The sequence below is a fragment of the Gymnoscopelus braueri genome (genome assembly GCF_963280865.1).
Source record: "Gymnoscopelus braueri genome assembly, chromosome: 16".
NCBI classification, from domain to species: Eukaryota; Metazoa; Chordata; class Actinopteri; order Myctophiformes; family Myctophidae; genus Gymnoscopelus; species Gymnoscopelus braueri.
Window position 1 is genome coordinate 19,420,720 of NC_137616.1, and position 142,910 is coordinate 19,563,629.

At 41.7% G+C, this 142,910-nt stretch overlaps 10 protein-coding genes and 1 pseudogene across 18 annotated transcripts in view; 4 read left to right on the plus strand and 7 right to left on the minus strand.

The window, feature by feature from the left end:
* Positions 1-1,692: 1,692 nt before the first annotated feature.
* slc30a2 (solute carrier family 30 member 2) lies at positions 1,693-19,400 on the plus strand (the record flags this gene model as incomplete). The annotated part of the gene is made up of 8 exons (XM_080453192.1): positions 1,693-1,775; positions 11,130-11,332; positions 13,816-13,962; positions 16,066-16,219; positions 17,139-17,364; positions 18,202-18,307; positions 18,543-18,677; positions 19,255-19,400. The coding sequence occupies 8 exons, from the start codon at positions 1,693-1,695 to the stop codon at positions 19,398-19,400; spliced, it is 1,200 nt and encodes a 399-aa protein (XP_080309318.1).
* A 6,922-nt stretch (positions 19,401-26,322) lies between these two features.
* On the minus strand, positions 26,323-50,162 carry gtf3c2 (general transcription factor IIIC, polypeptide 2, beta). Of its 3 annotated transcripts, none has more exons than XM_080453336.1 (22): positions 50,028-50,162; positions 49,415-49,535; positions 49,135-49,246; positions 47,667-48,243; positions 46,807-46,890; positions 46,512-46,651; positions 45,895-46,088; positions 45,278-45,372; positions 45,089-45,166; positions 44,762-44,863; positions 44,140-44,367; positions 43,585-43,696; positions 42,857-42,974; positions 38,964-38,995; positions 38,700-38,829; positions 38,058-38,202; positions 32,167-32,328; positions 31,800-31,887; positions 31,539-31,667; positions 30,379-30,573; positions 29,172-29,279; positions 26,323-26,886 (listed from the first exon to the last, which is right to left on the minus strand). In XM_080453336.1, exons 2-22 carry the CDS (start codon positions 49,451-49,453, stop codon positions 26,674-26,676), a joined length of 3,081 nt encoding a protein of 1,026 aa, XP_080309462.1. In that variant the 5' UTR covers positions 49,454-49,535; positions 50,028-50,162; the 3' UTR covers positions 26,323-26,673. The 3 variants fall into 3 exon arrangements, with proteins under 3 accessions (XP_080309462.1, XP_080309461.1, XP_080309463.1); XM_080453335.1 differs by having other exon boundaries at positions 49,135-49,249; XM_080453337.1 differs by lacking the exon at positions 46,807-46,890 and having other exon boundaries at positions 49,135-49,249.
* On the minus strand, positions 34,589-35,860 carry LOC308102556 (heme A synthase COX15-like; annotated as a pseudogene). The gene has a single exon. The product of its transcript is annotated as a heme A synthase COX15-like (transcript).
* A 522-nt stretch (positions 50,163-50,684) lies between the features above and the next one.
* On the plus strand, positions 50,685-55,903 carry LOC308103102 (tRNA-splicing endonuclease subunit Sen34-like). Its single transcript, XM_080452955.1, has 6 exons — positions 50,685-50,894; positions 51,474-51,831; positions 52,309-52,453; positions 53,264-53,436; positions 54,552-54,651; positions 54,911-55,903. The coding sequence occupies exons 2-6, from the start codon at positions 51,481-51,483 to the stop codon at positions 55,111-55,113; spliced, it is 972 nt and encodes a 323-aa protein (XP_080309081.1). The 5' UTR covers positions 50,685-50,894; positions 51,474-51,480; the 3' UTR covers positions 55,114-55,903.
* Positions 55,904-58,580: 2,677 nt separating this feature from the next.
* On the minus strand, positions 58,581-76,611 carry znf512 (zinc finger protein 512). 2 transcript variants are annotated; one of them, XM_080453680.1, is made up of 15 exons: positions 76,379-76,611; positions 74,286-74,404; positions 73,328-73,383; positions 73,018-73,076; positions 70,592-71,172; positions 69,032-69,154; positions 68,312-68,436; positions 67,429-67,515; positions 66,938-67,036; positions 65,972-66,139; positions 65,421-65,618; positions 63,946-64,047; positions 63,573-63,635; positions 63,227-63,325; positions 58,581-62,125 (listed from the first exon to the last, which is right to left on the minus strand). In XM_080453680.1, the coding sequence occupies exons 2-15, from the start codon at positions 74,383-74,385 to the stop codon at positions 61,376-61,378; spliced, it is 2,610 nt and encodes an 869-aa protein (XP_080309806.1). In that variant the 5' UTR covers positions 74,386-74,404; positions 76,379-76,611; the 3' UTR covers positions 58,581-61,375. The 2 variants fall into 2 exon arrangements, with proteins under 2 accessions (XP_080309806.1, XP_080309807.1); XM_080453681.1 differs by lacking the exon at positions 76,379-76,611 and having other exon boundaries at positions 73,018-73,097; positions 74,286-74,356.
* Positions 76,612-81,570: 4,959 nt separating this feature from the next.
* On the minus strand, positions 81,571-85,826 carry LOC308103645 (tubulin alpha chain-like). Of its 2 annotated transcripts, none has more exons than XM_080453735.1 (4): positions 85,725-85,826; positions 83,115-83,334; positions 82,753-82,901; positions 81,571-82,674 (listed from the first exon to the last, which is right to left on the minus strand). In XM_080453735.1, exons 1-4 carry the CDS (start codon positions 85,725-85,727, stop codon positions 81,697-81,699), a joined length of 1,350 nt encoding a protein of 449 aa, XP_080309861.1. In that variant the 5' UTR covers positions 85,728-85,826; the 3' UTR covers positions 81,571-81,696. The 2 variants fall into 2 exon arrangements, with proteins under 2 accessions (XP_080309861.1, XP_080309862.1); XM_080453736.1 differs by lacking the exon at positions 85,725-85,826 and adding an exon at positions 84,599-84,728.
* Positions 85,827-91,886: 6,060 nt separating this feature from the next.
* Positions 91,887-102,184, minus strand: LOC308103328 (adhesion G-protein coupled receptor G5-like). 2 transcript variants are annotated; one of them, XM_080453251.1, is made up of 18 exons: positions 102,089-102,184; positions 101,863-101,985; positions 101,589-101,738; positions 100,942-101,025; positions 100,660-100,831; positions 100,496-100,524; positions 100,143-100,223; positions 99,369-99,510; positions 98,868-99,027; positions 97,969-98,109; positions 97,780-97,890; positions 97,654-97,690; positions 97,395-97,495; positions 97,153-97,265; positions 94,875-95,146; positions 94,288-94,378; positions 93,694-93,977; positions 91,887-92,734 (listed from the first exon to the last, which is right to left on the minus strand). In XM_080453251.1, the coding sequence occupies exons 2-18, from the start codon at positions 101,948-101,950 to the stop codon at positions 92,601-92,603; spliced, it is 2,190 nt and encodes a 729-aa protein (XP_080309377.1). In that variant the 5' UTR covers positions 101,951-101,985; positions 102,089-102,184; the 3' UTR covers positions 91,887-92,600. The 2 variants fall into 2 exon arrangements, with proteins under 2 accessions (XP_080309377.1, XP_080309376.1); XM_080453250.1 differs by having other exon boundaries at positions 101,863-102,145.
* Positions 102,185-103,276: 1,092 nt separating this feature from the next.
* LOC308103336 (translation initiation factor IF-3, mitochondrial-like) lies at positions 103,277-107,240 on the plus strand. Its single transcript, XM_080453259.1, has 4 exons — positions 103,277-103,325; positions 104,640-105,105; positions 106,170-106,330; positions 106,959-107,240. The coding sequence occupies exons 2-4, from the start codon at positions 104,643-104,645 to the stop codon at positions 107,199-107,201; spliced, it is 867 nt and encodes a 288-aa protein (XP_080309385.1). The 5' UTR covers positions 103,277-103,325; positions 104,640-104,642; the 3' UTR covers positions 107,202-107,240.
* A 2,205-nt stretch (positions 107,241-109,445) lies between these two features.
* Positions 109,446-121,221, minus strand: heca (hdc homolog, cell cycle regulator). Of its 2 annotated transcripts, none has more exons than XM_080453989.1 (5): positions 120,787-121,221; positions 115,995-117,036; positions 113,033-113,199; positions 110,460-110,614; positions 109,446-109,964 (listed from the first exon to the last, which is right to left on the minus strand). In XM_080453989.1, exons 1-5 carry the CDS (start codon positions 120,986-120,988, stop codon positions 109,800-109,802), a joined length of 1,731 nt encoding a protein of 576 aa, XP_080310115.1. In that variant the 5' UTR covers positions 120,989-121,221; the 3' UTR covers positions 109,446-109,799. The 2 variants fall into 2 exon arrangements, with proteins under 2 accessions (XP_080310115.1, XP_080310116.1); XM_080453990.1 differs by lacking the exon at positions 120,787-121,221 and adding an exon at positions 118,032-118,696.
* A 437-nt stretch (positions 121,222-121,658) lies between these two features.
* abracl (ABRA C-terminal like) lies at positions 121,659-126,386 on the minus strand. Its single transcript, XM_080453908.1, has 3 exons — positions 126,297-126,386; positions 125,330-125,395; positions 121,659-124,164 (listed from the first exon to the last, which is right to left on the minus strand). Exons 2-3 carry the CDS (start codon positions 125,388-125,390, stop codon positions 123,980-123,982), a joined length of 246 nt encoding a protein of 81 aa, XP_080310034.1. The 5' UTR covers positions 125,391-125,395; positions 126,297-126,386; the 3' UTR covers positions 121,659-123,979.
* Positions 126,387-130,965: 4,579 nt separating this feature from the next.
* Positions 130,966-142,910, plus strand: part of reps1 (RALBP1 associated Eps domain containing 1) — a 23,987-nt gene continuing 12,042 nt past the window's right edge. For both annotated transcript variants that reach the window (XM_080454055.1, XM_080454056.1), the window contains exons 1-8: positions 130,966-131,785; positions 133,862-133,985; positions 138,386-138,666; positions 139,232-139,394; positions 140,512-140,648; positions 141,204-141,366; positions 141,540-141,603; positions 142,843-142,910. The exon at positions 142,843-142,910 is cut by the window's right edge and continues 87 nt beyond it. In XM_080454055.1, coding sequence (XP_080310181.1) covers positions 131,633-131,785; positions 133,862-133,985; positions 138,386-138,666; positions 139,232-139,394; positions 140,512-140,648; positions 141,204-141,366; positions 141,540-141,603; positions 142,843-142,910 — 1,153 coding nt within the window. In that variant the 5' untranslated portion in view covers positions 130,966-131,632. The remainder of the gene's footprint in view (positions 131,786-133,861; positions 133,986-138,385; positions 138,667-139,231; positions 139,395-140,511; positions 140,649-141,203; positions 141,367-141,539; positions 141,604-142,842) is intronic.

A 142,910-nucleotide genomic window follows, 5' to 3' on the forward strand; every position in this document is an offset into this window, starting at 1 on the left:
GGGGTCCATAAAAGCCTGGACCAGCGCGTCGGTGTACCCGATATAGGAAGTGTTTCATTTCCCCAACCAACCAGAGTGCAGTGGGCGTTGCTCGTAATGTTGTGTTGTGTAGGTACGAAAACAGGAGGGCTAGTGCAGCCATGGATGATGGCCCCTATTATGATTGGCCAATATTTCATTGTTTCTTTCTTTTGCCATAACTTTTGAACAGTTTGTCGTACAGTCATGGTTGCCTTAGCTCTGCTCTGTGTTCTAATTGGTCGATATTTGCCCCTAATGTGGACAGAGGTGCGAGGGCCCGGTCATCGCTGCATGCAGCTTCAATTAATGTTGTTATGATTATTATGATTACAATATTTGATGTTCATAAAATTGTTGGGATTTGAGTGTGTGTATGTATGTGTGTGTGTGTGTGTGTGTGTGTGTGTGTGTGTGTGTGTGTGTGTGTGTGTGTGTGTGTGTGTGTGTGTGTGTGTGTGTGTGTGTGTGTGTGTGTGTGTAAGAGAGAGAGAGAGAGACAGACAGACAGACAGACATGCACGCACGCATGCACGCACACGCGCGCACGCACACACACACACACACACACACACACACACACACACACACACACACACACACACACACACAGACACACACACGCACACGCACACGCACACGCACGCGCGCACACACACACACACACACACACACACACACACACACACACACACACACACACACACACACACACACACACACACACACACACACAGACACACACACACACACACACACACACACACACAGAAATCTGTCTGTCTGTCTGTCTGTCTGTCTGTCTGTCTGTCTGTCTGTCTGTCTGTCTGTCTCGTCCGTCCGTCCGTCTCTCTCTCTCTCTCTCTCTCTCTCTCTCTCTCTCACACACACACACACACACACACACACACACACACACACACACACACACACACACACACACACACACACACACACACACACACACACACACACACACACACACACACACACCTTAAGTTATATGAAATTATAACCAAATATATTGTTTCTATAATTAAGATAGAGGTTGCATTTTCTAGGAGGGGAAACACTACAATTGTCACAAAAACAATGGTTCTCAAAGAGGGATCCGGGGACCTCCAGGAGTCCTTGAAGGGGTTCCATGCATAGGAGGTCCCCAGCAAAATGTGTTAGATCAGTTTAACCACTGCCATATACTATTTTCAAACATATTGACATTTTGGGGGAAATGTTTGATATTTTTTGAAACATTTTAACAACACAAATCTTATTTGCAGGTCCCTGTCACAAAATCTTTCCAAATGGGCCAAATACATTAATTAATTTGGACACTGATTTAAAAGCCCTCTGCCTCATCACGCTGGTGAGCTGTGAGTGTGACATGCAGCTGCAGCCCGCCCCACTCTCTCTTATACCCAAGTTATACCCTCGTCCTCAGGGGTTTAAGCCTTGTGTTTTTCTTGAGCCTGCTCACTACTGCAATGAAGGAATTTGTTCATTTCGAGAACACTGTCGCCATGTGCTGCTGGATCACATTTTTCGGCGTCCTTTAAAGACAAAGGTTCGGAGTCCTATCGATTATCACCGAAACTCCTGCGACAGCGGCAGAAATTCATATTTATTTCCAACACATACATAGGCTACATGGACGCAGGCTGTTCACAGAGAGAAATGGATAATAACCCAGCGAATTCTGAGAAATCTCACCTTATACACGAGAAGAATTCTAAAATGTATTCACTAAAAACGAACAGGTAGGGAAAACTTTGTCCGCATGATAAACGTGTTTTCTACGCTAATTGAATAGATTGAATGTTGCATGAAACATGGGCTTTACGATAAAAGACCAAGTTTTAGACATAACGCATATAGTATACTACAGTGTAATGTTGATTTAATAAAAAGTGAATTGGGGAAGTGTAGCCAATAGACTATATTCTTTATGAGAGATGGGGAACGAATACATGTCAATCAGCCCTGCATCATGATGCTTTTTTTGTGCAACATGCGAGCCCCAAAACATGTTCCCTGTTATAAAATAAATAGGCTGCATAAAATAAATATCTTTGCTGTAGACAATGTTCTCTTGGAAGAAGAAAACAGAACATGTGAGCAGGCTGATATAACCATAACATTGTACAACAATTTAGGTTGGTTATTTGGGTTGGGTTACATTGTTCTTTCATGCCGCATATATGTTGCCATTAGAAGCCTTAAGCTGGCTACTGGCTGTTTTATGTGAATGAACAAATTCATTTCCATGCTTGGCTTGTTTCTGGACAGCCGCTGACAAATGGCCCCGAGGGGTAGTTCATTGAGCAGTGGGTAAAAACTCATCATCTGTCATTAGCAAGGCTACATCATCTCTCCCAAGCTGATCCAACTCTTCAAAAATAAAATAAAAATATATCTCTGGCCATGGCTAACGGTAGGGTCTATATTATAGCCTGTAAAATAGCCTACATAAAAATAGCCTACCGGGTCACGGTGGGATAAATTATGTCTCCTCCTCAGAATTCTTTCTGCATTTAAAATGATTTCAAAATAACAGTTGTTTAACGAACACGAAATATGTTTAATTCTCCAACAAAATTTGCATTTAATAGGCAATAGCCTATACTTGGCCTTGATTATTTATTTCTAAAGAACATGTCAGGCAAGAAATACCCTCTTGTTGTAAAAAAGGCAAATCACAATCTTCCATCGGTGGTTTTTAACCTTTTTCATATCAAGGTCCATTATATATTCGGCATTTGAGTCATGGACCATCATTTGATGATATTTAAACTCTCAGACCCAAGACTTAGAATATTTTGTTATCGTTGGATAAGATTTTGTCAAAATAACAATTCTTCTACATTCTCTAATTGTGTAGACTTCTTGTAAATCAAGTAATGCAGATGTTACAATAATGTAACTCTTACGGGTCCATTTGGTTTCATTTTGGTTTTTACACTCTCAAGAGTTAAAGATCTACAAGGGTCCATTTGGTTACCAACTCTCCATCATTTAGCTGGGGACCACATCAAGGACCACTGGTGGTCCCCGGACCACTGGTTGAGAACCACTGATCTAAATTGATTCAAGTTCTGAACATCGGCGAAAACGTCGTAGATAGGCTACAGCCTACCAATGATTAGGCCTGTATATAAAAATGCAGCTATCCCAAAACATATGGTTTTTCTTCGCAGCAAATCAAATAGATTGGCTATGCACTGTTACAACAAAAAGAGAACAAATTATTGATTTTTGTATGGAATAGGCCTACAAGTCATTAGAACAGAATGAGTTGCCTATATAGGCCTATATGGTTCATGTCCTCCGACGCGGTTCATTAACCCAGTGGTTCTTTTCAGGCCGCCCGCGACCCCCCAAAATAATCATATTTGAACTGGAGGCATTACATTTAGTTTGACTCGGTTCCACAGATAAATATTGTGAAATAGCAGATCTACAAGCTCACAAGGCCTTGCAACGTAAGGCGTTGTGAACAATTTTGCCAATGTTTGACCAGTTTTATAGTAGGCTATAGTTTGCTGATTACTTTTGATGCAGTAATGGTCTTTTTCTTTCTTTTTTAATTGTCACTTCACTGTCATCTAGGGACCCCCATCATGTGGGGACCCCCTGGGGGTCCCAACCCACAGGTTGAGAACCATTGCTTAACCTATACCTACAACAACATCTATCCATAAATAAATGTGACTTGACTTGACAGTTGACGTGTCTAGAATTTCGGCTCAAACGCATATTTGTTGAAAGAATGGCTTCCCATGGAGTTATGGCCCTATACCGACGAAAAAGAAACGCTATAGCCTAATAATTAATTAATCCACTACTATTATTAGGCTATGGTCATTAGGTTAGCTCCCACACCTTTTAAAAACAAGTTGGAACTTTAATGTAAGGCTATATTTTTGGGGACAGTTCTGGTCTGGGCCTTGATCTCAGCTTCTTATAAAAGGTCCTTTGGTGTATATGTTACAGTATGATTGGAGAACCAGTACGATTGAAGAAAGCGCGCTCGTTTTTACCACCCACCCAGCACTAGAGGGAGCCACAAGCCAGGCTTGTGCACAAACATATATGGCCACACACACACACACACACACACACAGTCACACACACACACACACACACACACACACACACACACACACACACACACACACACACACACACACACACGCGCACACACACGCGCACACACACGCGCTCATGCTTTTTTTGGTTTATTGAAAGCAGGACTGTTTAGATACTTTTATTGTGTTCTGGCTTTTGTTTTACTTTCTCCCTGACACACACACACACACACACACACACACACACACACACACACACACACACACAGTGATCCATGAAAAGAACTATTCTGTCCCTATCGGTTTACAAATCAAACGGCGCTGAGTCGACTAGTGGAGCGTCGGCCGGTCACCGCGGGCACTCGCGCCTGGAGGCGCGAGGGCGCGCTTCCTCGGCCTCAAGCTCCACTAAGTCGGCGCGCCGTGCGTGTGAACGCGTGTTCAGCGTTCCCCTCATAGATATTATGGTTCCCCTAGCGTAGCTTCCTGGTTGCTATGTGGGGGGGAACAACAAAAGACAGGTCTCCGTCGGCGCATCAAAGCCCCGCCTCTCCGCGCTCTCCTTCTCCTCCTCCTCGGAGGAGGAGAAGGAGAGAAGGAGAGGACGGGACGGGTTATTACGCGAGGAGGAGGAGGAGGAGGAGGCTCCTCTTCCTCGCGAGCCTCGCGTAATAACCCCCCGCCTCGCAGCGCCGTCCTCCTCCTCCTCCTCGCGAGCCTCGCTAATAAACCCTGTCTCGAAAAGCCCCGCCTCGCCCCGAAGGAGCCCCGTGCCTAAAAACGAGCGCTCTGTCTTCAATCGTACTGGTTCTCCAAACGTACTGTGACATATATATCACCATGTAGGCCTAGTCCTCACCGTCGTTGCGTTTCCACTTTTCCAAGCAATTTGCCAATCTACCATGCAACTCTTTTATAGGAACTAAAGTGACAGAAACTTTACAGTCTATTAGGCTAATGATGCTATTACCACAGCTGTCAGGAAGAAAAAGAGAACACATTCAATAATGAACAGAGCGGACGTCCACAAATATCCCCCTGAGATATGGAACCATTTCAAACTTGTTGCTCGTTTGAAATGCTATTTTCAAAATTGGCCTCTTTCTTATATTATTTGACAATTTGGCCAATGCTTGACCAGTTTTTAATAGTAGCCTAGTTTGTTGATTACTTTTGATGCAGAAATGAACTTTTTATTTTCTTTCTTTTTGAGGTATTAAAAGGTCTTAAAATGTCCTTAAATTGTCACTTGCACTGTCATCTGGGGACCCCCGCAAAATCATGTGGGGACCCCGACCCACAGGTTGAGAATCAATTCTCTTTCAGATAGAGAACAGGGCATCTCTCTCTCTCTCTCTCTCTCTCTCTCTCTCTCTCTCTCTCTCTCTCTCTCTCTCTCTCTCTCTCTCTCTCTCTCTCTCAGTCTCCCTCTCCCTCTCTCTCCCTCTCTCTCCATGTGCGACACCAAATGAATCTTTTCGCAACCCAAATGCAGTTTGTTCCATTTATTTTGATATCCTAGACCTAGAGAGATATTTCCTCTCACGCCCATCTCGATAAAAAAAAGGAAAAGAAACAGGCGCTTTTCATGATTAGAATTAGATCACTGTCTGTCACCATCCTGTCATCACCTCTCACCTCTCGAACAACGCTCCCACGCCAGAGCGACGCACCCCGTGTCCTATCTGCAGCAGGCAGACATGCGAGTCATTTAAATGGTAGTCAATCAAATATGTAGCCTGCCACCTATACGCCTTTTTGTTCATTTAGAAACCGTTGCCTACTTGGAACAAAGGACCAGGGCAGCATCTTTGCACTTTTCTCATTTTGGATATTATTACAGTACTACATTTAATATTAAATAGGATGCACGGCCTGCAGAGTATAGATTAGGCCTACACTCTACAATTGTGAAGATTATTATATGTTTTTGGATCAAATGGGCGATATTTTTTTAGATGCAAAATGCTTAGGTTTATACTAATTGCAGATGCATCAGGCATATTAATTCAATGAACAGCTCTCCATAAGCGCTCAGTTCATTGTCATTTCACACATCAGTGACTAGTAGCCTATTAAATATTTCCCACCATTTCTGCTGCCATTATAATTTACAACTTAATACATGGTTCGGGACTTTGAATTGAAAATACAATATATTAGGTCAGTAAATGCGGCATCTATTCTATATGTTATTCATTTTTGAATAGTTTTCATTCAAAACTATAGGCCTAGGCCTTCACGAGATAATTGCCGAGCACAGCCCAATAGGCTAATAATAGGCCTATATGGTTCAGTCATACCTATTTCTTTAGGTCTTGTTTTAGGGCAGTGTCTGTGGTTCTCAACCTTTTCACGCCGCGACCCCCCCAAATAATCATATATGAACTGGGGACCCCCAACCCAGACAAGCATTTGGAATTGTAAGAGTTGAGGCATTACATTTCGTTTGACTCGATTCCACAGATAAAAATTGTGAAAATAGCAGCTTGGCGTTGCGAGCTTGTAGATCGGCTATATTTTCACAGTTGGCCTCTTTCTTGTATTATTTGAACATTTGACCAATGTTTGACTAGTTTTTATAGTATAGTTTGTTGATTACTATTGATTGTAATTGGTCTGTAATTGGTCTTTTTCTTTGCTTTCTTTTCCCCCCTTTTTTTAGGTATTAAAAAAAGTCTTAAAAGTCCTTAAATTGACGCTTCACTGTCATCTGGGGACCCCCCCCCCCCCCCCCCCCCGCTAAATCATGTGGGGATCCACCTGGGGGTCCCGACCTATAGGTAATGAGACCCACTGTTTTAGAGTGTGTTTATCTCAGAACGAAAACGTGCAGTATTGCGTTGCGTTCTCTGCCGCAGGGCTGATCGCGGCCGCTGTCCATGGTACTGATGGTACTTCTTTCACCATTATTGGCGGGGGCCGGGTGCAGTTATTACGGAGCCCCTGAAGGAACATTACTAGGTAGATTGTTAAAGTAACTAGTACATTTACTCAAGTACTGTACTTAAGTAAAATGTTGAGGTATTTTATACTGGAGTATTTCCAATTGTCTAGTTTTACTTCAACTCCACAGTCTCCATACATCTCAGAGGCAAATATTGTACTTTTGCTCCACTACAATTCAGTCCGATTACTTGATAGCTTTAGTCACTAGTTACTTTGCAGATATAAATTATTACATTATAAAACATACATTAACCACTTTAGCCCTATTTTAAATATGCAAGCTTGTGGATCTGCTATTTTCAAACATTTTAGTACTTTTACTTTTGGTACTTTAACATTTAACTCAAGTAAATTTAGAATTCCAGACGTTTACTTGTAACAGAGTATTTCTACATTCCAGTATTGATACTTTTACTTAAGTAAAACATTTGAGTACTTTTTCCACCGCTGATGGACTAGCACACCCCATACTGTAGAATAATTGGTTAATATAATCTTTTTGTTATAATATTTCTTATTTCAGTGATGTGCAGCACTTATAAATATACAAATAGCTGCAAGAAGATGGGATGTGTTGTGTAGCGTTGCTGCGTATAGTGTATAAGACGGAAACAATGCAATATAACATTTTAAGCTGTTTAATTTGCCAAGAAATTCCGTTGGAATGCATAGGCTAATTAATCTAAAACAAGGAGGGCGACAGTAGCAGACTGTTACATTTCACCTGTACTGGTCCAGTACACCTAAGGCTAGAGAGACCTTTATGGGCCAAGCTATACAATGATGAGCTTGACTGACTGTCCACTCAACAGCGCTAAATAGACTATAAATACACTGCCAATTAAGTTTTAGTATTAAACCAAAGTCCACGGTCTGCCTGGCTGGCCTACACATTTCTCATTATTTTTTGTTTTTAGATGGAATGAATTTGAGGAGAGAATCGAGAGAAGGCCTGCTTTTTGGCTTCGAACAAGCACTCATGGATGTAGGCGGGTGTGGGTTACCAAACGGGCCCACTGGGCCCAGGTCCAGGGGTCAGACTCTGACCCCTGTCTGTCTGCTCTGACCGTCAGAGCCTTGTGGGAATTGTTGCTATATTATTAACTTTATATTTCTTGTCAAAGGGCTTAGTCATTCATATCAAAAACAGAGTCCCAGAAGTACTGAAAAAATATATACTACTATTCTCCACTTACATATGAAATGGAAAAACAAGAATGCAAACAGTTTGGAAATAGAGGCGTTTGTGCATGGGTCACTATGTCAATTGTGTTTTAGAATTAGTTCTTTAATATCAGAGTTGGCTTAAATGTACCTCTAATTTGTGGTTGAGAGTGATGTATTTTTGTTAATGTGCTCTCTAAGTTTGGAGTCTTCCTGCTGTAAATCCTGATCAGATGCAGGTGAATGCATGTCTTATTGATGTAATAATCTGTTGGAGTTAATTGTGCAGTGCACTGTAAATTCAGTTGAGATGCGAGTGAGTGTGTCAGCGTTTTGAATTGTGTGTGTGCCAGTGGTTCTCAAACCTTTTAATTTAAGGACTCATACGGAGTTACAGACTTTTTAAGGCTCCATTTGGAACCCCATCAAGGAACCCTGAGGGTCCCTGGAACCCACTTTGAGAAGGCGTATGCATATGTGTGCTGTCGATCATGTTGAGGTTCTGAATGTTTCTGTGCTGTTGGCTGCAAGTCAGTGTACCTGAGCAGGAGGGTGGGAGATTGTGGAAGGTGGTGGGGGGTTCAAGTGCATGCCTATAGGGGCCCAATTTGTCAGAAACCACCTATAGATGTAGGCCTTTAAAATATCCCGGCATTTCATTTTTTGATAATACCAGCCTATACTCCGGAACGATGCAAGTCGGAACAGTGCACTGCAGTACCCGTTGGACCTGTTGTCAGAGTGTCTGTCTGTCTGTCTGTCTGTCTGTCTGTCTGTCTGTCTGTCCCTTTTTATAGCCATATATGGAGTTCTGTGTCAGGCGTGCCCAAATATGGAGTCTAGACCAGTCTTTGACATCAGTACTATGTCATTAATTATATAATTATATTTAACCTAGATTTAATCTTTAGACTTTAGAGAATTCCCATAGACCCAATTAATGTTGTGCTACCAGATTCGCATTGAATATATATGTGATATGCTGTATCTATATATATTTGGAGCCCATGGCCTGTGTTTGTGCGTGCGTGCGTGCGTGCGTGCGTGCGTGCGTGCGTGCGTGCGTGCGTGCGTGCGTGCGTGCGTGCGTGCGTGCGTGCGTGCGTGCGTGCGTGCGTGCGTGCGTGCGTGCGTGCGTGCGTGCGTGCGTGTTTGTTCTCACATCCCAGTGGTGTGATTGAACAGAATCCGTTTTTCCACTTCACTGATTCTTTTCAACATCCCCTGCATGGGCAGTCCCAAGATCCTCTGTGTGTGTGTGTGTGTGTGTGTGTGTGTGTGTGTGTGTGTGTGTGTGTGTGTGTGTGTGTGTGTGTGTGTGTGTGTGTGTGTGTGTGTGTGTGTGTGTGTGTGTGTGTGTGCGCGCACATGGCATTATCTCCTGTGAGCCCAAATTAGTTTTTTTCCACCTCATTAGACATATCATTGCCACTCTTCCTCTCATGCAGACTCCATGAGCCAATGTGTGTGTGTGTGTGTGTGTGTGTGTGTGTGTGTGTGTGTGTGTGTGTGTGTGTGTGTGTGTGTGTGTGTGTGTGTGTGTGTGTGTGTGTGTGTGTGTGTGTGTGTGTGTGTGTGTGTGTGTGTGTGTGTGTGTGTGTGTGTGTGTGTGTGTACCTCTGTACATGTGCATGAGGAAAATAGACAAGTCAGCGTTTGTGCATTGATTGAATTCTAATCTGATGTGTATTGCATGAGAGAGAGAGCTGTACATATGTAGTTCTCAGGTGAGACACTGACACAATAGGCTATTGTGTAACTGAGCATGAAGGGAAAGGGCTGGGGGGTGGCTTTACAGAAACATCAGCATTTGTACAATATTCATAGTTATGTTTTGCTGTCTATCTGTGCTAAAAGGTCAAGTTTCCTGAATATGTAAAGGAGCATCATATGAAATTGGAAGAGTACATTTTTTAAATAGTACCCAAAAATCCCCATTCACCATTAATTAGACATTAAAATGTTTGTATACTGTCTTAATGTAGTGTTTTTGTTATGGTTATGTTGGTATGGCTTTTTGGAAATGAGAGTATTTGTTAAGGGGATGTGGCAGGGGGTGGAGGGAGGGTATGTGTGTATGTATGTATGAGAGTGTGTTGATGTTGTCATTGTAAGTAAAGAATTGATCAATAAACACATTGTTAAAAAAGAAATTAGACATTTTGTCTATTATGGTTAATTATTTTTATTTTCATTAAAACACATGAACCATATCCCTATAACCTGGCCATAATTAATTAATTAGACCTATTTCATAATGCAGTATATTCTCAGGTTATCGGTTTGACACATTGCCGGGGCTCAAACTTGGGACCTTCTGCTTTCCAGGCGGTCTCTCCCATTCAGTTATGGCCGCCCCCAAATGTAATAATAGGCAAACATTTGTCAAAAACATCACATCTACAAGCCCACAACATGTCATGTTGCAACACATTGTGGGCTTGCAGATTGGCTATTTTTGGTGTTGAGGGGAAAAAGACCCATGGTCAACAATAGGGTTTAAGTCTCAAGACAAATAAAATGAGTCAGTGCAAAATGCGGTCCCCATAGTTAGATTATGTGCAGAATTACTCAGTTGTTTTATGTGAAATATTCATTTAACAACTCTGCATAGTATTCAGCTTTAGTTGTGTGGTATATGAAGTGGGAATATATACACAAATAAAACTATACACTGTAAATCTGCAATAGTTTGCAGATTTTGTAGGCATCTTTATTGTCCATTGTACTTTCGTAACGATGTACATTCCCTGCATATGGAGTGCATTATTGAATATAGTTGTGCATATACGATATGTGCACTCACTCTCACAAGATTTCACATTGCACAGATTACACACCTGCTGTGTTGTTGATGCCCAGTTTGAAGAAAAGATTGTGTTCTTGTTCATTTTCTTTTAATATGTCCTACAGTTCTTTGTCAGAATCTAAAGAGCAGTATCCCTTTGAGAATGGAGGTGTGTCGGGGGCCATCGAGCTGAAGCGGCCCGTCAGGGTCCATTGCCATGGCAACAAGGTATCTGCACACGAGGAGAACGCTGACAGGCTGCTGGCCCAGAAGAAACTATGCATCGCCTCTGCCGTATGTCTCGTCTTCATGATCGGAGAAGTCATAGGTGAGCTTCAATATGGGCTTTAGTAGAAATGGGAGTACACTGTAAACTCCTCAGTGTTAATTTAACGCAGAGAGTGTACAAGGAACCAAATGCACCCATAAGCGTCCATTTACCGTAGTTACATTTGCACAATCTCTGAGTTACAAATGGGTAAATGAACTTTTAGATTTGACTGTGTATGGACACGGCATTCGTCGTTCATTCATCAATTATTTTACAGTACATGTGTTTGTGTAGGGTTATTCTCTTTTATTCTGTAGAGCAGCAGCCCACTACGAAGTACATAAAGGTACAATGTGCCTCGGTTTCAAGTACAGCAACATTTTACAAACAGTAGCATGCAAGTACAGGGAGTTCAAGGCTCAGAGAAATTGGTCAGACAATATATGTGATCCCAGAAACATGTAATGAGGAAGAGAAAGTAAATAGACAAAAGCTAAAGTAGGAAATAGAGGGAGAGTTTTGTTTTATGACGCTAGGTATTTTAACAACATCTAAGATGGAAGTAACAGCGTTACATATCATGAACTTCAATATTTCCATTGTCTGCTGGTAATGTATAACTTAACTTTGACACAAGATTCGTTGTGGAATCCTGTCTTTTACACACAAACTAATTGTGTCACATGTTAGTGCCATGAAAACCACAAGCTCCACAGAGAAATGTTTAGAGACTAAAGGTTTAGTCAACAGTATTCATGAAGAGACACAAATAGAGGTATGACAACATTTCCCTCAACTGTGGATGTGTGTACACGTCCTGTAACTGTGTGAAAATGAGCCTGAAGCAGGGTGCTGCTGGAAAAGAACATCTGCGCTTACTTGACGTTCCCCTGGTTTCTCCTGCTGCTAAGACACACGCAAGACAGGTCACAGACCAAATTGGCCCCATGATGTCCCTAATGGGCCTGTGCCTAGGGTATTTTTCATAAAACCCATGATGTCCCTAATGGGCCTGTGCCTAGGGTATTTTTCATAAAACACATTAAGATAAGAAAGCTGAAATAGATGACACAGGAGGGCGGGTATATCCATTGCAGGAAATAGTTCACTGCAATGGATAAAACTAAATCCTGTGCTGTAGTCTCAAGTCAATTAAATACAAGTCCAAATTAAGTCTGAAATCTTCAGTTCCAAGTCAAAGTCATCTTGCCTCGAGTCAATGTCGAGTCCCAAGTCTCCAGCTTTCAAGTCCAAGTCCAAACTTTTGGTCGTGACATGCTTACATGGACTGGAAAACATACCATGTATCATTCCAAACTCCAAATTCACACTGCAGTTTCCCCTTCACTGGTCCCATACCATTTACTGTAAGTGAATTATTGTTATAGACAATATTTCTAGTACACAAGAGCTGAACGTTTTCATTCATTTATGTCATTTGTCATGCTCAGTTAGAAAGTCAAAGTTCAAGTCCAAGTAACAAACAAACAAAACAACTCCAAGTCCAAATTATGTTTGAGTCAAGGTTATTTGTGACATAAAATAGAGTTGAGTACTACACGACTGTGCTTCCGTAGCCAGTAAATCCAAAGGTGTTGCACTTTTTGAGTGCAATGAACATAAACTCTCTGAAATAATAATTTTACGAGGTGCTTCTCTTTATGACATAATTTCACACACAGAACTCTGTGCCCTTCCTCCTACAAACATTTTCTCAGACTAAAATGACTTGGGGGAGATTGAAGCAGTAAAGCTTTAAAGAACTTCAATCACTTGTTTAGTAGTTTAAACAAAAAACATTTTCTCACTGCAGTATGAAAAGGATGACTCAGAAGTCTCAGATTCATCAGTCATGGGTCTGATGAAATCATCACTAAACAGATCTTTGTTTTGCTCTCAGTATTGGACGCGTGCCAAGAGATGGTGTTGTGTTTATATTGCTATGTCTCTGAAACTCTGAGTGGCTCCAACAAAAGAAACAATTGACGTTTGTCAGAGCATCACGCAAACTCTGCTTTTGTCCACAGTGTATAGGGGAAGATTGTGTTGAACAACACCGATGTGGGGGAGAGAAAAAATGTCTGGGGGCAGACGTACAAGCCAATTCCAGGCAGAGTGGTGTGTTGATTGTATTGTATATAGTCTTTATTTAGAGGGCATACAATCTTATTTTAATGAATAAACATTGTATCTTAGTACAATATAGCTCATATGCGGAGGCTGGAGGTGGTCTCCCTTACCGTTCTTCTAGAAATTAAGACCCTGGTGTTGGACGGACTGGTTGACAATGTCAACAAAGTTAGATGTGTTGCCATCTTTATTGAACTGTAGTTTTTAGACATCGTTGCAATTAGTCCCACCTCAACCACACACACACACACACACACACACACACACACACACACACACACACACACACACACACACACACACACACACACACACACACACACACACACACACACACACACACACACACACACACACACACACACACACACACACACACACTCAGTTCTTTCATGTTCTTGTCGCTGCAGGAGGGTACCTGGCTCACAGTCTGGCCATCATGACAGATGCAGCTCACCTGCTTACAGACTTGGGCAGCATGATGGTCAGCCTCTTCTCCTTGTGGATCTCCTCCAGACCTCCCACCAAAACCATGAACTTTGGCTGGCACAGATCAGGTCACAATTACTTCTGAAAATACATAAGAATGAATGAATGGATGGATGAATGAATGAAAGAAACTTTTACTGGAACCGTTAAATATCATATGAAATCATAAATTAAATGAGAATGGTCTTAACATTCAAACTCAAGCATATAGCTTGAGTGTGTGTGTGTGTGTGTGTGTGTGTGTGTGTGTGTGTGTGTGTGTGTGTGTGTGTGTGTGTGTGTGTGTGTGTGTGTGTGTGTGTGTGTGTGTGTGTGTGTGTGTGTGTGTGTGTGTGCAGTTGTAGTAGTAACACCTGTCTTGCCACAGCTGGAGGAATAAGTGTCATGAAGTGTCATTGGATAGCATGTTATGTAGACAGATGCCAGGTTCATTTGTTTTTACTTTATACTGTTAGACTGATGATAGGTTCTTGATCCTTGAATACTATTTCTATGCATTTGATGTATTACCATGTTAACTATAGCTTACTGTAAATCACTCTGTCAGCTAAATGCCAAAATTGTAAATTTTAATGAAATAGATGAAGAAACAAAGCCATAACTACCTATAATTTACTGTATCAAATTTGATCAAGAATAAAGTTAAAGGTGGCAAAATGTGGACCATTCAAAAAATATATATATATATATCACAATATTTCAAATTACTTCAATTCACAATGGAACCAGTATCCATTGAATCGCAAGGCTTGAATTAACAGAGATTATCAAATGATCAAGTAATACCGGTCACTCCATGCATAGCCTAAAGCAGGGCTACTCAACTTAGGATGGCTAAGGGGCCACTCAGCAAAATACCAAAAGTCCAAGGGGCCGCCATAAAAATTACGGTCCTATTTTGGATTTTTCGATTTTGTAACACACAATAAAATGTACATTTTGACATCATATTCAGGGGTGCACATAACTTTCCGTTTTGTCAACGGGGGGGGGGGGGGGGGGGGGGTTTCAGCACGGTGCCCACCGGGACAGTTTTCTCAGGGGGGGGGGGAGGGGGGGTGCTGCGCGAGAAAAAAAGGACTCTTTGCTTCCAAATTCCGCCGAACCTGTGCTGCGCTGCTTTTATCCGCCAAATTTGGGACGTTCACGGCATATTTTTGCACCATTACGGTACGTTCATCATCGGTGACTGACGAGTGCCTCTAACAGCCGCTGCGTGCAGCGGGCTGCGAGTCGCAGCCTGTCTGTGTGTCAGGATGCGAGGCTCACACAATCACAGCATGCGTCCCCCTGCGCCTATGGCTGTACATGGGGCCGACACGTGCTTTAGCGTGAGTGTGTGAGTGTGGCTTCAGGAAGTAAATCTCCAGGCTTTTATTTTTTAGTTTTGCTAAAAAATAAAAGCTTGGAAATTCCGGTCCCAGCTGTTGGTACGCAAAAGCGCCTCGCGTCGTCTGATGTGGTGCTCATTATTTATTTTGGGTGCGCATGCGCACCTGCGCACCAGTTATGTGCACCCCTGATCATATTCTTTTCACTGTACCAGTTTATTTTGTGTGTATGTCCAGTGGCATCAGTTCAGCAAAAGCTAAGGTATGGCAAGGTTAGGGTTGCCAACTCCCAGAGATTGAAATAAGGGACACCTATCCTGGGCGGGAAAATGTGGGGGTCAAACCCCCCCAAAAACCCCAAATGCATAGAAAACTATGCATTATACCTGTAACAATTGACGCACCTGTATGTATGTCTGTTTGTTTTTGAAAAATGTTTTAGCAACCCATACATTTGAACGGAAATGTATATTTTTAAAATGTATATTTTTATTTTAAAAAAAAAAAAAAAAAAAAAGTTTTTTTTTTTTTTTTTTTTTTTTTTGGGGGGTTTGACCATCGGGCCGCCAAGACGCGGCGTGCGGGCCGCATGCGGCCCGCGGGCCGCGTGTTGAGTAGCGCTGGCCTAAAGGATGTAGGCTACTGTGAAAGTGTCATGATACTGTAAGTCGCTTTGGATAAAAGCGTCTGCTAAATGACTGTAATGTAATGTAATGATATCTTTGCTCAAATGTCAGACAAATGTGTCCAATAATCGATCATTAAATGATTCTGATTATTGATTATATATATTATTGATTCTGATTAATGATTATTTTCATATCCTATTCTATTGGACAGAGATCCTTGGAGCGCTGTTGTCAGTCATGTCCATATGGATCGTTACGGGGGTGCTGGTCTACCTGGCTATTGAGAGGATTGTGCGCAACGACTATGAGATCGAGGGCGGCGTGATGCTGATCACCTCATGTTTTGCCCTCATCGTCAACATTGTGTATGTTGCTGTTAGGGTCAGGTCTGGGGCATGTCTTGGATTGGGTTTGTGAGGCATTTAAGCCTTATTAAACAGTATGGTATGGTTTAAACCTGTATGATTGCTATTGTGTGTGTGTGTGTGTGTGTGTGTGTGTGTGTGTGTGTGTGTGTGTGTGTGTGTGTGTGTGTGTGTGTGTGTGTGTGTGTGTGTGTGTGTGTGTGTGTGTGTGTGTGTCTCTTCTACACAAGAGACACAGGTCTTGCATTTAGTTTGTTAACACATGCATGAGATTCATCAAGGGCTTGAACCCGAAAGGTTGCATGTGACATGTTTGGGAAATAATGAATTTCATACACAGCAACCAACAGCCAAAAATAATGGAAGCATCTCAGCAAATGAGGGATACAAAGATGGCTGAAAGCAGCATTTTTGCAACACTATTAAGGTGTGATGTGTATTTTTCAAATATAGTTCAGATCCTCCCAGCCTCTGATTGGGCAAAGGGCAGAGGACATGGACTGGATGCAAGACATGTTGGGGGTGAAGTATACCTTTAAGAATGACTGGTTTTATGAGAATGTGAACCTCACTGAGCTTGGTAGTGTGTATTGGGTTTTGGATAATGATCCCTGTACGCTATGGACCAAAAGATATAATGACCATTAACCACTTATATTGACTAGGGTCCCCCAAGGGTCTGTACAATTTAACGTTTTTTACACCAAATCACTTCGCCCAAAATAGCCAATCTATATGCTCATGCGCCGTGTTGAGAGCTCATAGATCGGCTGAATGGCGCCCTATTTTTTCCAAATGTTCACATTTTTCACAGATTGTTCACCTCTGTGTTGTGATTGTATTATGACATGCCCAGAATAGATATGCCTAGGGTGCATGTGTTTAAAATCTCTGTTGTAATGTTTCCTCTTCTATCTAGTATGGCCTATATCCTCCACCACTCCACCACGTTTCACTCACACGGAGAGGGCTACCACCAGATCAACGAGAGCGGCCAAAGTCCTGTGGCTCACGGCCACTCCCACGCACTCCTCGGTGGCCACGGACACGGTAACACCAGCGTGCGTGCGGCGTTCATCCATGTGGTGGGAGACCTGCTCCAGAGTGTAGGCGTCATGGTGGCTGCAACCATCATCTATTTCCGGGTCAGTTGCTTGCTTCTGCACACACTGGACATATGACATTTGTGCACACACAAGGTTAATGTCAATGGATGGGTTGCACTAATCTTTTGTATATGTACTGCTATAGTTCTTTGATACAACAACATGAAGGTGTCAGAGGTGTTTCTGGTTCAAATCTGCTGCAGAGCCAATCAAACAAAGCTTTGGCAAAATATTCCTATGTTTTTTATTTGAAATCTTCTGAAAGGCACTTGTTCTCTATTCCATGGGGTTGTTTGTCAGAGACACAGCCACTAAAGGAGGCAGCAGAACCGAAACCTTTATTTTTTTGCGTTTCGTCTTGAACACATTGTAGGAATTAAAATACTGAATAAATAAAATCATCTCGTTTCTGACAGAGTGATTTTCAACAGTCTATTAAACAATTATGGCAGTGAACAAAAGTGCATAAAAGGGCATAAAAGATCTTGCTCGCTAGATCAATCTAGATTTGTAAAAAATCCTTTAAAACAGCCACACACAAAAAAAGCCCCTCCAAAGTTCTACACGAAGGCTTGGTTGACATTGAATGCAGTGCAGCCATAAAGACGAGTAAAGACTTAATTTACTGCCGTTGCAGTGCAAGAAGTTTCTGCTTGGCTGCAGAAACATCTTAGACACAGCTCTGAGCATCCCAGCCCATGAAATGACACTCCATAGAGCACACCATGTGACATCCCTCTTCTCCCCCATGTCACTCCTTCACCCACCATTACCCTTACGGCAATCCTCTTCCTCCATAATCTCTCTCCAATTCTTTTCCACGCTCCCTCTCTCCTTCTCTGTCATTTCCCCCCTCTTTCTGTCTCTCTCCTTCAGCCTGAATATAAAGTAGCAGATCCCATCTGCACCTTCCTCTTCTCCGTCTTTGTCCTCTGCACCACTGTCACCATCCTCAGAGATGTCTTCAGGATACTCATGGAAGGTAAAATATTAATTGAAAAAGCTGGATCAGACAGTGTGTCAAACCAGACCCCCGCCCGCCCAACACATTACATACTCTGCAAATGTTGCTGTCATTTGCACATTGTTGCAGTTTGCACACTGGTCACATCACAGAAACAAAAGCTTGATACCCATTTCAATCAGACACCTAACAGGCCAACAGCTATTGACATGTGGAAATATGATACATTTTGTTTGTCCTTTTTGATGTCCAGGAGCTCCAAAGGGGATTGAGTTCAACTCTGTGAAGGATGTGCTTCTGACTCTGAAAGCTGTGAAAGCCATGCACTGTCTGCACCTCTGGAACCTGACTGTAGGTCAGCCTGTCATCTCTGTTCACCTGGCTATAGGTAAGGCCCTGTTTTACACTTGCAGTGGTGGAAGATATACTGAGATTTCTGAGAGCAGTACCACAATATAAGAATACATACACTGTAAAGTAAAACTCCTGTATTATAAACTGTATTTGAGTAAAAGTACAAAAGTATTGGCATCAATCAGATGAGGGATCTACAGAAAACAAAAATGATATCTGGGTACTATTGTGTAAGCTACACTACAAAATATATTTGTATTGGATTTAATACAATTGAAAATTGAAAAAAATAAGAAGAAGTGAGTTTGAGGCATATTGAATTTCCTGCACAACAAAGGAGGGGAATATAAAGATCTTTCAGTGTCATGATATCATTACGAGCCCATAGATGAAAGGAGCTACAGTGTCTAATAAATAAATACAAATACAAAGATTTGCCTCCTTGCTGAACAGGGCCTGACCAACCAGTAGGGGTTGTTAAAGGTCCCTCACTGGTTTCCCATCCATGAAGACATCACCCTGTGATGCCCCAAAAAAGTTTTTTCACTGATAACTCATCACCTGACATTAGTTTTTAATGGTCATTTCTACTTCTTTTTTTGTTTTGTCAGAAGAGAACGCTGACCCCAACGCTGTGCTGAAGGAAGCCACAGAATTGCTTCAGACCAAGTTTGGTTTCCACAGCACCACCATCCAGGTGGAACCATATGCTGACGACATGGCCCACTGCACCCAATGCCAGGACCCCACAGACTAATGGAGGATGCCCACCCAGACGCTGCTGCACATCACTTTGACACTGACTAGACTGGCTCCAGCTCATTCACATTGTCAGAGAACTGGACTGGCTGAGAGCGGAGTTCCCCCAAAGCATCATCGTGCCAACATCATCTCTGTTAGCTTTATTCAACCAGGAAACAAGGACGCAACACGGTGTGGCGCTTTTATTATCCGATTTCAGTTTTTGGTGTGGGATGGTAATCCCGGCTGTTCTTTTATTGTGTGTTCAAGGTAGCTAGCTCTTATTGTTTTTTTTATCACTTGTAAATTCAAAGGGGATACAAATTGACAGCAGCATGCCATGTGCTGAAAAAAGTGTGTTTTGAAGAGTGACTTCTTACCTGTCCACCAGCACGAGCTTGTGTATCGTGTTCAGTGTTTATGCGATTGAAAAAACTCATGCCAAAGAGGAGTGCAGGTTACATTCCATTGTTTGTGGAAGGAAATGATCCAGTGTGCAATTCTGTCTGACAAAACTTTCATTGTTGACATCAAGTCTGCAAACTGCCATGTTTGATGAACCACAACAAAAGGAAGAGTAATTTCAACTGCACGGCAGGCCAAAAATAATAAAATGAAAAAAATGTAAGGATTTATTTGATCAGCCTCAATAGTGGGCAGCTGCTGTTTTTCTGGTTTATTGGCACTGTTGGAAGTAAAGGCAAAAGTTAAGAGTTGGCCTCTCTCCTTGACTGAGCAATGGGCACTAGTACTGCGGCTGCAGTAGGATGTGATAGCTGCAAATACATCAATATCGACTGATGTACAAGAACTCGGGGGAAGACAATTAGAATTCTGTTGATTCTGTCTCACCCCCCCCCCCCCCGTCTTAAAGGTGCGTCTCAGAGAGAGGCGTTTTGCCAAATGGTGCATTATGTTGCCGTGGATGGACGAGGGCTGCGAGAGGGCGGTGGCGGAAATGGATTGGTGTCAGTGTGAGGAAGCATCCTCCTGCTGCCCACGTCCGCCAACTCTCTGTCAAAGGCATATTCGGCTCATATGGGCACAATCATTTACTCCCCCCCCCCCCCCCCCGAGTCCGACAATTAGGCTCAGTTCTGTACATCCATCCATCTATCGCACTATCCCATCTTCCAGCAGCCGCAGTATTGTCCAGCTGTCTATGGTCTTCTATCACTGTAGCTTCACTTTATCCATCATTAATCTAGTCATCTATCTATCTATCTGTCTGTCTGTCTGTCTGTCTATGTCGGGATATGAGCCCTTAATCGACTGAGACAGTATTAGTGTTAAAAAGTATTCCCATTTTCATTTGAGACTTTTTTTGTCTGGTTGGATTATTGGAAACTGCTGATGGGGTAGACACAGTTGTGTGGTTTCACTTTGACTGATGATATGAATGGTGCGTATGGGGGAGGTTATGGCTAAGGCACATTTAAAAGGGTAGGCCTAAAAGAACACTCTCAGGCAATTCAAACTATTTAGTGTGAATTGGTAAGGTTGTAATGGTGAGGTTAAGTACAGTATCTTTATTTTATTTGAACTTTTAACCATTTCAATCCTGGAACACATCGGTGTCATGTTAGATTTTAGCTTTAACCATTATTTTATACTTCTGGCTATTCAAAAATAGCAGATCTACAAGTAGTGTCGCGCTACGATGTTGTAGATCTGCTATTTTTGAAAATCTTGAACATTTGTGTATATATAATTTTTAAAGCAAACATTTGTAACTCAAATCTTTGCATCTGGAGGTCCCTGGAACAAAATATTTTACAAATGTTCACTTTAAGAAATATATATTCAAAGATTTGCACAAATGTTCACGATTCTTCAAAAATAGCAGATCTACAAGCTCATAGCGCGGCACCGAGTGCCACACTATGAGCTTGTAGATCTGCAACTTTTTGAATAGCCAAAGAAATCTTACAATGACACAGATGCGTTCCTGAATGGGTTAAAGATATCCCAAAACATTCTGTTAAGTTCCAAAGAGGCGCTGGGGAAGAATGTCTTCTTTTCCTTCATGCATTACTGCTTCATTAGCTGGAACAGTAGAGGCCGGGAGGAAGATTTGGTCCTAAACAAGCAGGGCGTGCATGCTTTATAAAGTGGTGGTGTTTTAATCCAGGAACTTTTACTTTATTGTCTTTTGGGGCTTCTTGCAGCACTTCACAAGAAACCCATCATGATATATACTGTACAACGGTGGTTCCCAACCTTTTCTGAATCAGTGCCCACTTGAAAATCTCAAAAGCATTCCACACGGCCCACCCATCTGATCACATAACACGTTAAGTGGTCAGGTGGGTGGGCTGCGTGCATTTTCAGGGCATGTTATGATCCATCAATCGCTTGGATCAATGGAACTTGTATACTTTCTAAGTTCCTATTTAGCAGTATCGCAATGAAAACTCACTTTTCAAGGTTGTGAAGAAAAAATTAATTACCATGACCTTTGTACATAACCATGACATATTTGAATATTAATGTTATGCTATCATTAAAATCTTAGTGTTTTGCCAATTATTTGGGGGCCCACTTCCAATATCCTCACAGCCCACCAGTGGGACCTGGCCCACAGGTTGAGAACCACTGCTGTACAATAGATGCAGTGATACACATCTAACATTATACACTCTACATATACACAATAACCACAGCCATGTGAAAAGCCATTCAACCAGGCAGCCAGCCAGCCAGTCGCCATTCTTGTAGTGTTGTTCTGCCTGCTGTCTGTGTATTGATGTTGTCATTCGAAATCCGTGGTGGAAAAACGGCTGTACTGTACATTCTAAAACGGTGGTTCTCAAAGTGGGGTCCGGGGACCCCCAGGGGTTCTTGGGAGTATTCCAGGGGGTCCCCAGGTCACGCTGTGAGCTTGTAGATCTGCCCCCCAAAAATGTAAGAACATTTTGGAATATTTTTTAAACATTTTAACGACCCAATCTTGTGTGGAGATTCCTGGCACAAAATATTTTCAGATGTGAAAACCACTGTTCAACGAAATATTGGGTGAACACTGTTCTGACCCAAACGTTTGCATGATTGTTAGTTGTTCTACTCATCATGTACAATGAAAATATCCTCGATCAACTGCCAATCACACACAATGTTGATATACTGTGGTGAGGATTAACAAAAACGTACAAAAACGTATGAATTATCCAGAATTTAAATGTAATTAGGTTTCTTTTTCCTTTTGAAATAATTGCTATGAAATAAAAAACCAACAAATGTGGACCCAACTATTTTGATGACAAAAGTTAAATACAAGATGAATGTAACAGTGGCAATGTTTTAATTTTAATATTATTTTAATATACCACTGTGCAACCTGCAGCTTTCAACTTGACAGAAAGCTACAGTGTAAAACTAAAGACAAGTTTGATGGAGTGCAGTATTCCAATTCATCCCTGAAGAGACGGTGACATTCAAATGCATCTCCATCCGTCAGTGTTCCTGTTTGTCTGCTATAATGGAAGTGTCATTTTTGAGAATGCCCTGTATTGTACTGTTAACAGTCTGTGACATTTGCAAAATGTGTGATTATTGTAAATATGCCAAATATTCTGTATTTCCTGTGTATGATTGTGTGTATACTTGTGTAAATACAGTAATGGTTTTTAACTTGATTTATTTCAAATTTCTAACTTAAAACTGGTTAAAACAAGACGTCTTTTTGTGTGGAAAAAGTCACAGCTCTATATTCTGATAGTAATCATTTCTACAAAGTGTTTGTTCAGCAAACAAGTCTCCCCGTCTCCACAGCTCTTTAGTAAACAGAAAATGCATTTCAGGTTCGGATACCAATTTATCCATTCAGGGGAAGTAACTCATACAGGATACAGGATTAACAAGTGAAATTGGAAGTGATGATACAAAGAAATGAGATGAAAAAATATTGAAACTGGAACACAATAAAAGTGAAGCTGATGAACTCTTGAAATTGGCATCCCACCTGAAAATGTATTTTCTGTTTATTAAAGAGCTGAAGAGACGGGGAGACCCCCATTATAGAACAAACACTTTATAGCAATGATTACTATCAGAATATATATAGCTATTTAACAACTATTTAAACAAAATAATATCACTTACTGCACATTTAATTTATTTCAAAGTCTTCTTACAGTGTTTTATCTGTTGTCTGTTTCATTTATTTTACACTCTTGTCTTGCTTTTGGTTACCATGCTTTTTGTTTGGTTTGGTCATGGAACTTGATTGGAAAGCACTTTGGTTCAACTTCTGTTATTTTAAAATGTGCTGTATAAATTAAAGGTGATTTGACAGTTTAGTCTGTGTGTGTCATAAATTAATTCCCTTTGGATGGACACTGAACAGTGTTCATCCTGTTCATCCTGTGTGAAGATATCACAGTCTAGTACAGTGGTTCCCAAACTTCTTAGCACGAGACCCAAAAGAGAAATTTGCTGTCTACTCGGGACCCAAACTAGTGAAAATAGCAGATCTGTAGATCTGCTATTTTCACAACTTATTTTTTTTATGGAAACATCCGAAATAATACAAAAAAAGTAGGAAACAAAAAAGGGATATTTACTTGCAACCCATAAAAATAGTCTAGTAGATGGTGGTAATGCAACACCTATGGATGCCAACCGCCATAAAATCCCATAGAAGAACAAGAGGCAGTTTTTTCTTTTTACAGTTGACCTCCAACATGGCGGAGAGGGGAAAGTATCTCTGTAAAGTCCTGTTTGTCAATATTTTGGTGATTATATTATGATGAAGCTGAAACTGAATTCCCCCACCCCCCAGGATTAATAAAGGTCTACACATGATTTTGAATAATAATTAAATCAACAACGGATGGACGGATTTTGTAACTTGGTGGAAATGATCAGTTGGCTCCCCCAAAGCGATGGCTAATTGTGGTCAATGATTTGGGGTATAAAAGGAGAAAGATAAAGTTCAAGTCAAAATTACATAATTGGTCATATCTCTTGAACGGAGAGACGTAGAAAAATGCTGTCTGTGACATCAAACAGTGTCGTCAACGCACGCAAATAGCAAAAATAGCCAATCTACAAGCTCACAACTTGTCATAATACGACAAGCTGTGAGCTTGTAGATAAACTATTTTAGCTTTTTTTCCATTTCCTAAAAAGTAACAGTTTTGAACATATAAGCTTTCCACCCGACAGCGACGATATATTATACAGTATATGTGGGGCATGTGCTGACTCCTGAGCAAAGTTAGTATAGTAGTTTCTGAGCAGATTATGATTAATTGCTTCACACTGCAGGCTCTCCAGTCCATGTGCTTGTTCAGAGACAAGGTTTTTGTATTCATATGCCGTACTATGCTTTACAGACTGTGTAGTCATTTCCTAAGTTAATTAACGGTGTCGGTGATGGCACTGCGGTATCGTTCATCTCTGTGGCAGGTCTTCAGGCAGGTACAGAAGGAACTAATTACACCACGGAGAGTCAACAAGAACAGGATGAGCCCGGGCACAAGACAGGGAGGTACCAATCACCACTTAACTCTTTATCATGAATACACACTTCGGCTTCACTCGGTTGACAAGACCAGCGGTTCTCAAAGTCCTTGAGGTCGTTTCAAGGGGTCCCCAGCAAAATTAGTTAATATAGCATAAAAAGCAGTTTAACCACAGTTATCAGGGGTCTTCATGGGAGTTTTCATGGGGTCTGTGGCCAAATAGAATTTGGGGATCCTTGACATGCAAAAGTTTGAGAACCACTGGGCAAGACTACTGATGCCCTTTGAGTGTATATAAAGTACACCAGTGTGCCGAGTCACACTGGTGTGCCGTATAACATGTCCAGGTGTGCCTTGGGATTTTGTGACAACCACACATTATTATACCAGCTCAGCGGCCTTGTGGTTAGAGTGTCCACCCTGAGACAGGGAGGTCGGGATTCGATCCCCGTCCGGGTCATACCAAAGACTGGGACCCAATGCCTCCCTGCTTGGCACTCAGCATCAAGGGTTGGATTGGGGTAAGTCCCTGCGACATACTAGCGTCAGGAAACAGGCTCCTGCCCTATGGGCCTCAGGGCTCGGCAAGGCTTACTTACACATTATTATGGCTCCGTACATACAGTAAAAGTATGTTTAGATCTTTGTTTAGAACACAGAAGAAGCTGGGTACACTATGTGAACTCTAACAAACCACCCTGAGTGTTTGTGTGTTTAGCAACTTGATATAGCCTGCCTTGCTCTGTGTTAAACATTCACGGTTCAACGATAAAAGTAATATATTGCAGATGTAAGCCTGTATTGGGCTGTGTCTATTCTCAAATAAAGCATAGTCAGTGCACACTGCACAGTGGCAAGGCAGACCCTTGATTATATAAATTGACTTGATGCTCTTAGCTGTGACTAAATGGAGTTTGTTTTTCCTTCTCTTCCAGGTCATCTGCCACTAAATGAGGTGTAACCTTACCTAAGCAGACTCTGTCTAAAGGCAGACACACACTCATCAAGCTACTTACCCGTAGAGCTTGACCTGGGTTCAGGGACTTTGACTAAAGCAGCATCACATTAGGGAAGCACCAGTACTGCTGATTCTGAAATACAAGATCTGTCTAAGCAGAGGTTCTCAAAGTGGGGTCAAGGAACCTTGAAGAGGTTCCAAATGGACCCTTGCAGGTCTGTAACTCTAAGAGTTAGAGCAAAACGTAAAAGAGCTAAAGACAAGACACTGGTATTCTTATTCCTTATAAGAATATATATATATATATAGATATATATATAGATATAGATATAGATCTGTGAACAAAATAAGAAAGAAAGCATGTATTTACATGATTAACTTTTGGGTCATAATGGTCAAAGGTCAACAGATGGGTGGAGTTTCATGTAACTTTGGGGCAATAAGTAGTCTGCCTGATGAAATGATTAACTTTTGGGTGAAAAGGTCAAAGTCAGAATCAAGATCAGAATCAAATCAAAATTGAGAAATGTGGTACAAAAAGGCTATGTCCACTTAGATAATTTATTCACACAACTGACAATTCTTACAAAAAGCACCCTAAAAAACGAATAAAACCAAACAGAAAATGGAACAAATGAATTCCAAACGATTTTGTGCCCTCCTAACTCCTATTAAGTGGGAATGTTTAAATGAAACAAGGCTGACGTGATACGGAAAACTAACATTTCACGGACATCAACATATAGACAGACAGAAAATCCTTAAGTCTTGCAGACCCAAGGGGCGAGATAAAAAAAAACAACAGCGATTACAACAAAAATAAGAACCACTTTCTGACGCATCATGGTGATACCTCTAAAATAGTGCTATAGTGGCTCAGTGCTGGTCTGGGCTGCTGTTACAGTCTCTGTGTCCTGGTTCTGTGGGGAGTAAAGGGCGTTGAACTGTTTCTTGCACTTCATGACCAGCTTCTGGGCCTCTTCTCTGCACATGCTCCTCAGACAGTGAAGTCTGACTAGCCCCGACTGGCCGCCTGACACAAGCCAGGTGTGGCTGCTCATGTTGGGGTTAAAGCGAACCTTGGGGGGGGAAGAAAGGGTGTTTTAAAACATTGCAACATAGTTACCATTAAGACCTGAGGCCGATTCTACAAATGCCCTCTAAATCAGTAGTTCTCATACTTTCAAGATTTTTCAAAAATGTTCAAAAATAGCAGTTACAATGTACAAGCTCGCAACGCGACACAAAGTTGTGAGCTTGTATATCTGCTATTTTTGAATAGCCAACACAAAAATCTAAAATGACACAGATGCTTTCCCGGTTTTAATGGGTTAAAACTACAGGTTCAACATGGTTAATTTCCTGTGACATCAGAACATCATCATGTTCATGACGCAGGACAGTCAAGACAGTGGATCATGCAAATATTGCAGGATTCGGATGTGAGATGGCATGAGTACTGTGTTAAAGTCCTATGGAATAAGGTATCGAACATTTCAACTACAAATGAGACTAGAGTAAATTTGTACAACTGACACGCATTCAGTTTGCCCTGGCCTTGTTTGCCCTGGCCTTGTTTTCCACTGCCACAACTCAGTTCCAAGCGAAAGCAAATGCAGATAAATGAGGACCGATAAGCGGCCATTCTCTCAGTCAGTGTTTATTGTGCGAGTAAATCTATCTGCTCCCACTGAGATTTAACTATAGATCCATCATTATGATGTTAACTACACAGTTAAGGCTTTCTGAAGCTAGAGGGGGAGAACAGAGCTAAGCTGGGGGTAGACCATTGATTACCAGTCATTACATCCGACACACACACACAATGAAACTGTACTTTGAAGGGGGAAAAAAGACAATACTGGAGCTAAACCAGAGCTCTATGGTGATATTTAGCTGCACCTGTCCCTGCCCCTAACATTTTGTACTAGGTGACATCATCTCTGTTGGTCTTGCGACCAAGTATAAATGAAGCCTTACACAACATTCCATGTACGACTGCTCTGTTCTCTCCCATAACATTAAGAGCACAGCTTTAATGTTCTATGCTGCTTTGTGACCTTGAACTACACGCAATCTACACCCAATCTCATTCACTCTGGATAATATCACAAATAAAGTGACTAAATAAGACAGGGTTAAGGGTCCATTTGGTTTCTAACTATCAATAATTTAGCTGGGGACCACTGGAACCCACTCAAGGACCCAACTTTAAAAAACACTGGTCTACAGTATGAATTGATAATCTCTATATTAGGCCAAAGTTTCAGCCTAGCCCAACCTCCACCTTCCATCTTCCAGTATCAAATGAAAGTTCTAAAAAGTAACTACAATATTCACAATATAATGCAAATATTAGCCCCGCAAGCCCCTCTTCTAGACGGCTCACCCCATACGAACCACTCCGTAAAAAAAGGTAAATTATGATGACTGGGACCATGCATTCAGGCGGTTGCATACTCCAACAGAAGAGCTGAACAAACCTCTGAATGACATATTTTGTGGTTATTTGCCAGCCGAACTGAACAGAGTTTGGCTGTTCGGCTGGAGTATGCAGTGCAGTTCAGTCTTCCTTCGCTCTGCTGTTTTCCCTGTGTGTGCCATGACTCAACTCACGACAAACGCACAATGCCATATTTCCTTTTCCTTTTTTTCTTTTAAACCATCCCAATACCTGCCTCTGCATCTTGTCACACCACCGGGCACAGCGCCATCTTTAAGGCCAATTCCACACTTCCTCCATCAATCTCTCTATCCACCCCTCAACATTAAACACCTCAAATGCCCAAATGGCTGTCCTTTATCCTTCACCCCCCCACAAACCAACCTGCCTTTCTCCACTATGACCCAGGGTGACATTCTTCTCATTTTACACACCATTACATTCTGTCCATCTTTATGGTTGGCCATCAACGGGAAGAGTCAGTGTGCTCTCTCTCTCCTTTTCTCCCTCTCACTTTTTTTTGCTCTTTTTTGCTCTACTCTCATGCCCCTCCCCGCTTCTATCTGTGATGCATATACAGAACCTTTATGGATTTCACCGTTGTAACTTGTTCATGGTGCAAGATCATTTCCCCTCGATTCCCTTTGTTACATTCCTCAGTGAGACGATGGTAAAATGCAGAATAGGTCTAAATGAGGCCTGCAGTGTGTGTGTGATTCTTTTACTTTTATGAGGACCAAATGTCCTCACAAGAATGATGAGGATAGTGCCAATTGTCAATTGTGACATGTTGAGCTTGTAGTTTTCACTATTTAAAAATGTTTTTAAAATAATAATTAAAAAGGAACAGTTTTGGACATACAGTATAAGGTTTCCTCCCGACAGCAACGATAGGGGTGTAAGTGTGAGTTTAATCCATACCTTATGAAGCGCGCCCATCGGCATGATGTCAAAATCTACCCTGGTCGTATACTCTGTGTTTCGCATCCTTTTCCATGGCGTCCGCGTCTGGTAGTTCTTAAAGGTCCGCTACAAAGTGGAAGAGAGAAAAATAGTACATTACACGTTAACCTCGACATTAGCCTTTCTTCAGGGCTGCTGTAGCTTGGTGGGTAGAGAGGGCGTCTGGTAATCAAAAAGGTCACCGGTTTGCCTACCGGTTAGCCCAGTATATGTGTTCAAAGTGTCCCTGAGCAAGACACTTAACCCCTAACAGCTTCCCCGCCGAACGCTCATCATGACCATCTGAGCAGCCATCAGCTGGGTGAAGCATGAAACTTCCCTTCCCTCACAGGATCAGCTTATTTCCAAAGTTTAAGAACGTCTAGTTTTTCCCTCAAACTTCTCACGAGTGAACGGAGTGTGTTTATTGTTTGAAGTGTAGGCAAAAACACTGAGCCCAGGCTGGTATTTCCATTGGGGTTTATCACTCTCTCTCTCACACACACACACACACACACACACACACACTCTCAGTGTCCTGAGCTGCCCTTTATCTGATGGAGGCAATAATAGTGGTGGACCAGCTGGCTCTTTGGGGTAGTAGTCAGTCACGGCTGGTGGTCAGGGTCTCATAGACAGACAATGTATGTTTCTGTGCCAGGAAGGGTGAGCATTATGTGCATTAGCCATTTGTGTGTTTGTGTATATGTATAGCAGTGACGTGGTTAATGAAGCAGAACACAACGGAACAGATGGGAGTGGGGTGGGGGTGGGGGTGGGGCTGGGGGTGGGGCTGGGGGTGGGGCTGGGGCAGGAGAGAATGTTTCCATCCATTTACCACTTTCAACCTGGCTTCCCTATTTTAGGCATGTCATCATAGGCTAAACCTTTCTTAACATTTCTGAAAATGACAAACATTTTCAAAACGGGTCAAAATGTTCAAAAGTAGCTAAAAGATACTAGCTATTTCCGCTATTTGTCACATGGCAAAGTATATAGGGCATAAGTGGTTAATGCCTAATCTATATTAGTTGCGCAAGGGTGTCACAAGCCAAAAACAGCTGATTAATCTCACACAAGCTCACAACGGCGTGTGACACCCACATGCACATGTGTGTACACATGCTTACACGCACGCACGCACACACACACACACACACACACACACACACACACACACACACACCATATCAGCGTCCCTATAGTGGAGGTAGTATAGCTTGACAGCCTCTCTGTATGTCTGGGTCAGGCTTTCAGCTCCCCCTGGTCTGTCCACGTTCTCGCTTTGCACCGCTGCTGGTACTTCCGTCTCGCCCTCCCCTCCCGCCGTTTCATCGGCGCTGTTCTCCTCAAAAGGCACCACATCTGTGAAGTACACCGGCTGCAGATGGAAGCAGAAAACATGGGAGCCGTTAAAACCACTGATGAATCGAGTACAATGGACCACAACGGAAACAAGCCCCGGGGGCTTTTTGTGTTATCCTTTTTGCATAACCGTTGACTGTACCACCTGTACTGATAACAAACTTGTTAATAAAGTATTTAATGAATCAATCGAAACCCTCCCGTCCCTATTCCGGGCATTTCATTATAGGTGACCATTCGTTGAAAATATGCGAACATTCTGCAAAAATAGCAAATCTAAGCTCACAACGCATAGAGATTTGGTGTAGAGGGAGAAAATGAGGATGACAAGGATAGACCGATGGGGCCACCCCCCGGTCAACAAAGTGTATAGGGTTTAAGTGGTTAAGAAATCCTCTGCTTTCTAAGATGTCTTTGTGAGCACCGTTATTTACAGAGTTAACCCATTAAAACCGGGAACGCATCTGTGTAACCACTTAACCATTATTTTATACTTTGGCTATTCAAAAATAGCACATATACAAGCTCATAGCGCGGCACTGAGTGCTGCGCCATGAGCTTGTACATCTGCTATTTCTTTTAAAGCTTGAAAATGTGTGCAAATCTTTGAATATATATATTTTTTTTTAAAGCAAACATTTTGTACTCAAATATTTGCTTCTGGGGGTCCCTGGAACAAAATGTTTTCAGATGGGGGTCCACGGCCAAATACATATAATTTTGGAGGTCCTTGACATGAAAAAGGTTTGAGCACCACTGATATTATAGCAACATAAGTGTTTCACAAAACTGGAAAACAGGATTTAAAAGACATTTGTAGAATCGTATCTCAGGTCTTAATGGGTTAAAGGAATTGAAGCAAAGGAAACGATGCCAAACTCCTTGGAGTGAATCGCCAAGTGGAACAAAAGACTTGAGAAAAGAACACAAGATTTAAAAAAAAAGAAGGAGGGATTAGAGAAGATATATATTTAAACATACAAAACGCCTCTGTTGGGTCTGCTTGGTGTTCTGGATGTTGGCGTTGAGCCGGGGAAGTAGATCAAAGATGACCTCGCCCAGGGTGTCTGACGTCAAAAGGCAGTTCAGCCAGTCACTGAACGACATGGACTGGAATGACATGGAAAAGAGACTCGATCAGCATCAAATTAAACTTACTATGGGAATCAAAAGGAGAAGCTTGAGCTGCTCACTCTTGCGGCTAGCACTGCGGCTAATGGCGCACAGAAAAACAACACTCACCCACATAGTGGCCATCCTGGGGACCATGAACGCAGCCTTGATCTTATTGTAGCCCAGGTCTACGAAATGCATGCCTTGGCTGCCATTTCTGAGGGACAAACCAGCAACACAAGACCATCAAGGAGCATCACAGCAGACGGTATTCAACAAAATTAGAGTATGTGGGAGGGACAAAAAGAGAAGAAAGGGGCAACATAATGTACTGCTGTGGTAGTGTTATGCGTTCTAATGATATTGTCACCATCGCATGCTGTCGATTTGCTGCTGTTAAATTGAATTCCACCCCCTGGGGATCAACAGGGTTTTATCAAAACAAAACAATAAAAATCAATGTGAGAAAGTAAGTCAAAGAAAGTGTGTATCATACGGCGCATAGGTGCTCTCTTGGGACAGAAAGAAGCCGGAGCCGTTTAAGGGCCAAAAGATCTCAGTGGTCAGGTGCCGCTTGTGTGCGTTGATGTGGTCGTACAGCCTGGTAAGGTCCCACGTCTTCAGAATGCGGTCGTCTCCAGCAGTCACTAACAGATCACTGACACACACACACACACACACACACACAGATTATGTCCATCTGTCTGCAAAACCACTAGACAGATCAATGCCACATTTTTGTGTGTGAATATTTTTTATCTTCTACTTTGTGCATGCATGTCTTGTCTGTGGTTTACACTCAAATATGGAGACATCATCAATATGACACTGCGCCGAACGTTGGTCGTGAATGACCATATCGTTACAGGCTTAAGGATGATTAAAAACAATTAAAATAAACACTTAAATTCTAAAAGTATACACGTGGAAATATGCAGATGTTAAAATATGCACATATGCAGTATATAAACACAATATTGTAATATACATACAAAGAGCTGAGTGTGCAAAAGGGCAAATGTCCAGGTCTGCCTGTTTGTGTAAAGTTTTATTTTCCCTGGTGTGACATTTCACGAACTTGTTTGAAGGTAAAACATGTGGATGAGCAAGAGGCATGGTTGTAGTCATCAGACATGGCTATAGAAGTAGGAGGGATTAGTTGTTAGAGAGCCCTAGCTCGGCCAGAGATATTCTCGATTATAGTGTCAGCCAAGTGCTTAAAATTGAAACATTTTCTCTTCCATCCACACATCTCACTCATTCAATTCCCAGTGAATTCACGCACGCATGCACGCGCAAGCGTCTCCTTGCTCCGTTAACTCTCTCTAATTAGTTTTCCCTGCTCCATTGACCAGTTGATCCATGTCCACGACTGTGGTAGCCTTGGTCTCGGCCTACAGGCAGAGAGCAAAAGTCACATTGGCAGTCTGGACCATAAAGTGCCCGTATGCAGTGAAAGTTTGCGGTAGGGCTGCAACTAATCGGTTAATTTCTTAGCGATTATTATATTATAGATTACTTTTCCAATTAATTGAATAACCTTGCAGCATGTTTTTATTTTATTGCAAAGTCTTCATAAGTGCTTTTATTCCGTTTAGACAGTGCCGTTACATTTGCATTTCCAACTATATACAAAACAAACTAATCCAAGATTCCACTTTTTTGCCAATTGCCAATTATTGGTGAATCAAAACAAAATCTTTATGAAATAATTTACCGGAACACATAATACTGTGTTCACTTTAGTCAAATGTCGCCAAGTTATCCACAGTCTTAAATGAAGGTACTCGGTTAAAGCTACAATCCTGAGCTAATTTTAACGAATCGTTAGCACCATAGCACAACTGCCAAAGTAATTCTTTGGTCAAATTGACATTTCTGCCCAACTCCATGTCCTCAGCCCATCAGAATGATTGTTACATTCCAAAATCACTTTCTGTCCAAGTCATTTTAAGTCAACTTTTTGACTTAGGTAGAAGAAAATAGGCAATAAGGCAGGGTGAATCAGCAGTGCCAGGAGAGTAGAGCTAGGCAGAAATGGCAGATAAACATGACTTGTGCAATCATGGGAAGAAAAAAAAACGAATTTAGCCTAAGTCAACTAGATGACATATAGGCAACCTTAAAAATACGACTTACGCAATTAGGCCACGAGGCAAATAGAATACAACATGTTAATACAACATACTGTACGTAGCAAGCACATGTGCAGTAGTTGGAGGTGGTCTCCCCACTGTTCCATGGAGACATTTAGACCCTGGTGTCGGGTAGGACACCTACTGGTTGACAACTTCAATTCGTTTTTTTGAAGCAGAAGGATTGAACTGCAGTTCAGATCATTACCTCTCTGTCAGGAGATATATCAAATTTACAGTAGCTTTAATAGAGCCTACTCGGACATAAGGAAATAGGACCAGCACAATTCCTTGTTCATAAGCTTATGAAATTAAATACAAAGCACACACGCCTATTTCAACTATGTACACAAAGGGTAACTAATTACAGTTCCATTAGTATTCTGGCTTCAAGCCAAATATGTGTCCTTCACTGTACAGAGCCTGATACAGGGTGGACTATTTTAATTTGCCTGTCTTTGCATAACGTCTAGTGTAATAGAGAAGTTAACAGATGGTCAAACCTCCCTCCACAAAAATACAACATATCTCTCTCAACAAAAGGCATGGTCTAACTAGAAATGTGCGCTCCTTGGAGCGCAGATCTACGCCAGGCAGCGTTGCCTACCCAGGGCTGTGTCAATCATGGGTTACAGCCTGGCAAAATGCCAGACATTTTTGCCAAACATTTGATTGTAAGACCTACGGTTCAAGAATTATAGGCCAGAAGGTGAAGCGGCCTCTTATGGTGCCACCATGAGGCCACATTGAATAGGTGGCGGTTCGTCCTTGGCCCACTGGGGGTGTGTGTGCAAAGTTTCACCCCGATGGAACTGACTGGGGGAGGGATTTAATCCACAGACCTGCAGCAGGCATTTACTTGGCCACCTTGCGGAGCTCTGCCAGGACCCAGATTGCCAGTGACAGAAGGGCCACAGAGCCAGACTGGTGGGTTGCTGCCAGTGGAGTGGGTACATACAGCAACAAGGTACTGATGCCAAGGACCACCTGTCCATAAGCCATCGCTGCAAGGAGACTGATGGCGATCTTAGTCCTCCTGGGCAGCATCATCCTCCTTGAGAACAGATAGAGGCCTGTAATGGCCGTCAACGACAAATCGCCAAGATTCTGTGGTCAAACTGCACAGTGGAGGGGTTCTCAAAGAAGTTCTTGAGGGTAGGGGAGAAGGCCAGTAGATCATCAGGCACCCATCGCTCTCCCATCTTTGGGAAGGAGTTGTACACCAACCCGGCATCCAACCCAGCAACAAATGCACCTGATAGCGCAGTGAGGAAAACCAGTCCTCCAGTGCCCTTGGCAAACCTTCTGAGTTGGGCCAGATTCTTGGAATCAGCCAGCTTGTGGGGCGGCAGCAGCATGGTGAGGCCCGTCCAGAGGCTGGCACAGTAGAGCAGCAGGGCAGAACCCAGGTGGGCAGACAGACGATACTGACTGACCCGCGGGATGTCATAAGACTCTGGCTTCTCCTCCAGACCACTCTTCACCATGTACCAGCCCAGCAGGCCCTGGAAGAAGACGAATCCACACAGCCCCACTGCTCTCCACTTCATGGAGCGGTTGAAGTATCCCTTCTTCCAGAAGTACATGGTGGGCAAGATGTATCCCAGGCCAACCAGCCTGCCCCACATACAGTACGGTGGCCCCACTCCATGTAGAAAATGAACTTGAACTCTGGCAGAGTCATGTCATGGTTCATTATTTTGAACTCTGGAAACTGCTGGTACTTGAAGAATTCAGCCTCCCTACTCTGCTTGGGTCTGAGGAGGCTTCATCTCTCTCACCAGGTGCCAATCCACCATGGAGAGCCCCGATTCAGTTAACCTGGTGACTCCGCCCAAGACAATGGCCCCGACCACCAGTCCGCTGCATCCCACCAACCAACGATGCGATTTGTGCGGCCGGAGTAGAACCGGCCCCTGCTTCCGCTGTGATGGTGCTCTGGGTTCTCTTTACCATCCACTGTCGCAGCTGTGGACTCCTACTGAAGGCTTTCCCCCCAGCAGCAGCACCGCGACCCCCGCAGAGAACCAGAGACCTTAAGGAGGGCAGCAGCATCCTGACGGGTCCGTGTGTTTAATCTATCAGTCTGTGATTCAGGTAACAAAATAGCAAACTAATCATATACCTCCATGTTACCTCACAACACGCATAGAGTTCAGCAGCATGTTTTTTTTATTATCATTTCTTAATTTTCTTTATACATAACGATAACAAGCAAATCAATGCAGAAAAATTGGAATATATTTTTTATAACGAGGTTCGGGCCACTTCATAAGGCTTTTATATAGTTCAGCTGTGTTTACCCGTCATCATGATGTCACAATGAGTCATCGGGTTTGTATAATGATGTCACAATGAGTCATAGTGACGTGGCCATGGGTTGTTTATGGTTATGTTGTCATAGTGACGTGGCCTTGTTTGTTCATGGTTATGTCTAGTCACAGTGATGTGGCCGTGGTTTGTTTATGGTTATGTCAGAGTGACGTGCCTGTTGTCCGCCCGGCCGGCCCTCCCATTAGCCAACTTTAATTTAGGTTTGACTAAAATTAGTCTGATTAACCACTTACTGCAAGCCCTATTTTATACTTTGTCGAAGAATAGAATATTCTTTTGCGAAAATGGCCGATCTACATTACAAGGCAAGCTCACAATGCGTCGCAGTTTCCCACACCCCAAAATGAATGTATGTATTGTACAATTGATTCTTTTCACAATGGATTAAATTGATTAGAGACCAAATGTTTCTAGATACGCTGGCACAGAAGTTACAGAATGTAAAATCTTCATCTCACTGTTCATGGAAACCACGGAGGAACCCAGACATCTGCTTTTGTCAACATTTGTCAACATTTCCAAGAGAGATATAATATTACAGGTACATTAACTCAACTTTGTAAATATCATGTGGCAATATTGTCAATATACAGTGTATATATATACTGTACAGGAGTGGTTCACACGTACGCCTAAACGATGACGTAGATGACAAGTTCCATGTCAATTTTGAGAGGGTAACACTGGGAAAGCTGCAGCAGTGCAACCATCAACATACCGTAAACTGCAGCTGCCTTCCAGCGGTGACATTAATGGAGTTCACCATTTCAACAACATTTGCAATACAAAAAGAATGTGCTGTCCCCTTCTGAATCTCTTTCTTGTTAACAATTTAGATTTCAAATCTAAACTCATCTTTCTATCCAAGCCTTACACACTCACACGCTTCATTTTAGCCGAATGACTCATGTACCCCATAGCATAATAAGAGGACAAGGAGGATGACAAACCCCAAGCTATTGAGCTTCCGTGCAGTGGATTTGCACGCTCACTCGGTTTCTCTTTCTCTCTCTGCGGAAGCAAACGTCTGGACAGCTCAACACACACACACAAAATGCAGCTTCGTGAAGCTTGTAGGCAGGAGGTCGACAGTGCCCGTTACGCTCCACAGCCATATTGGTTGAGGCCGATATAAACAAGCCTACATGCTGTGAATGTTAATGGCCTGGAGACCTTCTAGCCTACACTCTGAATTAAATTCACTGCGCGAGGTTGCATGACTTTTTTTTTTTTTTTTTGGGGATCTACTTTGTCCCAGATGAGGCTACATCAACCAGTGAACGTAAAACATGCTCGATGGCCTTTTTGGTATATTTCACAGTACAGTGGAGAGGCGTGCAGTGAGTGGAGGCAGGCAATATTTCAATAAATTCTCAAATATGATAGATATAACAGCCATATGAAGATGTGAAAATACAGTATTAACCAAAGGCTGCCTAACCATTCTGTTGCTTCCCCTTTTACCCAGCATCATTCAGAAGCCTGATTTCCTTATACACGGAGGTACATTGCTGAACTGTGCATAAATTACAATAGGTAGACGTATCAGATATCGTCCCTCTGATCTGTAAATACTGTATAGAGTTGTCACTCAATGTTGGGATAGGAAGAGGGGGTTAGACATGACACAGGTCAGTTAGCTTAATACAGCCACATGTAATTAGATGCTCATGGTCGCGTTGAAACGACAAGTATATTCTCCGCCAGCCAGAACATCTGGAGAGAGCCATATGGGGCATATGCTTCCTTGTGGCAGAACACACAAGATCAAGATTCAAACCCACATGTGTCAAGCGCATATGCACACGCTGACTGCACAGGCTTGAACAGAAGGCAAGCACTGAAAAGCGGCCCACGTAGCCATATAAGGTATAATTATGAGGCGACTAAGTGGCAGAGGCATGGATGAGAGCGGTACCTGGAAGCGGGGCAGAAAGCCAGGGTTCTGACAGAGTTGTCGTGGGCCTGGAAACAACGATAGGGCAGGAAGGTGAGGGAGCGGTCTGGCTCACGCATACGCATAAAAGACGATGTAGACGACAAGTTCCACAGGCCTACTAATCCTACAGAGAGAGTGAGAGAGTGAGAGAGAGAGATGTTATACACGCTATTGTTATAAGAGCCCAACTGATGCCCGATTATTGGGTCTGATGCCGATTTTGGAGACTCCTACACCACCGATTACCGATGTTTTGACTGATATTTTGTCAGAAAGTGCAATCAATTTGAAAACTTCAATTTTATAAAATTTCTATTTGAGAAAGTTTAACTTATAACAGCATGCATACGAAAATAAACACTAATTAAGTATATAATATTACATTTTAATATATGAAAAGATTCGTTTTAACAACAAATATAAAATACACAGAAACTGAACATTTTAACTACTTAAGCCCTATACAATAATAGCAGATCTGCTATTTTTTTAAACTACACATCGGCTGCATAATTGCCGATACCGATGTCGTCAAAAAAGTCAAAAAATGCAATAATGTAATAATTGTGACAGGCCTACTACTTAGGCTGTTCAGTCAATCAATAATGCACCACTTCATACCGTCATAGAAGCCCAGAGCCATTATGCTGTGGTCTTTCATCGCTGACCAGTCCATACATAGAACTTGTCCACTCATTTCATTGTGTGGAGCTCTGAAGGAACCTAACTTCAGAGTTATCACGCCCTTGGCCTGGAGGGGAGGAATGGGAAATGCTTTACATAAGAATAAATACTCGCACACCGTCTTCAAATGCAAACATGAGGTGTAATCGGAAACACAGCCAGAAGATGCTGCAGAGACAGATGTAATTTATAGCAGCATACCTTAAATATAGGCGGCACTTGACTGGATTCTCCTGTTGAGAGAAAACACAAATAATTTTATCTCAGTATAGCAGCATACAGTATATTATGTCTGATAGGCAGGGACTAGGGACTTGTAGCTAGTTCCAGTGAAGAGATTTGGTGTGCACCAAATCTCATCATCAAGAATGTGCACCACCCCAGCCACAAATTGTTCACACACCTACGACGACGGCCGCCAGGCAAGGTGGACTACCGTAGTATCAAGGGCAAGACCACCAGATTTCTGAACAGCTTCCACCAGGCTAGGGTTAGGGTTAGGCCTGACCACCGCCTATTTCCAGGCTGGCCATGGACTACAGTATGTGGACTTCCATTTCCATTATGTATGCATGTCCACATCCATTTTATATGAACCTGACACTACTAAGCTACTAAGCTACACTTCACTACTAAGCTACTAAGACACTACTATCATCCCAGGATGATTGACAGACAGACAAGGTGTAGTTTGGGGTCGGTGGTTGCTTCGGGGGTAGGGGGACATAAGGCGTCAGCTACTAGGCCTAAAATTCATGCCTTCCAATGCCAAGCTACTGTCTCTCTCAGCGATGCATCTTCTTTGTCATTTCAATTATAGATCCTTGTCTGATGGGAAACCGCGCCATAATTTATCTACTTTTTTCTACGCTGCTCTGGTCTCCGTTTTGTCCCCACCACCCAATCACCTCATCCATGTATCCGCCTCCCATTTACTATTTCGCCATTGTACGTCATTGTAGCCGACGGGCAGAAAGCTATTTAGAAATGATCTGTCACAAATGGGTATTGACCAGTCAGAGGGACGCTCCCATTGTAAGCCCGATTCATACTCGGATGTGACGCGTTGTGAGCTTGTAGGTCTGCTATTTTCGTTGCGTGATGCTGCGTGCGATGGAGCATAAATTAGGCTTCACGCCTGCGGCCTGTCCATCCCCATCTGACCCCGTATGACCCTCTTAGTGCCGTGCCTTCAAACTCAGATGACGCTCAATCACTGGGGAGTCGGATACGTCACCTTAGGGTGTTACAGACACCAAAACATCAGTAATAGGTACTCATCAACCAAACCCTGACTCCACCTCTCGCCTCCGTTCTCCACACTGAGGTCCTTTTCCAACCTTCACCCAATAACATGGACAAACATTCTTTGTGGAACATTTTCAATATGAATTCAATTGCACAAAAACGTGCACCATTTGAAAACATACTCACTGCATTTTGGTGCCTCCCTGTCCCTCCATAAAGCACACGAGTTGGTGCGAGTAGATAATTAAATAATGCAATGTTCAAGACGTGGGTTTGCAATAAAAAGTGAGATATTGTACCGCTAAAAGCAGCTCCAAGAGAGGAATATTGTGTTATTTAACATAACCGGTCCTGACTTCATGGTCGACATAGTATTACAGCTCCCATTGCTAAATCAGCCAAGCGCTACAGCACATGTGTTAAGTGCCCTCTAACCTTTCAAAATCCCATAACCAACAGCACTGGAGGGAAGCCTCACCCGAAACACCTTGAAACACTCACTGTGAATGTGGAGACAATGACCCGTGACCAGAAATAAAATGGAAATCTAAGGCTATGGAGAGTCGGTGAAGCAACAGAAATGCAGCACAATTCATGCTGTGTGGATGCCTAATGTTTCAACTGGTATTCCAAACCAGAGTATAATGTTCTGTACCAGTACATTATATGTCAGTCCTGATGGCAGAGGCTTTGAGCGTGAAAAACTAAAAAACAATGACTTCTGTTGCAGGGATGTGAAAACAAAGAAGGTAAATTGGTTTAATTTGTTGGATCTGACTGTTCAAGCACTGACTGGACCCTAGAATAAACTAGGAAAATAGTATCATCAAGGTCGCCATGTTAGTGAAAATAACAAACCTGTTTCTTAACCACTTAAACAACGCTGTATGCGTCGTTGATCAATGTCCCTCAGGGGTCCATTCTTGTAGCCCGGCATGGCCAGACGAATATCACTACAGAGCTATTCATTTATTTGTTTTTAGCTCTGGCAGATTGGTCTGGTTTCCAGGCTACAGTTCTTGGCCCCCTCCTTTTTTTCCCTCTACACTACATTTATGCCACATTTGTTGCCTATAATGACATGCCCAGAATAGGAACACTATGGTTCATGTGGTTAAAAAGATAACCCAACTTACTGCGTAGTTGCACTACAAAAGCAAAGATATTGACTGACTGGCTGATAGATGTGAGGGGGAGAAAAAACAGCCCTGTCATTCTGTCCCTGACAGAGTGGCAATGACACAAAAGCATGACTCCTTTGAGGCAGTGAAAGTCACTGCTGCCCATAGTGAGAGAATAAAAGCACACCGCACAAATCACCACCATCAACACAGCTCAGAGCAGACAGCCTCTAAATCTTGAGGACGCAACCATGAATGAATGACATAGGGCGTTGAGAGAGAGAGAGAGAGAGAGAGAGAGAGAGAGAGATAATGGAAAAGATCAACACTGTGAATCAGCACTAGTGTAATAGCATCCTTATCTCCTGAAGGAACCCCCCTGCAAACTGTGTGTGTGCGCGTGCGTGCGTGCGGCAGATTGTAGGCTGGGACCAACCTGTATGCTATATAATGTGTTGTCATTTGGTTTTGACATTTATTGCGAGCAAGACTAGCTTGTTGTGTACCAAATGAGAGACCCTTTCATAAAGTGTCACAATATTTGACGTACGAGACGGCAGTGCGGGCAAAGTATAAATTGATTGATTGATTGAATATTTTATTAGGCAAAAAATGTAAAACAGCACAGTTACATTTAAAATACTTTGTCTAACAGGTCCGTTCATAAAAGTCCTTGCGGACTTGTTTCCAATGAGGGCCTTGGTATTTAATTAAGCCTTAGTTAACAGGCAAAGACAGACTGACAGAAATACACACATGCAGATGGCCAGAATGACAGACAAGACACTCACTAAACACAAACAGGGTCTTGTGTATGATGGATGGTGCAGATAACAGAGACATTAATCTCATTAATAACAGTCCACACCACAGCCCCAGAGGCTAATGGTGCTAGCGTCTCAATATAATAGACTGGACCCCAGGGCCATCGCCTGAGCCGTCCAATGATAGCCATACAGTACATGTACAGACTCTGTGCCACTGGGTGAGAGAAAGAGGCTTACATATTTCGTCGCACGACGAGTTGCGAACATAGTCAACCTATGTTGAACTAACATGATAGAATGCAATGCCTTGTTGGAAGAGTGGTAGGAATGTGGTCTCTCATGCAGGGGAACCAGCTTGTAGATCAGCTATTTTAACCATCATAAAATGTTTAATAACAAAAAAGGAATGGTTTTGGACATACAAGGTTTCCACCCAACAGCAACGAAATCTCATGATGAGTGTAAATGTATTTGTACATTCTCAGAGTTGCAAATGGATAAATGAACACATAATACTGTGTTGTATTTTGAAGCATTTAAAACATAATTAATGAAGAACACAAGGGGGCTAGAGGGGTATATTCTGGACTAGGCCAGAATATACCCTGGGGTTTGGCCGGGGGTATATTTTGGGCTGTTACACCTGCACAAACCCAGTAGAGAACCACTAAACTAGACAACGGACACAACCGGTAACGTTGGCAATCACTGCCCCCTACTGAGGAAGCCCACAAATTGCAACCTGATGCGACTCCAAATAGTGGCAAGATATCTTCAATAGTTGGAGACTCAGAGTAACCCCCAAAACAGTAAATAATGTCTCATTATCCTTCACATAATTGCACAGTGATACAGTAATCACTGGACTATTCAGTTTGTACCCAGTCAATGATCAGAGTTATTTGACACCTTTTGTCTGGAGGTTCAGTTACATTCGATTTCAACTCCCAAGTCTTACCCGAGTTGGCTGGCTCTTTGCCAGCAAGTAGAGCTTGTGGGTGGGGCATGCTGTAGATGGTCACAACGCCAGTGGAGGTAGCTGCTGCCAGCAGACCAAGTCTTGGCAGGTATGGAGCCTGACAGGAGAGGAGGAGTGAATGAATGAACCCTAGGGGGGGGGGGACATTTTCCGAAAATAGCCAATCTACAAGCTCACAATACGTCACAATTAAATGTGGTGCATTGTGAGGTGTTGATTGACTATTTTCGGCAAAGAGATTTTCTTCATTGTATAACAATGAAAACATATACAGAATCCCTGCTTCACAAAACAAGTTACTCGTCATTTAGATGTACATTACACCACATATTCAACCTAGGCTCTTGCCAATTTATTCCTGAGCAACCTTTGACGACCTTTAATTGGTTTTCTTTTTGCCTATAATGACATGCTCACAACAGGGACACCAGGGGGTTAATGTGGTTAAGATTATATTTAAAAGGTTGATGTACAGTACTTAAGCTGGATTTGAACCTGTAACATTGTAATTAGATGGCATGCACACCATTCAACCCCAGGATGAGAGAAAGTAGTAGTAGATGTGGAAAGTAAATTCCATCTTAGAAAATGTGTTGCCGCCACTGTTGCAGTTGTTCTGGCAAAGAAAAAATATCAAACAATGCTGACATCTGCAATATCAAAAGTATCTCTGTGTGAGTGTGCTGCATGCAGCTCATGTCTCCTACCTTCCTGGGGCAGGTGGGCAGCTCCCATGCTCCTGCAGGGCACCACTTGAGTTGCCAGATGAAACCTTTGTCCTGGGCCAAACCATACACTAGAGATGGACGTGAGGTTGGACTGGGAAAATATGGATTTGATAAGAGCGGGGAAAAATGTATGATTGAGATTAAAGGTGGTCCAAGTGATATTTTTTGCGTTAAGAAATGTTAAAATGTTAAAGCTCTATATTCTGATATTCTGAAAACATAATAACAGGTGTCTCCCCATCTCTCCCGTTCTTTAGTAGCTTAAGCTTAATTTTTATTTATTTTTCATCACATCCAATTTCACTCCTTTAGTCTGTATCCTGTATGAGTTCTCTCTCCTGATTGGATAAAATTGTTATCCCGACATGAAAATCTATTTTCTAATTACTAAAGAGCTGGAGAGATGGGGATAGTTTGTTACTGAACAAACTATAATTATCATCAGTACAACGGAGAGAAAGGAAACAGCATGCATCATGGGAGGGATCTGAACCTGTGATGTTGCGGACATTATCTGGATGAGTTGCCCCTTACCCACGATCATACTCCAGCTTGCCGAGATCCCACAGCTGAATGAGGCCAGGCCCAGTGTACTTCTCGTTGGCACAATGCTGGTCGTCCATGCCTCGGTGGCAGGCTAGGGCTACGTACTGGTTATCACTGGAGCCGTCCGGACTCGGACACCATTCCATAGCCCAGACCGGCCCTCCAGTAAACATGAGTGCGTCCCAGCGCTCTGGGTGCGTGTCCACAGCCTCAAACCTGGAAGGGAAAGTAAACCCTCTGTTATGCTGATTCTCATGTCCAGTGGCGATTTTGTCATTCTAATGAGTTCATTAGAATAATGAGTGCAGGGAACATTGCATGTAGAATTGTACATAATGGGGATGGGACCTTGAATAATTCTACATAGGACTTGATATTTTCATCCAGATTATTACCATAAAAACACATTGTAGGAAATTAAAACTTTTTGTGACTAAAAACGACATGACGAAAATCATTTTGATTTGCTAGACCTTCGGGACCCTTGAAATGAGTCATTGTCATGGTCAGAATTCACACCGGATGGTATTCATGCTCACAGGTTTACTCACAGGGCAAAATATAACTGTGGCACTGCACTAAACAATAACTAGCAGCTGACTGTACCAACCTGTTGAGTTTTTGTAGAGGGGTCTCCTCCTTGCCCAGACCTTCTCGGGAGATCTTAAAATCGGCAGACTGCATCTCCTGGGGCAGATACTCCTCCAGATCACTAAAGAACACACAGATCACAAGGACTCTTTAATAATGACCTTTGACACACCTTTCTATTGTTGTGCAGTCAAGACTGATGCCTCTAGGTCCAGTAGCTGGCCAATGGTATACCTCTAAAAGTCTCCCTCCCCATCCACCCACCCCTTCAATGTCTCTCACCAGTAACCATTCAGTGAGAAATTGTATGAACTCATATTTGATGTTATATAAAAGAGGGACTAACCTTTGTGGAACAATGCTCCAGTCAGTCATGGTGGGAATCCAGTCTGGGAAGACCCAGCTGCTTTGATGTTTCTCTCGGCTGGAAACGGACCAAACGGACACAGTTACATCGTACGCAGTAATGCACACAGTCAGCAGCACAGAGACCATGCAAATGAGCACGTGTGAAAAAAGTGGTGAGGCTACTTACAACTTCTGGTTGGACTGTGTGCTTTCCCAGCAAGGCTGCAGCATGTTGTTAGGAAGTCCATTAGGCGCAGTGCCATGCACTCTGCTCATATTTATCTGCACAGAGAGGAGAACCCCCACACAGACAGAAGATCCATGATTCTGTTGCATGAGTCATTATTATGTACCTGTCCTAAAGACACTTTTAATTTTGGACACTTTACTTTTTACATTTGTCTCATCATTTTATTTTTGTACTTTTGTATTTTCGGTACACATTATTTTAAGTGATGTTAGCTCAGGGACTGTATTTGTTTGTTATTTATTTAGTTTTTGCACTAATAGAGATCCTTACTGATTGCTGCCTCATTCTGCCGTGCACAGCATGGTACAAATTACAGTAAACTTGAATTGAATTCAACTGTATTAGACAATCGTTTTTAGCAAAGTATGTTTGTATATTTTTCCTATTTCTAACATTCCCTCTCCCGGCTGCCTTCGCCTTGCAATTATTTTACAATAATCACCGCTGTTGAGGGGGGGGGGGAAAGAGACTGGCATTCACCTGGCATGTTGGAAATGGTTCAGTCCATCTTTTTGTTCTCACATGTTGATAGAGGGAACAAAGATAGTACTCACAATACTCCTGTTGAAGCGATGTTGTGCGTGGGTTTCAACAGCTGGCTCAAAGTCAGACTCCGGGTCCCCTTCTGACTCATCCTCCTCCTCTTCTGCATCTTCGCCACTGCCTCCCGGTAGAAAATCCTCATCATCATCTGATGTTCCAACCTCAATGCCATGCCGGTGCTTCCTCTTTCTACCCTTAGCCCATCCTGTAAACACATGTTAAGGGTACTAAGTGTACAGTATTGCTACCATTTAAGCTGACTTGATCCACATACACGGTTATACACAAGGTAAAATACAATTTTAAAAAGCGTGACAACTGACAAGTAAGGGACCATTTTAGCACTTTTTGGAGTTAAATTAACACTCCAGATTTTGCTGTGTAGATCCTGGAAGTTAGACAAAGAGAGACTTGCATGTTCCTCTGCACTCTACTACTTGTGACATTTGTCAAAGATACCAGTCTAGTTTTGGGGCATTAGCACTAAAGATTATTCTTCCATACCATAAATGTTTTTGTTTTTAATATGTATATTATCTGCATAAAATACATGGCCATAGCATGTGCAATCTTGAATCTAACAGTATGAACCGTGTATAGGCTATATCCCGCAGGATTGCGGCCCTACCTCTGCCACCTTTTGGAGCTTTCCGCCCTGGATCAGGCTCTGAGGTTGGACTGGAGGTACCACTCTGGGACCTCTGCTGAGCTTCCGAGTCAGTGCCGCCTAGCACCTCTTTCGCCAAGGAGTGGAGGTACTTCAATGCCCTATAGAAGAACGAGATGCCATTAGAAGCCTGTTACCTTTGAACTGCAATGTGCCCTTTCAGAACCCCTGTGTCTGTGATGGAGACTTGTGTATGTTTAGGAGCTACAGTATGAAGGCCAAGTAACCGTGGGCACATGGTGGATCTTCCATATACCTTCCCTGACCAGGACTGGCAGCTGTCCACTCTCTCTCTCTCCTCTCCTCCTCTCTCATCAGTGATGCTGTCAATTTCCTACTTCTGGCTCAATCAAAAAACAAAAGAACAATGTAACTCTTTAAAATATGTGATAGATGGAATGCAGGATGAGGCCAGCTGAAGGTTTCAGGAGGGTGCTGCTGGTTTGTGTAGTAGGGGGCTGAGAAGAGAAGAGACTCTGGTGTTGTCTTTTCCTGTACTGATGATGTTAGAATAGTAGGAGGAGTTGGCAGCAGAGAGGGTTTACTTGTACTGAAAGTTGTTAAATCAATACTTTATATAAGTCATTAGTAAGTACTTTACTAACAGCTTGTTCATGATCTGTTAACTATTTAAAAGGAATAGTTTAAAATCCATAACCAATTAAGAAACGCAACAAGTAATAACCAAGTCATTAGATAACAGGTTGTGAATGATCAATTAACTATTTATGAAGGGATAGTTATTCTAAAGTTACTAGAAATGGTCTGCTTCTTTCACTGGCCTTCTCGCCCATGGTGCAACGCATGCCCAGCATTCCTCAAATGACACAGCGACATTTTGGGGGTGTTCTTGCACTGAGAGAGGTTGTGCTGCCAAGAAATCTGCCATCTAGCAGGACATTCCCCCGAAAGCCAGAGTTCTACTGTTCTAGTGTGGACTAGGGTGTCGCACACCAAAAACAGCTGATCTACTACTTGAGGATCAGCTATTTCCGGTGTGTGACACCGGCCTGCGACTAAGTACAAATCAACCTTAAACTTCAACAGGTGGCCGTATAAACAAACAGCCATAAGTGAACAGAATGTAAGTGTTAAGTGACTGCAGATGAGACCTACGCTTTAGCGGCACTTCTCCTGGGACGGCCACCGGGCACAGTCTCCTCCTTCTCCTCCTCCTCAGGCACGCTGGTGGATTTCCCCTGATCTGCCAGTGTTTCGGCTGGACCCACATCCTGTACCACTTGCGTTGTCACCTGCTTCCTTCTTGGTTTCGGCTGCTCCGTTAACCTTTGGGCAACCGCCGTGGATGGGACCTCTTCCACTGCCTTGGCGGCCTTTTTGGTGGGAGGTTTTTTAGCAGGCGTCCTTTTAGCTGGAGTCCTCTTTGCCCTTGGGGTCTTTTTAGGAGGTTTATTTGGTGGTTCTTCTGCAGATTCCACTGGCTGTTTTTCAGTAGTTTCCTGGTCACCGTCCTCCGTTGGTTTGATAGTGCGCTTACGCCCTCTGCCCCTCTTCTTGGTGACTTTTCCCTTATTCAAGTTTTTCGTGATGGGGGATTTTCTTTTTCGTTTCGTTTTTACCTCATGAAGATCCAGGTCCGTTTCATAGTCAGAAAATTTGGGATTTTTCTTCCGTGCTCTCCCCCTTGAGCTCAAAGCTAAATCTGAGTGCTGTTCAACTGGCCCATCTCCCCCTGTGAGGGATAATGTCAATTATTATTCCAAGCGTTTTAAGGTGCTTTCACTCTTGCAATTTCAATCCAGATAACCCTGGGAACCCTAAAAATGTACTGTACGTGAAAAGATGCAGGGGTGAACTTGGAGCTAGATGATCAAGTGTGAAACCACCTTTAAATAGTTGAATTAAAAATGGTTGAAATAATTAAATAAAGTATCAAGAGAAAATTAAGGGGTTAATAAAAATTATAATAAGACAGAGTCTAATAACGATGTGGACAATCTACAGTATGATGTAAGTCATCTATGAAATCAGTAATCTCCATGAAAAAAGAAAAGGTCTGGAGAGCTCAGAAGTCCAAAAAAGTTGTAATGACAGTGGTCTTTGGTTGGGGACCCAAAAGGTACAACAAAGAAAAAAGCCACGTCACTCTTCTGGTGAAAAGGTTAAAAGGCCTTTAGTAGATGGCTATTTCATGATAGAAATACATTAGAAACAGTGCATGAGAACAGGGATACAACCCACGCGGAGCGGCCCCACAGCCTTCATTAAAGGCCCTTTAACTTTTTCAGTAATCTAAATCTAAAATGTGTTTCAGCCCACAGGTCACCATTGGTTCCAGGACATTTTTGTCTTAAAGACTAAAACTATGTGCCGATCGGTCCAGAGGTTTGCAATATTAGCCCCAGACGAACAGATAAAAGAAAAGCAGTGAAAGCATTGCATTCGTTATGACCAAATGTTTGTGAATCTATATTGTTCCTTCTATTAGTAATCTGTGATTTGTTAAGTTGCAGTATTTGCTACTGTACATTTGCACGTACGTAGAATTTGTGGCTGCCATTCATAGGGCGCGTGGGAAGCAAAGGCATATCATTATTACAATAACAATATCACGACATCATACCTTGTGCTGATGTGCTTGCCAGAGGATGTTCACTGCTAGCTGCTTGTGTTGTGGTTACATCCCTGGATGCCACCTTGTGTGTGAGAACACTGTCATTCTCTGCCTGGGGTGACTGCTGCAGTTAGACAACAACAAAAGAATACATATTTGACGTACTTCAACATACATTCAAAAAATGAATTGAAGAATATTTAATTAGAGTATTAAAAAATGTGACATTATATACTTTAAAGTGAATGCCATTAATGTAATTGCAAAACATGAACACTGAAGAACGCACCTCCATATTACTTGTTATTTTGTCATTTGCTGAATTCATTTCAGCCACCAATGCCAGCTCCAATGACTGAGACTTGTCACTCTCGTATCAACGTCATCTACAGATTGTGTCTTCTGCCAAGCTGGAAGGAGAGGCACAGAGATCATTTTCAATAGTTTAACAAACAATATTTCATTTGTGCAGCATGTGAGTCGAGTAAACTTGAGTTCATAATGTGGCTACTCGCTTGACCATACAGATACTATCCTAGTGGCTCATGGTGGAAGACCTTGGTCGGTTCTTTCTAGGTCTTCAGGCTGCAAGGGCTCGAATCCCCAAGCCAACACAAAGTAATAGGTATGCCTCCATTTCTAGGCAAATATAATCTGCAATCCACGTACCCACCCTTATATAAATAAGTTCACCCCCTTGCTTCTGCAGTGTGGACGACTGTAGGCTATATGATGCCGCATTACTGTACACTGGCGAGTCTGTCTCATTTGCCGACTGGTAACGTGTGCGTCTGAGGATCCAAGGGTCCCGGGTTCGCCTCCCGGCAGAGGCTACATGAGCATTAGCATTAAGCACCGAGCTGATAGTCCCATCTGGCTGTATTAAATGGCGATAAACTCACCAATGTTACACCTCTACGGGCAGCGTGGGCCACTTTGCATCCACATGCCTTTGGTTTCATAGAAATCCACGTTTGTCTTGCAGCAACTTTCTGACAGTTAACTCCGTGAAGCGTTGCATTTTATGTGTACTAAGTACTTCTTCTTTATTGTGTTTTTATACATCTCTGCGTGTGCATATCGTCGCCACCTAGCGTTGGCGGACTAACCTTGGAAGTTGGAACGTACCAGTTCTGTAAAATTATAACAGTAAAAGTATAACATTTGCCTCTGAGATGTAGTGGAGTAGAAGTAAAAGTACAAAAAATTGGAAATACTCCAGTAAGGTAAAAGTACCTCAAAATTGTACTTATAAGTCCAGTATTTGACTTTGAGTAAATGTACTTTGTTAGTTTACGCCACTGATAGATAATAACCAAATTATTAACAGCCCGTTTCTCTAAAAATTGATAGCATTATACTTGTCCACGATGGCGTCACTTGCCAAGAACAGATCTACAAGCTCACAGCGTTGTTTAACTTATAGATTTCTTTGTTTATTATTATTTATTTTTTCAAGAAGCGAGACCCTTCTACATTTCTATTGGCCGGTCACCTGCGGAAGTGCTGTTTGTTTTGGGTGTGCGTGCGCTTGCGCTACAACACCCGGGCAGCCCGGATTCGTGCGGGGAGGTTTTCATTTCTATTTGATTCCAGGAGTGATTCACTCCTGGAATCAAATAGAAATGAGATTTCCGGAGGGAGGGTTTACCAGGCTAAGGTTTTCACGCCGTTTCAAAACAACATAACTCTGCTCGTCGGGGCACACCCTTGAAGCTTATCAAACACCAATGTGTTACACGAGTGCAGTGTTGCCATGTCGGTTCATTGTAAGTGACTTTGGGCTTCTTTTTATGTAAAGTTGCTTGTAAAAATTGGTAGTTTTGGGGCTTGTTTCTGAAATGTACTTGCTTATTTAGGCTTTCAGTTTCTTCCGAATGTTTAAATTATTGTTTAAACCAGTGGTTCTCAAATATTTTCATGAAAATGTTTTGTGCTCCGAAACATTTGTAACGTTAGAATGTTTCAAAAAAAATATTCCACATATTGCAAGTTTTTGAAAATAGCGGATGTAGAAGCTCACAACGCGTCACGATGCGACGCGTTTTGTAGATTGTGGCCTAAGTTGCTTCGTTTGGGCTTGTTTTCCTAGACCTGGTTACTTATTTCTCTCACAAAAAATGGCAACATTGCCCGAGCGTGTCATTCACTTCGAACAGCTAGCACCAGCGTGGATCCCCTTTTTGTCTTTTTCTTTAGGATACAACGAGTTTATGAATACATGATATTAATATATACTTTATGTGGGAAGTAACGTTCATTGTATTCATTATTTGGTTATCTGACAATATAAGAGAAAAAACATGTTTTCTGAATGAATGAACCAACGTGGATGAAAAACTTGACAGAAGAACCATGGAGCGACCAGGTGGAGGACCTGGGTCTAATGAGGAGACCACAACAACAGACTGGAACCAGTGTGAGGAGGAAAGAGCAGTGGAGGAGGTGAAAGGAGGCGAAGAAGACGATGAGGAGGAGTGCTCCTCTGTGGTGGGGGTCAGTGTGTGTGACTCCATCCCTCTTCTGTTTGGTGCTGGTGACCTGAAGGTGGTCCGTGGACTGGGAGTTGTGGGAACTCTGGTGGGCTCTCTGCCCCGCCAGCCCAGACAGAACACCCGCCTGGGGAGACCCCTGCTGCTGCACCACGAGGAGACACGTCTGCTGAGGGAGATGGGGAGAGCTATAGCGCTCCCTACTGGACACAAGGTTTGTATTAAGACATGGGTTCTACTCCTAAGTTCTAACCCCCCTGTTACTGCTGCTGGTTGTATATCCTACCAGGACCTCTAGTACTTCTGGTTTTATATGGTTTTATATAAAACCAGGACCTCTCTTGTACTGCTGGTTTTATATCAAACCAGGACCTCTAGTATTGCTGGTTTAATATCATAACAGGACCTCTAGTACTGTTGATTTTGTGTGTGTGTGTGTGTGTGCCATCACCAATTGACTGCCATCACCAATAGACTCTAATTTACAATGATTCCAATCTCCCTGCTCATGAGATATTCTGCAGGTGTGTGATTGAGTGTGTGGGGAGTCAGTCTGAGAGCAGTCTGAAGGACAGTTGTCCAGCATTATCTATCTACCTGTCTACCTGGCACCCGTAAAGCAGCCCATTGTGGAAACCGCTACAGTGTGTCCAAATCAAGTCATTTAAAGAGACGTTGGTGTTTTGTGCAGGGAGGTGAGGAACAGGAGGTGAAGAGGAGGAGATCAGTGGAACAGTATGAGGAGCAGCAGGAGAGCAGTTACGAGGAGCAGAGCGTTCTGGCCTTGGAGGACAGGAAGAAGGCTCTCCTCACTGCTCTGAAAGACAGACAGCAAGGTGAGAAAGACAGACAGACAGACAGACAGACAGACATCATGCAGTAGTAGTTGAATGAGACGGTACTGTGTGATTCGATGAGAGAACAATGCATTGAATGAATATCTTGTGGAAACCTTGACCAAAACTGTTACTTTTTAGGTAATGTAACAAATAATAACCTGTGTTCTCCATTGGATCCCATGTAGTTCAGTCACAAGCTCTTGTTAATAATTAATTGGTTCAATATTTATAAAACCCACAGAGTCAGACACACTTGCAATGCATCACAAAACGGCTATATTTGCTATTTTTGGTAAGCTATTTTTACACTGTCATATGCCAATTTTTTAAAAAGGGCATTCATTTATGAAATAGGTTATCTACTAATATACTTTGTTGACAGGTTCCAAGTGTAAACAAGTTCAAAGATTTGGCGGACGCCCTGTAGTAACTCTGAAGACTCCCTAGGGGTCCTGGACCCCTGTTGAAGACCCATGCTCTACACCAAGTCTTTACAAGCTCACAATGTGTCGCACTTGTAGATCTGATGTTCTTCGCTGAAGGTTCACTTATTATGCCCAGAATAGGTAGCCTGGTAAACCCCCCCCCCCCTTCCGGAAATCTCATTTGCATTTGATTTCAGGATACAAATGGTGATGCTGGGGTTCAAGTTGTTAATACATCTTCTCTGGAGTAAAACAGAACCGTGCTACTTGAAATTGTGTGCATGTGTTTATGATAATTGCATATTGGTCAGCCCTGTTGCACCAACATTCATCATCCTTTTGATAATGATGAAGCATAATGCACAGTGTTGTGTTGTTTCAGGTGAAGGGTCGGGTAGTCAGCAGGCTGTGGAAGAACGTCTGAGGTCTTTAGAGCAGAGCTTCACGTTCCCTCGTTCAGCCATGTCTGTTCAGCTGAACACGGCCAGAGCTGGTCTGGACTACTGGCCTGATGACAGGGACTACCTCAAGATCTGTTGGCCTGCCTCAGACCAGGTAGCACCCCATCAATATACACAGTGCATTTATACCAGAGATTCTCAACCCTTTTCATTTCAAGGACCCCCAATTTGTTTTTTATCTCTGGGACCCCAATCTACCCTGTAAAATCCTGTAACTCTGTAACTAAGTCTGCAACTCTGTAAGGATCCATTTGTACACTGTCAGAGTTACAGACCGATAAGGGTCCATTTGGACCCCTGGTGGTACCTGACGTTGAGGAAAAGTGGTTTATACAGACAACGTATATAAAGATAGTTTGATATAGAGCCAAACCAATGGCTGGTTGTTTTGTCCCATGCTCATCCCATCCTTGGATAGCCCTAGGCCTAGACCACCAATTACTGATGCGTTGATTGGCCCATATTTTGTAACAAAAAGTGTCAAATCTATTTGAAAAACGTTGAACATTTAACTTACTTTACAAAAAGTAAATAAATACAAATAACGTTTTGATAAACATTTATATAGTATATGTATTAAACTTAAATATATGAAGGGAACAATTAACAGGCAAACAAGTAATAAAATACACATACATTTATCTTTATTTTATTTACCCACTTAAGGCTTATTCAGACATTTTCCAAAATATGTTTTGAAAACTTTCACCTATAACGACATGCGCAAAACAGGGACACCAGGTTTAAAGTGCTGCATTAATCTGGCAAATTTTGATACCCATGTAGTTAAAAAAAAGTTAAATAATGGCCGATATATTGGTCGGGCAAGTTTTATATATCATTGCCGGCGGGTCAGAAACCGCCTTTTCTCCATATTTCAACTTTTTATGTTTTTCCGTAAATTAATGCCCTACTTTAACGACTCTTATAGGGCCTTCCAAAAGGACTCTTACAGGTCTGTAACTCTGAGAGTGAGCAAATGGAACCAAATGGACCCGTAAGAGTTATGATGGTCCTTGAAAGAAGCACCGGTATCGTAATTGTATAGCAGTTAAGTCCAGTTTACCAACTCTGTCAGTGTGATAAACCGGGTCCAGAAACGGCTCCAAGTGTGATGGAACCGGTTCCTATGTTGCGTCACTGTATGTGAGGTGTGTTGTCCGACCGTGTCAATATGTACGTTGTAACTATGTTAGTTTCTGGTTCCAGATGTCTGAGACTCGCTACCAGGTGTTCAGAGACCTAAGAGGTCGAGGATTCTTCCTGACGTCGGCAGGGAAGTTTGGAGGAGACTTCCTGGTCTACCCAGGTGGGTGGAGATTAATATTAACCACTTAAACCCTATATATTTAATTGACCGGGGTCCCCCAGGGGCCTATACTTGGTTCCCGTCTTTTTCACCTTTACACCAAATCTGTTAGCCAAAAGTAAACCGATCTACAAGCCTGTAAATCTATTTATTTTTGAAAATGTATAAAGAAAATGTATATTATTGTCACAGTACAATATCATACCTACTTGGTATCTTTCTTTCAATGGTAGTGTGTTCTTGTTTTCTGTCCCTATAGGTGACCCGCTGCGATTCCACGCTCATTTCATTGCGGTGTGCGTGCGGCTAGACGAGTCCCTGTCCCTGTGTGACATTCTGTCGGTGGCTCGGCTTGGTTCCAACGTGAAGAAGACGGTGCTGCTGTGTTCCCCTCGTCCAGAGGACGTGGACATAAAGGGACATGTCCTGTACACCTCGTTACAGTGGAGTGGAATGGTCTAACGCTCCATTCATCAAACAGACTGTCGGCACCCACAAAGCAGATGCTTCATGATGAGTCTCTGTGGGATATCTGACATACCAAGTTGAAGAAAAGCTCTAGATCTCAGAGCCACCTGATTGCTTTTATTGGAACCCTAGAGACTAGGGCTGTCAACTGATCTCAGAAATTACAAAATTGGCAGATTGTTTATTTGATTATTGTAATAATTTGCATATAAAGAATTACATTGTTATGCATGTAATGTCAGAATTGGTCATTACCGTCATGTCCACAGGATGGTGCTCATAGCCAAATGTGAAGAACAAGCTTACAAAAGGTAGTGTGAACTCAGATTTAATGTCTGACAACATGCAACTACTGTATGACAAAGTACTCTGCAATTTAGTTGTTCACAAAAATCCCTCAGGCATCAAGTCTTTTTTTAATGTGCATACACACCGTGTCTGAAAATAATCACATTGCGTTGAATGCGTGACAGTTTTTCGTCCATGTTACGAACGTGGAATGTGTGTTGACTTGTTGGGATGGACGAGAGGCTGACATGCACCCTCTGAATGTGAGCTACACGGCCGAGTCACAAAGACTGCAGTGCGCACACTGTTTGCTTGAATTGACATTATAGTACGGCCACGGAGAGAGAGTTAAAACACTTTGTCTAAAAGGTCCGTCCAAAAATGTCCTTGCGGTCTTGTTTCCATTGCGGTCCTTGGTATTCAATTCATAAACGTATATAGTAGCACCAAACAGTTCAATATCATCACAAATTACAGACAAAACACTATGTACAGAGTCGGGAAAAACTATGGGGCGGGGTGAGAGTCAAAGGAAGGAAGGGGGGGGGGGGGGAGTCGTCTGTACCTCCCCAGGGAGCTGTGGAAAATGCAATGCTCTAGTCTAGTCTCTAGACCGAATCACATTGGCTTCGACACAAACAGTTGTCCAAATGGAGAATTTGCACGGCGGTCTGGAGGACTCGTGTCGGTGTGTTACAAACAGTTGTACAAATGGAGGATTTGTAGTGTGGTCTGGAGGAGTGTGTTCTTGTAGCTTTGGAAGAGGTCAAGAATCTCGAGGTGAGGCCGTTTCCTTGAAGACAATGCGAGACTGTCTACTGGTACACACTTTAGTGTCAAATGTGACTCACCGCACATTTCGTGAATTTGAGGGGACATGATCCTTCTTCAGGATGGGTACAGAGTGGCCATGGAATCTCTCCATAGAGCCATATCCCTCTTCTTCAGAGTGGTTCAAGTCGTCTGTGGTCTGGTGGTAGCCGGTGGAGGACTTGTAAGAAGTATGCTGAGGCAGAGCGTCCTCGGGCGTAGAGGCTTCAACCTCAGCCTGGTAGAACAGAATTGTGTTAACCTTTTTTTTCATTTTTTTTTTTTTTCAAGATTTATTTATACCAGATTTACTTCAATATATAGAGGATGGGTACTGACCAAGTGTATAGTAGGAGAAACGGGCAGCGAATGCACTCTGTGTATAGTTGTATTGCCATGGATTCTATTCATTGTGCCATAACCCTCGTCTTCAGAGTGGTACAGGTAGTTTTGCTGTCTGGTTGATGGAGGACATGCAATCCCAGCCTGGCTGTGTGCTGATGTTGTAGCACTGGCCAATGTGTGGAACTGAGGACTTGGGAGTGGTACAGTTGCACCCTTCAACTTGAAATCAACCTGGAAATTAAACAGAATATTGTTAATGATTTTATAATTATTTCGGATGAACAAAAATCATATATTTTTCTTTCATAGGGCAGACACTCGAATGACACGTTGTCGCTGCCGCGGAGGACCGGCGATCCTCCCGAGTTTATCCAGAGTCACCAAAGCGGACGCTGTAGCAGACGGCTCCAAAATACGCACAAACTACAGTAACTCATCAATGTCCTCATTAACCTAAATAGTTTGGTAGACACTTTCCTGAACAAATTTGTTGAAGGGAGTCTCTGGCCATCTGGATCAGTGTGGACCAGGACCACAGGGTTTGCGTCTGGATACACATTGACCCATACTGCTGGTCTAAAGAGTTTGTACATAATTAGTTATTACTTAGTAATTAGTTGACACTTTGTAAATACTTTTAAGTACATTTGTTGTAAATAAATTATTTAGTGAAATCAACATTTATTTCATTTATTTAGCTGATTGTTATACTGTGCATAAAAATGTGGACTTGGGAAAATGGGCAAAAATCATCTTTAGGCAATTAAATATAATGGTGTGGAAAATTCTGAATCTATTCCTAGTGATTCTCACTTTTTAAATGGCACAGAAAATGAAGTGTAATTATTGCACACACATCTACTACTGTAGCCCTACTACACATGATTGACTTTTATCTATGAATGAATACTTTAATTGAAGGCATTAACAGCTTGATTATAAACACAAAGGCAGTAATTAACATGAATTATAGTTTTTATTTTCATCTGGTGTTATAACACGCTGGTACTATGAAATAGCAGCACATAACTTCTAAAAGAGTAACAAGTAATCATGGATTAATTATAAAGAATGTACAATCAGTTGAGACAACTTTTGTTTGTCCTATGAATACAAATTATAAACCATAAAATGGATAAATGAAGTCCTTCTGAAATTCTATTGTTTTATTATTTTAGTTTAAAAACGGTGCAGTTATTTCAACCTATTTAAATCTGGCCTAGATATACATAGTTTGAATAGTTTTAGATAACAGAAGGGTTGATATGGGCAAATGGCACAAATGATAACATAGCAAGATATGCAGAACTTTTGTTTGCTTTGTAGCAAGACTCAAGTATCCTCACAGCGCTCCCATACTTTTCATTATTTTGGTGGCCTCCATTTGAGAACAGTGTCAGTTGCACTTATATTATCGATAAGAGACCTTATCTCACAGCTAATGGTTTTATTGAAGAGGGTTGTTGTTCAAAACCTTTGCCAACTAAAAACAACTCAGAAATCAACATAGGTATACTCCAGCATAAAATGTGTCTGACAAAGTGCAAAAAAACTATTGAATTGTTTTGGGTAAAAAACAGAATGAGAAGGACCATGCCCTGGTCATCCCTGTTTGACCGTGCTTAGCAGGAACCAGGCTTGTGGGAATACCATCTAAACAATTAAATCTGACCTGGGATCAATGATTACTCCTTGAAATTGGCTCATCATTGTTAAAATCTCTTCATGTTGAGCAGCAAACATTTTTGGTCACAAGTATGAACAGACATGGGGAATATTTCAACGACAGGGTTAGGCATTTAGAAATAGAACTCATAAACATCAGTAAAATGAAATGAGCTCAAATATAACGGATCATTGTGTTACACCTATCATGGCCAGACATTTACAATAGCAGAAAGAGACAGAAGGTGCCTGGTGAATCAGGCAGCTAGTGCACAGACCATATGTATGGTTGGAGTCTGTCCCATCTTGTCTTGCATGTCTCTACACTGACCTAACTGAAATATTGCAAAAAATGCCAAAAAATACATCTTTATTCAAATAAAACTGGTTAATTGTTGAAGTACTCCCCATGAGTGTGGGTTACTCTTCTGAACTCAAATGTTCTTTCAAAAAGGCATCTTATGAAGGGCAATGCACTTTGACCAGAACCAGACAAATACTTTTGACACAACATTTTAACATTGTTGTTGCAATGGAACATTACATGATATATTAAGTTCCAACCAAGTTTGGCCTAACAGAAGCACAGAAAGGGAAACATTGATGAAAGAAAAATAAACTCAATACATTCATAAATTCAGAGAAACTGAATGAGAAATTAGTTAAACAAAAATCAGACTACTGATCCTAAATCCATCTCCACTGCACAAAAACAAACTAAACTAGTGTTAAAACATCACAGACGTACAACTGACGACCATCCATGACCTTACACCACTAATATCAAAGATACAAAATGCAGAGTACATAAACATTACATGCTATTGGTTAAATATGTTGTGAAATAGATATAGAGTGATAGAGGTCTGTCTGGTAAAATTTGAACGTACAGAAATGAGGCCCCCTTCAATTTTAAATGCCTAATGAAACAGTTTTAGATAGATTTTTTTCTTTGGTGGTGATTGAAGCTGCTGGTGGGCACGGGTGAGGATAATACATGTGGCCATGGTCTTCTCCCTGCCACCTGGCCTATGTGCTATGTTCATACTGGCAGCCCAAATCAGATTTTTGGCTTATCCAGATTGGTTTTGACAAGTCTGAACAGCAAAGAAACACATGGGAACGTAAAAATCTGATTCAAACTACATTCATACATGTAGGTGGTTTGAAATGCGATTCAAATCAGATTTAAAAAAAAAAAAGTCTCAGTCTGGACGATTGTCTGATTTATCATCATCATATGACGTGTCATATGATGATGTGAGCTTGTAGTTCGGATATGTTCAGCATCACACCGCAAATCGTTGTGAGCTTGTAGATCTGCATTTTTTGTCAAACGATACCGTCATGACAGAATAAGTTAAAGCATTACTCACACCTATGTCATAACGCCGTTACTACAACAACCGAAGCAGTCTAGGTCAACGATGTCTGAATACACTAATCTGATCTGATCACATGCAAATTACAGTGGACAGTCAGTCCTAAAGATCAGATTTGAGAAACAAACCAAATTTGCTGAAGTCTAAACAAAGCTTTAAAAGCACCATCATGAATCAGCTGGTTCCGTATCAGAAGCTTCTTCAAAACTCGCCAAAGGAAAACATCGGGAGGGAAGAGAGAAGCTAGATAAAGTACTAACACAGTACTGAATTGGGGATTGATTTAAGGGCAACCAACGTTGAAGAGTGTGTCTTGAGGCCTGGTTCATGCTTTCTGCATGTGCAAGAATGAAGAACGTGCCATCTGCAAACATTACATGGTCATGCTGGTCACGCTCTCAAACCTCAGTGCTTTGGTGCTGCTGTAGGGAAAAAAATGGTAGGTGGTAACAGGGGGAAAATAGGGGGGGCCATTGGGTGTGAGAAATGTGGTTTGCAAATAAAATTAATTACTACAATTGTTAGAAACCAATAATTTCTACCCTTTTCTCAAATGTCATTGCATCAAATATTAGGAACCATTAAGCCCAATTTATTTTCATCGTACAACTGTATTGCTCACTGAAAATAACTGATTTACAAATATATTCTACTTGAACGAGACCGGGTGTAATTAAGGCGTGGCTTCCATGTGGGACTTGGACCTCCTGCTCCAGTCTATGTCGTCAGTATGTATATGACATACGATTACATATTTGGGCAAGTTTTCAGCGCGATCCAAGTGCCTTTGACATCCATTATAAAACATTGAAGTTAAATATTTAAAAAAATATTATACATATCTGAACAAAATGCGTGGAGGTACTTCCTTGGCCTAATGGCAGCGTGCACAAGACATATGGCGCTGATCGGTCCAGCAGTTTGCAGGATTTGTCACGGGCAGAGAGAGCCTCCTACAGTACCACGCCATAAAAACATTTATTTTCAGGAAGTGATGCAGTCGTGCGGCAAAGAAAGAATTAGGCTTCACGTGCACAGTCGGTTCTGGCGTAAGCAGACCATTGTGAATGCACATCCGTTTCCACAGTACAAGAAGCATGAACCAGGAGTTTTAGTGTCCTGCACAGTCAACATTACAACTTAAGCCCTGGAAAGCACAGTCATTAATCACAAGTTAAAATGGAAGGGGCCCGTGTGGATGAATAATACAAACAGAGGTTATACAGATCATACTCTAGAGGCACACATGTTTTTGAAAGGGAGAGCAAGTAAGACAAGTAGAACACTCCAAAATACTATATCATCCTTTCAGAAAGTCAAAGTAGATTTTTTCCCTTCTCAATACTGGACAAATGGAAAACAAAGGTTGTTAAACTCGTTAACATAATACATTGAATGTTTGCCAAAAAGAATCTCTGTTACAGTTAAGCACGTAAACCGTAATGTATACTACATTTCTGGGGGATATACACTGACAACCAAACAGTCCGCTGTACTCGGAACATTATAGCCTTGAGGTCATCTTAAAAGGCATCCGACATGGCCTCAAAAATTTCGGAACATTGAGAACTTCCTCAAACTGTAATTGAGTCCTCTAAAGCTGCCTCCTCAACTTTCTTATCCAGTGTCCACCGTTCGTTTGTCACAAGATCAGTCCTACTCTGGCAAGGGTGCACGAGGAAAGGAGACAATGAGAACAACGGTTCTCAAAACCGTTGTATCTTGGTTTATTTACGCGTTACAGCAAAACAACCCCACTGGCTCCATTAAGCGTTCCTCTGTCGCTTAGCCACCTCAGAGTTGACCTCCATGATGCCGGGCCGCTTCAGGTTCCACTGGTCGATTTGCCTCTGCCTGTCGTGGTGCTGCTCCACCTCTGACTCGCTGGACGAGCTACCCGTGTTGTTGCTGCTGCTGCTGCCTCCACTCCCGGCCCCGCCGCCAAGCGGGAAGCAATCTTTCCTCTTGCCGTCCGCCTTCCCTCTCTCCACGACACGATCCCCCCCTCCCTTCTCCCTCCTCTTGCCGCCTGCCATTCCGCTGCTCTCACCCGCAGACTTGTCCATCCCGGGCATTCCCAGATCCACCTGGCTTTGCTCGGGTCCCATTGCTCCCCCCCTGCGGTCCATATCTACCCACATGGATCCCACGGGTGGCTCCAGCGGGGTGTAGTGGAGCAGCGGCTGCAGCTGAGGGTCTATCGGTGCCGGGTGATGCTGCTGCGGGTGGTAGTTCTCCGGGTGGTGGACTTGGACTTGGTGCTGGAGGTGGTGAAGGGGTTGCAGTGGCTGCTGGATGGCTTGGTGCTGGAGCTGGTGGTGCTGGTGCTGGTGCTGGTGCTGGTGGTGGGGGCACTGGGGGTGTTGCTGATGATGTTGCAAGTGGTGGTGATGGAGGTGGTGTTGGTGGTACTGCTCGACGATCTGTCTGTCCACGCCATGGACACACTCCTTGGGCTGGTTCTTGAGGAACTTCTCAAACTTCTTGGACGCCTTCTTGTTTGTCATGAACCACTCCTGTTGAGATGGGACACGGTGAGGCAAAGTGAACCACTCAAGACATTTCTAAAGGTGGACATGTGTTGCATTAAAAAGGGATACTTTGTGTTATAGGGAATTAAAAAAAATAGTCATACTTGGAATACCCAAGGATGCCTTCTTTTATGCCTGTATGTGCATTTTGAAGGTATATTGAATTGTGGGTTTAGCTCAATGTCTGGATGGGATTGAGTAGCAGCTCCTCTCAAAAAAAGAGAAATAGACCTCCAAAGCTGAGGGGTTAATTCTAAATAGTGTAGATTTGTTTTGACAAATGTTTTGACAAGTACGTACAAATATCCTATTATATACAATTATTTTCATATCCACCCACTGTTGCTGTTTCATATAATCTCATTGATTGCCAATAAGGAAATTAGTGACTTTTATACTTTTCAAGGGAGCTGCGACTTAATCCCATAGACATCCAGGAATAGAGCTGAACTGGGCTAAGCTCACCGTTCAATATGCCTTCAAAACGCATCCAGAGACAAAGGCTCGTATGGCATCCATGAGTAAGGGGGTGATCACACGGAGACGCATCGCTACAGGCGCAGATGCTTCAAAAACACCTTGGCAAAACAGCGTGGTGCACCTACAGTATGGAGCGGACCTGCATGTGTGACTAGTTAATCAAATAATGAAACACAGAGGAAAAGTGGATTCAAGTAGACACTGAATCTTAGTTTAATTATCAAACTTTCCATTTCCATTTTGCCATTGTCTCACCGTTTGTACCACATTTACCTTCATCAAAACAGGAATGAGTGGTGCGACACCGTGCATTGTGCTGAAAAATGTTGAATATAAAAAATGTAAAGCATATCTAAAACGGCTACAAATATCCAATGCACAGCATGACAGGAGCATGTGCCAGGCGGGCTGTAACATAGGAAAACAATGGTGACGGCGCAGTGTTTCTAGCCACGCATCTCCGTGTGTTCGCCAACTGTGTAAATTCCCCCAAAACAGAATTAACCTTTCAGAGGTTTCCTTGACATGAGAAAATTCACTTGACAGATCCATCAATATCTGATTACATGCACAGACAGATGTGTGTTAAAATGATGGCATAATTACCTGTGAATGGACCGAGTTAATGTGGTATTTAACTCCGCTCTCAGAGTTAAACTCCTTGTTGCAGATGAGACACCTGTATTTCCCAGCCTCAAAGTCCCCCTGGAGTAATGGCACAGGACAGTGAATGAGCACCACACCATCTATCTACACTCAGTGTTCATTAGAGTGCTCGAACAAAGAACTTGAACAAGGATAACACGTCATTTCTAGTAATTTCCCCCGAGGGATCAAAAAGGTCTAAATTATTATTAAATTGACCAGTGGCCCCCTCTGGTCATCAGACTTCTGTACATTTATATTAGTGAAGAAAGTGATTCTGATTCTGGGAGTGACAAACATCTCCTACCTTTGTGCAAAGTCCAAGATGAGCCTTTAGTCCAGACACGCTGGTGTAGATGCAGCCACAGCCCTGAGGATGAATTAGATACTTTTATTTTGTCCTCTGCACAGCTTAATGCAGAGGGTTTGAAAAACTCTTTAGGGGCCAATTTAGACGATCTATGGCACATGGTGGTGCAAGGTGTAAAGCACATGGCACAAGTACTTTGAGGGCGTGTCCAACTCCAATTTGGCAATTTCTTAAGTCTCTGAATTAGTCCTTGGTGTGTTTTGGGCGTAACATGAATGAAACCAAACAGAATGTGGTCTCTTTGCTTTTAAAAGCCAGATGAGCCGGCACCTATGGCACATTGCTATTTAATAGCAGACATATTTCTAACCTGGTTGGGGCACTGGACCTTTCTTTGCAGCTTCACTTCATTCTTCCATTTCCTGAGGACTTCTTGGCTGAAGGCAGGCAGGCTGGGCCTTGCAAACTTCAACTGTGTTGGACAGATGGGAAAACAGGGGTTTGTAAAGATGTTTCAATTTGAACTACCAACAACCTGGTTGTGCAACAATGTTTTGAAGGCCTCTTCAAACTGCAATAATGAAAATGATGCCTTTTCAGATGTTACAGCTAATACACCAGATGTTGTTGTTGTTGGTGAGGACAGTAGAGAAGTGACCATTTTGGAAGTGGGTTGTACATTCATCCAGTCTGGAAGAGGCATTCCTTGCCAAAGTGCTAAAGTACCAACGTATTAAGGATGCCATTATACAGCTTGGTTACAAACAGTGGTGGAAAAAGAACTCAAATGTTTTACTTAAGTAAAAGTATCAATACTGCAATGTAGAAATACTCTGTCACAAGTAAAAGTCCAGTATTAAAAATTTACAAGTAAAAGTAAAAAAGTATTGGTATCAAAATGTACTTAAAGTACCAAAAGTAGAAAGTACTCATTATGCAGAATATTCCCATTTCAAAATGTATAAACATCTTTTGAAAATAGCATATCTACAAGCTCACAATGCGTTGCATCGCGACACATTGTGAGCATGTAGATCGGCTATTTTGAAATGGCCGAAATATATATAGGGCTGAAGTGGTTAATGTATGTTTTGTAATAATAATCAAAATCTACAAAATAACTAGTAACTAAAGTTTTCAAATAATTATAGTGGAGTAAAAGTGCAATATTTGCCTCTGAGATGTAGTGGAGTAGAAGTAAAATTATTGAAAATTGGAAATACTCCAGTAAAGTAAAAGTACCTCAAAATTGTTGAGTATATGTACTTAGTTACTTTACACCACTGGTGACAAATGTAAACTGCTTGTGTTCATATTTGGAAGCCTCTGTAATGTCCATACATTTTTGTGAGAGGTCTGCAGATTGCAGGAATGCCCAAGCCGAGAGCTAAGGCATTGGCTAAATTCTGTTCAGATGCTTGCTGTATCCGTGATCTGTATCCTGAAACACTTATTGTTGAGTTTCCCAAGTTTGTGCATCTACTATTGTTTGTGTTCAAGAATTTCTTGTTAAATGCGAACGCAAATAAAGATTGGAGTGAGTGAGTGAGTGAGTGAGTGAGTGAGTGAGTGAGTGAGTTGCAGAGCCAGAGACATGAAACTTGCCTGAGGCTGAGACATGTTTAATGCTTAGCTGCTGTATTTTTTTTTTTTTAAAGTTATGTTATCTTTGCATTTCAATGCATATTAAAGCACGCCAATGTCTATGTGTGAAAATGTCCATGAACAAGACACTTAACCCCTAACAGCTGATGACATGACATGCATGGCTCTTTGTGCTTCTTTTCACTCCAATTCTCAGGGGCTTTTTCATTTATATTTACAAAGATATGTTCATCCTCTGACCTTGTTGTCATCTGGCACTAAGTCAGACTGGAATTTCCTCTTTGGCCAGTCCTTGGGCAGCTCGTTGTGGGCTATCTCAGCCAGGTGGAAGTTGGCCACCTGTGCAGAGGCTCTCTGCACCCTGCCGCTGGCGGTCCTCTCAGGGTTGGCCTCTTCCTCGGTCTTCGGAGCATCCTCCTCCTCATTCTGCTGGGGCGTCTGGGTGGCAAGCAGAAAAGAGAGAATAAAGTGTAGACATTTCCAAAATGACTTTTCAACAAAAAAGTTAAGCGGTCAGTTCCACTCTCCTTTACATTTGTCCTCATTACAATACAATACAATTGTTTGGAAAAGCTACAAGTTACTAGGTGTGCAGTCTGTAAACAAATTATGAAGCAGTGTTCAGCTGGCAAAACAAATCTGTCACAAATCTGAGTCGTTTCATGGTGCGTATGTCCGTTCTAGACTGATCTCCTGTCTCAGTTCTGGGAAAAGTGCTCAGGGAGTGAACTACACACTAAAATAATTGAATTAGTACATGGTGAATCCATGTGTTGCAACACCAAACTCACAGGAGCATGCTCTGATTTGAGGTGGTACTCCAGGCCAGCCTTGGACTTGTACGCCTTCCCGCAGTGAGTGCAATTCAGCACCAGCTTCTCCAGCTCGGACTGCGCTTTACCACACTTCTTCATATGGTACACGTAGCCCATGATGCTGGTGAACCCAGAATTGCAGCCCTGTTGAGAGAGGGAAAACCACACACAGCACACTAGCTTACTTTGTATTGTTCTGTGTAATTCATGTAAATCTACAGCCTCTTAAAAGTAGAGCTCAACCGATATATCTGCCATTTTTTGATATGTCAGCCGATATATCTGCCATTATTTACCCTGCACTTGTCTGTTAGAACTGCTATTTAATAGAATGATCAGTAGATGGCGCTTTAACACAAGTACTGTGAACTGCAGCAGCTTTCTCATCTTTTTCCCACACTGGGCGAGATCTAGCCGGTTGAATGTCTAAACGGAAGTATTGGAATTTGGTAGAAGTACTGCCCAAGGAAGTTACGCTGAGACTTTACAGATCTGTTTATATTTCTCGTGCATGAAACCCATATTGTGACTGTTCAAAAAAAGAGTTTCCGGGGAAAGTACATTCGATGGAAGTCCAGCCCTATATACACACTCTGCATTAGGTTGTAGCAAGGCTTTTCTCCTCACATGAGAAAAGGCTGGGAAGGAGGCTAGCTTTTTCCCTGTTCGTGAATTCATCCATGGCATTTGATTGGTTGGGGGCTAGTCAAATGGTAAAAGCTTTCAGTAGGTTTAATTGGCCCCAAGGGGGAGTGGCCATCTTTTAAAAAGAGCAGTTTTGTAGTTGTTGTGGAAAGGAACTACATGTTTTTGAGCCTATATATACACTAATACACACTCAAAAGATTCTACCAGTACTGCAGAGAATGACGGGAAAGAGAGGACATACAACACAAAATAAACAGTAAATCACCTGCAGTAAGTTACTGCTACAGTACTTACCTCTCTAGAGCATTTTAATTTTCCCAGTCTCTTTAGAATTTTACGCAGTTTTTCTTTAACCTGTTTGTCATCCAGGGCATTGGCATCATCTGGTGAGGGCTAGAGAGAGAAAAAGACACAATTAATCCAAGTCATTTTATTATTATTGTACAATTTAGTGCTTCGGTCTATAATCCTGAAAGAGTTATCAGTGGGTTCCCTTGCCAGATTTCCATTGATATTTTTTTAATGCAGGAAATAAGGTCTGTAGTTAACACAAACCCAAGAGTATTTCATGTTTTGTTTCTACAACATAAATAACACCTGCTTTTTAAAAGCGTGTTGATTTGTCAAACCATTATCGTATTCATGTGAATATCATAAGCCATTATTTGCTAAAGAGCTTATTTTATTAATTTAGACCTACTTTAAATCAATGTAGGTTAAAGAAACAGTGGCAACTGCAGACAGCAGGGCTTTAGTGGTCATTTGAGAGGCAGGCATGCTCTTACCAAGTGGCTGTGGTCTGCCATGACGTGATACTTCATCCCTGTTGAGGATTTGAGCTGTTTCCCACAATGCTGACAGGTGAATGGTTGCTGCGCACAACAGACGTATATGAGTTACACAGGTCGAGGCTAGAGAAAGATTAACATCACACTGTGGTCAAGTTCAAGTTCCATGACATTTTGAATATGACGTCGCTGTCGCGCGGAAACCTTGTCCTGAACTGTTACTTTCCAGTAAATGCAAAACCTGTGTTCCAATGGATCCAATGTGGTTAGAGGCCTTGTTAATACTTTTCATTGGTTAAATATTTATAAAACCCACAGACAGATTCAACCACTTTCAATCTGGTGTCTATATTTTTGGACATGTTATTATAGGCAAAAAAGAAAAGAAAATCTAATTTCTTTGAAAATAGCTGCTACTTTTATGTGACACTATGGCGAAGTATAATATAGGCCTGGGCATTTCTTATTTATGAAAAAACTAAATATGTCGATGTAAGGTTTCTGCCCAACAGCAATGTTATTGGCATTACATTTCTAGTTACAGTACATGACGCATCGTTAACTTTAAATATGCATTTCATTACAGCACCATGTTCACCAGTAGTGCATCATCTATAGCAGCCTTTGGGTTTCTAAAGGCCGATTCAAGGGAACTTCTGCAGTGTCGTGGAGTGTTCTGTATGTTTTTTTCTTTTTTTTCCCCTTTTCGCCGGCCACTCTGAACCAGGAACGGATGCTTATTCAGTGGTTGAAACATTCACTAAAATGTAAATGGACCAATGGTGTTATTCAGGAACACGGGTGTAGCAAGCGTGCTGTAGGAAATGAGCCTTCCCTGCTTTCACCATCTTAACATTAGCACTGAAGGGAAGGTACACACCAGCCGGCAGTTCTCCATGTGCTTCTTCAGTCCTTCCACAGTCTTCCTGCTGACGCTTTTACACTTGGGACAAGTAACCCTTCCTTTGGCCACAATATGCAGCTGCCATCGCTCCTCTTGACTGCCTGTTGGATGTCAGTGGACACAGACACACAGGCTATCATTGACACAAGACCTAAAATGTGATGTTTTGTTTACTTGGAATGATGACTTTACCATTGCATATTCTTGATTTGCTCTTTCAAGTCCAGCTAAATATAAATTCAATAGTGTTGGCATTAGTGATGGCCATTTGGAGAAATTTTATGAACCGGCATTATTATTTTACATGATGCTCACAATTAAAAATTTAAAACGTTCATTGGGCTGCACATCAAAAATGATTTTCAATATTTTAAAAGGTGATTGAGTTGTAAGTGCTCATCAAATACAGCGGAGTATATAATAAAGCACAAAAAGGTAAATCCCTCAAAATCCACATAAAAATGTATGCTGTAGCATTTAACCAAGACACAATCTATAATGGACTAGGCGACTGAGGGAAGCAGCTTACAGTTTGAGAACAAGGACTCTTAGAGGTCATCGGGAGATGCTGTTATGGTCCAAGGACAGTTGGGAGTTGGTTAGATATTGTTTCAAGATATGTAGGCTTAGAAATTCACAAACTGTTACTACTAGCATTATCCCTCTCTCATCTAAAGATGACTGAGCTCCACTCACCCGGAGGGTAGGTAGGAGGCTCTCTCTTGGTGGAGAAGAGTGCTGTCTTCAGCTCCTCACTGGGCTGAGCGGTGGAGGCCTCTGTGGTGCCCTGGTGGCCACCAATGTTCACTGGATCTGAGCCTAGTGGGGCCACAGGGGAAGCAAACTATTGTGAGTCCAGATAGACTGCTGATCTGTCCATTTAGTGGATGGATTATGTCATTAATTCAGCTGTGGCCAACATACATGTTGGTAAATCCCCCTAAATGTCCTATTATGGAGCCGAAAGGAGGCCTCAAGCCACATTAACCACATGAAGCCTAGCTTCCCTATTCACATTGTATATCAGCAAAATTGGAAGAAAAAGTAATAAAATATTGCCTGAGTTATGTGCACTACACAACATAAACAAAAAACGAGACATACACTGTACTGTTATCAACAGCTTTTGTTCTCGTAACGGCACTTGCTGCAGTCGCCATGTTTGTTTCACTGAGTAGTCGTAGCTTAATGTGGACACTATGACACTATCTTCTTTCTGAGAAAGCAAGCCTGGGATCCGACGTTAACCTTTCACCGCTTCAGCCCTACATACTTCCTCATATGACGGAAATAGCAAATCTACAAGCTCACAATGCATCACACTAAATCCACACAAGCCGACCCATTGTATGTCGCTTTGGATAAGACGATTTAAAAACATTGTATGGTCACTTGCCAGAGTCTCTAGCGTCTGGGGCCTGGGGGAAACTGATGACAGGAGGATTTCTATCCATCTCCACTCTCTGGACCTTCTTCGAGGCCAGGTCTGGGAAGGGAACAAAAAGGAAAAGAGAAAAAAAATGAAAATGTACTGTATGTAGGGCTGTCCCCAAATCTCTAAGCAGTGCCTAACTGTTTGAGACTTGTTTTGGGATAATTATCAATTTTTTTCTTCCTTTATTCACAATCACATGGATTCATTTTTAGTACATTCCTTGCTGCCATCATGTAATTTGGCTACTGAAGTGGCCAAATTCCCACTTCTCTCTACCATATCTTAACTTATACCCCAATTCCACTCTACATGAACATTTTTAGACAATTCAAAACATCCCACCAGGCGCTCGGGCGGCACAGGGGTAAAGTTCCCGGGTCAGTTTTCCAAGGCTTCATTTGATTGGCTCGACAGCAGATTTGAACCGCAAACATAAGGTGTCATATGTGTTTCCAGTTCAGATCTGCTGGGGGCTCTTCATTGGCAGGTGAGCCAGTAGGGGCAGCAGTGATAAGACGACACAGAAATGTGTGGCAGTGGGTGTGTTAAATGGCGAGGAGTAGGAAGGAGGCATACAAAGACTACACAGAAATGTGCATGGAATTTGGAAATTGGCATAACCACTAATTCATTGGCTAATCAAAAGACATCGACAATAATAAATACACAATCAAATTAACTCTCAAGTAACCAAATGCACAGACATACATCCCACCAAAAAACAACATTTAGTAAACAGATTTATAGGCCATACTAAAAAGGCACACAACACCAAACCTTGAGGTGCAAGCAATACAATCTAAAGGCATGTGAATGAGTACCAGGTCTCCAGACAGGCTCTTGTCCTCTGCTTGTAGTACTCCAGGCTTGATCTTGGCTTCGGGATGTGTTCCACACTTGCTCCGGCACCGGGGGGGCCCTGTCCCTTCCTGGGTCCCTGCCAGGGTTCCACGCTTGGTCCTGAGCTCTGTCTCTACTCGTGGCCCAGGCTTGCTCCGGTGCTCTCTCTCGACCAGCAACCCAGGCCTGGTCCGCCCCACTGTGGGTCCTATCTCTACCTGGCATCCAGGTCTGGTCTTGACCCGAGTGTCCCACTCTGTCTCTGCCGGAGTTCCACACCTGATCCTGGGGTCTATCTCGACCTGTGGCCCAGGCCTGCTCAGCACCTCTGTCCCGGCTCGGGTTCCAGGACTGCTCCTGGGCCTGGGATCTCTCCCTGCTTGGTTCCTGGCCCTGGGGCCACACATCCTTCCCTACCAGCCTTGGAGGCAGTCTTGCTGTGGGAGGGGTCAGGGACAGCGGGTCCGCTCCATTGGCTACCGCTAGAGCCCCTGATGCCATGACCGAGCAGCTGGTGGTTGGGAAATCCGCAGTTCCAATAGAAACGCTCTGGATCTCATATCTGAGGGGTCAAAAGCACAACATTCTAAATTAAGAGACATTACTTGTTCTAATCTAAGTCAAGACTCAATTGTGAACGGAGTTGTTCATATTTAATAATAACAAATTGTAGAGATGCAAGATATGAGAAATGTAGAAGTTATAAACGAACACATTTCTCAAGAAAATACGTATTTTTCAATGAATTACTATATTTATTTCTTTGTTATGTGTTATACTTTACACCTTTTGATTTTAGCTTGCAAGCAATGCATTTCCTGACACACCCAGGTGAATTTTAAGACTGTACGCTGACACTACCCTGGTAAATACATCATTCATGCATATGCATGAACAAAAGCAAAACAATGCTGATTAAACCATCAGAGGACAATAACAAACTGTGCTCAAGTGTCCTATTCTTCCTCAATATGTGCTGGCTAGAAACTGTATGTGCCATGGTTTTGTGGGACAATTGAGTGTCTACAAAGACACAGATCAAACGCCTGCCGGCTTTGCAATCTGCAATTCCAAGCACTGCCCTGCCCATTCAACGTGACTAAAGCCTAATTTATAATTTGTCATACAACTAAGTATAAATTAGGCTCAATAAAGACATGGCATGTAAAACAAGCAGACACGCATCGCGTTGCGAGGCATAGTGAGCTTGTAGATCTGCTATTTTCACAATGTATGCCTCTTTCTTTCTTTATATTATTTGACAATTTGGCCAATGTTTGACCAGTTTTTATAGTATAGTTTTTGATGACTTTTGATGCAGTAATGGTCTTTTTCTTTTAACCAGTGGGTCCCGACCCACAGATGAGAACAGTTGAGAACCACTGATGTAGAGAATGGGTCTTTACGTCTTGTATCTGTGTTCATCATATTCAGTCACATTATATTTACCCGTCATGTAAATGTGGCCGTGATATCTGGATTGTCATCATTATGAAGTAATGAAACTCTCATGTCACTCATATTTTTCAACATCTTTTGGAGGCAGGTTACCACATCATATATTATTGCAATTTCCCATATTTAGTAGTGCATGTGAATTCTTACATTATTATCACATTACAAACACAATACATTATTTTTCCATGGCAGGAAGATACAAAATTGCTATGGAAATTAAGGACTTTTCAAACACTGACAAGTGTCTCCAATATGTGCTGACAGTTCGCAGAGCGACACAATGTCTTGAAGCCAAGAGTCAATGGGCTGCATTAATTAATAATCATTAGCATTTTATTTTGTAAAGTATTCCTTCTTTTCTTTTGCAGGTCAGTGAATCAGTAGCCTGAAAGAGCGAGCCCTATCGATGGTCTTGAAGGGCGGATCCAAACCCAGGCGGTTGGATTCCAGCGCCGCTTCCTATTGCTTCACCAATCTATGTCCCCGCCTCCCTCCCTTCCGCCCCCCCCCGGCCTGTGTACGGAACACACTGACGTCACCAAATTTAGAGCGACGCCCCTCTGCACTCTGATTGGTTAGGAGATAACAAGGTTTAGAAACCACCGTTCCTGCATGGTTCTCCCAGGCTTTTTTTCTTTTGAAACAAAAAAAAGACATGGGTTTCCGAGGCTAGTGAATCAGCAAGTCAGGAAAGACTGAATTCACCCCATAATGTCAGGACAGGATCTAAGAATGGCATCAGTCGATTCATGCCACATTCTGTTGGGTCTGAGGAAAAACATGGCCACTAGGGACCGCTAGTGGAGATTTTAGGCGTAATACTTTTTATTGACTTTTATTACTATACTTACATTGCTATAAATAATAATGCCATATTTCCAGGTAATGTTAATTGAATTAGGCCCAGTTCATACATCATATCTGACGGACTGATGAGATAATCACTTACCTTTTTCGACCATAAGTTCTTTTCATCTTTAAAGCATCCTGGGCTTGAGACCCGTCATTCTAAAACATTCAAGTACAGAACTGTGAAGTAGAGATCCAACGGTATGCATAAAGTTAACACATTTTAAATATTAGAAGTGGGAAACGGACAACCATATCCACATGTTTATATTATTAGCAATGGTTCTGATAAAAGCATTCAGTGACAACCCAATGACCCAATGACCATGGACAAAAAAAAATCTTTAAAAGAAAAATAAGTAAGAAAGATAAATCATACAGTATATGTGGGGGCGCTGGTTCATTCTCACCTTAGGCGGTCCGATCACACTTAATTCACAGGCTCTCTCTGGCATTCGCTGGACAACTATAGGGAAGATCAAAGTTTATTTCTTATTATCAAAAACACCATAAACATCAGAATAACATAGTGACCCCTTCTGTATACATGCATATTTTGACCCAAAATATGGATGCACATCAAACACCACGCAACAATTGACAGGTGAACTTCACTGCCCTCTTTTAAATCTCAATCACATCAAACTCTAGGACTGTGCTTCAAGCTCTGAAGGAAAAAAGCTATTTGTGCTCAAACAAGTCAGACTTTGTGTGCTTTCAGAGTTTTCTCTGTTGAGAAATATTTGGACATATCATGATGTCGATACAGTTCACTTCAAAGTCACTAGAAATCCTTAAAAAAAAGCCACATGACTTCAGCCTCCTAATAGTGTAAAGTGTGAAACTGCCTGTTTATTTGTTTATCTTCACCTGTATGTTTTATGAAACGAAAGAAAAAATACATAACTTTTGAAAGGATGGCGACATATTCAAGGAGGTATTTCTTACAGCTGTTGACAATTTGATTTTAAGAACAAGACCAATAGCTGGATACCACCCACAGCCTTCAGCTGTCCAGGAAAACAACAGAATAACATCAAAACGTCAGTTTTGTGATAATGATTTTGTTTCCTGCATTAATATAGCCTATAATAAAACTTAAAAGGCAGTGGTGGTTTTCACTGTTTGCTTGGCTGACAATGATATATTTCTCCTGCCTTGGAAATAGGCAAAACATAACAAGGCTACATAGGTTTACTCATCCCTGAAAAGTCAACACAGAAAGTGTGTGAATTCAAACTAAGCCTAAAGGGAAAGCAGACCTAAAGCTCTTTGGGAGCACACGCACACACTCATCAAAATCAGTTATAAAACATTTGACTGGCTAAATTACGGGGTTAATTTAATAGAATATGTCTTAGCTTTTACCTGGACATGGCACTGCACTTTTCTGTTGAGATTGGACAGGTTTTCTCTTCCTTGGCACATACAAAGGTGACATGCCCCCTCCAATGTGTGTGTGGTCCATTGTACCTCAATGATCACCACTGCAATACAAAACACAGGACACCAAAGGACATGTAAGATTTTCTCTGTGACACATGCAGTCTTAACTCTTGATACTGGTAAAATTTGATTCAAGCTGATATTTAAAATATGAAATGCCTCTAAGTCTTCCACAACTTACGAAAAAAAATGTGTATTCAATATTCATAACTAAATTCTGCTGCGAACTTCATCAACTGCATCTAGTGCTGTAAAATTGAGAGAGCCCAACTCAATTTAGCCACACTTAACACATGCTTGGTCTCTGGCTTGGTTTTAGGGAATAAATGCATTGCACTGCTCTATATTTCAGAGCTTTTAACTTCTTGTGCTTTAGAGCAGGGGTCTTCAACAGGGGGTCCTGGACCCCTAGGGGGTCCTCAGAGTTACTATAGGGGGTCCGCCAAATATTTGTGTGGTGGGGAACATAAGCCAAAAATAGCAGATCTACAAGCTCACAACGCCTCACGCTGCCAGGCGTTGTGAGCTTGTAGATCGGCTATTTTCAGAGAGTTGGTGTAAAGGGAAAAAGAGCAGACCAAGTATAGAGCCAACGGTCAAGTTGACTAAATATTGAGGGATTAAAAGGTAACTGTCCGAAAATATTCATTAGCGTGAATACAACTATCTATGAAATCTATGAAAAAAAATAATCTGCAACACAATGTTATACAATATGTAGTGGGGGTCCCTGCTTCATCTCTCTCTCTCTCTCTCTGCTAAAGACCTGAAGCTGAAGACCCCTGCTCTATACTCTAAAGCAGAGTGTCATCCTATCTCAGAGATTTTGCTTTTGAAATAGATTCGAATGTTTTCATGCATTTGCAATAGGCTATGGCCCTTACATTTTGGTCAAAGTCTGGATCTTCTAATTACACAACTGAAAACGTATAAACTTTTCAGACATTTAGAAGACATTTAGCTTCTGATTTATAATTGTTCTCAACCTGCCCCAGTAAACTACTTGTTTTTTTTATTATTATACACGAATTAAGGCCTGCACAGTGGGTGCAAACAAACAAACCAGCATGTCAATGGGAATCATGGAAGAGGTGTGTCTGTTGTCGTTCCATATTTCAATTGGACATTTCTCCCATTTGAGGTGTAGGCTGTAACAGTCTAGAATAGAACATCTCGCCAGCAAAGACGACCGATTATTGTTTCAATGCACAGAAAACAGGAATGTTATCATTACTGTTGAGTTGAATGAGTACAACATTTGTGCTTGAGTCCAACAACAACAAGTACTATTGTGACAACAACCCGCTTTGCAGAGCAGCAGATCAGAACAGGCTCCTGAACCAGCAGCTAAAGTCTGACGTAATTCACGCATCCTACCTGGGTCACGTTTTTTTCTCTCCATTCTGAAATCCCATAGACTTGTTTAATATCGCGTCAAATTAGAACTGTGTACAAAAAATAAACAAATGATCCCGGCGGTTTGACTCATATGGATATGATGCATCAACTTAGGGTGAGAAAACAATAATGTTACTGCCGCTGAATTAGTTACATTTTCGCCAGAAACTGACTGTATCAAATATGAGTGACTGACTATCATAAACGATACAGAGTCACCTCCCTGACAATATCGCCGGGACAGTTTGTTTATTTTTGGACCACAATTCTTATACGAGACGATTCTAAGATGACCCAATGTTATTCTCCATAGCTATATTACTTCCGTGAACCGGGGGATGAACGAGTGACGTCAGGACTTCGGTAGTACTCTAGTCCGCGGATAGCCACACAGAAAGGGTCTCTTTTTGCCTTTAACCCGCGACACCGAAAAAGAGAGACACCCGACTACAACTGTACGGATTTGAGCTCCATTTTGACATACGTGACGGTGCGCGCCGTGCATTCACATTCACACCGATTCGCCGCGGCACGATGAGATGTGCGGGCGTGATTTCGATTGTTTATCACGGGGTTGTGTTAACAAATGTGTGGCGATCGGACCCTACCATACGTACATAACACTCCCCTCTGCAAGGTTAGCCTCCATATCTTCCCAAGCTATTTCTCCTCCTCCTCCATCGCCTTTCCCCCGGCAGTGATACGACATAATAATGTGCACTCGTTAGGGCCAAAATCACGGGGCATAGTCGGGGGACAAATCCACCCCGGATAAAATAAGCTACAGTCTTTGTCAAAAATGTTATTTGTGGCTCCCATCACCACCACAACACACCAGGCATCAACATCACCATAAATTCAACCGTGAACCCCTTCATAGTGTTGCCAGATGTTGTGAGAGAAACAAGCAACCGGGCCCGTTTCACGAAACCTGTTAGGCCGGGATAAACCAGGTTTAATCGGCTACCCTGGCTTAAATTATCCAGGATCAACCATGAATCGGTTTCACGAAAGCTGAGTTAGCTCGGCAGATTAATTTAGCCAGTAAACCTGGATATGTTTATCCATGATCCGGTTTCACGAAATAAATTTGAAGCAATCCTGCCTTAGTTACCATGGCAATTTAGCTGTGAAGTTAGCCTGGTCAGGACCAGGCTAACAGCCAAGCTTTATTAATCCAGTGCCTTGTTCTTCAAGTTTTGTGAAATAGCTGTTAGTCCAATGACTCCAATCGTAAACCAATGAGTTTTTCCACACTTATTCAATTCTTATGTGAAAATCAAAGATCTACAAGCCCGGGAAAAAATGGTCTTATGGCGGCCGGGGGTCCCCGTGACGGCCGGGGGTCCACGGTGGTCCCCGTCCCCCCTTGACCCCCGCCCCCCGTGTACCCCCAGACCCCCGTGGACCCCCCGCCCCCCGTGTACCCCCAGACCCCCGTGGACCCCCGGCCCCCCGTGAACCCCCAGACCCCCGGACCCCCGTTGACCCCCAGACCCCTGTGGACCCCCGTGGACCCCTGCTCATTTTGCAATGGTGGGATGGCTCAGGGTAGAGGACAGAGTACAGCAACTTGCTATGGGCCTGGTCTACAAGATACACTACACCACAAAGACTCCCAAGTACCTAAACTACAAAAACGTCAAAGACGTCCACAAACACAACACCAGAGGGAGCTCCACAAATCACGTTCAACCCAGATTTGGCTCAAACAAGGGGTTGAATTTGTTCTACTGCTATGCCACCAAAATGTGGAATACCCTACCAAAGTGCCCTACCAACAGTCATAAAAAAAATAAAATCCTTACTCTCCTTCAGAACCGCTATAAAAGAGCACTTACAGGTGGCTGAAATTCGGAACTGGCCCCTGTGAAAAGTCCAAGCCCATCACCAGAAACCCCCCACCCCCCCCTATAAACGAGATGACTACTCGTTTATATGATGTTTTTGCATAGTACTGTATATTTGTCTGTCATTAAATGTGTCGATGAATTGAATACACAAGGACTCCAATGGAAACAAGCCTGTAGTGCTTTCTTTTAATCCTTTTAGCAGACCTTGTATAGAACTGTACTTCCTGTGATTTTTTTGTAAACTGTTAATAAAGTACTCAATCATCATTCATCAATCAATCAAAACCAATATTTACAGAAAAACAAGCCCAAATTTGCTCATAATAAGCGGACATGGCAACCCTGCCTTCACAAGATGACTTCATCTCGTGGACCCGCCCCTCCTCGCGGGGAGAACAAATAAGGATCGCGTCCCATTCGTCACGTCTCAGTCCCATAGCCCAAAGGGACCTGCGTCGCGCTGTGATTGGTTGAGATTAGTTGGTTGCGAGGCAACCACTAGTTTAGCAAACATATCTGAGTTTACTCAGGCTCATTTGATTAATATAGTTTTGCATCTCCACTACTTTTACACACAATTCGTTTACACGAAATAAATAAATATATCTTTTATTAATGCAGCTAAGCTATCTATGGGTTTAGAACTGTGAAAGGGGCGGGTACTGTATTGAAGCCAGCGAAAACAGGGTTCCGGATCCCATAACCAGGAGGCGCGTACGGTGGAGCGTACGGTCGTATGATTGGCTACTTGGTTGTCAACACAATTTTCTTACTCTCACTCCATAGGTTAATTTACAGGATAGGTGGACACAGGGCACTCATATGGATGAACTTCAACCTGGTGTTGTGTGTGAACACAAAAATGCTCCCTTTTTGGCCTGTACATCTACATAAACGTTCAGATTTCAAATATAAAGTGCTTACCCTATATGGCCACGGATGTTATAATTATGTACGAGTCCTCAGAAGTAGTACCTGCATCTTCCGTATTGTTCAATAAAAAAGCATTTTAATCCGATTGGTGGCCATTTTTCACAGTTATAATGTATCAGAGTGCAATACACCTCCCTCCCCATAAGGTCAAAAAGGGAGTACGTGCAAACACTATGTTGAAGTTCTATGATGGCATGTATTTTAGTGAATAGAAACGACACGAACAATCTTGATTGCTTCATTGTGCAGCTCAAGATCATACGCCTGAAAGTGTGAGCTATCGCCGGTTCACAGCGCCCTCTATCGACTGGTTTCATTAAAGCACAAAAAGGCCATCATTCATAACAGAGTATAATTCTGATAGGCTACGCAGTGGTGTAAAGTAATTAAGCACATTTACTCAAGTACTGTACTTAAGTACAAATGAGGTATTTTCACTTACTTTTAGCCTACTCCACGGCAAATATTGTACTTTTACGCTACTATAATTATCTGAAAACTTTACTACTTAGGGACCAGTCGAAATTTACATAAGGGGGGGGCATGGAGGAAAATAGGGGAGGGTCATGCCTTTCTAATTTTGGTCCAAGGGAGGGTCAGCTAATTTTACTTTGAATCCAAGGGAGGGTCATGCAATTTTGAATTGATAAAATAGTCCGTTTTTTATATACCTTTTTAGTACAGCAGAACAGTGGTCAATGACCCCTCTCCATTTCAAAGGATACAAAGAATTCAAATCAAGTAACACCTTGTCTATTTAGAATCAATGACGGTCGTTAACAAGCCATCAACGCACAGCGAGTGTGAACGACCCAGTCAAATCTATTCAGCGTCTTAACGATGGTGGTTGAACAATTAAGCAAAACTTCAACAGGCGTTATTGGAGAGATGCATTATAAATAGGCCTACTATAACTGGATATTCATAATCATTTGAAGTAATTCTGTGCATGTGATTAATGTGGATCTATATGGACAGTTGTGTATAGATGCCTATAGCTCCACAAGTAAAACCAGAAGCATCAGGCCATAATTGATAGCCTAATTTGTTTTATGTAGGCAACAGTGTAGTTGTAGTCACTGTAGTTGATCATTAAAAGGGCAGAGTGACAAAAGTTTTAAACTACTGGTTACCAAATATTCAACTTTCTTCAATCTGACCAGGATTCAATGGGTTTCCCACATGTAAGATGAGAACACTATCCATTCTGCTACCACTACTACAGATACACTGTGCATTTAGAAAGACTGACTACACTACAGCAATGTTCTAATCAATGTGGAAAGCAAAACATTGGACATATCAGTTTTAAATGTCATGTTGTATTTGATGGAGAGGGTTAGGGGTGTCAAGAATTTCACAATACGATACATGATGTTGGGCATGATATCGATATGATATATTATTAATGTTCTTTTCTCATGTATCATCAACATTGGCCATCATCTTATAAATAACGTTATAAAGCAAGTTAGAAACAATTACAAAGTGCTTTGTACACAAATAAATACATTTGTGCAAGCTTAATGGAGAAGTGAAGTTCTCACTAACTATAAACCCATTGTTTCAGAGGACAGATAGACACTAATATAACAAATATAATATAATATAAGACTGCATAACTATAAATTCCACAAACCTTTTTGTCATCTGGACTTTACCAGCCAAGTGCAGCCTAGTTATTTCCAACAGCTAAAAAACATCTATAATACCAGATACAGTATAATACAATCTTAGATTAGATGTAGGCCTATTTGAGAGTGCAGATGCATGTCACATTAACAAGCGTCAACGAGCATCAGCTGACACACAACACCTCCCCTCTGCAGTGCTTTAAACTGAAAGTGACTGACTGGAGTCTGTTTCATTTCTCTCCAAAATACCTTGAATATGATGGAGGACATGATTAATAATTACTATGATTATGATAAGCTTTACATTTCATACAGTAAAAACTCCTAACTTTCACCGGCAAAAAAAAAGAAAGTGTTTTTTTTGTATTAAAAAAACAATTAAAAAAATATTACGATACAGTATGACATCATGACAATACCTATCATCACATTTTAATACCACGATAGGCTATATCGTGACACAATATATCGTGACACTTCTAGGCGGGGAGGGTTACTCTTTTTTTTGTAATCACTTGGGGAGGGTCATTGATTTTTTTTTTTTGTCAAAGGGAGGGTCATGGCATTTTAGATCAGGGCACATACATTTCCTCCATGCCCCCATGCCCCCCCTTATGTAAATTTCGACTGGTCCCTTACATGTAGATTTTGATTACAAAACATACATTAACCATGCAGCCCTAAATCAATTTCAGCCATTTGAAAATAGCCGAGCGACTACAACCTCACAATGCATCGCATTGTGAGCTTGTAGATCTATTTTAAAAAGTTTATACATTTATTTCATTTGAAAACAAAATTGGACATTCTGCATAATGAGTACCGAGTACCTTCTACTTTAATTTAAGTACGTTTTGATATCAATACCTTTTAAATTTTACTCGTAAATTTTGAATACTGGACTTTTACTTGTAACAGAGTATTTCTACATGGTGGTATTGATACTTTTAAAGAATGTGAGTAGCCTACTTCTTCCACCGCTGCTATAGGACTTGGCCAATATTGAGTTATCCTTATTACATCATAGAAAAATATTTTACACTCTGCATGTTTTTATTTTACTTCAGTTGTAGCCTACATCAAAACTATGCAAACGTTTTGGCATTTCACCCTATTTTTCAATTAACTTCTAAGTCGAATTAGCTGTAGAAATTGAAAGCATTACAATTAAAATCCAACCAATGAGGTTTTTAACAATCAAGACTAACCAGGTTCCACCGATAAAAATCTTATTCAAGCGATGAGTACCAGTGACTCAGACTGAACTGAAGGTTTTGTTGAAGCTGAACTGAAAGTTTTGTTGAAGCTCAGCTGGGTCTCAAAAAGGGAAAACACACAAAACCTTTATAAGTCAAATGAAGCATAAACAGGACAAATTAACTGCTCATACCCATTGGGTGAATTTAATAAGTTACAAGTCAGAGGAATGATAGAAAAACAAGAGGATCTCACATGGCCCATTCTCCCCCCATTCCATTACTTCCGGCCAACGGCAAACCGGAAGACAAGAGTGGCCTAGAATTCCTCCTCATCCTCATCCTCTGCCGTAGCACTGTCAGCGCCCACCTCTTCGTAATCCTTCTCTAGGGCAGCCATGTCCTCCCTAGCCTCAGAGAACTCTCCCTCCTCCATCCCCTCGCCGACATACCAGTGGACGAAGGCCCTTTTGGCATACATTAGGTCAAACTTGTGGTCAAGGCGTGCCCAGGCCTCAGCGATGGCTGTGGTGTTGCTGAGCATGCATACAGCCCTCTGGACCTTGGCCAGGTCTCCTCCAGGAACCACGGTGGGAGGCTGGTAGTTGATGCCCACCTTGAAGCCTGTGGGGCACCAGTCTACAAACTGGATGCTGCGTCTGGTCTTGATTGCTGCAATGGCAGAGTTGACATCTTTGGGCACCACGTCTCCACGGTACAGCAGACAGCAGGCCATGTATTTACCATGACGGGGATCGCACTTCACCATCTGATTGGCCGGCTCGAAGCAGGCGTTGGTGATCTGGGCAACAGACAGCTGCTCGTGATATGCCTTCTCGGCAGAGATGACTGGGGCATAGGTGGTCAGAGGGAAGTGGATACGGGGGTAAGGCACCAAGTTGGTCTGGAACTCCGTCAGGTCAACGTTCAGAGCTCCGTCAAAGCGAAGGGAGGCGGTGATTGAAGACACAATTTGACTGACGAGCCTGTTGAGGTTGATGTAGGACGGCCTCTCGACGTCCAGGTTCCTGCGGCAGATGTCAAAGATGGCCTCGTTGTCCACCATGAAGGCACAGTCTGAGTGTTCCAGGGTGGTGTGGGTGGTCAGGATGGCGTTGTAGGGCTCCACTACAGCTGTGGACACCTGGGGAGCCGGGTAGACGGCAAACTCAAGTTTGGACTTTTTCCCATAATCAACAGAGAGCCTCTCCATCAGCAGGGCAGCAAAACCAGAGCCGGTGCCGCCACCAAAGCTGTGGAAGATGAGAAACCCTTGGAGGCCAGTACACTGGTCAGCCTGAAAAAAAAAAGGAAAATCAGTTAAAGCTGAATTTAAGCACTTTGCTAATAAAATTCAATTAATTAAGGCCCTCACCAGCTTCCGAATTCGCTCCAGCACCAGGTCAATGACCTCCTTGCCGATGGTGTAGTGTCCGCGGGCATAGTTGTTGGCTGCATCCTCCTTTCCTGTGATCATCTGTTCAGGGTGGAATAGCTGGCGGTACGCTCCTTTACGGATCTCATCTGTCAATGGAAGGTTTAAAGGAAATGGTTGACAATCATAAAATGCTTTGTTTTTATTCAAAGCTTTTATTAAAGGAATACTCATCCCATGAATCTTTAGTTTGTCGCATTCCTGAGTCAATAATTAAATATTTGCGGTGTCCGCTGCAGTCTAAGAGACTAGGAAAAGTATTCCTTTAAAGTTGCAAGGGATTGGTAAATGGTTTAACTGACCAATGACAGTGGGTTCCAGGTCAACAAATATGGCTCTGGGGACATGCTTTCCTGATCCAGTCTCACTGAAGAAGGTGCTGTAGGAGTCACCACCTACAACGGTCTTATCACTGGGCATCGTTCCATCAGGCTGGATGCCATGCTCCAGACAGTACAGCTCCCAGCAACTGTTACCGATCTGGACTCCGGCTTGGCCAACATGAATGGAGAGACACTCACGCTGTATAGGGAGAGAGGGTGGGGGGGGGGGTAATGTTAATTGCACTGTAAAGAGAATGAGAATTCTGAATTGGGGCGAGACAATTTTATCTACAGGGCAGGCTACATGACTGGGGAAGAAAGGCTGTTGTGGAAATTCAGCGTGCCTTTGGAAAGCGATGGAACTAATGTTGCAGAGATGAAGGCCCAACCTTAAGCAACACAGGTGGGCCCATGCTGGGTTTGATTGGCTGGAGGGGAACCACATTTACATGCACATTTTATTTGGGGGAAATGTAGCCCGTCTAATAATCAGAAGCAACTTTGTCACCTCACAGGTTTACAGGTGCAAACAGTGGGTGAAATCGTTTTTTGTGCAAGCTCCATCGTTTGTCATTTCCATAAAAAAGGGGAAGAGGGGGGGCAGGGGAAGAGAGATCAATCAGTTGATACGTACCTGAGGTAAGACAAAGGTGCGTGAGCATAGCAGCAGATCTATACGGTACATGATATGCATATGGACTTAGTTAAGGTGCGATAAAAATTAAATAAAAAGTCACTGCACTGTACATGGGATTTTTTTACTCAATTAGAAAGGTACATTAACCCATGGTATACCCATTTGGGGCTAACGTGTAAAAAATATCTAATAAGCTCACAACACATCACTGTGAGCTAGCTTGTATTTTGGCCATTTTGAACAGCAAGCTATAGGCAACACCTTCACAGGAGTTATCATTACTACAAATTAAGGTTGTGTTACTAGTGTAGCAGAGCCTTCAGTGAGTGAGCCAATGCACAGCCTGAAGGTGTTGCCAATAGCTTGCAGGTCAAAATACAAGCTCACAAAGATGTGTTAAGAGCAGACATTTTTGCGATATTATTTTGTTACACATTAGCCTAAAATGGCAACACTAGGGTTTGACCTCAACACAAACCACATGTCAAGGAAGTAACATTATACAAATATTTAGCTATGTCAATATGGCTGCAATGTCCCCCATGGTTGAATGCAATTCATTTTAAGGAGATATCTATCCATCTAGGCATGCACCCCCCCCCACAACAGAAGAAAGAAGCGCTGCATGGTTCCATCGGTTCACACAGGTAGACACAATAGTCTTGTTTGATCTAGCTGTAGTATACAACCCTCGTAGACGTATTTATGATTCTGACGTTTTCAATCTACAAGAGTTGTAGGGTTCACGCCCCATGGAGACATGGACTTTCTGCACTATGCCCCGCAGATACTCCAAACGTGTACAAGTTTAAAATAAGGTGCTTACCCCCAAGCCCCAACTGTTAACTGTCTCTACGCGGTAGTAGTTTAATGTAATAATCCATATCTTTCAATAAAGAAGTATTTTAATGCCGTCTGTGGCCGAACGCCATTTTTTCACCCTCGTTTACTTCCTGTTTACATTTAGTGTAATTCCGGGTTTCACCGGATGCGCCCCGTCACTACCGCCCATTGGAAAATTCCGACAGAATCGGCCACAGACGGCACGGCATTAAAACACTTCTTTATTGAAAGATATGGATTACTACATTAAACTACTACCGCGTAGAGACAGTTAAGCACCGTTATTTTCAATTTGTACACGTTTGGAGTATCTGCGGGGCATAGTGCAGAAAGTCCATGTCTCCATGGGGCGTGAACCCTACAACTCTCGTAGCCCCTACGGAACCTCTCCCTCCGCTAAGTAGCTCCGAGATGAGGTCCCTCGTTGGTTCCTGCCGTTTGCGGTCGACATTGTCGCACATTTTCCACTTTTACATGTTTCTTACCCCTTTCTGCACATCGTATCCAAAAAGCAAAGCAATTGCGCCACTCTCTCAGATGTTTTAAGTTCTAGCGGAACATAACAGCTTCCAACGAGTATTTAATTTGCCTCGGTTTTCATCCGGTTCCATAATATTTTGCATTAGAAGATGCAATTCAACATTTGACCAGTAGGGTAATCAGTAATGTTATCTCAACGGGCGCAACTCTTGCGCAATGTCTTAAAAACATGTAACCGGATGAAAACCGAGGCAAATTAAATACTTTCTTCAACACGTTGGAAGCTGTTATGTTCCGCTAGAACTTAAAACATATGAGAGAGTGGCGCAATTGCTTTGCTTTTTGGATACGATGTGCAGAAAGGGGTAAGAAACATGTAAAAGTGGAAAATGTGCGACAATGTCGACCGCAAACGGCAGGAACCAACGAGGGACCTCATCTCGGAGCTACTTTAGCGGAGGGAGAGGTTCCGTAGGGGCTACAACTCTCGTAGATTGAAAACGTCAGAATCATAAATACGTCTACGAGGGTTGTATACTACAGCTATGTTTGATCTATAGGCTCTAGGCATAACCTATGCAAAATTGGTTTTTGACATCAGTTAAGACAGTCAGCAGCGACATACTCACCATTTTGTCAGTTTTCCCGTTGAGTATGAGTAGAACTGAAACCCACAGCTTGTTTCTCACTTCAGAGGTTCTGCTGTAACTTTCTTGCTTCCTTCCTTGAGTTCCTTCCCACAGACAGCCAATCTTTGACTTCGAATTAATGGCCCTCTATTTATAGGACATTGATTGGCTTGGGAGCTGCTCTGTAGTCATCAGCCATTGGATGATACGGAATTGTAGACGGGGTAGGTGAAATCACTCAATCTAGAAACTATAAGGGGATAAAAACTAATCTCAGTGGTATCATGATGGGTTCTTTCTTGTGACCCCATCTTCAAAGTGAATGTTTTAGCTAGTCCTTCAGTTTTTCAGTAGGACTGTTGTTGTACTGTTATGGTAAATGGACTGCATTTTATAACGCCTATCTAGTCCTTCTGACTGAATTTGCACATGTTTTGTTTGTTTTTGATGACTACATTGAGTGAGTTACACTGGGTAAGGACCATAGGGTAAGGACCGGCTGATTCATCACCTATACTTGCCACCAGAGGGCGCCAAATGATTATTAAAGCATCTATGCGCATTCTACTGTTATAAACAGTCTGTTCTATCAATGCAGGTGCAGTGTCACACACACACACACACACACACACACACACACACACACACACACACACACACACACACACACACACACACACACACACACACACACACACACACACACACACACACACACACACACACACACAGAGAGTAGGTCAGCATTTTACATACACAGTGTATTTTCAAGGATGTGGAGATGAGGTGTAAACAGTAATGAATCAGAATGGTCACATCACAAAACGAACTCTGATGAACAAGGTCAGAATTGCACAGTATTGTATGGCAGCCTTCCACACAACTACATGTAAATGTGAATACACAGCTAGTACACAGTGGTGGAAGAAGTGCTCAAATATTTTACTTAAGTAAAAGTAGCAATAGGCCTACCACAATGTGAATATAAGCTGTTACAAGCAAAAGGCCTGTGTTCAAAATGTTGCTTGAGTAAAAGTACAAAAGTATTGGCATCAAAATATACTTAAATGACTGAATGAATGTAGATAAATATTCATTATCATATTTAAATAATGAATTCAAATGAATGTGTGTCTTTGAATAGATGTTATTTTCTCTCGCATGTCTTCCATAATGTCCTGATGTCTTATAATAGCTACAATTAATAGTTTAGCAAATTCATATCTGACCTCTTCTTTTCATTAATTGCGATTTTCAGGGCAGCAGTAGTTCAGGTGCAGAGTGCATGGTTGTCTACAGTCATGTTTCAGGGCTACCACTAGGGACATCTGGGCACCTCGGTGTAAAATTGGCTATTTTGTCCAAAATGTTAAAAAATAAAATATTAAAAAAATTGTAAAATGTAATGTAAACTAAAGTATACATGATGTGTGAACATGCATATCCTTTAACTTCTTATTTATGCCCCCAAATGACTGGATATACAGGTTCTGCAGCAATTGCAGAAATATTAGACCTTAATTGTCGAATGTTTAAGCTTGTTCTAATCATGTATAGACCACCATCGCCTTATTGGACCATTTTAATTAAACACAAAAACACACTGAAAAGAAAAACCTTAAAACCCTCTCCTAGGATATAGGGTCATAAGGCCAGTCCACACCAATGATTGTAACTTAATTGCAACCATGCAGTTGTAAGAAATTGCAGCAGTCTGAATTGACCGTTGCAAAAATTGCAATTTTGGCAAAATGTTGATAAGTGATTGCAACATTGAAAGTGGTTGTTGCAGACAGTGGCAACCAACCAGTGGTGTAAAGTAGTCTACTATGTACATGTACTCAAGTACTGTACTTAAGTACAATGTTGAGGTACTTTTACTTTACTGGAGTATTTCCAAATTTCAATACTTTTACTTATACTCCACTACATCTCAGAGGCAAATATTGTACTTCTACTACAATTATCTAGTTCTTTAGTTATTTAGTTGTTATTACAAAACACACTAAAGAACCACTTCAGCCCTTCGAAAATAGCCAATAATCTACAAGCTCAATACATAACGTTGCTATGTGACACATTGTGCTTGTTGATCTGCTATTTTCAAAATATATTTTAAGTTTTCAAATGTATACATTTGAAAACGTGTGAAATGGGACATTCTGCATAATGAGTACTTTCTACTTTTGGTACTTTAAGTACATTTTGATACCAATACTTTTGTACTTTTACTCAAGTAAATTTTGAGTTCGGACTTTTACTTGTAACAGGGTATTTCTACATTGCAGTTGATACTTTTACTTAAGTAAAACATTAGAGTACTTTTTCCACTGGGAGAAACGTATATCCCTCCCAACGCAACTCTTCTTCTTTACAACTCCTCTGATACGAAGTGAAAGTACAAAAGGGCAGTTTTATGGGAAATGGATCCTTTCCCTCCGGATTAAGATCCGTTTTGCGTCTCGTTGTCAGGCCTGTCAATAAGAAACTATTATTCAATAGGGTGAGTAGCTAAAAAAATCATTATGTTTTTGGCTAGGCTACTGCGAAGAAATAATGCCCATCATCCTAACATTTGAACTTTGGAAAGACATGTTTGCCACATCTTCATGATGTCATCATAGTCTAGTGGAAATTGTAATCGGATGGATAAATAAATATTGTTAGGTCTACATTTTAAATAGCCTATGTTTTTCATACATGGTTGTGTGCAGTATGCTTGTTGTTTAGCAGTTATTACTATTAGATATTCTAGGCCAAAGGTTTCTATGCTTTCACAAACACACACATACACACGCGCGCGTGTGCACGCACACACACACACACACACACACACACACACACACACACACACACACACACACACACACGCATGCACGCATGTTATACTAGACTAGTTAAAACCCAGCTTTGCAAGCTGTGTAGGTGTAGCCTTTCCTGACACTATCCTGTCTTCTAGAGTTAGAATTACTGTATGTTGACCTTTGATTGGTTGCTGTCAGATACATTAATTTATTTTATGATTGCACTTGTTGTAAGTTGCTGTGGATAAAATAATGAGATAAATGTTTTGCATTTAAAGGGATAGTTCACCCCAAAAAATATTATTTTTCAATCGATTAGTCACCCCATGGAGACACAAAGACACAAAGGAGACTCTTGTGTCTCCTACCGGAACCTCTGCCGGTAATCAAATTATTGGCTTAGGAATGCGACAAAAACTAAAAAACATCCATGAATTCAAGTCTCCATGGGGGTGACTAATCGATAGAAAAAAAGTCATTTTGGGGTGAACTATCCCTTTAAGATTTTAAAGGCAAACATTGTTTTCATATTTTCCATAATCCATTACTTTTCTGTCCTGTCAGTTTTGTTACAATTCACTTTTTGTAACAAAGATTCATAATCCTTTCAAATATGTTTCATCACCATAGGGAATATGTTCAGCTTCTTTGCCTTTGTGACTGGGTTGACTGGTGGTGCTCATTATGCAGTCATTAGTAAACTTAAAGATATTGGACAGCGGCAGAAGACATCAATTGACCAAAGTGACTACATCTTGGCTTTCTGCCCGAGCCCCTCGCGAAGTGGAATTGATGTCAAGGAGGCAATGGGAAAGATTCCAAGTGAGAAATGCTCCATTGTTGGATCAGTTGATGTACTGTATACATTCATCTATCCACATTCATTCATTCTTTAAATCTCTCACTCTTGAAAGGAAATAAACCAGTGATTCTCATGGTGATGCATCACAGCCACGATGTTAACGCTTATCTAGATGACAGCACTAGACATGTAACCAGAGATGATGTCATTTTGACTGCCGACTGCCTGTTCTGGGAAGGCCGATTCCTGGACTGTGACCACAATACAAAAGCCTTCAATAAAGTCCGGCATGCTATTGGACGGCGATGCTTCCTGGTACAGATTTAACTTAGTAAACCATTATTTGACCCACATCATCTTTTAGTTTTCTAGATACTGCATTGGTTGTTGTATAGGGAAATTGTCACTGGCTCAAGTTCCAACCTCCATGAGATCAGCCACAAAAAACATAATTTTGGTGTTCACACAAGTTCATCAAACATAATTACGTAGGAAAACATTCTCATTGGTTGTACAGTTGATATTGAACAGTTTGCCTTAGTGTCACTTATTGATTTTGTTTCGTTGTTTTGTTTTTAAATAGTGGTCAGAAATACTTTTGGGCTCATTTGTTTTTCTTTTTCTACTACAGGTCCATTGGATACTTTTTGTCTGGAATCGCATGAGTTATTGTAAGTTATACTATAATCATATTCTTCTCAGTTACCAATATTAATGGGGTACGCCAACATTCTCATGCTTAATGTTGGAGATTAATTGTTCTATCAAATCTATCAGCATTCTGTGTTTTGGACTGTGGTTATTAGAAATATAGTGTCCCGATTCAGACTGTTGACTCCCACAATTTTCAAATGCTTCCCTCATATAGCATTCGAAGATTGTGGAATAGTTGTCTGGCTACTTTGACCTACAACATACAGTTAAGACATTATATTATGTCCAATATTTGAGGCAGCATGTGCTCCTTCAATTTGAATGAACGCTACACTAGTGAAGTGAATGCCCTAAGAAAAGAAAGTCGAATGTGTGTGATGTTAGCTAACATTTGTATCCCCCCCGCCCCTCTCTCTCTCTCTCTCTCTTATCAGGTTGGAATGGGCTGGTTCATCTCTGTAATTCAAACTAAGAAATTGCTATGGTTATTTTTGGTACTGTTGGTTTCCTACTTAACACCCAAGCAACTTAATTTGAACAAAGACACAGGTATGATTACCATAACAAACAAGCCTCTCTCTATATAGTTCATATATCTAGTATGCATTGTTGTACCACTTTATGTAGACTTTATGTATGTAAACCACACAGTTCTTATATATTATAATATAAGTAAAATAGGTGCAGCATAATGGCAAAACAATTATGTGTCAAATGAATCCAAAATATATGTGAACAATATGCATGTCAACAATATGTAATGTAATGTTATCTACACTATGTGTAAAAATAATTGTATAGATTTAAATTCATGCAGAGGGTTCATGGAGTACGGTATTGCCAATATGTGCTAATACATAGGGAATAGATGAGATATAATATAAAGTATGATGCAGTGTGATAAGTACAGTAAGTAAGTAGAACTTAACAACTGAGATGAGTGCTTTTGCAGCTTCCCGAAAGGGCAAGTTTGAGTTTGGAGGTATACTACAATCAATTAAGAGGGGTGCTGATCAATTAACTGGCATGAGAGATGTTGATCAATCAAATGAGATTGTTGTATTGTTTTCAGTGTCAGTGACGTGTGAAGTAAAAACTGAAAATGTTGAAATTATATAATTTGTTGGAATTGCTCAAATTGTGATTGCATACTTTAGAGCGTTCACAGACATGCATAGGAGTAAATAGGAGTAAGAATATGTGCACAGCACCTTGAAGCACCTTAAGTGTTAGGACCTACAAGCTCAAATGTACTTGTACACACAATGCTATTGCTCACACCACTCAAACCCACCTTACATAGGACAACCTTCTGTAGCTATGACATCCTTGAAACGTCACATTACATTCCAGAATAATGCAAACCGACCTCGCCAAGCCAGCATCAAAAGTTAATTAACAAGACAGGATCTAACAGCATGGTTCCCATGCGGATCTCGGACTTCATGTGGTCAGCCTTTGACATCAGTCATCTATGGCATATCTGACCAGCTCAGTAGCCTTGTGGTTCACTGTGTGTCTGCATGGCTCGGGAACTATTGGTTCTCAGGCCACTATCTATGACGCATGTATGATGTACGAGGTTTCAGCCCAATTTACTTTTCCATCCATTATAAAAATGTGTTAAACTCAACGGGCACCGGACTAATGTGGGCTACACTAACTATTATATATTATACTAACTATATATTAACTATACTATCGATTACTTTTCAGATTTAACTAAAAATCAAAAAGTGTGTTTTTTGGATACATTTAGGTTTTATTTTTTACATATGAAAAAAAACTCCTAATTGATTTTTTAATTATTGACTAAATCGATTACCGTAGTCCAATTAACTGTTGCATATTCAAAGTAAACACATGTACAAACAACATAGGACATATTTTATGTCTGTTTTATTTTATGTCAAAAGAAATCCCCCATAATGGACTGTCCCTCCCTTGTCCAAAGCAACTGAAAAGTTGAGTTTCTCCAGAAGCCCTTAAACATGCAGTAGGGTCAATGATGTTAACTAAACAATTATTGTTTATATGATACGTTTACACTTCATATCATTCACCATATGCACTTCTGTAACTTTCACCAGCAAAAAGAAAATTCAAAATTGATTATTTTATTCAAATATGTATATTTTTTTGAATAATCTATTAAATCAATTAGTTTGATTAACTGAGATTAGCCCTGGACACACACACACAGACACTCTTCTGGACGGATCAGGAACATTCGGCAAAAATAGGTGAACATTAGCCAAAAATAGCAGATCTACAGTATGAGCTCACAACGTGTTGCAACAATACTCATTTGCAACAGATTTGATGAAGAAGGAAAAAGTATAGACCCCTGGGGAGCCCGGTCAACAACGTATATACAGTACTGTAGGGTTTAATGTGGTTCATTATCATGAATAAATATTACACTGAGTTGGTCTCGACAAGAATGGATCAGTATTTCTGGACCTGAAAAGGTTTGTGCACCCCTGCATTATATTATCACGGTCTTTGTCTTATGATTGTGCAAAAAAAACAAGTACACTTTGGACCTCTTTCCCAAGGTCAGTCTACAATTCAGTCTAACTGCTTTCTGTTGACTCCTTAGCAACTACCTTAACCTTAAAAATCAGTGTAGGGGTTTTCATAGGCCACAATGGTTTGAATGGTTGCTTTCAAGCTGGAATGTCTCTCCTTGTCATTGCCGTCTCCACTTATTCGCCTGTTGTTGTAGTAGTAGAGGAACAGGAAAAAGCCTGCCAAGTAACAAGATTAGTCAATCACACAGGAAGGCAATAGACCACAGAAAATCCACTGAATGTTCAAAGTTAAAAATGTTTTGGTGTAATTGAGGTCATAAAACCCCCCAAAAAACATAAAAAATATAAAAAGTGAAAATGAATGTCATAGAACCTTTAAATCACATTTTTCAAGATTTTCTGAAAATAGCATATCTACAAGCTCGCATGCAAGCTGACAATACATTGTCAGCTTGTAGATTGGCTATTTTCAAATAGCCTATGTATACAGGGTTAAAGTGGTTAAAAGGGATTTTGACGCTATAGTATATCAACACTTTTTGCTAGGGACCTCCTGGAACCCCCTCAAGGACCCCTTGGGGTCCCTGACTCCCCGGACCCCACTTCAAGAAACACTGCATTATACCATGTACTTCCTGAAGGCTAAAATGTTTTTTTGGGCGGTGAAACCGCCCCTATAAGTGAGATTTGGAAAAATGTACAAATATCTTGGGCAGTGAAACCGGCCCTAAAAGTGAGGTTTGGAAATTAGTACAATTATCCTGCGCTGTGATTGGCCAAGCACAATCTATTCAGGACTGTGATTGGCCAGTGTCACATGACACATGTGCATAGCCCTATATAAGCAACCATAACTTGAAAAAAAACAAAAATTTGTTTTTTTCAAGTTATGGTTTTGTCCATCATAAAGAGTGTTTCAATAAATGTATTTATTTTTTGTACATGATTGATCGACTCCATTCAGTATTGTGATTAGCTAGCAAGACACCGCCCACTTCACACAGGGTGTGATTTTTTTAAAATACTGTGCCAATTCAAATTGTACAATTTCCTTTCCTACTGTAACTGGTTATCATGAACGGATCTGTGAATAAATAGATCAGAATGTAAAATAATTGGGGGGGATGGAGTGTTAAATAGTTGCAACTTGTCAACCATACGATAGCTGTGAATACCTTGGAAAGAATTGAGAATGGTGAAAATGTAGTAGGCGGGCACTTGCAAGACGCCGTGAGCCAAGAAAGCGAATCCCCACGTGATGCCCAGCATGCAGCACAGACCCAACACGGTCCACACGTCTTTCCTGCTCCTGTCCGCCTGACCATCCCTCACACTGCTGCTCTGCATGTAACAGAGCCAGCAAAGGACCACCACAAAGGTGGTGAAAGTGAAGATGAAGACCAAGGCGTAGTAGCCCACGTTGACAAAGTAGTGGACATTGTTGTCTGTTATCCAGCACCTCGGTACAGAAAGGAAAAGTTTTAATTAACCCACAAACAAAGTGCCCTATACAATTAATCTACAGGGCTCTTTTAGAATGTTGAACTGATCTTGCACCACATGACATGTCACAGCCGCAGACAATTTAACAGGTAAACGCAACCAACAGCTGTTATTATTGGGATTTACATTTCCATGCAAGTTGGAAATGCATGCTCCACCCAGTTATGCAATACCCTTTGTATTGTGGGATTTCATCACACAATACAGAATAGACTGAATAAAACTAAAATAATTATCGTGTAGGATTAGGAAATGCTGTTAGTTACATGGTGACCTGAGCGTTATCCTCGGTGATGATGACCTGTTCACCATATTTTCCCAGGCTGAAGATGGTGGTCACAACAATACTCGGCAGTACTTGATATGAAAAGAGAAAAAGAGCGGACAGGTTAACTTTATTATTAACCAGGAGGGACTGTTTAGTATGACTTTAATGCTCAAACAAGCAATAATGGTAAAAAAAAAACAAAAAAACATCTTGCATTTTTCTTTTCTTTCAAGCCAAAGGAACCTCCATTCTTCTTTTTTTACCTGAACCAGGGTCCATATCCATGGGGGCTTACTCCCTCAACCCCACGCTAATCAGTGTTCATGAGCTACATTTTATGCATGGAAGGTGGTAGGCCTATAAGCCACAATTTGTGCTTTTATCCTTTTTAATTCATTTTCAATAAAGTGCTCAATCAATCAATACAAATATAAGTATTTTTAGTGATCACTTTCAACCTGATGTTGTCCCTAGTTTGAGCATGTCATTAGAGGTGAAATTGGTTAATGTGTTTTTTTCTGGTTTTCATTTAATCCGCAAATGCATCCTTGATACTTCAGAGGAAAGACGGCTGTCGTAACTTACCCCAACCGGCAATGGAGACTTTGAGCACATAGTGACTGATGGTGACCTTGCCAGCCTTGTAGAGCTGCAGACACAAATGGAAGGCCTCCACAGCGAACCAGGTGAATGTTGCCAGCAGGGCGTAGTGCATAATGACAGCGATCATCACGCAGCCCACATGGCTCTTTAGATCTGCCACGCCTTTATTGGTGAGGAAGGCGAGGTTGAGCAGTAACATGGCCAAAAAGAGTTGCATAAGGACCTTTGTGGTACTGTTGGCCTTGCTACCACCCCTGGGAGGACAGGACAAAATGTCAGACAGGTCATATGTATCGCTACTGTTTCTTTTGGTTCCTGTGATTAATTTAGTTAGTAGTTTAGTTAAATGCTTTGGGAATAAATATATGTGATCATGACAGAGATGTACAGTAGGAGTAGTGATCAACATTCAGTACATCCAGTAACCAGTATAAGTATAGCATCTAATAACAGTAAGTGGCGGACAACATACAGACAAGGTAGGGTTGAACAGAGCGGCACTATGTCACTTTCTTTCATGAATACATTATAATTTTGTCTAATCTGTATGGTAGAGTATGTTAATACAATATAAATACAATTGGGGTGGTTGTATTTCGTCTCCCTGCTCTTCTGTTGAGACATTTAGATCGTGTCAAAGGTCACGTCTCACCTAGACACAGGATCTGACACAAATTTTCACCTGATGGTCAAGATTCAATTAATCCCCTGAGCAAGCAGGTACATGCACGTGCAGCTCAGACACATTAGTATCTTGCCAGATTATACTACCGTCTGTCTGGGATAGGGACTTCTGCAACCAATCCAATCCAATCCAATCCACTTTATTTATAGAGCACATTTAAAACAACAGTGTTGAACCAAAGTGCTGTACACTCTGTAACAAAATACTAAAATAAACAAGAGCAAAACAACACACAATAAACAGGACAACATTAGACACAATGCCTAGAGGAAACAACAGCTTCTCAATCTGAATTTTCAAACGCCAAGGAGTAGCCTACAAGTGAGTTTTCAAACATGATTTAAACACAGGCAGGGTTTGAGACGCTCTAACATGGGGTGGAAGCTCGTTCCACAGTGTGGGCGCTATGGCGGAAAATGATCTCCCCGGGTTTTCAGCTTTGTTGCTGCAACCGTGACCAAAAGAGGCCATTCTACTGCTTGGGAGCCAGGAGAGAGAAGAGTCTTGGCCAGAAGGAGCAGTGCATGGCCAGGTTTTGTTCAAGCCAGGTCATTTCCTCCTTATCTCCTCATCTTCCTATATAGAATCACAGTGCCATCTTGGCACGACTCTAACCCTTGTATTTGTTATTTGTAATGTCAGTGAAATATACTCTGTGACTACTATACAATGGTTCTTTTAAGTTGCTCTGAATGCCTAAAATGATGATTAAAAATAAGTATGATTGCGCAGGACAACCATTATGCAGAAAAGAGTAGCTGTAACTTTGAGCCAGCAGAATATTTGTGAAAAATGTGATGCAAGTCTTATTCAGAATGAAAAGTCAAGCTGTGAGGTCTAGGATTGTGAACCGTAAGATCGCTACAATTATTCCAAATGAGTAATTTGCACAACCATATACTGTACAGTTCAAGACTTTTTCATTAGGAAAAAGGATCAGCTATAGACAGCCGTCCTTGCAATCCCGGAACTCCAACACAGAGGCTGCTCTTCAACAGTTTCATTTTCCTACTTTACATGATTACACATACTTTACATACAGTCAACCTTGTGGTCGATGGTAACAAAGATAACATTGATGAAAAAAATCCACACAGGATGCATTACTTACTGCAAATGTGATTAAAAAAAGAAAAGAATAAAAGATGTTAAAAGACTGTTAGTCATTATAATGAGAAACCTTCTAGTAATAATGACTTCTCTGAAAAGAATTAGAAACTTAAATTCTATCTGTTTTGAAAGGTTTTCGCTATTAATTACATGCCCAAAATAGGAACGGCAATTTGAAAGTTGCTACATTCCCTCAATACAGCCTCTCTCTCTCTCTCTCTCTCTCTCTCTCTCTCTCTCTCTCTCTCTCTCTCTCTCTCTCTCTCTCTCTCTCTCTCTCTCTCTCTCTCTCTCTCTCTCTCTCTCTCTCTCTCTCTCTCTCTCTCTCTCTCTCTCTCTCTCTCTCTCTCTCTCTCTCTCTCTCTCTCTCTCTCTCTCTCTCTCTCTCTCTCTCTCTCTCTCTCTCTCTCTCTCTCTCTCTCTCTCTCTCTCTCTCTCTCTCTCTCTCTCTCTCTCTTTTCTCACCTTGTGAAGTGCATGAAGAAGGATATTCCCAAGAAAAACACTGACAGGCCACAGCCAACGTAGGTGATGTAGGTGAGAAAGTTTAGGTCAGTGATGGAGATGGTGGGCTGAGACTGGACAATTTGTAAAACAACAGACAAAGAGTAGACAGCAAAAATGAATTTTAGTGTGCTAATGCCTGAAAATGTGAATAAATTATTACAACACAAAGAAAGAAAGAACATATGGGAAGCGTTGTGTACCATTAGCACAGCAAAGAATGTCAAGTGTGTGCACTTGCAATCTATGTTGTCTCCAACATAGTCAGTCAGACATCCTTCATCTGTCCAGTTTGGGAGGCTTCCTACAACAGTAACCACATTGTTTTACATGAAGCACAATGAACTGGTTGGTTTTGGATGCGTTCATAGATCAGATATCAGATCATGCAGCCAAACGTAGCGAAGGAAAAAAATGCAAAGCCTTACATGTACAGTTGTAAAATAAGGGGCAAGACAATACCTTCACCATTCCACGAGCGACATGAGGGAATGCCTTTCTAGAAAAATTGTGATATAGAAAGGCAAATTAATATTCATATTATTAAAAATAGTAATAAAAATAATAATAATATAGTTATAGACATACCTCTTTGACATGTCGAAAACTGATGAGTATTTTATCTGTGAGATTAGAAACAGCTACTCCCATTTCAACTGCTATAGTCTCATTGTGTAAAATACTGCTGTTTAATTCATCCTGCGTGGAACAATAGTTATATAATTATGAATAATATCTGTGGGACAATTATCTGTGACTGCTTGGAGAGTTTTTTACCTTAGCCATGTTGATGAATCTGAAAACAGCTACAAATGGTACCTGGGTACCATTGTTTGCATTGTATGCTTGGTCAAATGCTTCCTTCGACAGTGAAACAGATGTTGAAAAGTCAAGCAATCGATCTTTGCTCTCCATAATCTGTAGGAAAACAACATAGGTGATGAGTGTTTTCGTCTTTACAGTTTTTCATTCATTTTTATGAATAGGCTAGCATTAGGTAATCCCAATTTGTGAAGCCTCGCAAGCATCATAATAGGATTCATTTTGCAAATTTTGATACTTCGGCGTAAAAGTACAGAAATATCTGTTTGAGGCTGAATCCAGTTATACATTTTCCATACCCCTACTGTACAATTGTAACAGGTTGGTGGTAGACCTATATCATTATGTGTGTGTGTGAGTGAGTGCGTGCGTGAGTGCGCGTGTGCGTGCGTGTGTGCGTGCGCAGCCTCAGATTTAGAGGTGCTGATCCTCATCCCAGCCACTACACACTCTGTTGTGAACTGATCTTTTGAGTGCTGAGGGTCACAGACCGATTCTGGTATCAGGATCTGCAAGAAGCAGCGATGCAATCCTCAGCCCACTGAACCATAAACCCTCCCCTCCATGACCTTGCTGTTGCGCCTTGAAATCCTGTCCATGAATATCACAAACAGGATAGGTATCAGGGTGCAGACCATGGTGGAGGCCAACCCCCACCGAGCACGACTCGGACACAGCTCTTGTTTTGTGCAAATAGAGATTGGATGGCCCTCAGTAAAGAAAATATCTCCTGCGGAACCCAGTCATAAGCCTTCTCCAAATGTACAAAACACATCGGAAAGCCACGGCAATCTTCCAGGACCCTGATTAAAGAACTATTACAATATATATTGTATCAAAGAAATGCCACCTACGCTTGAGCTAGAGTTAGGGGAGGTGTAGCCAAAGGAGATCGCCTCAAAATCCACATCAGCTTCCTGGGTCACTATTGTACCCATGACTTCCCCTATGTACACCTCGACTGAAGACCCATTCATCTTAGGGATCAGTGAGGACATATGTTTCATGATGTCACTGTTGAAAGAAGTGGAGAACAGTTGATTGCTGGTGTCTGAGCCATTGTAAATACTAAATGATAATCAGAATCAAATAACACATCTTTGGAATGTCTACTAATGTTGGACTGATTGCATTACATTTTGGTGACCTTTATTCTCTTCTAAGAATGTGAACATGTTACATGTGCATTTATTTAAACGCCATTTGAATAGCATTTGAATTTGCATTAAAATGTTTTGTTGTTGAGTTACGCAGACCTTAGGCTGACAAAAGGGCTTGTAGATGCGTTATTTGTGGTGTAAGACACCGGCTTGCAACTAACTGGATTTAATAGGAACAGGAACAGTATAACTTACGCAGCCCTGCTTGGGTCGATGTCTCCTACAAGTTGTGTATCCAAACTTATCGTTTCCTCCGGCTTTGTCACAGGGTTATGACAGTTGTAACAGCTGTTGTTCGATTCAGTTATATTAATAAAGTATTTGTGTTTGGTTAAATCTAAGACAGGGAGACATCAGATTTCATCCCAGTGAACAACAAGGTTTCCCACTAAGGGGTATTTTTCAACACCATCATAATAATAATTGGAGTGTGTTGTGAGCATGGCCTTGAGGAATACCTACAAGTAGCTTGGCAATTCAAATATGCCTCAAAACTTTCATGATGAATGAATAATACAAGGATGTATTTTATAGCACAACCAGCCATGCTTATTATAGTTTCAGTTTGTCCCAGGGATTCTTAATGAATTAATAAACACAACTGGAGATGAGTGACAGAGCTTCCTAAAATATAGAAATACTTGTGTGGCTTATATTTTATGTAAGCTGACAGAAATTATTAGTTACTCAAATCATTAATAGCTGTCTACACTGATTTATTCTCAGTTTCCTGTTGTGTTCTGTCCTTTGCAAACTTTGGTCAAGTAACAATAGCCAGCCATTTCTTCTTAGCTGGCATAGAAAACTAGCAAAAGCCATTGAATAGGAATTCTGTTCAACCATCTCTTCTTTGAACCTGTGAAACAATGTGAACAGTGTGGTCTCATCCTTGGTATGTGGTGGTGGAACCAAAAAGCGGAGAGACTATGTTTCATTGGTCATGCTGGCCAGCATAAGGTGGACACATACCTTTACTACTGCAGAGCTCTGTGTTATATGTGGCTTCACTGCATTTTATACGTGTGTTCAAACAGGTCAGTCTGCAGTTGTCTATAAATTCATAAATAAGTAGATGTTAGCATTCTATATGTACCCATCCATCTATCTACAAACAACATGAATATATAGTGGCGTAAGTCACTGTCAGTTTAGAGTGCGATGTTTTCAAGTAATTCATTCACACACAAGTACACTAACAGTCTATTATATATATATATATTCCAGAGCTACAATCTGGAATACAACAGGATAATAACAACAGGACTCAGTACTCACTCAGTAACAGGAAATGTCAAATTGATCCGCAAATTACGACTGCTTACCTATAGTATTGGGCAATGGTTGTAGGACACTGCAAAATTAGAGTTGAATTAACTCTTGGTAGTGTCCTTTTTTTCACTCTCAGAGTTGAATTAACACTCTCAGGATTTTACAGTGTATGTAGTGCTTATTATAAGAATGGAAATAGTTAATTTTTCTTACTTACTTATTCATCTCAGTTTCACCTGTAATGTCTTTTGGGATAAGGTTCGTTTTGCAGTGATTCCCAAGGAGGACACACAGAGACAGGTCTTTTTTGACATGCCATTTTGACAGGTAGAGCAGAGAGGACGTCAGCTTTATCTTCCCGTAGCTTCTCCCACTCTTCTTGCAATGATCTGTTTGGAAAGTTGAGAAACACAGTTTTGGTTTTCCTAAATGGCCATGTGTTGAAAAAGGGACTGTTTTGGGTGTTTCACAAACTGAGGGAGGAGCAGGTCACACTCACTGTCTAGAGATATGTTTTGAGTCAACGTAATTGTGCAATGTCTTTGCAGAATTTCATCATTCAATTTGCAACTCTCACGTGTTCCTGTGAAGACAAAAGAAAATCTATTTCAGCTACACACTCAAGCCTTTGGACTGAAGTCCATTTCCAAGGTAGAGAAGCCTAAGCAACTGCTCTCCATTTTTGGTGTGAACATTCTACTGGTATGTCGCTAACAAAACAACTTCACATACAATCGTTTTTCAGATAGCCACAAGAATACACCTGGAGGGATTAACAGGATGCCAAGTGCCCTGCAATGACAGGAACGCTCAAGGGTCTGGTCCCCATGGGGAAATTGCTTTTACAGCTTCACCCAGCAGATGACTGCTCAGGTGGCTATGATGAGAACACACACCCATTTTCACTCTCTACCTTACAGCCATCCTCAAACAGTGCTTCCTTGATTTATGGATTTAGTTTTCTAGTCAATTCTGTGTGGGCACTGTGATGTTATGTACAATAAATTGTCATGGGGCCCTGAACAAATGCAGAAATAAATACATCGGGCATAGTTACAAATACAGAAATAAATACATCAGGCATAGTTATAAATTATCAAACTTTTTTCAAGGACAGATGTGCATTAGTCTAAACTCTAAACTCACCAACAGATGTCTCTTTTGGTGTCACAGCTCTTTTCACAAAGGTGATAGTCTGACCAAGAGTCAAAATAGCTGTATTAGTAGTCAAGCAGTTTTTGATTTCATGGCAATAGTTGTCCTTGTTTTCCTTATTTTTCTGGTCATAAGTCGTGGCTATAAAAATGTATAAAACATAAATAACTGCATGGATGATTTAAAATTACAGACAGTCTAAGTGAAAAAAGAACAAAGCAACATTCATATTATGCTATAAGACTTATTGACATAATTTACTCACAAACAGGGCTGATCCGGAGAAGACACATCAGTATCCAAGCCATGATCAAGCTGTTCAGTGCCATGCGATGATGTGAAGTCTCTCCCATATTTTAGTATAGGAGTTGGTAAGGGTATGCATTCACTGTTGTGTTTCATTCAAACACAAATGGTCTTGTGATGTATACATTTCTTTTCATCATTTAAATTCAATCTCTAGAAGATGATTGAGATATTTTCATACTGACCTTCCTGTAATCTGACTTCCCAGAAGTTTTCACCAGCTCTCGCATAAAATCGGGAGGTGACCCCTGCAGCTCAGTGAAAGAAGCAGTTGTGCAAACAAGAGCTCTGAACATGTAAACTAACATCACAGGCAGCTCTGACTTTGCATAGCTGACCACTGTGAACACTGGATGAATACAGAAGAGTGTTTACTTTTCCTCAGGCAAAACCCCCACAATACTCATTCATCAAGGTTGATATACAAAACACAATGATAGTGTCACTCACTGAATACTTTGATACCAACTGTCATACAGTGACACCAGCGTGACACTGATATAAAAAATGTTTTATAACTACTGACAACTGAAAAAACTATTACAATGTCATACAATGGAGTCTGTCTGTCATAACTCGCACACTGCTACTGTATGTAGGATCTTAAGACCCTCAAGTAAATTGATAACCATTTCTCTATGATAGTCAGTGACTGAAATGACTAAAGTGGCAAAAAAAACTACGACACCACAATCACCCTTTTTTTAAATAGGAAAAAAACAAAACAGGAACGAAAACAATGATAATACAAATAATAATAATAATAATAATAATAAACATTTGAAAGAAACCTTTACCGCCGACTGTACCTTACCTACACACCACACCTGTATAAACCACCAGGCTGTAGGCGTTCTCAACCCTTTTGGCATCAACAAGGGATCAACTGACCCCAGCCCCTGAACCTGATTCCTCCCTGGTCTTCCAGTCAGATGGCCAGTTTAACAGTCCCATACACAAAATTGACCAGTGTTACATTACAACAGGTCTTCTTTTGCTGATGTATTTTGGACCAGTTTCCCCCTAGTTTCTGTACTATCCCCTCTGCAAAGTTTAAAACCCTGCCTAATCTGGGAGAGACAGAGACAGAGACAGAGACAGAGACAGAGACAGAGACAGAGACGGCTCAGAGACAGAGACAGAGACAGAGACAGAGACAGAGACAGAGACAGAGACAGAGACAGAGACGGAGACAGAGACGGCTCAGAGACCAGCAGACAGAGACAGAGACAGCGACAGCGACAGCGACAGAGACAGCGACAGAGACAGCGACAGAGACAGAGACAGAGACATGATCAATTATTGTGACCTGTGGAGGGCAGCAAAGCTCTAATGTTAAAGCTAGTCTGCCATATATTTTAAGAAGAAGAAGAAGAAGACAGAAACATCAACATGGACATACGACTTTGACCTACAGTAACAGTAAGCTCCTATTTTATAACGAGGCTGAACATTCATAGCTGATTTATTTTTGCAGGATTACTTTAAAAACGGGAGTAGCCAACAGACTAGAGACTATATTGACACGTACCATCAAACCGTCCTGTACACTGCACTGCGCTCACTAACGACACACTGACTGTACAAAGCCAAGAACATCCGCTCAAAACCAGAATTCAGACGTTATTTCTAAGCAATCAAGCTGATTTTCCATTGTCGCTGTCTGTCTCTATCTCTGTGGTCAGATACATCACGTAATCTGTCATTTGTCGAGGTTCATCCAGTGATTATATTTTACATTTAACTGTGTAAACGAGGCAGCTGAGCCCAGCCCACAGTAGCTCTGGTACATAGCGTTAGAAGAAGAGCGTTAGAAGAAGAAGAACTCCTTCTAACGCTATGGACCAGAGCTATAAGCCCTCAGATGCTCGGTTGCATCCCCATTGTGCTCGACATTATATTTCTCTTAATCTCTACTTCGTTGTAAAAGCCGAGTTCACAAGCTGTCTGTTTTAGGCAAACGAAAATATGGTTTTGACTTCATGGACAGAGCCCCTGGCTCTTGTTTTCAGCTGGTCAACAGCTGTCAAGGCATCAGTGGTGGAAAGTAACTAAGTACATTTACTCAAGTACTGTACTTAAGTACAATTTTGAGGTACTTTTACTTTTTCCACTTTACTTTACTTTACTTTACTTCTACTCCACTACATCTCAGAGGCAAATATTGTAATTTCATTGCACTACAATTATTACAAAACATACATTAACCACTTCAGCCTATATACTTTGGCTATTTGAAAATAGCCATCTACAGGCTCACAAGAGCTTGTAGATCTGCTATTTTCAAAAAGATTTTTAGACATTTTAGACATTTGAAAACTTGTGAAATGGGACATTCTGCATATTGAGTACTTTTACTTTTGGTCCTTCAAGTATATTTTGATGGCAATACTTTTGTACTTTTACCTAAGTACATTTTGAATGACAGACTTTTTTTTGTATTTCTACATTGCAGTATTAATACATTTCCTTAAGTAAAAAACGTGAGTCCTTTTTCCACCACTGCAAGGCATAATGCACGACTTTCACAGCCTCACAGGTTCTCATTTGAAAGTGAGTTTAGACTCTTGTAATAATGGATTCACAATTCCAAGTTTAAAAATCTAAACAGTTTGTGACAATCCCATGCTTTTGATACAGTACCTTGATAGTATAGTATAGTATAGCATTTTACTTTGGCATATTTTTTAAGTGATGTGTTTGCATTTTTCAACATTATTGTCTCTGCTGGTCCAGGTTATGTCTGCATGCTGCCTGAGGTGGGCACTGAGCCATGCTGTGAGGGGTGTGTGTGCTGGCAGCAGTTCCGGATCCCAGAGAGCACCATCCAGATATCTATTATGTAACATGAGGTGTAACGTGATCGCACCCTCTTGGCGATGGTCTCCGTTCTCCACTACAGTGGACGATGTAGATGAGGTTCCCGCCCCTAAGAAGAAGAAAAAGCAGGACCCGCGGGCTCGTGTCACCATCAACAATGTCGGCCGTAAGATCCAACAGCGTCAGCTGCAGGTGATCAGCGAGACGGGCGAGAACTTGGGCACCATGCACCGCTCAGACGTCCTCAGGATCATGGACGAGCAGGACCTCAAGCTGGTGCTGCTCAACGATAAGTCTGATCCCCCCGTCTACCGGCTAATGAGCGGCAAACAGATCCACGAAGAACAGCTGAGGTTGCGGGAGAAACAGAAAGCAAAGGCAGGTGTGTACTTTCCCACCTAGGAACCTGGGACCTTGTTTAGAAATATATTTGTTTGGTGCCCAGAGAAGATATAGAGGATGAAGTCCCTGGTCTTCCAGATGTTGTAAAATGCAAACGTACAGGGCCGTGTGGCAATGTAGGGTTGTGCTGCGATGTAGGCCTCAAAGTACGGAAGGTTCTCCCAGATTACTCTTCTAATTACACACATACTGAGAAGAGAACCTAGTTTGTGAAATGGTAATCTCTCAAGATTCTGCCAACAGCAGAATCTGTCAGCACCACTGCCGTAAACATGTAGTGTTGTTGTTAGTAGGACTACACTTGGGAAGAAGTGGACTAAGAAAGTGGCCCCCAGAGGGCTTTAGTCCTCTGGATTTGTTCCCCCTCCCCTAAAGCTCGCCTCCATCACACTTACCGGTATTCTCAAAAAACCTGGTCTTGACTCTAACTCCCGCAATAATGATCGGCCCATCTCAAACCTCCCATTTCTGTCCAAAATCCTGGAACGTGTTGTCGCTACCCAAATCACTGCATACCTAGAAACAAATGACCTCTACGAACAATTTCAATCCAGCTTTCGCCCCAAACACAGTACAGAGACTGCCCTCATCAAAGTGACAAATGACCTCCTGCTCTAGCTCACTCAACATCCTCATCCTCCTTGACCTCAGTGCTGATTTTGATACCATACATACACCATTCCATACTCATCTCATGCCTCAAATCCACACTTGGAATGACTGACACTGCCCTCTCCTGGTTCAAATCACACCTCACTGACAGACATCATTTCATCTCCATTAACAACTGCCAATCATTCACATGGGTGACAGGAGACTTGCATTCCCTAGCTAATCATAATCCCCTTTTTTATATAGTTTTTATTTAAACTTTAAACTTGTTTTTCTCCTAATAAAAATATAGTACTTTGAGTACCTAGAAGTGCTATTGTATGTAGTATTATTATTAATATTATTATAAAAACTAGTATAAAAAATGTCCCCCTTTTTTTTTTACCGAATGGGTTCCCAGAATGGTGAAATGGAAATGCTCTTTATCCACAGGGCCTGTGGATGTGAAGGAGCTCACATTTTCTTCTGATATCGCCCCCCATGACCTCACAACCAAGCTGAAACAAGTCCAGAGCTGGCTGAACAAGAAGGATCATGTGAAAATCACCCTACGGTCAGGGCGGCGCGCACAAGCAGAAACCGCGATACCACTGGTGAGAAAATAACTTAAGTCAGTTAGAACTGAAAGAGAAAGGCTACAGGCAGACATTGGTGTCAGGTATTGATCAAATGAAGAAAATGGCGTCGCTGTTGGGCAGTTTCCCATAGAAGTGGGGATTAATGCCCACATTACTGTGACATACTCACTGGTAGTGGATTGTGTAAGTCATGTAATGGTATCTTGTGGCATCCAGATGAGAAAGAAGCTGATAAACAGATAAAAGACACGCACATCCCAGACCTGCTAGGCTGGGTGGTCCCAGACCACCGTAACAGGTAAAATTGCATATAGGAACAGTAATACTGGTGTGAGGATTTTTATTCTTGTATCTTGTGCCATCCGTCCATAAGTCTGTTGTCTGACGCTCCACATACAGTTAGCCACTTCTCTTTGAGCCTACAGCCAAATCACAGTATTACATCTGTGAGTCCAAAATAACAAAAGCTCAATTCATGCAACAGTGCTCACCAATAATGTAGTTTTTTTTTAGAGGACATTTTCAGCGAGCAACACCATTGTGTTGCAGTAGGCGTAACTGAAACCGTGTCAAAACGGTACAATTGGACAGCCTTGAGAATAGTCTCTCTAAATCTCACTTTTTTGTGTCTTTGAAACTGCAGGACTCATCTCTGGAGCAGATGGTGCAGCAATTGGAGATGATGGTGGGATTTGTTTCCAAGCCACAAGTCATCCGTGACGGCAAGGCTGCCGTCTGTGTAGTCCGGCCACCTTCAGTCAAGGAACTTGCCCAAATGGGAAAGAACAAAAATATACCACCATCAAAGAATGAGGACTCAATCATGCAGCCTGACCAGCCTAAAGCATCAGATGAGAAACATGAAGACAAAGACACTATACAATAATGAGCTATTGTAGCCTACAAAATAAAATAATTCATTTTCCTTTGTTTTCTGTGTCTGTTGAACTCAGAAGAATAAGAAACAGATTTTTTCCATAATGGCATTACATGGGATAATTTTCGTAGGTCATATCACCTTAAAAATATGCATCTGGTCTATCCTACGAGACAAAAAGTGTTGGAAATGTAAGGATTGGGAAGCAAGTGGCACATACATTATAGTATAGTGGGATGCTCTGTGCTCTTTTGTACGAAAATGCTGGTGATACTTGAAGAATGGATAGAACAGCCCTTAAGATCAGTTGTCTCATTGGCGATAAAACACTTTGACCACAGGATGTCACTAAAGCACAGTTTTGATTAATACTGACAGGTTTCATCATAGCAGCAAGAACTCAAAACACTAGAATCCACTGAATGGGTTCAACTTACTGTATGATTGAAATAGCCTCCTTTGAATTCTCAATAGCTAGTATGAACAATACAAAAGAGAAATTTAAGCAAGGTACATTTGGCGCTTACTCCATTAAATGGTGGGAGAATACAAGGCGGTATGATCTATGGGTAGGCTAGGCTACATTTGTGAGGTGTTATGGGTGAAGTGATTGACTGTCTTTCTGTTTGTTTTGGATAGTCTGTTTTTGATTACCCTCCCTGTATATGTCATAAGATAAGATGTATAAGACATTTATGAGTCATATCAGTTCCATTGACCATAAAGAGTAAAAACCTTGTCCATAAGAAGGCTGGTGAGTGTCTTGAGACTTGTATTACTGTATTAAAGTATGAGGGCCAGCAAGGAGTATATCCACTGGTACAGAAGGGTTGACGTGCCTCACATATTTGATGTCTATCTCAGGTATGAGGTATCAAATAAGGGCAGACTTGTTATGGATTCTCCTTTTCTCCTTTATTCTCCTATATTTAAGAGAGAGACAGGAAACTGGGGGCAATTATGAGGTTGATGCACTATCCAGTCAGCTACCAGCACAGTGTACACCTATACATAATTCCTAGGTAAGCTACACTTTCAGTTCCTACTTGAAATTAGAACAATTGCACTTACCTCCATACCTCAGCCTGAGTCAGCCAACAGTGCAACTTTCAAGATATCCCATTTTTACCTTAGATTTGAGTCATTTTGTCATTGCCCTTGTGATCTTATCCTTTGATCCTTTCGACCCAATAGGTAATCATCTCTTCAGGGCAGCCTATTGATCATTCCCACCACATTTAATTAAAATCTATTCTTGATTATGACCTTGATCTTGACTGTGGCCTTGACCTTTTCAACCCAGAATTTAATAATCTCTCTGCAGCGGCCTACTGATAATTCCCACCAAGTTTCATGTTTCATATTTTGCTAAGATAGACAGACCAACAAACGAAATCGGACGAAAACATACATTCACATAAACATCATCAAACCATTGGTGAACCACCAGACAAAGAAGCATTGTCAGAGACAGATCAGAGTGCATTAATTTTAAAATGCAATATCTATGCTCTTTATTGTTTCGCATTGTTTGCGTGGATTTATTACCCCTCAAAATGTTTCCGAATTCTACACAGCTCTCAACCTGCTGGTGAGTTATTTATTGTCAATAAGAATATGCTTTGGCAGTGAATGTTGACTGCATGGAATGTCCAGTCCGACTGCATAAATAATTCACTGAAATTAAGTTGGTCTGACTAGGCTTGGTTGTGTACTTTGGGAAGAGAAGGCTTCTAGTTTTGTAAATTGCAACACCTTTTGCGTGCAAGTTAGGATGCAATAATTCAACAATATACTAATACAGTGTTATATTTACAGTATGTAGTATATTTATACCAACAATACACCATTATACCACTTTTTATGCTTGTACTGAAAGATGAAGGGTATAGGTATGCTGTGTGCTTTCTGTATCCTAAAGGGTGACTTAGTTGCATGCTGGTGTCACGCACCAAAAATAGCCAATCTACAAGCTCACAGTGCAACGCGTTGTGAGCTTGAAGATATGCTATTTTCGGTGTGTGACATGGCCCACAACAAAGTATAAATCAGGCATAACTGTTCAACCATTACTTTCATTATGTCAAACATCCTGGATTTTGATTGTATTTAATCAGATGAATAGATTCTACATCTGCTGCGTGTGTGTTTATGAGTTAAAGTGCAAGAAAGAGAGATTATACATATATATACAATGTAAATTTTAAGTCCATTTCAGTAAAGATGATACAATGAAAAGAGCAGCACATATCGTTTCTCCTTTACTCTCGTTTATTTTCAACTTTTTTTTTGTAAAAAAAACAAACAAAAAAGCAAATTTGGCATACAGATTCACATTCACTTGTCACAGCTAAATGTGTTTGCTTAAGTGCCGGTTCCACATCCTTTACTGGCAAGCCACACCTCCCACTGAGATTAGACATACTGCTCTGGGACTTTCTAAAATTAGAGTCATACTCTTCCCCCATTCATACAAAAGAAACAGTTTGACATAAAACAAAAACATTCAAAGCGTGGTATGGCCTGAAAAAATAAGTCATTTAGCCTAGACAAGTAAACAAAGAGAAAAACAACAGGAACTGAACTAGAATGCATGCACAACATTTGTCAATAAGCCTCGAGTACTTTGTAGGAGGAGAAGGGTTTGACGAAATGGTAGTCCAGGTTGCCGCAGTGAGGGCACTGCTGGACGTTGCTATACTCGGAGAAGTACTGCATCCCCACACGTACGTCTACGACCGGCTTACCACAGTGCTTACAGTTGAGGCGGGCCTATGTTTACAGGAGGGAAAAGATGGAATTTTTTTGTCATTCATTGCAGACGCTTCATTCAATTCACAGTCAGTTGATCCCAAATACATATCTGTACCTACACTAGAACCGTGGTCTCTTCTATTAAACAGGGTTAAGCCCAACCACAATGCTGCGCACGCACACGCACACACTTTGTGAGCTTGTTTCTACAGTATATGTGCCTTTCAATTATTATTGGCATCTTGAACTCTTTATGGCTTCTTTATGGATTGTGTTTCTCCTACGACATATACAGTAAAGGTTCCCTGTAATGGTATGGCACAGATATACTCTGACTTGACACTGGTCTCTCAACAAACATCTTATGTTATCGAATGTGCTTTAAAAAAAAACGTGGTTTTCAAGGAACAGATCTGTGGAATCTAATGCTGTGTGGATGCGCTACAAACATGCTAGAGCTGAGGCTACTCTACAGAACTCCATCCCTGCACAGAGTGGGTCTTGCAGATGTACCTGGCAACACGGTGAAGCAGCCAATATGTCATATGTGTACATGGTGCCCAGCTGGTGCCAGCTGCCGTCCCACCGCGACTTGCACTTGATGCAAACTATTTTATGGACTCCTTCCAGACAGTCCACACAGATGGCATACAGGTGCATCAGTCTACCTGTTAACAATGAAGAACAGTCAAAATGTTAGACAAGATAAGATAAATACAGATTATGACTCTGGCATGTCATTGGCTGAGGTTATCCAGCTGAGGGCTGGCGTATAAGCTTGAGCTGTAGGCATGGACTGATGCATCTGAGGTTGGTTACTGATGGCGACAAATGCTGCTGGGTGATCATTTGTTTATCACATACCCATAGCTTTTAGCCACAAAGATGATTAAATCCGCCGCAGCGAGGTCGCTCACAGGACAGATCATTGTGCAGTGCCACTTTGAGCTTGCGCTGATTGGTCAGCTGCTGCCGTATCAGCCCTTGGGCTGATAATGGTAATTATCAGTAGTTCCCTTCTCAGTTCTTTCATCGCTCCACAGGGCAAATAAAGGCTGGATATGTGATAAGATAAGACGCATTGATTTCTTCCCATGAAGACCCAGGAGAAGCAGCCAGGGATATGATACAGATACAATGAAAACCTAGAATGAGGGGAAAAACTTAGCATTGAAAAGCACCTACGTCTATGATAATTCATCTTTTCTACATGTAGCATGACTATACACGATATTGCACACATACACCACCCGGGACTTTTTTTTACTACAGCAAGCTTAGCTTACCCAGTAGGCTACAGTAAGTCCTGGTAAACCCACCTAGAAAACTGACACCGAAGCAGAATTGCTACCCAGTGCTATAACTGCATTTCCATTTCCCCAACTAATAATCATTATCCAATCAATCATCAGTTTATAACTTCCTCATGAGAGGAAGAACCAACTTTGTTCTCCATTGCAGGGCTCCTAGGGCGCTAAAGGATGCAATTAAGTAATTGAGACATAAAAAAAACATAAAACACGTGGCATGCAGAGGTTAAATATCCGGACCCACATGTACCCGCAGCTTTCCGATGATTGATTTCTAAATGGTAAAAATAAACCCGGCTCACTCCCCTTTTAAAATAATATAATCCACGGCCAAATCAACACTACATTACAGTCAAATTACTAAGAGTAGATTGTTATTCTGATAATGTTCATTCATCTGCTCCATTCACCCTGAGACAAAAGTATGCAAAAAAAGATTATATCATTATTCATTCTATATTATTATTCATTTATCTAATGAATAATGATATTATTATGCATATCACTGATCATGCAATTAAATACAGTATGAGCAGATAAAAGAGGTCTCATTTGTCTGTTTGTTGTTCTAATTTATATTAACCAGGTGGTAGAAAGCCCTTCATGTCCAAATACATGTACACATTATGTTGTATGTATGTAACAGATTCAATTAACATAACACATAGTTATTAGCCAGTCTTTTAAACATTATTAAAATGGAATATGCCCTTTCATGTAGTGGTTACGATGAGCACCTGTGGAAGCACACATACAGTAACAGTACTCTTAAATCTTGGCAGTGCCTTGCATGGCTTCCATACACGTTGAGCCTCTCTCCTTTTCAAACTGTTGATCTCAATAAAGAAAAAACGAAAAAAAGAAAGTGCAAAATGAGGTGATGAATTAATGAATTAATCAATCAGTCTTCTTTAGGAAAACAAAACAGTGACTCATTGTCAGCACAGAAACTGAACACAATAGTTATAATAAGGGTACGGCAGTGGCTCAGGGGTAGAGTGGCCGGTAGAGTGGCCGGATGAGAACCACAAGGTTCCCAGTTTGATCCCGGGCTCCCCCAGGGTTAGTGTCGAAGTGTCCTTGAGCAAGACGCAGAACCCCTAATTGCTCCCGATGAGCAGGTTGGTTGGTGCCTTGCATGGTTTCCTCCGGCTTTGGATAAAAACGCTATATATATATATATATATATATATATATATATATATATGCACCATTTACCATTTATAATAGACACAGAGTATAATAATGGTGTGGCTTCCCTGTGCTTTCAGACAGCTAAATTAGCTAATTTAATTAGCAGTTCAGGCTACCATAACTGGCTTGCATACCCAAACATATAATAAGCCTACATCTTAAAATGCTAAATGAAAACATTTGTCCTGTTTTACTGTGGGGGGACTAATTGTTTTCCTTCATCCTTTTACATTGGCTATACTCACATCTCTTGAACAATGCCTACACATCATGAATGATGTGATAACATGCTAACACAAGCTTTGTGTGCCAACATTGAAACAATGCCTATGGAGCTTGGCTTTGTGGCAAGCTGTAGGCACTTAGCAACGTGAGCTGATCTGTGATAGGTCTACGTTTGTGGGGACAGACATGCATAGAGACAAGACAGTTCGAGATGGCTAGGCACATGGAGCATGCCATAAAAAAAGCTTTAAAAACTCAATTTGTGTTGCCACCTGCTGTGCCGTTGTACATAATGCTGTTCCAACTGATAAATACACAAGTGTCAGGTGACAATGTGACCTTGAATCTCATGCTGACCTTGAAGGTGGCAAGGGACGTCATACTCAATCTCGTCGTGGCGTGATGGGCTGAGGAACAGGGTCCCGTCCACCAGGGGAAACTGTTCAAAAACTGGCAGGGCCCTGTGACACAGGGCACAGTTGACCACGTTCCGTTGACAGGCACTGAGGGCCGACAGGATAAACCTGGAGGGTGAGAGTAACAACCTCAGAGTCTGGGCAAAGTAGTGGAAACACCAGTGGAGGATCCGGTGACTCTGCCGTCTGCACATGTTTGAAATACATAATTCAGCCATGGTTTACGTAGGGTATCCCTGTACCACGTTCTGTTACTTGGCCATTGAAGATCAGAGAATTCCTACAGTAAACAATCAAAAAACTCTGCTGTCTATTCCATATCATGTCCATATGATATCAGACTGTGTATGCGTCCAGTCTTGTGTTGAAGTGTCCCTGAGCAAAGCACTTATCCCCGAACTTTTCCGGGGCGCTGTATGAATATTGCCCACTGCTCAAAAGATTTACCCCAACAACAACTAAAGGTGGACTAAATTGTTATTGCTGCCTTTTGCCTCTTCACACAGAACTTGTGTGAGACACTGTTTTCATGGGGGTTAAACCCTTTGGCACATTCTGTTACCTGGCCCTTGAAGAGTGAAGAATTCCTACAATAAACAAGCAAAAAATCTGCTGCCATCCATATCATGCGTAAATAAGAAGATATATAGCTACAGTATAACACATTTCTATAAAGCAATTATAAGCAAGCATTAAGCAAGAATTATTAGATTATTAATTTAAAAAAAAAATAAGTCTAATCTAATAACCCAGGATGGTGAAATATCTGCCATGAGAATAATATTTTTTATAATGGACCTTCTGCTTGCCTGTCATTGTCTATTAGTCCAGCATTGGGATTTTGATAGCATATATACAGCATAGACCTTTGTGCTGTGGTTAATGAGTTATACGATAGACTGATCTAGAAGAACTCATGATGACACAAGTTGCAGCCAAGCCCCCAGAACAGCGGTAGAACAGTGACGCTGCCGTCGCCTGGTGGTCAAATCTGAGATTGCAATACCTCTGCATTTAAAACGCTACTGTGCATGCTTCTATTGTCTGAAACGCTAGTACGCCTGCTCTATAGACCGCCGAAGTCTGACGTCATTTACACATCCTTTGTTTGTCTACCTGGTTCGCAGTTTTCCACCCCCGTTCTGAATCCCATAGACGTATTTAATATCGCGTCAAATAAGAACTGTGTTCCAAAAATAAACAAATGACCCCGGCGTGTTGACTCTTATGGATATGAAGCATCAACTGACGGTGAGAAAACGCTAATGTTACTTCCGCCAAATTAGTTACATTTTCGCCAGAAACAGACTGTATCAAATATAAGTGACTGACTATCATAAACGATACAGAACCCCCTCCCTGACAATAACGCCGACACGCGGTGTTTATTTTTGGACCACAATTCTTATATGAGACGATTCTAAGATGACCCAATGTTATTCTCCATAGAGAAATTACTTCCGCAAACCTGGGGATGAACGAGTCACGTCAGGACTTCGGTGCTCTATAGGCTCCAAAATTAGAGCCAATCCAGGAAGTAGAGGTACTTCCGGGTGCTTCATGTGCTTCATGCTTCGTGATCAACTTTCATTGAAATGAATTGGTGGGGGTGAGGCAGTCCGCCCTCTAGATATATTATATCTCTATGGTTGCATCACGTTACAACCCATTGTGAGCTTGTAGATCTGCTATTTTCAGCAAGTGACATCATCGTACAACAGATGGAGTATAGATAAAGCATGACATTGTCATATCCTACACTGTGTGCGCATCCTGCTAGCAAGAATACCTCATCTTTTCTATACTTAACTTACTTGTCCGCATAATTCTTACCACATTATATTGGAGTCAACTCCAACGGTCATGCCAGTGTAGCTGACACTTTCTCTCCCTCTCGTACTCCCTGTCACTCAACCTCAAATCTTCAAATTTCATAACATTTTTTAAATATTGTATGACGTACGGTTCAAGAGTTATTGGCCAAAAGTAAAACGGCCTGTTATAGTTCCACCATAAGGCTGATTTGAAAACTTTGGGGTGGAGTGTCTTCCTTGGCCTACTGGGAGTGTGCAGGTAAAGTTTGACACACACACACACACACACACACACACACACACACACGAAAACATAATCTCCCAGCCTGTCGGCCTTGTGGAGATAATTAGTTATTGCGTTTTTAAAACTTTGACTGGCCCAAGCAGGTCAGTGGAACGTGCGGTCAGCTGATCCAGGGTGTTTCGGCCCCAGTGAGCCAGTTACAGAGCCCTGTATAAAAGGTATTTACACCCAGGGGCGTGACGAATAAATGATATGAAAATGTGTTGGCATTCGGCACATATTTCACATCAAACTATTCATACAGTTGATGCCTCATTTATACAGGATTATACCTTTATTTGCGGTGAAAATCAACCTTGTTTCAGAAAAAAGATGATGCCACTTTATCGCCACATAATATTGCTGTTTTGTGTGAATGCACTAATGACACAAAGAATAGTTTAAAAACATATTTTGGGGTAAATACTGTAATTGCACGAAAAACCGCTCTCAGCGTGCAAGGACCTTAACCACATGAACCCTAGCGTCCCTATTCTGGGCATGTCATAATAGGCAAACATTCAGTGAGAATATCAGATCTACAGGCTCACAATGCGTTGCTATGAGCTTGTACATCGGTTATTTCTGGCGAATAAATGTGGTGTTGAGGGAAAAAAGGACGGTACCAAGTATAGTCCCCTGGGGTCTCAGATTGTCATTGTGATCATTTCCACTTGATCTAATACCACACCGGATTGTTATAAATGACTGGAAACATTCAAAAGCTGCTGAACTGAATGATGACTCATAGAGGAAACTAATATACAACACATGGTGCTGCTCTACCTCCCCTCCTCATTACACACCTGCGCAGATCCTCTCCCTGGCCGGCCTGCGCGTCGTCCTCCATGCGGACGTGGTAGGTGTTGAGCTTGTGGCGGGGGACGTGTGTGAGCAGCTCAGAGAGATCCAGCCTCTTGAGGAACTGCACTGGGTGAGGGTGTCCGCCGTCTCCCACCCCGCCGTGGGTGAGCCGGTGGGGCAGCTGGAGGGCGAAAGACAAAGAGAGAGGGAGAACGGAGCCGGGATCCAGGTGGTTGCCGCCACCGCCGGCTCCTGCGGAGCAGCCGGCACTGCGAGCAAGGGCTCCTCCTGCCAGCAGGTGCTTCCGCTGGTGCTCCAGATGTACGGCCGACTTGAGGAACTCTCCCAGGTGGCGGGAGCCCCGTGAGCCTCCTCCACCACCGCCTCCCAGTGCCGCTCCGAAGGCAGCGGCGGCAGCGGCCGGGGCGGGGGAAAAGAAAGTGAAGCCAGTGGGAGGTGACTGTCCCGGGGAGTCACAGGGAGACCTCTGTGGAGGCCCCAGGTTGAACAGTCCTCCTCTCTCTGTAGAGTTCTGACGGTCCACTGACTGCCGCCGAGGCAGTTCCTGACTAGAGGCCCTGTGGGCCATCTTTCCTCCTCCGACTCCTCCGACACCCCCAGGTGGCTTGCTTTTCTTGGGTTCCTCGGGGGGGCCGTCTCCGGACCCCAAGCCCCCGGCCTTGGCCAAACTCCTGTCCGACGGCTTCTTCTTGCGGTCGTCATGCGGCCGTCTGACCATGTACCAGTCTGTGTCTTTCTTCAGGTGTCCCTGTCCACAGCGACAGGAGCAGAAGCGGAAAGCCAGGTCATAGCCCTTCTTAGTCCACATGTTCTGCCGACACTGCTTCTCGTTCCAGGAGCGTGCCCGGCCGATGCAGTTGAACTGGACTAGGATGGAGCTCTCCCACTCATAGAAGCACTGCAGGTGCATCCAGTTACCGTAGGGACAGATCTCGCTGTTGCACACCACGCGCTGGTAGTCATCCTTTTCCAGGTCGATGGCACGGCCCAGGCTGCACACCAGAGGGGTCGCACAAGGGGCCTCTGTATAAGGAAAACACAGGAGAGGGGGGAATGGGTTCAAGACACGTTAGCGCACCGAAAATACATACAAAGCTAAATTCTATATTTAGCGTAAAAGTGAGGAAAGAGAGAAATTGAACAGTTCAAACCCTTTTAAGTTCAGATGACCTATTCCTCAACTAACTAGAACCACGCTACTGATGTTTGTGTTTTCATGCAAGACTTGAGGCATTGGATCAAATGTTCTGTTCTTCGGATATAAAAATACCCTTATTTGTCAATTTAACATTACTATATCGTCTTGTGTGTGAGAATGGAAGGTCTCAATATCTTAGCAACTTTGTAAACAACATCTAAAGACAACTTACAACACACAATTTCACAGAACAACTGAGGACTGGTACAGTTACTATTGCTATACTGCTATACTGTGTGTGTGTGTGTGTGTGTGTGTGTGTGTGTGTGTGTGTGTGTGTGTGTGTGTGTGTGTGTGTGTGTGTACATTTCTCCATGTTGCACAATATCAAATAAAACTCATAAAAATGATTCAACAGTTTACTGTGTGAATAACTTTTGTTTTAAGGGTCAACCAGGGAGAAGAGGTTGATTAACACCTTTTAAATGATGATGCAATTTATTATTACGGATTGTTGGGTGTGATACGACATCAGTAAGTATGCCTTCATTACAACATGCCTAGACAACATTGGAATCCAGCACTTCGATTCTGACAATGGCAGTGATATAAAAGGTGTATCTAATTGTATTCATTTTTTATTGATCAGTGACTATGCACAAGAAAAATTGCACCAGAGATCGCTACAAGCTTATTTTTGGGGTCCCGGGGTACAATCACATAACTACAATACAAGACAATAAGAACATTAAAATATAACAAAAAATAATGCACTTTTGAGAGTGACAGTAGAGTGGCCCCCAAGCCTGCAGTCATTGTACTGTACTACAGTAAAGGTCACAAATGCCCCCCAACAAAAGCCAAATATCTTGTCAAAGACCTGGTTGCGAGCTGGTCCCCACCAGCCGACCACCAACGGTCTCACTCCCGGTCACTCCCGGTCTCACTCCCTCCTCCTGGCCTCCAGTACGGTGAAACCTGGCCCCAAAAGACCACATTCGTGGCATAGAACGCCACGGGGAGAGGTGTCCCAGAGAACGGGCACTGCGCACCTATCGGCAGACAACTATCTCAATTGTCCGCTCATTGAAGCCACATCACCGACTAGCCTGAAGAAGTAACCAGCAGAAGAGGTTACTAGAAGTGATCGAATGAATTACTGCACAAAGTTAATACAACAACAGAACAGCCCTAACGTTTAGTTTAATCAGATTCATTAATTACAATATTATTAATAGTAATAAATGAGTAAACTACCATGCACTGATCCTGTATGTATAGTCACAATACATTTTTATATAGTGACATCAGTCCACTCTCTCTGTGACACGTTGTTCTGACTCGTGCTCTTCCGACGGGGCCGTCGGGAATTGGGCTATTTTTGGACTTACTTTTTCCAAAAGCTCTTAAAATAGGAATTTGGGAAATGTTTTACATTTTATGACAAGGCAGAGGCCATATTGTTCCTTCCACTTCTACTTTTTATCTTAATAATATTTTGTATTTCTTATTTTTTATCTTGAGTTGCATCACTCTACTCTTACATCTACCTACAAACTGTACACAATAGCATGCAGCAATACTGTGTAAACAGTACCTACAAGGGTACCAACAGTATCTACTGTACAATATACATTAGCTAGGCTACAATCATATCTAAAATGTAGCTAACAGAACTGTACCTTGATAACATTGCCTACTGTAAGATATACAGTAGCCTACCTACAACATACAGTACCTGCTGTAGGCTACTGTACAATATACACAGTACCTACAATATACACAGTACCTACAATATATACATTACCTACAACAGTACTGTACCTATACAGCAGCCTACCAAAGGACATCTGTTCTTCACTGCACTTCATAGCCGCAAGGCGCAAGCAACTCTTAGATCCTATTTTTAATATCTGGAACCTAGAGTTGCAATACCAACCCTTGACAGCCGATACATCCAAACAGAAATGTCCTATCTGATTGTATTAAACAACGTTAACCTCACCAACATTGCAGCTGTAGTACGGAAAGCTTGAATTATCCTCAATCTGCAAAGTTTTTGTTTCATTAAAATCCACCGTAGACATGTTATGAGCTACTTTGTCAATAAATTCCATGTATGTGAAACAGGTGTTACGCAGGACTGTTGAGTGATTTTCCAGGAGCACTTCCAAACTTGAACACTTAGAAAAATGATCACCTGCACAGAATTACACAGAAAGTAGCTCATAACATGTCTACGTGGATTGTTATGAAACAAAAACTTTGCAGATCATAGAAAGAGGATAATTCAAGCTTTCCGTACAGCTGCAATGTTGGCGAGTTTAACGTTGTTTAATACAATCAGATAGGACTTTTCTGTTTGGATATATGGGCTATAAAGGGTTGGTATTGCAACTCTAGATTCCAGATATTAAAAATAGAATCAAAGAGTTGCTTGCAGCTATGCACTTCAGTGCTTCTCTGGCATTGCACCTTCAAACACTGAATGAAACTGTAAAATCTGGACATCAAAGACTGGAGGATAAAGAAATATACAGTATGTAACCTTTTCTGCTTTTCAAAGCACATTGTTTAGCCAACATGTGAATCAAGGCTATCACTTTCTTGACAGGCCACAGAAAGTCACCTAGGTGTGATGCCAGCATGTAGCCTACCTGCAATGCACACATTTATGTTTGCGTGTGAGTGATAGGGGGAGAGGGGGGGGGGCGTGTCTAAAGATAAAACTTCCATACACACACAGAGCCTAATACAATAATGCCTGGCTGTGCTACTTATCCGACTCACCAGGCAATCCCTGTCGAATGGACACAGTCAAATCCTGTGTTAATGTATCCACTTGTAACAACAGTGTACAAATAACAATTTCATTTGTACACTCTGAGTTAAAATAAATAAAAAGGGTGCAATCCGTCACGTGGGAGACCATACAGCTTTTGTTGCACTTATGGCTTCAGGCAGTACTGCTTGTCAACCAGTAGGCAGGTGTCCTACTCCTATCCTATGCTCCTAACACGGAGTCTACATTTCTCAATGGAAGAGTGGGGAGATGATCATCTCACCACAGTGCAGATGTGCAGGTTTTAACATTCTACCAAACATTTTGGTTTAAATAACGTCACGTAGCCTATTCATTAACTTGAAATAAGTTCCGGGTTGCAGCTTTAGCAGCGCTGAGGCTTTGACTGTGAAGTTGAACTTGAGTGCGCAGACGAGCAGTGAGGATGTCAGAATGACCCTTGAGCGACGAGGCCACGACCAAAACACTGCACACAATGTGCACGTCACGAAAACGACACAACATTGCATGCACACTTGCACTGCACGGGCCTTGTTGTAGCTACGTTCGAAAGATGTCGGTCACAACAGAACAGGGCATTCGTGCATGTGCGGACAGACAGACGTGCATTTGACATTCAATCCTGCCAAATGATATGGCATCAATTGTTCGACACACATTATGTGTCTCGAACAATTGATGCCATCATTGTTGAGTACACAGTACATTGATCTTTAGTAACCTCCTACGCAGCGTTGCGATGCAAACACCCACCAGGAACAAGAACTTCTTCAGGTATGCAATGATGGCCCACCACCACCACCATCGCGATTGTCCTCCCATACTTACTTACCACTTAAAGTGCGTTCGTTTCGAGGTGCAGCAGCCGTCGCCCCCACCAGCGGTGCTGCTGCTGCCGTCGCCGCCGCCGCCGCGGCTGCGCCTCCTGTTGCGGCCGCGCCGCTGCTGCTGCTGCTGGCTCCATTTTCTTGCTCATCGCCACTACTGTTGGTGCGCTTGCTTTTCTTCCCCTTGTTGCTCTTCTGGTTGGGCATTTTACACAGATCCCGATATCACTATTTAAAGCCTAGCCACCATCAACAACAACTGTCAGCGACGTCTAACATTTCTGTGGATTCCATGATGTCGAGGCTTCTCGCCTTCAGGACCCTGCAGTTTTCTTTCTCTCGATTATGAATGTGGTGGTATGACGGTTTTAATAAAAAAAACACAATCTAGCTTTTCTGCACTTGTGACAGCAGTCTATAAGGTAACCTATCCGAGAGAAGGCGTGTCCATCTCTTGTTTTGATTCCTGCTCAAGAGAATCGGTCAGACGCTGTTTTCCACAAGCCGCCGTGACGTAGGACGCAGGGGCCCCTCCCCCTGACGCTAGCTGTAAGGTTGTTATTATTAGCATGAGAGCAGCAGGGAGTCCCAACTTCCAAAGCATGAGGGGATGTTGATGATGGACTCTAATATAACTTTTTTTATTTGTCACATTATAGTTGTATTAGAGTTTTGCAGACATTTATTTCTGAAGTCTATTGTGGTAGCACATCCAGACAGTAGGTACCGCATCATATTTTGTGACAGGATCAGTTCTTGACCCAATTATTTTCATTTTCCCCGTCTTTCTTGTTCATGTTCACCCTGAATACTAGTTCAAAATGTGAGGTTTTGCTCATCATAAAGTGCAAAGACATAAGATGAACAAGGCATCAAAGTAGTTTCAAGTTTTTATTTAATTTTTTAATTCCTTGAAGCATATCCCACAGTAATAGAAATCTCCATTCTCTTAGGAATTGTGTCACTGCCAGTACAAAAGACAACAATGGACTCACATCACACTCGATCACACAAGCAGGCAATGTATCAGAGAAATGTCCAGAGAAGGTGAAGTTGCAGGGCTCAAGTCTTTCATTATGTTATGTGCAAACTAAGCTTCCTCTCCCCCCAAAACAAAACTTTCCATGGAGTTTATATTTAGTATGTTTAAGATTTCAGGCCACAGACCTTATCCAGAAGTACAACAGTGAAATTAGCTTTTTCATAGATCAAGATCACAAGCTTGAAACCATTTCACTTTCATTCTGGTGTTTAGTCTCTTTGCACAGCTTTTTTGACACCACCTCAAAACTAGATTAGTGCTTTGCCCATTCATTCCGACCTGATGGTGACACCCTGAACCTGGATCCTACATAATAATCACAGTCATTTCCTTTTCGGTTAGATTCAGCAAGTGAAAATGAAATGTTGAATACTGGTTTAATGTAAAAAAAACCTCATTCTTGATTTTAGCTTTTCTGACCTCATTCCACTGTTAGAATCAGTTGCAATTATTGTAAATATAAATTAAGTTATAATGGTGAAGATATTTCCGTTCATATTCACATTTCATGTTCATATTTTCAAAGAAAAAAAGTGAATTAACCCGAAGCACCAGAACCCAAACAAAAATAAATAGGCAAAAAAATGGAATGAGGAGTAAGCCTTTTAAAACATAAGCCTACCACACAAAGAGTGGAATGGAAAAAACAAAAATACTAATGAACCTCTAAATACACTTCTTGTGTTCTAAGTAATACATCTACGTGAAGTCACAGGCCAATTTAACATTTTGGTTGTGGTAGTTAAGTCCTGAGAGACATTACAAAACCAACTTCCCTGTAGTATTGCAATGGACATACAAAGGCAATGTTTTGAGTGTGATTAGTAGAGAAAGACATGTAGACATAAAAAGACGGGATAGAAAGCACTGTATGACAATTGCATGAATACAAAATTTAAATGTGGAAAAGTCAGTTTGAAAAACACTTGCAAATCCTATTATTCCTATTAAGGATTTATTTTTGAATTTCAAAGGAGTTGGCCTAGGAATGTCATATTACAAAGTCCACAAGAGGTAGTAGGTATGATCCATGTAAACAATAAATTGAAGTGCCTCTTTTAATGCCACACACTAATTAATAGTGGACTCACCACTATCCTATCAATTTTATGAGTTTGGCTTCCAGAAAAGCATACAAAGAGTACAATCATTTTGGATTTTAAGCCCTTAAGGTCTGTTTAAATTTGTACAACACAGATTACTTATTTCTTAAATCTAGTCTAAATATTGTGCTGTATGCATCATATCCATCCTTCCACACCATAATCAACATTGGGGCACATGAGGCAGGCATTTGGTACAAATAGTCATGGTATAATTCCACCCCTGGCCACACACAATAAAAATTACTATAATGTATGTGTTATACAAAATGTTAAATTCTGGACCTGTGCATCTGTAGTCCTAAAAAGTATATCAAAATGCTTGGCTGACATTTTTGGTTGATGGAATGGCAATGCCTGAGAGATAGAGAGACCGATTTTTTTTTCATTACTTGAAAACACATGGCTGTCATTCAGCCCCTAACCCCTGCCAAGTGCCACCTTATGCACTTAAATGGTTCTAATTGAGCTTTGCATGTGTGGGTGATGAGGTAAAAGCCACCAAATCACTTGAAACTGTCCACAGTCATCATATTTGCATGATTTGATCTCCGGCAATAGGGGCATAGAGGCAGATCTGTTTGTAAAATACTCTCAAATACTGTACATTTTTTCCTGCAATAGATAGTGTGTCTGGCATGGTGAGCAAAAAAAAACATTCATGCAGCAATGGAAACTAGTGCAACTGCTTTGTTAGGTCAAAGCTGCTTGTCCATTCTACTTGGATGCAAATACAGAGCCTTTCCCATGGAGCAAGTTAGACAAATCTATAATGGCAATCCTTTCAGATGATTGGCAATTGACACATTTCATGTACAAATTAGGATGCACTGATCTTTGCAGACCTTCATTAATCACACTTTGACACAGCATTTCATGCAGCACCTTTCAGTGTGTACCTGCCGCAAAACATTGATATACCAGAAAGCGTTACAGTATGTCTGCTTTTTGGCACTCTCACAGACAGCTCACAGACGATTGCTCAAAGTATTTGAGAGGATTTCATTTCACAGCCAGATCTGCCGGGTGCGGTCTGACGGCCGCGTGCTGGTCTCAGTCCTGGAGCAGAATGACGTCTACGTCATCGTGGACCCCCTGGAGGAGCAGCTCTCCCTGGAACGTCACCACTTTCCTCTTCTTGGCGGCCTTCAGGGTTCCCACCAGGGCCTCAAACAGGTTGGCACATTTCTCGTCACTGAACAACACTCCAAACTTTACACTTGTTTTTCCATCCGCATCTGAAATTACATTTTAAATCGATTTTTTTAATTTTCTTCTTTATTAGTTGAGCCGTGTGCGACCTGACGCAAAGCTATTGTAATATGTTTGACTGTCTGCATATCACTGGGACACAAATCTGTCCACCAGAGGGTACCGGAAACTCAGCTCAACTATGCTCACCTCTAGGCTGCCTTATTAAGACAGTGCAGTGGAAATAAATAAGCAAGAAAGACTGGATGGAGAAGGGCCAGCATAGGAAATGTGTCCTCCTCTGTCTAAAGTGTAAATGTATGTATGTTCCATGAAAAATAGTTTTACATGGAATGTAAAATGTTCTTATGTGCATACCCGATACATTGTCATTAAATGTCGTTGACCCACTTAATGTGAACCTCCTGTCAAAAAAAATACTTCTATTGTTATTAAGTGTTGACCCACTTAATGAGAGCCTCCTGTCATAAACAACTATCAAATGCCACAGGCTTTACAGAAACACAAACAATATGAGGATGAAGTAGTACAGAAAGCTTGTATAGAAATGATTTGAAGCCAACTGTGATTGATATGTGGCAAACAGCAAGAGGATGGAGTGTTATAAACAAACATGAGATTTTCAGCTGCTCAGACTGGTTGAGGGGGGGTACTGCGTATGAGTGTTTGTACGTATATGCATGTGAGAGAACATAACAGAAGGAGAAGGTGTAATCAATATAGCTGTCTGAAAACTGGTGTAACATGACAAGCATCAGTGAAGAGACAGAAGCAACAATGGACAATGGACTTGCCACAAACAGCGATGGACTTGTACAGTACACAGTCCACAATACCTCCCCCTGTTTTGTCACCAAGTCACCAAGCCTAACGAGGCAGAAGGATCAAATTTGTGATGATTTCAGAAAAAGAATTACTTAATTGCAGAGTCTGAAAGAAAGGATTTAAGTATATATACTAATGGTTGGTCCACTTAAATAGCTTTAAGTCGCCATGTGGCCTTGGTTTGTAACTTTCTCAACTTTATTGTTGTGATTTAGCATCTATAGTTATAACTTGAAAGATCATCTGGACCCACATCTGTGAAGATTTTTGCAGAATATATCCCAAGAATGACGAATAGTATAGATGAGAATTGTGCATTTCATATGGTTACTTTTATGATGATAGATGAAAAAGAAATGTACTTACTTTTGCTGCCAAGGCGCTGAATCTCTTCCACAAGCAAAGATACTTCATGTTCGACATTCATCGTGACTACAGAGGGGACAAAATCAAGATTACAGTACTTTAAGGTCATGAGACATTAAATGCTTTAAGCCAAGCATTCAAGACGTTAAAGAAAGCTTGCTTTGTCAACATGAACAATAATTTGTATTACTAAGCAAGGGAGTGTGTTAAGGAAGGTGGTATGTGTGAATGTAATTAGAATTGCTTAAATCTCTGAGCAAGTTGAGCAACAGCAGTTAAACAGGCTAGATACTGTGTGAGGTAATTCATTTAACATGTTACAACAAGCAGTGGTGTAAAGTAACTAAGTATATTTACTCAAGTACTGTTTGAGTACAATTTTTACTTCACTGGAGTATTTCCCATTTTCAATACTTTGAGAAGGCTACTTTTACTTTTGGTTCTTTAAGTATATTTTGATGCCAATACTTTTACTCAAGCACATTTTGAATACCGGCCTTGTACGTGTGACAGAGTATTTCTACAATAGGGTATCGATACTTTTACTTAAGTAAAACATGTGAGTATTTCTTCCATCACTGGGTAATTCATTTAACTTGTCACAACGTGAGCAGGAGACTGAGACATCAATGCGGAAGTGGATGCACCGCCGCACACAATGAAGACAGATTGTTCCTGATCGATTTGTGAACGATCGATGACCCCGCTTCTTAAATGGAACAATATTATACTAAACTGTGGGCGCCTGGGCGGGATAAATATGAATTCATATGAATGAATGCGTGACATAACAGTTAGATAACAATAGCCTGTGCAACCAGGGCGGATTCCATAGGGTGGACGGAGACTGGAACAAATCGTGTTAGAAATGAGAAAGTCAGTCATTTAAAATGAACATTATGCTCGTTGAATGATTTACACGAAAGCATTGCTCTTAATACACCGATAGTTTAAAATACGCATTTACCTGACTGCGAAGGGCTCGGTTGTCTCAAAAGATGCAGTGGATGAGTGGATTCAGTGGAACTGGGCAAACGAGTGAACGACAGCGGTGCAGTGTTGCCAGGTTGTGCAAGGGAAATAAGTAGCTAGGTGTATGAAAACAAGCCCAAAAGAAGCGAAAATAGCCGATCGGCTATTTTCAAAGAAAAATCTTGGGAAAAAAGAAGAAAGAAGAAAATGTAAAAATGTAGGAATATTTTCAAATCCACACAATCTTGTATGGGGGTCTCTGGCACAACATATTTAATAAGGTTGGGTCTACAAATATATATACATTTGTGGGGGTCCTTGACATGAATATGTTTGAGAACCACTGGTTTAAACAATATTAGTGAACAAGCCTAAATAAGCAAGAACTCTAGAAACAAGCCCAAAAAACGCAACCCACAGCTACCAATAATTTACAAGCAACTTTACAGAAAAACAAGCCCAAGGTCGCTTATAATAGGCGGATATGGCAACGCTGCAGCGGTGCGGTGGAGATTGTATGCTCGTGACGTCTACGTGACCCATGTCCATATACGGGTAGGAGGAGAGAAGTGAAGCTTCTGAATAGTTCTCAACATGAGGTCCGGGGATCCCCGAGCGGACCTTGAGGGGGTACCGCAGCTAGCAGTGGTGTAAAAAGTACTCAAATGTTTTACTTAAGTAAAAGTATCAATATACTGCAATGTAGAAATACTCTGTTACAAGTAAAAGTACAGAATTAAAGAATTATTTGAGTAAAAGTTCAAAAGTTTAGGTATCAAAATTGTACTTAAAGTACCAAAAGTAGAAAGTACTAATTATGCAGAATGTCCCATTTCACAATTTTTAAAATGTATACAAATCTTTTGAAAATAGCTGATCTACAAGCTCACAATGTGTCAGACGCATTTTGAGCTTTTCAAATGGCCGAAATAGGGCTGAAGTGGTTAATGTAGCCTATATGTTTTGTAATAATAATCAAAATCTACCATGTAACTAGTAACTAAAGTTTTCAAATAATTGTAGTGGAGTAAAAGTACAATATTTGCCTCTGAGATGTGGCCGGAGTAGAAGTAAAAGTACTGAGAATTGGAAATAAATAAAGTAAAAAATACCTCAAATTTGTACTTATGTACAGTATTTGTGAGTAAATGTACTTAGTTACTTAACACCACTGCTAGCTATTATTGATAGTAAAACGTAATTATTACATTTAGAAGTGTAGGGCGTACAATAATTACTTTTGATCAGAGTTCTATACTGTCAATGTTAAATATAATAGATTGAAATAATCAATATTGTTGTATGAATAATGAGACCAGGGTGGCCTTGCACCATGGCAGGTGTTATGCTGACACCCTGGAACTATCCCACCATTAAAATGGTTGAAATCCAGGAAGGAACCTGCCTGTTCTCAGCAGAGTCTCAAAGTCTTAGTCAGCTGTCCTTTTATAAGGAACTGAATGACACCAGGGTCAAGAAGGGGAAAAAAAAGAAATATTGCAAATATATTCTACCCACACAGCCAACCATCTGCTCCGAATGTTATTTTCTGGAATATATCAACCCACTGAGACCTCTTCCCAAGAGCTGTCAACCTGCTAACTCAGCCCAAACCATTGCAACCTCTGGACTCTTCTTAGACATTATCCAATAACTTCCAGTCACAAATATTTGCCCAGTATTTGCAGTTTCTACTCAAGACTTTAGCTGGTATGTCACTTTCACGCTTTTCTCTCACACTTTTCAATATGACCAATATGTTCAAATGTATCAACACACTACTGAACCCTTAGGTATACGTTTATTAGTACATTTTGAATCTATCCCTTTGCTTTGTGAAGCCCTCTGTCATATTGTAGTCTGTTACGTCTTTGCAACAATGTTACCAAGAAAACCCCTTGCATTTATTAAGCTCGAAGTCAAGGGCTGAACTGAACAACAAACAGTTCAGTCTTGAAATTATTGGACCCATGCTATGGGCAGGGATGGATTAAGACTAAAGGAGGCCCCTGGGCCAATTATCTTATAGCCCCCCCACCGCAACAGCACACCCAGGGTAGGCACACAAACACACTACTTGAGTTGTAAGGCATGTGTGGGTTAAGAAAGCACCTGTAGATATTTTATCATCCAGCCTGGGGGCCAATCGTGGCCCGCAGCTTCCTTCCTAATATGCATTATTTATGGCCCACCAGTAGGGCCAATGTGAAATTCAAACATTGTCATTTTGGTGTTTTGAAATGAACCTGGGCAGATTTCTCTGTAGAATTTGTAAATGCTTTCTTGTGTTGTTCCTCAGAGTACACATAGAGGAGGATCTCAAGTGGGGTACACACACCACAAACGTGAGGAAAAAGGCCCAGTAGTGATTATACTGGTTTTGCCGCCTGAAGAAGTACGGAGTTATCCCCCGCATCCCCAGATTGTACTACAACAGCTCCATTGAAAGCGTGCTGTCAGGCTGTGCTACAGCCTGGTATGGAAACTGCACTACCCGAGAAAGGAAAAATCTACAGTGGGTGGTGCGGTCAGCATAATGGGAGGCGAGCTCCCCTCACTCCAACTGTACAAGAGGTGCAGTCAAAGCTCAGCGCATCATCAAGGACAGGCACTAGCCCAGCCACAGACTGTTCAAACCCCTACAACGAACGCTGCCTGGCAAGGCGGCCTACCGTAGTATCAAGGGCCAGACCACCAGGTTTATGTACAGTTTCCACCCGGCTACCATCAGATTGTTGAGCAAGGCATGACCACTGCCTGTCATCAGGCTGGCCTTGGACTTTTGGTTTCCCCATGGACATACCTGTGGATAATACCAAATAATAATTGTAAAAGCAACTTTTTGTGGACCATGTGGTTGAACTTGACACTCCCTTGCACCTTAATCTCATGCACAACGCACTGATACTGTTCTTGCACCTTAATATCTACATTATGAACAGTCAGCTGCTATGCTCATGCACCTATACTAATGACCCCCCCAACCTCTTTCTTTTCTTTCTCTTTCTGGAAACAATGAAAAATAAATTTCACCCACTGTTTTACACCTGTAAACCTGTGATGTGACAATAAAAATTCTGAAAAGGCTATTGATATGGCACTGTAGTTAAATAAAATTGTTGTAATTGTTTGCTAAATGACTGTAATGTAATGTAATGTAATGTGATGCATTTGTATGTGACTTTGTTATGGTCCGAAACATGACAGGAGATGTAGTCGGACCTAAGGTATTCTCCTACTTTCAAATATGGCCCTCTTTTAAAAACCTACAGTATTTATATGATATTTATTTGCATCTAAAATATAATAAAACATCTTAAAAATCAGATGGCTGGGAGGGGACTTGCATTGTAGGCTGAGGGGCCCACATATTTGAGTATTAACCTATATTCAATATAATGGAAATATTTACCTCTGGTAGTCAAGGGCCCCTTGGCAAGGCCATGGGGACTGGGAGTTTGATCTTCTTGAGTGTCAGTAAAGGTCAAGGATATAAGTAAATATCTTGTTCCATTAAATGGTGTATTTATATTGCACCTTTATCCAAGGCACTTTACAATGCATGTTACATTCAGCCATTCACACACACATTCACACTCCGATAGCGGAGACAACCATGCAAGACACCAACCTGCTCATCGGGAGCAATTAAGGGTTCGGTGTCAAGGACACTTCAACACTAACTCTGGGGGAGCCCAGGGTCGAACTTCGGCCGCTCTACCTCCTGAGCCACTGCCGCCCCATTATAATTGAATTCTTGTCTATAGTGTTTTAAAAGTTTCATGGTATTTGCTTATCAAAAAAAGTCATAACTGTCCTGCCAAGTATTTTTGTATTTTTGTAATTAATAAGTATCAAAATTCTCAAATGGTTTGTATTTAAATAGTAATGTGTTCTTAATGAAAATACTTTTGAATGGCTCAAGATGTATTTTAATACAGGCTAAATATCAAACAAATACCTTGTTGTTAAGTTGTAATAACACATATATTATATTCCTAAATTATTTATTCTATATTTTGACATACTGTACTTTTATTGTGTTTATTTATTTTTCACTGAAACTAACCCATGCTTTTATTTTGAAGACAAAACCAATTATTTCCCTTTTTCTGTGTAGTTCACTTGGTGCAAACTCCTCGAGCAGTCTGCATCAGGGTTGCCATGTCCGCTTATTATAAGCGACTTTGGGCTTGTTTTTCTGTAAAGTTGCATGTAAATATTCGTAGTTGCGGGTTGCGTTTTTTTGGGCTTGTTTCTAAAGTGCAGTTTCTTAAATTGGCTTGTTTTCCTAATGTTGTTTAAACCAGTGTTTTTCAAATATTTTCAAGTCAAGGACCGCCAAATTAATATGTATTTGTCTGCGGTCGGAACCCCATCTGAAAATATTTTATGCCAGGGACCCCCATACAAGATTTGTGTTGTTAAAATATTCCTCATCTTTTAAAATTTCTTTCAAGATTTGTTGGGAAAATAGCAGATCTAAAAGCTTGTAATGTTGTTTAAAGGTCAAGATTTGTTGGGAAAATAGCAGATCTAAAAGCTTGTAATGTTGTTTAAAGGGCAAAGGGCTCGCTTCTTTTAGGCTTGTTTTCATAGACCTGGTTGCTTATGTCTCTCACAGAACCTGGCAACGCTGGTCAGCACTGTGACGTCACGGGCCATAGGAATCCTAATGGCAGGACATTTAGAGGAATGGCGGCTCTGACTGCTGGAGGAAGAAGGAACCTAAACACCCTGAAACTTTACTTCTAATCTAAACGGCCCAGTGGGGGAATGAATTGGTTTCCAGCGAGTCGCAAAAACGCAGTCCCGCTACGGAACACGAACAAGCAGTGGTAGTGCCGGGGTGAGGCTAGCTGTTTAGCTACACGTCCGGGGCTGCGGAGGAGAGACGGACGCACTTTGGGGGACTTGCTCGTTAGCCAGCACCGCTGACTTTGATTCAAGCTAGCTGCTACAGCTAGCTGCACTGTACTAGCCAGCTGTTGGCTGCACAACTTCAGTCATTATTGAACTGCATGGAAGCGTATATCGTCCAGGCCTCCGTGTGTAAACGTGCAGACAGACAAAGTCGTATCGCGAGGCTCTTTTATCCTAAAAACCCGGAGCAGATAACTCCACAGACGAGGGGGTACACGCTAACACACACTAACGTTAGCTGGTTTTGGTTCACAACCAGCTGAGTTTGGGATCCTGAAGTCTCGCCCATATTTTGGATCCAGCCCCACAGCGCACTGTGACCGAGGAGGAGGAGGAGGAGGGCTGATCGATACATCACACCAGTCCGGGTTTGATCGGGGGTGGGGGGGTCGCCGCTCGGTGCTAACGATGGAAAGTCTAACGTTGACCGACGTGGAACAGAAGTACTACTCGGATCTGTTCATCTACTGCGACACGGACAACACCAAGAAAGTGGCTTCTAACGGGAGGGTTCTTGACCTTTTCCGGGCGGCCCAGTTACCCAGCGAAGTAGTCCTGCAGGTGAGCTAACAAGACCGTAGCAACGTACATTTTAAACTGTCACACTGACTGAGAGAATACTTAGTGAGAACAAATCCAGTAGAACAGCACTGTTATGTTTTCCAGACACGCTGGGCTGTCAGAACGCCAGTCAGCCACACAGTTACCGCTACCTTGTATGTTCATGGTTAGCTATGTGGCGTAGCAAGACAGACACACCTTCTTGATGCCAGTGCTAGCTTAATACCCAAAGCCACTGTTTTGTTGGAGGTTTGGGCTTTGGTTTATTTTTAAAACTCACTTTGTCTGAAGCCTTGTCTGACGCCTCAACAAGGCGTCTTGTCTCACTGTCACAACATTGTATGGCACTTGGGGATCATGTGTGGCTCTAGTCCAGATAGTAGGCTCTAGGCATAATGGGAGTGGGACATTGGTAATATTGCCTCCCTGCCCACTCTTTAGTGTTCAGTGCGGTGGGATGGTGTACCACTACCATTCAGAGCCACAAACCAGTTGCTTATAAGATAAATCCTTATCACACTGTACTGGTAAAACTCGATTATGCTTCTAACCTGCCTTATTAGAGTACATCGTTTTGTAGTAATGCCAGAAATGATTCTACCTAGTTATTCTCCCGGTCCAGTCTCTTCGTTATGAGGTGTGTGTGTGTGTGTGTGCAACCAGACCAACTGTAGCAGCCCATTCTCGTGACTCCTGGCCTTAGCTGGCCAATATTTGCTGTTTGTGAGTCAGCATCCTTTTCAAGGTCAACAAGGGGAGCTGTGTGGAACAGTGAAGAGCTGTTGTAATCTTTAACTCCCAAACTGTAGGCGAAACACTGCTGGCTGCGTACACACACACACACAGACAGACACATACACACACAAACAGACACACACGTTTCATCTAAGAAAAAGCAATCCGTGCTTTCCTGTTTTGTGTCCGCAAAGGCTTGAAATTAAGTATTGGATCAGCAGAGAGGCTTTCCATTCACCCAAATCTAACAGGCTGTTGTTTTTAATGTTACATTTATTCTAGTGATCTGTTTGGTGTCCACATACTGACCATAGGGGCAGCTGTCTCATTATTAGGCAGTGCATTGTCTACCTAGTGTGTGTGTGTGTGCTTTGTGTGTTTCTGCACACTCACATACACATTTCAACCATTCTGTCTCCCACCTATATATTCTTTTTTGTACTTAATTGGGTTTTAGACTACTGTTATTCTATTTTAGAAAAGCCTCCTGTGGACGGGTGTTAAAAACTAGCACTTGTGCTATATACACTTCAAGCAATGCATCTGCTTCGTCCAATGTGATTGTGTCCATGTCAAATAAATAAACATAACACCTGCTGCCAGAAAATGATGAAGTAGCATCATTTGCAGAACTTTGCATAGAGCTTACTCAACATGAGGTCAAGTGTGACAAAATTAGTGAGTCCAGATTTATCTAGTCTGGCTTAGTGAGTGAATACTGGGAACATATTGTACTTTGATTGTAATTTGAATTGATGCATGTGACATATCAGTTCATGGTGACTCACATGCATATAATGTTCATGTTTTGAATAGAACTTTGGTGTGGAGTGTCCATATGTTCATGAATATTATAGATACATGTCATATACTGTGTGTGTCTACGGCTCAGAGGTGTTCAAACTTCAAAGTCTCTGTTTAGCACTGCTTGGTCTTTAAAAAACGGATTATAAGTTTAGCTTTTCCAGGTTAGAAATGTGTCACCTGTTTGATACTTGATGACTTTGAGGACCCAGAATGTTGTGACCCCACTGTTTGACCTATATACAATATAAGCTCACCTAATTGGTGTTTGTTCCATTATTCTTACCATCTTATTGTTCCATTTTAACCTGTCTTGTCTTCTTCTGTTGTATGTTCTGTTCCTTTCAGTTATGTTATATTACATACTACTCTGCTTGATTAAATTCTTCTCTTCTATTCCACTAACGTTTATTCTATGAACAGTGTCCGTATTCTCTTCCTGGTTCAAAATCTACTAATGGAACATTAGTAGTGGAGAACAAATGTGGTTCCTGATAAGTTCCATTCCATTAAACATTGCCCCTTGGTTGTGTTCAGATCACAGAGCTGTGTGGTGCCACTCGGTTGGGTCACTTTGGGAGGAGCCAGTTCTATATTGCGTTGAAGCTGATTGCCGTTGCCCAGTCTGGACTGCCCCTCAGGGTGGAAAGCCTCAACTCAGGTAAGTCAAGTGTTGACCTGAATAATAAATAGGCTTGTTTGATATTTATTTTTCCACACTCACAGTAAAACAAAATCATGTTTGTCGATGGCATCCAAAAGACAATATAATACAGTGCCATTTAATGACAAAAACAATGACCACCGCCACTGAGCGACATAGTTGAGTTAAAGTACATAACACAACATGAAAATGCCAGTCAAGCCACATGAACCATAGCATCCCTATTCTGGGCATAATAAGCAAACATTATGAAAAAATAGGCAAACATTTGGTGAAAATGTGTGAACAATTGGCAAGAGTAGCAGATCTACAAGCTCGTAGATTGGCTATTTTCACTCTCCCACTCGCAGCATGCGTGTATGCTGTGTAAAAACAAATTGCAGGCCTGATCAAACAAAAAGGACATTCCATTCCACATGTCTGCGGTAGTGTAGGGAACTATCGATGTATTAAGAGAAATGTAGTGTACACATGCTCAAAAACAACTCGAAAACAAGCCTGTGGTTATGCTGAATTACCAACATCTTAAGTCACAGTATATGATAGGTCACAAATGTCGATGTAAAACTGCAACCCCGCTGCTTCCGTCAACAACACAAGCTGAGATTCATTAGTTTAGTTTAGTTTATTGCACATTTAAAAAAGACATGATAAAAACAAAAATGGAAAAAACTATACTTTTATATGGAAAGGAACAAAAAATCGAAACATGATGTGATTCAGCACCTCATGGTCACAGGAGGAGGAGGCGAACCAAATGCACTGGGATAAAACTAAACAGAAACGTGTGCTATGAATGCGCAATTAGATAATCGGTGATTACATGAGGAGAGATCATCATAAACCCATAATCATCCTGTGATGATATCATTTTATCAAACAAGCCCACAGAACTACTTCATGAGTCTTTCTGTCCTGTTCTTCTTTCCTGTCAGAAGCCCTTACTGCACAAAACAACATGTCAAAAGGGCTTCCTACATATTGAATGCACACATTACTTGTGTATCTACCGGAATCTTCTGCTTAATACAAAGTCTCAACTATCTATGTCTTTCTGTTCCGTGCACCATCAAAATGCTTCATACAAGCAATGGAGTGGCTATAGCTTCAGGTTGTATGTGTTTTTAGGAGTATCGTGCAGTTACAGTAACCAGATACAGTATGGGCACGTTACAGGCTTCACTTTCACATGGTTTTGAAAATGGTTGAACGACGTGACATTGTACTTCACTGAAATTGTCAGGCACCTCCTGAAGCACTTGCATGATATTTGAGTGCTATTTCGGCTTAAGGGCCCATTATATTTGGTCGCGCACCCAAAGTAGCCGATCTACAAGGTCACAATGCCTCACATTGTGACACATTGTGAACTTGTAGATTTGCTATTTTCAGTGCATGACACTGCCATGCAACTAAGCATAGATTCCCCCCAATTGATAGCCTAGTATTTCTGATATTAGGTGGTCGACAGTTTGAGACCTTGGAGAAGTTTGTGCTCCCTTCAGGCCCTAACAGTTTTATTGTGTTTACTTTTGGTGTTGGTTTTGCTAAAGCATTTAATGCTAAGGGGAAGATGTCGTAGCCACGCATAATCATATTACACAATGTTTGTGTATTCTGAAACACTACAATATGAAGTCACTGAGCTCACTGCAGAACATCCAAAACAATTTGATAAGTCATAAAGGAAGCACAGACACAGAACCACTTCCTCACACCAATATGGGCACAGCATATAAAACCCTGCTTCTAGTTGTCATGTTTTGAACCACGGAAACTAATCTTTTGGGTGGTGAGAAAGTTTATGGTCAAACAGTGGTAGTGGCTTTGCCACTCTTTAATTAGGACTTACATCAATGTGATACAGTGCATTATTCTTTTAAAAGGTAAACTTTCTAATGTGTTCATTGGAAACTGATTGTATTGGCATTTTATAATGGAGGCATATTTATGTGAATTTGAATTATTATTTCATTTAAGCGTTTAAAGCCTGCATTTTTGTTAACGTGAAACTTTAGACAGTATAAAATGAAGAGTTGAGTAGGCAGCACTTTTTTTTAGCAGGAAATTAGATATCGTATTTCATATGTGTGCGCGGGTGCTTCTTCCTGTTTTTATGCTACTTTTGTGCTTGTAATGAACAAAATGTAACTCCCATTTTTATTAACCCCCCAGCTTGTCCAAACTACCAGTACTTCGATTTATCCTTTTTTTAAATTACCAGATGTCACTTATAGATTACATACAGTTACTATGGGTTGTACAGCAGGCACTGTTGTTGAGGGTTGATTTTATGCCTTTCAGAAAGACACAGTGGTCTAGCACCTTCCAGATCGATGGCATAAGTCAGTTCCCATTCCAGCATTTCTGTGAAAGCTTGTCCGTCCTGCCTGACACCTGAAGCATCACTCTTTCTCCATCTGTTATTTCTGTCAGTGTGGCACTTTGTCTTCGCTCTCTGACTGATTTGACAAAGTATCGGACAAAACATTGGTAATCGGTGATCTAGGACTCAAAATTGGGATCATCATCCGATCCAAAAATATGGCATTGGTTGGGCTCTACTTCACACTGCTGCTGGTCTGCTTTGCTTTATTATATAATGCAGTATGCCTTTTACTGTGCAGCTGAATCCCTAAAAAATCTATTAGCTGGGTGTGGCAAAAGGTACACTACTTGGGCCTCTCATCCTTCTCGCCCTCATCAACTGAGCTTTCAATAATTTGCTAAACTTTTGGCAATAATGTGGATGATTAAAACTCATCCATGTGTTTTACACTGACAACCTTGTTCGTAGGGTCCTCAAATTGGCAGTCAAAGGGCACTAAACTCATCTAAGTACACTGCAAAACTGTCACCATCATCAGGAGAAATCCACCTCCCAATTCCTCTTTTCCTGTGTGACAGCTGCCATGTGTGACAGTGTGAAAGTACTGTACTTGGACTCCTTAGATGCAGTCAGACCTACAATTGAGCCATCACATTGCTGCCATGATTGTCAAATAAGCGAACATCAAAATCCAAAGCGGTTGGGAAGGCCCGGGGTGACAACCTCAGTCCTGGCAACAGTATAAAGTATACTGATTATTATGTGGCATGGTAACCTGAAGCAAGCTCTGTTGGTTCAGAGAGAGCGTGTTCAGAAATGTGCCTGCCAAATCATCACTGGTTCCAGTTACCAAGATGCACTCTAGGACAGATAAAGTACACTTTGCTCTGGGCCTTCTTTTATTCTCCCTTAATAAACTGGCTACCCCCGCCATAACCCACAAATTCAATCGGTGTGACTAGAAGTAGCACTCACACCCAAAATCAGTCCTGATACAGAAAATGACCCAGTAAATCTAACTCTAAATTTGGGAAAATCTAAATTGGGGAATCCGCAGATTCCAAGACGGCCGCTTGACCTCCTGAGCCACTGCCGCCGCCTTTATCATTTGAGTAAAATTTAGACACCTAATATCAGGGGAATTTTTAGGTTTTTAATGAGCATTTCTAGTCCATTCCTATAAAGTCTTTAAAAGAATTAAAAGAATCAACTTACGGTAGTCATGTCAACAGAGAATGTACATTTTAAACATACTCATTATTGTTTAGGCTATTTATGTATAAAGTGTGTGTATGTGTACATACATACATATATACATACATACATACATTACATCTTAGTCATTTCGCTAATAGATGCTTTATAGATTCACAGATGACAGGTATGAATGTTGCTGGCACATGGATGTACATCACTCGTGCATGTCATGCTTGCGAGTAGCTGTAATTATAATGGCCCGTGGAAGCAGCTTGCAGCACAATATCTTTTTTTTCTCTGATGCACGCAATTGTGTGAGGAAGCGTGTACAGTTCAAGAATTATAGCCAAAACGTAAAGCGGGCTGTTATAGCGTCATCATGGGTCCGATTTGAAAAGTTTGGTTTGACTTCCTTGGGCTACTAGATCAGCTATTTTCAGTGCACGACACTGTCTTGCATGGAAGTAAGACTCACTATCTTAAAACGTAAGAAAAAAACACAAGACCCCAAAACCCCGTTCTTCATCTCTCTCTGTTCCGTCTCTGGGCTTTTTTTCTTCAAGTTGTTCAGTGGAAAGACATGAAGTGGAGACAAAAGACAAGAGGCAACCACCATAAATACTAAAGGACACAGAGTAGAGGGAGAAAGAGACGACCATCTAGTCTAGTTAGTCTTTTCTGTGAACAATGGTCTCGTTGCCACAGTTTGAAAATGCTTGCAAAGGATGATACCTCATCCCAGCGTGTTGTTTTGCTTTTTTTGTTTGGCCAGTACTGCCAACATGGCAGTCTGCAAAAATCTGTGATATGTCTGAAAATAACAAGATGTCTATCCTATCCTATAATCCCATGTCTCGTTTCCGTTCTGTAGTCAAAGACCTGCCGCTGCCCAGGTTTGTCGTGGGAAAGAACGAGGCGGAGGCGCGCCACACCGCTCTGTACCAGGATGCGGGCCACACCGCTCTGTACCAGGATGCGGGCCACACCGCTCTGTACCAGGATGCGGACAGACAGGGGCTCTACTCGACCTCTGAGGTCATCCCCAGGCCGCCTGCCAGGGTCCTCCAGACCAAAAAGGGACCTCCACCCACATCCTCTGCAGTTCCTGTTCACGAGGTCATCCAGCCCCTGGCACCTACCATTGAGTCACAGGTCAGCTATCCAGTTGGCACAGGGCTCTCATTCTAGTGTGGTTTGATGGCAGCTCATGTTTGGCTCACAATCCACTGGTTGAGTTCATTTAGAGCAATTCTAACACACATATACACACCATTTATCAATAGCCTATTTGTCTATTTGCCGTGACAACAGAGGACGCTGTTATTGGAGAGTGCCGTAGAAATACTGCTACGTGTGTTCTTCATTTCTTTACTAGTAGCATACGTTTCCTCTTTAACTTTCCTGCTGCTATATAACTGGAAGCAGTAAGGCTTTTTGCTTGTCATTTGATCCCTTCCTCCTATTGCCATATATTGTTTTTCTTATGGTCTTATGAGCCTCAGTGTATCTGTCCTAAGATGATGAACAGCTTTTCCCTGGCCTTTACTGGAGACTGAAAACAATTACTAGTACTCATTAGAAATGTGAGATTAAGATAAGCTTACATAGGCCAATTAATCCCACATTGGCAAATTGGTTGTGTTTTGCACAGGGCCATGCATGTAGTTTATGACTTGGTTGGTCTCTCTTTTGGTGTATGTGTTGTTGTTGTCATCAGCCTGACTCCACGTCTCCAGTCGTGTCTCCTCACCATTCTCCTCCCACCTCGCCTCACTCCTGGAGGAAACACAAGAGGCAGGCCAGTGGTGGCAATACAGACAGACAGCCGGTGCTTACCGCCAGCGGAGCAGTGTGGACGCATTTCAGAGAAGCGCAAACTGGTACATACACCTGTACACGTACATGCAGTACATACACACACAAGTTCAATATAGAAATACAGTACCTGCTTTCAACAGAGGACAGGAAAATAGTGTGCCAAAATCATCTCATCTCTGTCCACAGGTATTGTGATTACACCTTTAAGTCACAACACTCATATCTAATGCCACATTATGACATTTAGGACATTTTAGGGTGCAAACTTCGTACATTATGTAGAATATAGGGGCATTTCATAAAATCGGAGTAACACGTATTATAGAAGCTGACACTAGCTTTTGTTTTTTTTCAGTCTCTGCTATAGCTACAGTGTATCTGTCTCACTTTTACAAATTACAACAGTCTGGTTGCACAACAGCACAGAGAGCAACCTACAATCACACAGTATTATATTCGTTATTATTTTGACATGTTAAATCACTGCCTTTTCATGTTTGTTTCGTTCTTTACATGCCTACAGCACAGTAGATATTGTAGCATCAACTAGCCTAACTTTTATGGAGAATACAACTCGGGTCCAGACAGAAATCAATTGCATATTCATTGGAATTATCGGTGTCACATTATCCTCAAAAGTTAGTGCTGTACTCGAATCAGAATTCAATAGGTTGAATCATATTCTGGATTTAAATGTCTTGTCTTGTTAAATGTAGTGCTGATTTAGATCACGTTACATTGTCAAGTGCAACAGAGTCTTATGAAGATTGTTTGCGCATGTTTGAGCAATAAAAAAATGAAAACACTTTTTTTATACTGGGGAATCTGCAGATTCCAAGACGTCCGCTTGACCTCCTTAGCCACTGCCGGCGCCTTATCATTTGGGTTGAATTTTGACCCTGTCCCCCCTCTCATTTCAGGGGAATTTTGAGGTTTTAACAAGCATTTCTGCCCTTTGCCCCTGTGTCACATCTGTGCATATGTAATGCCCGGGAATCAAACCCGGGTCTCCCGTGTAGAAAGCCAACATCTTAACCACTTGCCTGAAGGGGTGTTCCCCCTTGGCCGGGGGAGACAAGGCTTTTGATCATCAGGCAGAGGCTCTGCTGACCAAACTACTGCTACACACACACAAATTCAATGTTGAAGTACAATATGTTTACTTGGTTTTCTGTGCAGGACCAGTGCCTGGTGATGGAATGTGGTCGGCCCAGGCCCATTCGCCCCCTCTTCCGGTTCAGGAGAGCTGGGTCAGTTTCACAGCGGACACCCCCCCATCCAGCACACTCCCAACCATGCATCCATCGTCAGTCCAGGTAGCATAGCATTACATCATCTGTCACGGCCCTCTACCCCTCTCAACTCTCTCTCTCTGTCTCTGTTTGTTGCCCTTATCGCTGCCTGTCTCTCTGCTGTGCTGTCCTTCCTCTTACCTGGAGAGAGAATCACTTAAGAGAGGCATGTGAATGGCACATGTATCTCATGCAATCATGGCCCAGTGTCATCTTGTGTTTTCTCGTCCTTCTAATCTGATCTCAAAGAGTTATCTGTAGTTCCTGTGTGGTGCATAATCTGAGCATTGCAAAATATTTTGCAGCGCCACACACTGTCCCTTTCAAATATTTTTAGTGGAAGCTGTAGTCAGGCAGAACAGAACAGGCATAATATTACTTATCATAAAATAATAACATCACAGGTAAGGAAATGCAAAAAACATTGTGTGTTGTGGCGATCAGCCAAAATAACGGACAACCAAACAAAAATACCTACTGTGTGTGTGTGTTTGTGTGTGTGTGTGTGTGTTACATTCTTATAAACCGTGTCGGACACCCCTCCCCCTTGCTCTAAATGTGCCATGTGGCTTTCTATAGGAGAGCACAACGATACGAACGGTAGCGTCAGCGACGATGACCAATGAAATCCAGCGACAGTCCAGTGGCTACGACGATCCGTGGAAGATCACAGATGAACAGAGGCAGTATTATATCAATCAGTTCAAAACCATCCAGCCGGATCTTAATGGCTTTATACCTGGTGAGAGAGGTCTAACACACGCACGCACTCTCTCTCAATCACACACACACACACACTCTCTCTCTCAATCACACACACACACACACACACACACACACGCACACGCACACGCACACACACACTCTCTTGAAACCCAGTGACTGTTTTCTCATTCAACGCTTTACGTGTTCCAGGTTCTGCAGCCAAGGAGTTCTTCACCAAATCAAAGCTACCGATCCTAGAACTGTCACACATTTGGTGAGCCACCGCTGTTGGAGCCTTTGGACCTGTGGTGTCACTGTGCAGTGCTTTGGTACAGTGTGCTGCAGATGTGTGCAGACACATGTGCCTTTGTGCTTACACTCACTGGGTGGACTGTTCCCTCTTTTCCATGTTATTCAATGCTGTCCACTTTTGCAGTTTCCATAGACAAGTTTGCAGCCAGTGGTTTTGTCCAGAGCACATGCTTACATTTGAATGCTTTAAAGTTTAAAGCCTTGATTCAAGTTACTTTTTCCTCACGTCATTTATTTATATCATAATTCCTTTATTCTTGACAACAGACGAGGCAGCCGATTGGACCATGTGATCGCCTGTCACAGTTTAAGATATAAACTGTCTTTCATTTTCATTCAAGTTGCTGGCCCATCACAGAGTTGTCGTAATGTACTGTGACGTGTGCAGGGACGAAAAGACTACTAGAATATCCTACTCATGTAGATATAGTTGGAATACTGTTACTTACATTGAATGTTACTCAAGTAGAAGACAACTCTGAGTAACAGCTACTTGGTTATATGTGGTCACTGAAAAGGCCAACGGGGCATCCTGACTTTTCCATATGACAAGTAAGACGCGCGAATGCTGGAAGCGAACGCAGCTCAAAAATATTGTGTATTTACGGACTTGTAATCCGTGTTATTTCACCGTGATGGGGAGAGGACATTGTGTGTGTGTGTGTGTGTGTGTGTGTGTGTGTGGGGGTGGGGGGGGGGCAGGCTGTTGTGCATTTTAATCAGAGCATTGTCTAAATTCCTGCACTCTGGCGGCTGCACACAGGCAGTGCATGCACACAGAGAGACACACACACAGACAGACAGAGACACACACACCCCGAGCACGGTTTAATAGTAAGCTCCACTTGCGCGGAGGCGCGCCTCCTTCCGCTGCGTTCGCAAATATGTCCTACCAACCAATCCCTCTTCAATTCAGTGATGCTCTTCAAAGTGGTGAGCATCTTTTCTTAAGAAAGCTGTGTCAAGGTTTGCCTTACAAGGGAAATGACGTTGAGAACAAACTTAAATAGATGATCCTCCTGATTGGGCTATAAAATAATAACATCTTGCCTTTCGAAAAGCAATCTTCTTAAGTGAAAGTACAATTCAGAAAGCACAAGTGCATGGAAAAAGCTACTCAATTACAATAACAAGTACTTGTAATTTGATACTTTCCACCTCTCAATGTCTGACCACACATTCTCCTGGCTATGTGGCGCAGGGAGCTGTCAGACTTTGACAAAGACGGAGCACTGACGCTGGACGAGTTCTGTGCAGCCTTCCACCTGG

What these genes read in the sequence shown, in the direction of transcription:
- gtf3c2 (XM_080453335.1), bottom strand. Translation starts at nt 49,453, where the DNA reads ATGAATTCAGCAAATGACAAAATAACAAGTAATATGGAG. An exon ending in TGGAGCATTGTTCCACAAAG is followed by an intron (nt 44,864 to 45,088) that starts GTTAGTCCCTCT and finishes TGTGTTCTTTAG; the next exon opens with TGATCTGGAGGAGTATCTGC. An exon ending in GGCTCTGGGCTTCTATGACG is followed by an intron (nt 38,203 to 38,699) that starts GTATGAAGTGGT and finishes CTCTCTCTGTAG; the next exon opens with GATTAGTAGGCCTGTGGAAC.
- LOC308103102 (XM_080452955.1), top strand. Translation starts at nt 51,481, where the DNA reads ATGGAGCGACCAGGTGGAGGACCTGGGTCTAATGAGGAGACCACAACA. An exon ending in CGCTCCCTACTGGACACAAG is followed by an intron (nt 51,832 to 52,308) that starts GTTTGTATTAAG and finishes TGTTTTGTGCAG; the next exon opens with GGAGGTGAGGAACAGGAGGT. An exon ending in TCTGAAAGACAGACAGCAAG is followed by an intron (nt 52,454 to 53,263) that starts GTGAGAAAGACA and finishes GTGTTGTTTCAG; the next exon opens with GTGAAGGGTCGGGTAGTCAG.
- znf512 (XM_080453680.1), bottom strand. Translation starts at nt 74,385, where the DNA reads ATGGACCACACACACATTGGAGGGGGCATGTCACCTTTGTATGTGCCA. An exon ending in AGAACTTATGGTCGAAAAAG is followed by an intron (nt 71,173 to 73,017) that starts GTAAGTGATTAT and finishes TTGACCCCTCAG; the next exon opens with ATATGAGATCCAGAGCGTTT. An exon ending in TAGTGCCAGATGACAACAAG is followed by an intron (nt 64,048 to 65,420) that starts GTCAGAGGATGA and finishes TGTCCAACACAG; the next exon opens with TTGAAGTTTGCAAGGCCCAG.
- LOC308103645 (XM_080453735.1), bottom strand. An exon ending in CCTGGAACCCACTGTCATTG is followed by an intron (nt 82,902 to 83,114) that starts GTCAGTTAAACC and finishes TTCCATTGACAG; the next exon opens with ATGAGATCCGTAAAGGAGCG. An exon ending in TGGAGCGAATTCGGAAGCTG is followed by an intron (nt 82,675 to 82,752) that starts GTGAGGGCCTTA and finishes TTTTTTTTTCAG; the next exon opens with GCTGACCAGTGTACTGGCCT.
- LOC308103328 (XM_080453251.1), bottom strand. Translation starts at nt 101,950, where the DNA reads ATGGGAGAGACTTCACATCATCGCATGGCACTGAACAGCTTGATCATG. An exon ending in TCAAAACATATCTCTAGACA is followed by an intron (nt 100,832 to 100,941) that starts GTGAGTGTGACC and finishes CTTTCCAAACAG; the next exon opens with ATCATTGCAAGAAGAGTGGG. An exon ending in TCGCTCGTGGAATGGTGAAG is followed by an intron (nt 97,496 to 97,653) that starts GTATTGTCTTGC and finishes TTACTGTTGTAG; the next exon opens with GAAGCCTCCCAAACTGGACA.
- LOC308103336 (XM_080453259.1), top strand. Translation starts at nt 104,643, where the DNA reads ATGTCTGCATGCTGCCTGAGGTGGGCACTGAGCCATGCTGTGAGGGGT. An exon ending in GAAACAGAAAGCAAAGGCAG is followed by an intron (nt 105,106 to 106,169) that starts GTGTGTACTTTC and finishes CTTTATCCACAG; the next exon opens with GGCCTGTGGATGTGAAGGAG. An exon ending in CAGAAACCGCGATACCACTG is followed by an intron (nt 106,331 to 106,958) that starts GTGAGAAAATAA and finishes TTGAAACTGCAG; the next exon opens with GACTCATCTCTGGAGCAGAT.
- heca (XM_080453989.1), bottom strand. Translation starts at nt 120,988, where the DNA reads ATGCCCAACCAGAAGAGCAACAAGGGGAAGAAAAGCAAGCGCACCAAC. An exon ending in AAACGAACGCACTTTAAGTG is followed by an intron (nt 117,037 to 120,786) that starts GTAAGTAAGTAT and finishes TTCCTTATACAG; the next exon opens with AGGCCCCTTGTGCGACCCCT. An exon ending in CTGCTTCACCGTGTTGCCAG is followed by an intron (nt 109,965 to 110,459) that starts GTACATCTGCAA and finishes CTGTAAACATAG; the next exon opens with GCCCGCCTCAACTGTAAGCA.
- abracl (XM_080453908.1), bottom strand. Translation starts at nt 125,390, where the DNA reads ATGAATGTCGAACATGAAGTATCTTTGCTTGTGGAAGAGATTCAGCGC. An exon ending in TCAGCGCCTTGGCAGCAAAA is followed by an intron (nt 124,165 to 125,329) that starts GTAAGTACATTT and finishes ATGTAATTTCAG; the next exon opens with ATGCGGATGGAAAAACAAGT.